The sequence below is a fragment of the Rhodamnia argentea genome, chromosome 7 (assembly GCF_020921035.1).
Source record: "Rhodamnia argentea isolate NSW1041297 chromosome 7, ASM2092103v1, whole genome shotgun sequence".
Classification (NCBI taxonomy): Eukaryota; Viridiplantae; Streptophyta; class Magnoliopsida; order Myrtales; family Myrtaceae; genus Rhodamnia; species Rhodamnia argentea.
Genome location: NC_063156.1, coordinates 3,961,109 through 4,079,956, shown reverse-complemented (window position 1 = coordinate 4,079,956; position 118,848 = coordinate 3,961,109). Strand labels below are relative to the sequence as shown.

Here is a 118,848-nt window from a genome sequence, read left to right as displayed (position 1 = left end):
ATTGTTGGTGCATTTGTGTCATAAATGGGAAAAATTACCAAGAAAGTCTCAAATTTATTGTAATTGTGTCAATTCAGTTAGAAATTGATTTTTGTTTTCAATTAAGTCAGAAACTTGTTGCATTTTGTTGTAAAAGTAAACGGCGATCTTTGGAATCAACTCAGAAACATAACACCAACTTGAAATATGAGAGAAGAGATAAGAGAGAAGTGGGGAGCAAATGTTAACTCTTTTTCATTGCCTCAACAAGTTTACAAAAGCCTCTATTTATAGGCTAGATGGTACATTACATTGAGAGAGGAAAAACCGCTCATGAAATGTGAAAGGTACAACATCAATCCATATCAATGTACATCAATGTATATCAATGTATTTGTAACATACATTGGAAGAGGAAATGGTGAAAGGTGAAGCATCCACCTATAATTAATATATTTATAACACTCCCCCTTGGATGTTCACCATTTTTATTATACACTGTTTAAACTGCCTCATTAAAAACCTTGCCAAGAAAAACCCAGTGGGACAAAAAAACTCGGCGAAGGGAAAAAGAGTACGGTGTGTATAATACTCCCCCTCATTGTAATAGTCATTGCACGTAGGCTGCCTCATTAAAAACCTTTGGCAAGTAAAAACCCTATGAGAAAAAAAAAACTTACAAAGGGAAAAAGAGTACAGCCATAAACCTTCCGGGTTCCATCCTTCGAGAATGGTTAATTCGCCCCCACTGATTGAAGTAGTCGCCTAAGTCGACGCATCCTTATTCCATATACAAGTTTTTCAAATGTGGAAGTAGGTAGGGATTTAGTGAACAAATCTGCGAGATTGTCACTAGAGCGAATTTGATGAATATCTATTTCACCTTTTTCTTGAAGCTCATGTGGATAAAATAACTTAGGTGAAATATGTTTAGTTCTATCACTTTTGACAAATCCATCACGCACTTGTGCAATACAAGCCGCATTATCCTCAAAAAGTATAGTGGGGGCATCATGAACTGAGAATAAGCCACATGAATCTTGAATGTGGTGTATCAAAGTTCTTAACCAAACACATTTTTTGGCGCTTTCAAATAATGCAATAATCTCAGAATGATTTGAGGAAGTAGCAACTACACTTTGTTTTACCGACTTCCATGAAACCGCCGTACCTCCACAGAGAAACACATAACCAGCTCGTGACTTGGCATTATGAGGATCGGACATATATCCAGCATCTGAATATCCCACCAATGTTAAATCATTGTTTTTTTGGTAAAGTAAACCAAGATCAACAGTTCCTTGAAGGTAACGTAGGATATGTCTAACGCCATTCCAATGTCTTCGGGTTGGATTGGCACTGTGTCTAGCTAGAACATTTACTGCAAATGCAATATCAGGTCCGGTGCAATTTGCAAGATATAACAGTGCTCCTATGGCGCTAAGGTAAGGAACTTTAGGTCCTAACCTATCCTCGTTTTCCTCTTTAGGCCTAATTGGGTCTTTGTCCACTTTAAGTGGACGTACCACCATTGGTGTGCTGAGAGGATGAGATTTATCCATGTAAAATGTCTCTAACATCCTTTTTGTATAATTAGACTGGTGTAATAAAACTCCTTACGGGAGGTGCTCGATCTGCAGGCCAAGACAATACTTGGTTTGACCCAAGTCTTTCATTTCAAATTCCTTCTTTAGGCAAGAACGAGCTTCTTCGAGCTCTTTTGGGGTTCCAATTATATTCAGGTCATCCACATATACGGATATGATGGCAAAGTCATTTGACGACCTTTTTATGAACACACAAGGATATATTACATTATTTACATATCCCCGCTTCAGGAGGTAATCACTTAACCGATTGTACCACATACGACACGATTGTTTAAGACCATATAATGATCTTTGCAATTTGATACAGTACATGTTGCGATTTTCATTCTTTCCCATTTGGGGAATTGAAAATCCTTCGGGGACTTTCATATATATATCGGTGTCAAGTGACCCATATAAATATGCAGTCACAACATCCATTAAGTGCATATTTAGATTCATACTTACTGCCATACTGTTCAAATAACGGAACGTAATATTATCCATTACGGGAGAATAAGTGACATCAAAGTCTATACGGGGTCTCTGCGAAAACCCTTGGGCAACTAGTCTCGCTTTATATCTTACCACCTCATTCTTTTCGTTGTATTTTCTCACAAACACCCATTTATATCCAACAAGGATAACATCTTTGGGTGTTCGGACAACAGGTCCAAAAACACAACATTTATTAAGCGAGTCTAGTTCTACCTTAATTGCCTCCTTCCATGTATTCCAATCTGAACGCTTCTGGCATTCAAGAATGGATTTTGGTTACGGATCCAGATTATCTTTTGAGACAGTTAGCGCTACTAAGGAGGCAAATGAGTCGTCGACGACGGTTGTAATTCTATCATATCTCACTCCCGTATTCATATAGTTTACTGCAACCTCTATATTAACATCAACCAAATCCTTATTGTTTCCCAAATCAATAGGATTTGGCCGTTTCGTATTCCCGGAATTGTTATTTGGGGCAAATGCACTAATTTCACCGGGATTGCTTTCCTCTACGGGAGACGTATTGGGTGACCGAATGTTTTTTCTTTTCCGCGGATTTATATCTTTAGCCCCTGTGGGTCGTCACGCTTCCGGCGTTGACTAGGCTCATCAGACATTTTTGGTCCCAAGGAGATCTCCACTCTAGGTGGTGCATTTTCTGCAGGAATATGGGACTTAGTCACCCCTTTTATGATCAATAAATGCATCCGGCGGTTTACTTGCTAAATGTTGCAAGTCAATAATCTTCCGAACTTCAAGCTCAGTCATGCTTGTACGTGGATCAAGATAATTCAATTGATCTTCCTTCCAAAAAATTTCACGGCATTCTTTAAGCTTTAGGCTTTCTCCCCCTAATGCCAGGAAATGTGCCTCATCAAATATACAATTAGCGAACCGGGCAGTAAACAAGTCGCCCGTCCGGGGCTCCAAGTATTTTATAATAGATGGAGATTCATATCCCTCATAAATACCAAGTCGACGTTGAGGCCCCATTTTGGAACGCTGTGGAGGTGGTATAGAAACATATACGGCACAACCAAATATTCGCAAATGGGAAACATCGGGTTCACATCCACGTACAAGTTAAATCGGGGAGTATTCATGATATGCAGTGGGTCGAATTCTAATCAATGATGCAGCGTGCAATATCGCATGTCCCCATAAACTAAAGGGTAATTTAGCCCTCAACAGCAATGGTCTAGCAATCATTCTCGGGCGTTTGATTAAAGATTCTGCTAAGTCGTTACGTGTATGAGTATGTGGTACAGGATGCTCCACGTCTATCCCAATAGCCATACAATAGTCATCAAAGGCTTTAGACGTAAATTCACCAGCATTATCTAACCGGATCTTCCGGATCGGGTAATCGGGGAATTGTGCACGTAATTTAATTAGTTGAGTGAGTAATTTTGCGAAAGCCATATTACGTGTTGACAACAGGTCAACGTATGTCCATCGCGTTGAAGCATCAATCGGGACTATGAAGTACCCGAAAGGTCCACATGCGGGGTGGATAGGCCCACAGATATCTCCTTGAATTCTATGCAAAAATATAGGAGATTCCACCCTTACTTTAGTAAGAGACGGCCGTGCAATTAATTTACCCTCAGCGCACGCATCGCATACATAATCGGTGGGTGAAGGGAGCCCACGATTTGTTAATGAATGTCCAACTGAATGTGTTAATATTCGGCGCATCATATTCGACCCTGGGTGACCCAAACGGTCATGCCATGATTAAAAACCATCCGGGTTTGTGAACTTCAGGTTCATCGCAACATGTTTATTACTCACATTTATGTAAGTATAATATAACCCGGAGGAGAATGATGGTAACTTTTCCATAATTTGTTTTCTGTATCCACTCATCCGAGTTAGATACAAGTATTCTTTATCACATTCGGTCTCGGTTTCAACGTGAAACCCATTGGAACGAATATCTTTAAAGCTAAGTAGGTTCCTTTTAGACCGTGGGCAAAATAAAGCATCATTAATAAAAATTTATGTGCCCATTGGTAATATTACACGGGCTCTTCCGGAGCCTGTAATTATATTACTATCGCTCGAAATAGTGGTAATATTCCCTTTGCATTTTTTTAATACCTCAAAGAACTTCCTCTGCTGGAGGATAGTATGTGTAGTATCACTGTCTACAAGACAAAGAATACCATTGTTCTCCTCGAGATAATTGCTCAGCATCATTGATGACTCGAGTGATATCTAAGATTCTAACCGGTTCGTGCTGATAACGTATTGTAAAAATAAACGGCGATCTTTGGAATCAACTCAGAAACATAACACCAACTTGAAATATGAGAGAAGAGATAAGAGAGAAGTGGGGAGCAAATGTTAACTCTTTTTCATTGCCTCAACAAGTTTACAAAAGCCTCTATTTATAGGCTAGATGGTACATTACATTGAGAGAGGAAAAATCGCTCATGGAATGTGAAAGGTGCAACATCAATCCATATCAATGTACATCAATGTATATCAATGTATTTGTAACATACATTGGAAGAGGAAATGGTGAAAGGTAAAGCATCCACCTATAATTAATATATTTATAACACATTTGTGTTAATTCAGCCTGTCCGACAAAGTTTGGCCGACCCGCGCTAACTTGGACACCGACGCCGGCTTGGACAATTTTAATGATATTTTAGTATTTGTTTCGAATTACTTATTTATTTATTCTTTTTTTTCTTCTCCTTCTTCCTCCAGCTAGTCTCCGGATCGACAACCAGCCGGAGGCGAGGACTAGCAATAGCGAGGTCACCCTAGCTGCCGCTAGGCGAGGTCGGCCTTGCCCAACCACGGGGAGGGCGAGGGTGGCTCGGCCCTCGCCGATGGCCGATCTCCGAAGAAGGAGAAGCAAAAAATAAAAAAATATTAAATTTAAAATATTAAAATATTATTAGAAATTGCATCAACGAGTCAAAGTTGGTAGGATGAACCGAATTGACACAAATGCAAAAGGTTTAGGACTCAATAGGCAAAACAAAGATTTGTGATTGAATTGCCATTCTTGCTATAGGATTAATTAGATTTTTTTGATAATTTTTCCAATTACAATCGCCTAAGTCGGACAATAGACGTCGGAATCTCGTTGTTCGTGGGTCCTCACCCCAACCATCGAATCCTCCCCTTTTCTATCTAATTTTTCAATTTTTTACGAAAATGCCTGCCAATTTTGTCGGCGGACAAAGATTTGGCCGCTAACAAGTTCAAGGCCTTATTTGAAATAAATTACATTCTAGATCCTCTTTTGGAAAAATAATCCCACTTCAGGCCATGATTTAAAATTTTCATTTTGATTCACCTATCGCTAGAATGCTACTCGGCTTTCTCGAAAGTACACTATTGTGTATCGAAAGACAAGTTCTTCCAAGTTTATACAACCGACGTAGCTAACCGATCAATCATATTGCTCGAAAATATGCATCTTCTATTACGATTCATTGCATGTATGCGACTAAGCTCTCCCTCTCTATTGACTTCATTAGCTAACTCCAGAGTTCGAGCGCAATACACTAGATTCTTGAATTATTGTCATGAATTACCTCCTCCCCGTTCACTTCAATAATGAGAATGAGGAACGTCTCCTTCCCATTGGTCGGCGTGCTGGCAGCCACGTGGTATCATCCAAATGGCCAGCAGTCACTTCGTGAACAAGCTCGTGTGAGGCTCTTGCATGAATATGGTGGTGGCTAGTGGGCCTTTTCCACCGCCCAACCTCATTGCCCAACCCCAATTTCAAATAAGCATAGTATTTCATAGCTGAAAAGAAGCTTGTACCCATTTTGTAATCTTTTTAGTTTGATTTAGAGAACGATTTTGGTTTTCTTCATCATATTAGATATTCTTGAATTTATGTTCGAATTAGTAGATAATATCAATCAAATGAATTTCGTTAGAAGAACGAAGATGTTTTTTTTCTTTTCTTTTTTTTTTTTTTTACATATGATCTCGATTATTTCAATAAGAAAATCGAGGCAAGGACGGTTTCTTTTTCCTGAAGCTGAGTCATCCCATTCCAATTTGGCTATCCCAATGAAACACGAAAAGTAGTCAGGTGATGTGGACCCATGAAAAATGCTTTCATGAGATTGATCGAGATGCTATAGAGCAATTTACTATTACTTCCACGACTATCTTCTCCGTTGAATAATTTGATAGTTCCATTTACTCTTACATTAATCAGCTCATGCAGCGTTACTTGACTGTTATCAGATACTAAACTGAGGACACAAATTTTATTTTTAAGCAACATCGGTCTCATTGATAGTAACTTTGGCCTTGGCTACTACTCTCGTGCACGTGGACGAAATGATTTGTACACGTCAGTAAAACTTAGCCGAGTAACACCGCATAGTATAATGTAAGGTCTTTTCAATCTGCCAAACTCTACACTTTTGGAAATTTGAAAACATACAAGCATGGGCTGCTTTCACAACTTTAGATTGCCCACAAGACTATTATAATACACAGAGGGTGGAATCGAATAATGTAAAAATGTGAGGTACGTGGGGATGCAAGTGGAATGATAATGAAAGAGGATGATACAACTAGAGAATTATTGTGACTAATGACTCACCATAGTCAATATCTGTCGCTATGTAGGACAATGACAATAATAATGCCAGAGTTCAGTCTATAGCTTTCGATTAGGTTTATTTTCGAGTTAGTGGGGATGATGAATTTCATGCGTTTGTCTCAAGTAATTTGTGCAGGATTCCCAATTTCCCATGCCGATGCGCCTTGGACAAATCCTTGGGATGGACCAGTTTGTAACCCAAAATGCGAACAATTTTCATATTTCTTTGTACCGACACGAATCTCGAACTACATAGGAAAGCTTTCACCGTAAACAAGTACTAACTACCAAATTAAAAATTTGATTTAACCATAGTCTTCGTTTTGCTAACTGGCCAAAAAGAATAGTTGTTCAATTTTCAACACTAGAAACATTGCGAAAACCGGAAAATAATGAAGAGTACAAACTTTTACGGGGAGAGACATATATCTCGCTTAAATTTAAATTTCTATACAATTCATTCTCAATATATATAAAAAAGAAAAAAGAAAATTGGTTGTGATTCGAATGCATGATCTCTCAACCAGTATAGGAATTGGTCCAGCACGAACTATTAATTGTACATTGCACTTAATAGGTGCACACTATTAGTAACTCCTAAGTAGACACACATTGTAGGTCCATCTAATTTGTCAAAACCAATTCAATTGCAACTCTTCAGGGCCGAGACTTTCTTTCTATCAAACTTGGAACATTTTCAACGCCTAAACAAGAACAGTCGGGGCTAGATGAGGGGCACTACTCCTAGATCAATTTGGTTGAACAGTGTGGTGGAATTGATGGTGTCACAGTACAATTTCTTGACAGATCAGTAGAGAAGAAGGAACAAATCAAACCCCCAGAAAAGAAAGAGGCGAAACAAAGAAAAAAAACAAAACAAAACGGAAAGAAGGGGGAAATGAGAAGGCATGAACGTGAGCGAATGATAGTTAAGGTCGCCTTCAATGGGGGCTGCACAAAACACAGTGACTTCGAAGACCGAAAGAGGGATGATGTTGATGATGTGGCTGATATGACCTCCACTATTCTTTGGCTTTTCCAATGAAGACTAGATCATAGAGCAAGAATACCCTATGTAAAAAATTATATCATTAAAGACTTTTTCGAGAAAATGCCAAAAAATGCAATTCAATTTTCAATTTCGATATCGACCGCATGTCGCCTTATTTTTCAAAATATTTGTTTCTTCGCCGGCGCAATTAGAATGACCAAAACACCCTTTATCATCAAAAATCCTCATTTAATTTGTATTTAGATGAAGGGTAGTGCTAGCAGAACGGTCACCGTTAGCAACGGTGGTATGTGAACCACCAGTTGGACTTTTAATATAACAATAGCGGTGTTATATGGGCAACGGGAAAAAGTGTCAAAAAAGTCTTAAACCAATTCAGTCCTAAACCTTTTTTCGGTGCCAATTCAGTCCTAAACCTTTTACAATAGTACCAATTTAGTCCTAAAAATTTTGCATTTATGTCAATTGAGTCAATTTAGCCAATTTTAAATGGAAATCACTTGTATGGAAGTCAATTATCCTACGTGGCACAGTTGGCGCTAACGTGAATATTTTTTTAAATGTTTTTTTTATATTTTAAATAGTTTTTAAAAATAATTTTTTAAAAAACCAAAAGAATGCTTTAAAAATTATTTAAAATATTAAAATAATATTAAAAAAAGTCCATGTTAGCGCTAGCCGTGCCATGTAGGACAATCGATGTCCACGTCAGCGATTTTCAATCAAAATTGATCGGATAAACTCAATTTGCATAAATATAAAAGATTTAAGACCGAATCGATAATAATGCAGAAGGTTTAGGACTAAATTAACACAAATAAAAGATTTATGACTTAATTAGAACCAATGCAAAAGATTTAAGATTGAATTGGCACTAAAATAGGATTTAGAACTGAATTGACACTAATACAATAGGTTTAGGATTTTTTTTACACGTCTCCCTATAGGCAACTGTTACCTTTTTCATATTATATCTTGTGGCTTAGATGTCACCGTCACTTGCAATAGTAATGATGACCATCAGTTAAGCTTTTTTCTCAGATGAACGATGAAAAATATTTAGAGATTTTTTTATTTTTTTTTTCTTAGTATTATTATTACACCAACATGCTTAATTTTCTAGGAGCCAGTGAATGAGGAGTGTGTCAAATCCCAAGATTCTTCCAATCCTTCTCTTTCTCTTTATTCTCTTCCATTTTTACCCCTAATTTCACCAACTCATTCTCCTATAAATAGCTTGTCCCACTTGATCATCTTCATCTCACTCTTCTATAGTCCAACCCTCCACTAAGCTCGTTCCTCCTCCCTCTTTCAGCCCTCAATTTTGGCCCACATAGCTTGAGCTTCTGTTTATTTTCTAAGCAGCTTTTTGCAAAAAGTGGTTCCTTTGGACCTCCGATGGCCACGGTCGAGGTAACTCTAATAACTACTCATTAAAGTTGTTGGAATAGAAGCCGTGGTTCGACATGTTCAGCTCTAATAGAAGAGATGAATTCCGAAAACTGTCTATGCCAAGTAGGACAATTACGATCGATTGGTGATCTGTCATTCATTTTATGACAAGCTAGTGAATTGCAAAGTTCGCCGAAAGACGCCCGAAAATGACCGATCGTGTTATAACTAGAAGAAATTTTTGAATGAAAGGATCGACCAAGTATATATGACTTCATACGGTTGTGTTTATGTTGCTGATCTGTATATATGAGGTGATTTATGTGGGATGAAACAGGTTGTGTCAGCACAAGCTGCTCTTGTGGAGGACAAGCCTGAAGAGCTGATCAAGACTCATGTCCATCAAGAGGAAGCGGAGGTGGCTGCACCAAAAGAAGACCCCAAGAAAGAAGAAGATCAAGAAGAGCCAGCCGAGACCGAGACCGTGACCGTAACCGAGAGTCCCGAGGCCAAACAACAAGATGGTGTCCTCAAAACAACTGAAGGAAAGCAGACCGAATCGAAAGAAGAAAAAGAAGTCGAGGCGCCAAAGGAGACCTCCAAGGTGGCACCGGAGCCGGCAGAGAACGAGGAGGAAGGAGCAGCAGAAGCCGACCCGAAATCAGCGGAACCCGAGGCAGTCGTGGCCGGCAAGGCGGAGACTGAAGAGACGGCCGTGGCCGAACCGGACCCGGACTCCGCCGTGGAGGCTCCGAAAGAGGATGATGTCAAAGGGGAAGTAGAGGAGGGAGAGAAGGGAGCTACTGCAGAAGAAGTTGAAGAGAAGAAGACTACAGAGGAGTGATGTGTCTCTGGAAGTCAGTCAGCAAGTGAGTGAGGGAGTGAGCAAGTTCTTGTCTGTGTATGAAGTGTTGGGTTGCTGGGGGGGTTTGTTTCAGTGACTTGGTCCTAGGATCTAATAAAGCAAATTTACTGGTTCAACGATGTTTCTGTTATTGTAAGAATTCTATCTAGTATCTCTTTGTGGATTGGCCGTGTCACTTGGCAGATCCCAAGAGGAGTTCATGATTCCTGGTCTTGGGATTTTGCTCTTTGGCCTTTTACATAAAGAATAAATGCAACTTCTATCGAGTCTGCAGGCTCTATATGTTTTGTTCATGGTCATAGATGTTATAGCATGCTTATTTGCTTATTACTCGGTTAACCTTGTTAAATTCGCTTTTGATCACTTTCCCGGACTAAAGTTCGATATCGGTGATCGACTCCTTTTATTGAAACTTTCGGAAAAAAAAAAAACCCCATTTTAATCGCACCGGTTGATGCTTATACGTTATTTTAAAAATGCTAGTAGGTTCCAATATATATGAATATTGATAGATAAAAAAATTATTTTAAGAGTAGTTGACAAATTGCCTTGAGTAAAAAAAAAATTATCTATTTTAAGATGGATTTTTTGGTTGAAAAGTTATTTTTGTGGTTTTTCATTTTTCACATTGGGCCTAGCTCTTTGCGAATCGAGAGCCCATTTGAGCGGCTAAATGGCAGCCGTCGGATTATTCTCCAATCAAGATTGACGGACGAGGATTCATTAGCAGATTATCCGAACTGTCCCCCCCTCCTCCGTCTCTTTAACTGCCCACCAACCGTCGGCTCAGTCGGCGAGAAATGGCGACGGCGCCGCTAAAGTCGCCGGCGAGAATCGCCGGCAGAGACGAAGTGTACGTGGCGGCGGTGCCGCTCAGAGCAACGAGAGGACCAGCTCAGCTGCTGACATCAGCTGCCTATTCGCTCAAGCTCTGGGACTTCCAGCATTTCATGGTCATCATCAGGACCTCTTCACCACCAACCGACTCTCAGGTTCTTGATTGATTGTGTTCGCGTGGATTTTGATTTTCGTTTCCCACTTTGAATTGTTCATAAAGGGGCAAGTTTGTTGATAGGTGTGGTTCTGGAAGTCAATTAAATTGCTGGGTTTTCTTTTGTTGATGGGATACCCTCTGATTTTTTTTTCTTGTTTCAGGCATTTGTGTTTGATTTTCAACCTGAAGACCCTGAAAATGCGTATGTGGCACTTGCAGCCTTGTCAGGTAGATCGATTCCAGGTTAGTCTATGGATTCTCCAACTACTACAGTCCTCTGCAATTGCATGGAAATTTTTAGCTTGTTTTCTAAGTTAGAGTCAGTTTGGTCCTAAAAGAGAGAGTTGCTGATCAAGCGGAATCCCGGTAATAAAAGTACGGTCAGACTTGGAGATTGAAATTCATATCGATCTCGACTTTGTCCGGTCTGTGTTTGCGTAACGAATCTACATTCTTCTTTCAGGAACTGTTTTCAAAAGAAAGTTGACAAAGCTACCGAAAAAAAGGTGCTGGTTTGTGGGATCATGTGGAGAGCATGCTCTGGATGTTGCATATAAGTTCAGCAACCATTGGGAGACTGACTTGAAAATTGGGCATCACGACTGCCGTGATTATACCAATGGTAACCAATTTGACAGGACAAAATTCAGCTCCTTCATATGTTTGTGCTTGTATGTACCTGTCGATGTTGCTTGGGTCTCTTTGATCGAATAAGCTATATACATTGTCAAATAAATGATTTACCTCTCACTTTAACTTTTAGATGCTATCATGATCCTTTTCTGATCTTATAAAACTTTTGTGCACAGGACTGGTTGAGCACCTTACTGGGGAAAAGGATGTGCTAGAGCGCTTGAGAAGAAGTTCTGGTGATCCGGACTAGGGCATCAACTTGCTGGTTACAATGTTTTAACTTTGTAACTTAACCTATGTTCTTGGTACCAAGAAGAACACAGTTGAGTGAAAAATACCATTGAAAGTGGTAGGCTTATACTTTCAAATCCATTTCTTATTTATGAATTTGATCAATTTCTTCCCCCACTGTATTTATCAATACTAATTGATCTTTCGGATTGCTTTTATGATGATCTTCTCGGAATATAAGGAATGCGCTTTATGCTGTCATTACCACTAGTTTCTGCTGCAGATAATTTGACTGATTGAGTTCCCAACCAGGAAGAGATGCCATGGTGGAAGCTAATTATGAGATTAACATTTAGTTTTTGCAGCATAAAATTTAGTAAAAGGAGTATTTTTGATGATGGACATCAACAGGATTTAAAGGAATTGGTTGGATATTTCGATTTTCTATTCCAATGAGCAATCCCATTTATGCAGTCCATTGTCAGGCATGGATTTTTCGAGACCGACAAGCATTCATCAGCAGATTATCCGAACTTTGCCTCTTCTTCGCTTCTCTTAACTACCACCAACAGTCTGATTAATTTACAGAAATGGCATTGGCGTCAATACAATCGATGGTAAATATTAGTGGAAGAGACAAAGTGTATGTAGCGGCACTGCCATTTCAAGCAAAAACAGAACCAGCTCACTCGGTGACATTAGCTCTTCACAAACTCCATCTCTGGGATTTGCAACATTTCCTAGTCATCATCAAAACCTCTTTACCACCATCCAATTCTCAGGTTGTGATGATTACGTTGCATGGCTTGTCTTTTTCATTTCTCAAATTTCAGAGACTTTAGTTGACAGATATGGGTTTGGAAGTCAATTTGTTGGGTCATCGTGTGGTGATGGATGACTGGAATATTTCTTGGAATCTAATGAAGCTTTGCCTGAACAAAGAGTGGATTTTATATGGATGTTGGCATTAATTTTCAAGCACTTTTTATGAATGTCTTTTTAGGCATCTGTATTTGATTTTCAACCTGAAGACCCCGAAGATGTGTTTGCGCTGGCACTTGCAGCCTTGCCGGGTAGATCGGTTCCAGGTTAGTACATGAATTCTTCTGCTATCGAGATGTACAAATGCTGAATATGAGTAAGTTTAGTTTGAGATGCTGATTTTGCAAAGTTTTTGGTTATGAATATGGTCAGGCCTGAAGTTCGTCTTGTCTTTGTTCAGTCATGTTGCCTAATGAATCTACACCCTTTCTTCTCAAGGAACTCTTCTTAGAAGAACAATGAAAAGGCTACCGAAACAAAGATGCTGGTTTGTGGGATCTAGTAAAGGGGATTCCCTGGACATTGCACTTAAATTTAACGATACTTGGGGAACTGACTGGAAGATGGGTATTCATGATTGCCGCATATATGCCAACGGTAATTATCTTTCCAAGACAGCACAAGTCCAATTTGGTTGATATTTTGTGTTTTTAAACCCCCTGACCAAGACCGACGTGCGTCTGCTTGATCAGATATAGTCTATATTGTAGCACCTATGGTCTCTACTCTAAACTGAATTGTATATACTGCTGTGGTGTTTATTTGATCTCCTCGCACTACTCAGAGCTGGTCGAGTGCCTTACTGGTGAAAAGCGTGTGTTAGAGCGCTTGAGAAGACGCACTCCTTGGCTGCTATAAGGGATCAAATTTCTGGCTGTACTACTGTAAGTCCACGTACAAACTCGGTCCTGAGAAGAATAAAGTTATTACAGAAACACCCCAACAAAGTGCAATGATCATGTGTATCACAGATGCCAAATAATTCAGTCACCATTTTAGCAATTACTCTTCCACCATTAAAGGCCGCCCCACTAAGATCCATAGCACTCAATTTCTGTTGGTTTGTTTTTATATGCAAGTTTTCTGGCATGACAACCCAGACTTCATAATGTCATTGTTGCTGGTGAGACATTCTGCTGGTTCAAGTGCTCAAAATGTTGACATGCTCTACAATTTAACAACTGACATCGATCGAAGATTACTTGTAAACGGCTCTTATGGTCTCCTTAAGTTCTTTCTGAAGATACACTTGGTGAACCAGTCTAATTTTCCTTTTGGAGGAAATCAATCCATTAGGAATTACGAGCAATACTGCGAAGAAAGGGCATGTGTTTGTCATCGATCCTGGGATGACAGGGCAACCATTTATGAAGATTGAGGATCGACTAACACTCCGATCTCTAAGCCTTCTCTCCTACCCCCAAAATTGCAGCTCAACCAAGCTCAAAACATGCAACATCAACTGGATCCTGAATCTTGGGTGATGAATGGGGATCCACAAATTTTCTGTTCATGGTCTTACATCACTATATGACAACGACAAACCGGACCATAAGGTGACTGATTCAATCTTGCCACTCTTGCTTTCTGAAAGGAACCTCATACGTTTCCTTTGAGAATTCTAAAACGAAGCCGAACTGAACCGTGAGAACAATGTTCACACCGAAACAAAATTTAGTTTATTTCGGCTTCGATCCCCTTTAATCAATCATTAACTTTTTTGTTTAATTTTAATGACCATCTGAACTGTGGAATCTAGAAGAAAAATGAAAGGATACGCAATCCTAAGCTGCACCTTGGATCAATCATGTGGGAAAGAAGCCATAGAAAGACAATTATGTTGCACAGATACTTGTGTCAAAGAAGCTTGTGGCTGCTAATGAGTTTCACTAAGTCATTCCACAATTGATCTCTTGTATTTCCATTACCAGAAGAAAAGATTCCACATAATTTTTCATTCATGGGACCAGGTGTTGATTGTTTTTTGTGCCGACTTTTACTTGCATAATAAAACAAAAGCTTGGAAACAAAACCCTGATCTTCCTTCCAAACGCCAGAATTTTCTTTGCTTCTACATGAGTGGCGGTGGTCTGGATGCACAGTTTTGATTATCTGCACACTGAACAATGTGAGAGATGACCCTGATCAAAAAGACCCCGGGATGATAAAAGTCATGAACCTTGTCAAGATATTGCCCTAAAATTTTCGAAAAGTCCCATTAAATTCTATAACTTGTGAAAAAGTGTAATTGAGTTATAAAAATATTTAAAAATGATAGAAGGACAGTAGGGGTGCTATGCAGCGCTCATTTTAGTGCTAATATTTTTTTTTATCACTTAAGTGCCAATATTTTTTAAAAACGGTTATTTCAGTACCAACTCCGGTGAGCTTAGTCGGAAATCTGGCATGGCATCTACTTGGCTCGTCGAAACTTCCAAGTCAACAATAAAAAAAACCAAAATTTAAAAAAAATTAAAAACCCAAAAAAAAAAAGAAAAACTACGTGTTGTAGCGGCTAGGGCTTGGAAACCCTCGCCGCCGCCGCCACCCACCATCGCCAATCGCAAGCGAGGCCGAGCTAGGGACGGCGGGGCGTCGCCTAGCCGTTGCGGATCTAGGCGAGGGCGAGGCCCGGCCGTCGCTAGGTGAAATCAACCTCGCCTAGCCACGGCGAGGCCGGACCTCGCAAAACCGGGCGAGGTTGAGCCTCGCTCGGATCTACGACAATGAGGCCCCGCTGTCCCTAGCGCCACCTCGCCCGGAGCCAACGGGGGTTGTCGACCACTCGGCAACCCTCGCCGGCCATCCCCCACCCTTGCCAACCATTGCCGGTGATGGTGGGTGACAACGGAGGCGGCGGCGGCGGTGACGGCGGAGGCGGCGACAGATGCAACAAATCATTTTTTTTTAATTATTTAGCTATTTTTAAAATTTTATTTAATTTTTAAAAAAATATTTTAGCTTATTTTGTAAAAAGATATTTCATGAGGCATCCACATGGACTTTCTTTTTAAATTGCCATGTGGATGCCATGTGGACTGACTTTTTTTAAAAAAATTTCAAATAATATTTAAATAATTAATTAAAAAAAATCGTGTGTCCTGTTTGATCAAAGTTGACTCTTAAGTGATTATTTTTTATCGGAATTGATACTTAAGTGATCTTTTTTCTTCGATTTAACACTTAAGTGATCAAAAAAATAAAAGTTGGCACTAAAGTGAGCACCGTATATAAATAGTAACACTCCAAGTGTCCTTTTGCCATTTCAAAAGTACAATAAAATTTTAAGACTTGTCAAATTGATGAAATCAAATCTTTACGTTGATTACACTTTTTGAAAGTTTAAGGATTTGATTACGTTTTTCTAACAAGTTTTGTGACTTGATCACACATTTTAAAAGTTTTAGAACTCGATTGCACTTTTGTGATTTTTAGGACTTGATTACACTTTTTAAAAATTTTAGAATTCGATTATACTTTCGTGGTAAGTTTTAGGACTTTCAGTACACTTATATCAAGGACCCATTTTCATGTTCCAATGATTCACCTTTTGAACCTTATGTTAGTCTCACTTGTTGACATTGAGATGTTCAACTCTGCGCGTGTGCTATTGCCCTATGGAGGAAAACTTCAATGGACACGCACCTCATCTCTCCGCAACTTGAGCCATAAAGACAAGACAGGAAAAGATTTTTTTAATCCGCGGTCGTAAACATCTAGTTTTTGCCCCTCCCTCTCTCTCTCTCTCTCTCTCTCTCTCTCTCTATGGGGTAGGTATTGTTGCATTGAGGTGAGGAAATGCTGGAATTTTTGCATTTGCATCGAGCAACTCCATCTGGGGCGGGTCTTAAAGGCATCCCTATGCTGCCAAACATTTTTCAACCGCTCAACCTAACATTGTTGAAGATTATACGCGGCTATGCCTTAGCTCTGACTTGATATAAACAAAGGCGAATCGAATCACGAACATGAAAAGATGTACCGAGCGCATAAACAATACGCGGAGCTCTTGCGCGCGCGTGCGACACGACGCCCCGGCGTCGCCGATGACTTATCTATTCAGCCAAAAGATTAAGATGGGGGGGGAAGAACCCGCCCTCAACAAGGGAGAGCAAAGCACAAACCCTGTCGAATTCCCTTCGTTTATCTTTCTGTTTAGGTCGAAATTTCTGTGCAAGAATTTTGGAAAGCTTTAGGGGATTTTCTTAGATAAATTCCTCCTGGTGGGGCGCCAAAGGCCAGCCCAAAAGTTTAGATTTTTATCCAACCGGACTTTGAGTCACACCCCATACAGATTGGAAAAGAGCTCCCACCCATTTGAAAAGAAAAAAAAACCAAATCCCAACCTGGTGTGAGCACATGATCTGAATGGAGTTGATGCCAATCACAACCCTTAAACAAAAGAGAAATTCTGAACTCACAAAAGCAGATTCACAATGAGAGAGAGAGAGAGAGAGAGAACATGAAACCCTAATTAAATTTCAAATAATTAAAGATGTGAACTTGAACTTGAACTTACAATACAGTGAAGCATCTTCTTCTTCTTCTTCTCCCTCTTCCTGTTTCTCTTTCTTTCCTTACTTTTTTTTTTTTTTTTTGGGTTTGAAGAAATGGTCATGTTTCTGAGTGGGAATCTATCCAGCTGAGGCTTCCCACATGAACAAATGCACGGAACCAATTGGGCATGCCCTGCAACCAAATGTCCCTAAACTTACCCCTTTTGGGATCGTAAGCCGCCAACGCCCTGCTCTTGTACTCCAACAATATCTCCCCGCTGTCCAATCCGCACACCACCCTAGACACCCTCCTGCTCTTGCTCTTCCACATCTTGAACGGCATGAAGTTGGTCGGATTCTGCTTCAGTGCCTTGGGCATGTACGACCCGATGACGTGCTCCCTCGCCCACGACTCCTTCGCGTCGTACCTCTTCATCACCCAAATCTCCAGCCTCCCGTAGTTGCAGTACACTATGGCCGACAGGCACCCCCTCAGCTCCATCAGCTGGTAGTAGGACCGCCCGATGGTGCCCCCCTCCGGCCTCGGCACCTCCCGGAACTGCTCGTCCGCCAGGTCGAACGACACCAGCTGCCGCGCCGTCCGGTACCTCCGCGGCCCCGCCACCCAGTGCAGCCTCCCGTTGACCACCGTCTCCGACGGGCGCTTGTCGATCTGGTACGGCGCCCGCCCCAGGCTCCGCCAGGCCGGGCTTGGGCTCGGGCTCCTCCTCCCGCCGAGCGTCAGGACCTGGACCTCCGACTGCATGTGCGGGACCCGCCGCGCTCGCCGTGCCCCCGCCCCGGCCCTTGATGGGTTCGGGTAGTACGCTATCTTGATCACCTTGTACTCCCTGGTTTCCGGGTGGAAACCGAACCCGAAGACAACGGTCTGATCCGCGTACTGCCGCGACCGCGGCAGCTCCCTGCAGTCCCTCGTGAAGGGATTGTACACGAACAGCGTCTCCGTGTAGAGCAGATCGGCGAGGCACAGCAAGCCGTTGCAGGAACCGACCACGTCGAATTCGGGCATCGAATTCAAGAAAGGGGGATTGAATTTCCCGACAGGGGTCTTCTTGGATCTGTTGTGCTCGCAATCCTGGTCCCGAGCAGACAACTCCACAAAGCTGAGCAGGTTCCGGAGAGGGAAGTCGCTGTGGAGCACCAGGACCGGATCTCTCGCCGCCGTGCGGGCGAGCTGCGCGTCGGGAAGAAGCGGGTCTCGGCCCAGAGCCCGCCAGGACCGGCAGACGAGCCGGAACCGCACGATCGACGTGACAGGCAGCCGCGACAGGATGTCGAGGACGATCTCCCTCGGCAGGTCCTCCATGCCGGTCTCGGTCTCGTCGCGCGGGTCAGCACCTAGCTCGCACCTCTGCTTCTTACACGGCGGGTGGTGAACGAACTCCATGGATCATCAGCAGGGCAAAGATAAAAAAGAGAGAGAAAGCCACCGAACGGTTCAACAAAAACCGCAGGGCGAAAGAAAGCCGAGAGACCAATAAGAGCCTGTGAACTAGGACGATGACTTGCAGATAAACCCCATAGACTAGCAGGAACAAGATGTGGGGTGAGCCCATAAAAACATTAAAAGGAGACGGAAACCACAAGGAAGAAAAACGCTCGTAGCATTGTGGGATCCACCGTTGAATTATGCTCATGCCTAGGGATGAAATTGAAAGAAAAAAAAAAAAAGATGGAGATTGAACTCAGCTCATGACATTTGGGGAAAAAGAAAAAACGAGGGTCCGAGCGATCCGGGCCGTCCGATCGAGCCATAATTGCGACCTAATCCGAATAATCAAATTCAAACTCCATGACATTGGGTCAGTGACACACTAGCGATGAGGACCCTCCACCCCAATTTCTTTACGAATAATCCAAAAGAGAAAAATTAATAAAATTTCCTGCGCACTAGTAATTTACAATCGTTCATCTCTTTTGTATCTTGTTTTCCTCGCGCGAGGGGTACGTCAATTCATGTGCATTTATTGTATAGTGATGAAGCCTCTTCGAAATGCATGATGAATCAAGATTTCTTTCCGGCACCATCAATTATTTCAAGAACCCCAAATATTCAATGCCATGCCCAGGTCGAAAATACGCAAAAAAAAAAAAAAAAATTCTAGAACCAGAGATTACGAAATCGGGTTCGCCCGAGGACGTCAGAAAAGAAAAAAGGAAAAGAGAAAAGAAATCCATAGTCCGGAAGAAATGATTATTTTCGGCGAAACTCGAAACGATTATATGCGGACATCACAACCATATAACTAAGTAGCGGAGAAATGATTTATTTTTCCTTTTGTGACATGTCTAAAGCAGCCTAAGTAATTGGGGCGGGTGGGTTTCTTTTTGATAATGTGCAAAGGTGGAGATGCATTAGATGGGCACTTTAAAAGACGATTGGCCACCAAAAAGTCAAGATTTAGAAAAAAAAGGTCGTGTTCACATGACCTTTTGGAGCAGGAAAAAGAACCAACTTTTAGTGACCACCGTGTCTTATTTAAATTCCTCCCCCCCTCCTCAATTGTCAGCCCTAGCTTACAAGGGTTAAAGTCCAAAAGAAAAAATTTAAATTTAAATTAGGAAAAGAAAAAAGAGGGTGAAAGGAGAAAAAATTAAGTAATAAAGGCAACTCCTCCCCCCCACTAACTTTACACATCTTATCAAGATGTTCATCTCCCGAAATGGGTTGGTATGGTTGGCAGATTATGTACAATTAATCAAAAGATGTTGAATAGTTACCACGACGGATATTTCGCTCTTATTCAAATATAAAGGCACATTTGTTTCACGAAAAATTTAAAAATTAATTTTTCGAAAAATGGTCGCTTTTCATCGCTTGCAAAAAATGGATGAATGAAAAATATCTTTAGCACTAAAGTCAATTTTTTTCAAGTGGTATAACAAATTATTTCTCGAAAATATTTTCTAAATCTTGAGTTTTTCGTGAAATAATCGCACCCCTAAATGAATGAATTTCTTCCGCTTTATATGGTTATGTGATTTTGGTGCTGTAAAGAAGAAATTGCATGTCCAGATGACATTTGTAAATTACCATAACACAGTTGCTGTCATTCATATGAATTACACGCATTGAATTTACCATTTTTCTTCAAGAAATTTGAGGTCGAAACTTCTTTCCTTTTTCTTTTATTTTTTGGCCGAAGAGGTTGAAACTTGACAAAGACATGAACATTTAATATTTCCTGTCTTATCTATCTACCAAGACATGTGAGGAAATGGTAAACTGAGCCGTGTCCAAAAAGCTAGAATTGCGTTCAAGTAATTAAGCCTCGTACACAAAGCCAAAACCAAACCTTTTTATATTCCGATTTTGAGCAACTGGGTGATCTGATTGAGTTGGTATCTTAATTTTTACGTTGACCCTTCATACCATAGATCTGAATTTTTACATGTACGTTGAAACGTTCAAGCCGGAGCCAATATGCAGAGCGGCTAAACTTTACGAGAATGATTTTTTTTTTTTTTTTGTGGTTCACGGTAGAGTGTCTCCGACTTTTCGAGCAACCGATTAACTCTCAGTTTGTGTGAGAGCGTCCATTCCATGTACATGGGGCAACCCCAGAGAGAGATGTCGCCCTCCGCCGCTGCTGCCATGGCGGTAACCGGCGACCACCATCAACCCCTTAAAAAGAAAACTCAGGCCATATGAACTAATGTTGACTAAGGTTAACTAGGCCCACCCGTCTACAAAGGGCCACCATGTAGTGGGCCTTGATCCATATGCTTTCAGATTATTCACATTTCTCTTTACACAGATCTCAGGAATGTCCTCAAAAAGACTTCCTATTTATAACATTCAATTGTTGACTTCGAGATCATGTGCAAACGTGGCTTCTTGTCAACCGCCACTTCATGATATTATTAAGGCCCCATTTGTTTCGCGAAAAGTAAACAATTTAAAAAATATTTTTCTAAAATTGATCGCTTGCATCACTTCCGAAAATAAATTAATAAAAAATAATTTTATCGTCCACGAAAAAGTTTAGAACAAGTTCTTGCTTATAAAAAAAAGTTATTTTTTATTGAGTAATTATTTGGATCAACACAAACGATTATTTTTGAGAAAATTTATTCCAAAACGTTCATTGTCCAAGGAATAAATGGAGCCTAAATAAAACAAATTTACCTTCATAAAATCATCCACTATGATGGATCCATCAATGTTGTAGTGTTTTACCTATAAAGAGGGAAAAATTACTAACAAATTTCTAAACATACTACATTTTTGCCAATTCAATCATAAAATTTTTAATTGTGTCAATTGCATTCTATACAATTTCACACTTTACCAATTGAGTCCATCCGGCTAATTTTGATCCGAAATCACTGATGTAGGCGTCGATCATCCTATGTGCTGCGACCGACACTAACTTGAACATTTTTTTGTCTTTTTAATTTTTTATTAATTTACTAATTCTTTTCTTTTCTTTTTATTTTCTTCTCCTTTCCTTTTTTTTTTTTTTTATATCATGGCCAGGAGAGTCTTCAAGCCCTCACCTAGACCATAGCAACCGCTAGCAAGGTCGCCTTACCGGATCCGGGCAAGGCCGGCCTCGCTAGAGGTCGCGATGCCCTCGCTTAGACCATTCCCTCGCTAGATCTAGGCGAGAGTGGCCATATTGGTGGTCGCGACCGTCGCCGGTCACGATAAAAAAAAAAAAAAGTAAAGAAGGAAAATAAAATAAAATAAAAAATTTTAAAAATTAAATATTAATAAAAAGAAATTGTCCACATCACTACGGGCCATATCATGTCGGACAGCCGGCATCTACATTAGCGATTTCAAGTCAAAATTTATCGGATGGACTCAATTGGCAAAACATGAAAAAGGTTTATGACTCGATTGACATAATTAAAAAATTTAGGACTAAACTAGTAAAAATACAATAGATTTAGGACTTTATGAGTAATTTTTCCTACAACGACGAGCAACAGAATTCTACTCGAATGCGAATCTCATCTTGCCAATGCTTAACTTTTAAATTATGCAACAATTCTACGATGCTCATTTCGCGCATAATATTTGCAAATAAAAAAACACATCGGCACGTAGTAAAATTGTTTTGTCCTCTCTTGCGCGTCTCCTTTATTTACATCTTAAGGTTCATATGATATCTATATTATTATTATTTTTGGTTAAGCATATCTTTATTTGTAGCTTTTTTTTTTTTTTCCAGAAGAGACATGTTGCTTTCAAGAAAGACCAACTTGTAACCCATTTTGTGTGGCCTGATAAAAGCATAATGCTAGTCCCGATTCTCTCACATGGATGGACCACTCATTTCCTAAGTGCACTGAGCCATCAATCAAAGCAACATATTCTTTCTCTAGGTGTGTGTATGTATATGTTTCTTTGAACATCTACAAACGTACGTATCCCTAATTTGTTCCTCTCATGTCTGACAAAAACAATCAAATCGAGTGCATCGACCGCTACAACTTTTGATCAGATTGGAATTGAGCCTACTGGTTCGGATAAGATCTGCTCCTCAAATTTTGTCTCGTTTTTTACAGATTTTTTTGATCCGTCGATTCACACTAATGTGAACTGGAATTGATACCACTAAAAACCAAAAGATAAAAAAGGGGAAAATTATGTCCTTCTTTTTGATGTACTGAGTTTAGTGATTTTTCAAAATAGTTCAAGGAAATCTCCATCAAAAGCTATGTACGTGCCTAATTATGCATCTTTTTTGGTCGGCATTTTTGGCGTTCAATAGACCCCACCAGCATGATTGTGCATTAAGTTTCCTTTACAGTGAAGGGTCTCTACTTCTTTTAGAGTGCGACAAACACAAGCACTAGCAACACCACCACCAACTCACCCATTATCAAAACCCCCCCAAGTACATCTCATCTGGTCTCATGCTCTCACATCCTCCCACCTGAAATCGGAACTTGAAGTCCCTTCCGCTCTCCGCCAGCATATGCGGCGGATGTTCAGTGCGATGCCGAGGAGGAAGAGCTCGAGAGTCGCCGACGAAGCCATGCTGGGTCGCGGGGACCAAGCCGACCTACCGATCTTCGCGCGGGAACTGGACGGGCGGTCGTCACGGGGTTGGAGAGGGCTCCCGGTGTTGTTCTACGGCATCATTCGCGCCACGGTTTCGATCGTCTCTTGCGTCTCTCCTCCCCATGCGAATGGGGCTGATGGGGTGTGGGTGTCCGGTCATGAATTCGGCCATCAAGCATCAGAGATGAATCATCTCATAGTGAGTGACAGCATGCGGTATGCACTCTTGATGTAGTGCCTAAGTTTGAGTGGGTGGGTCAATGTATAGAGAGCCTTCTAGGCAAGATATGTTGTTGTTTAGTTACCTTCTTATCTTTTTTCCAAAAAGAACAAGAAAAAAGAAAAATCTCCTTCATCTATACACTGAGCTGGATTCACTTGTGCATAATCAATTAGAGAGTATCGGTTGTTCCGACATGTGTTTATGATGTCTATGCTGTTTTTTGTTTTTTAAAAGCTGATTTTTTATTACAAGTTTGAAAAATAGAGAAGCTTCAAGGGATTGTCCTAAATTATGTACTTTGGGTTAGAAAGAAAAGCTATGTGGATGGTAATTGTCTCATCTTCTTATGGCTATTTACAAAAGGAAAAAGGACGATAAATTCACCTATAGCCCCAAAAGAGAAGAGGAACAATTGTTCTGTCTAAACTCATAATAGGGCCTAGGCAAGAAGACGCGTTATTTGGGTAGCACCATCCGAAAGGATTACAAATAGGAAGGGCAATGGGCGGCGTAGGGTTTGTTTGATCTTACGCGCCGGAAGGACCCGAGAAAGGGGCCGATTAAGTGGTCGATTGTCGAGCGGAGGTGGAGGCCATCGTCCTTCCTATCTGTTGGCTGCTTGGGAAGTAACTGAGGATGAAGGATCTTGGTCCCTGTTTCATCAAGGAAGACTTCCATGGTTGCTGCTTCATCTGCTGTAAAATGGGCGCATGTTCTAAAGTAAGTTAACCCAACCCTGCCGATGTGCTGGTTAATTCTAGTCCATCATACCCTAAATCTACGAGTGCGATTGATGTTGAGCATCCCACTAATCCACAATCTAATGCAAATAATTTTATTAGGCTAACCTCTTGAAAGACGACGCTTCCGATGAAATGATTTTTCGTTGTTAAGTTATAGTAGTATTGAGTAACATCCAACGGCTCGAGTTCTTTTGATGTGCACTAAATAAAGTGCCTTAAGTAGCCAACGAGAAATCCGTTTATTCTCTCCGTCAAAGATACATGGACCGTGGGCATTCGACCATTAAAAATGACCGACCTTTAATTGGTCTATACTACATGGACATGATCACAACGATTGGCACCTAACAAATTATGCCACCATCCGACAAGCCACCGTTGCCACCGAGTCATGGCCACCTCAACCACATCCAGGCATCATCTTTCTCTCGTCGACCTCAGGCCTGAGACCATGGAGTTCGTCGATGACCACCAATGGACTCGGATCCGCAGTTGCTGGTGGCCGTCGCCTGCAGTCAAGGTTCGGTGGTGGACTGAAGGGCAATGAAGAGAGATGGTTGTCGACTGATGGACAACGGCGAGCGACAGTGGCTGTGTTCGTCAAGGCCACTGGCCATGATGGCCGGCCATGGAGGAGGGCATTTGATTGATGTGGGAGGGTTGAACTGTATATGTTATACGGCGTGGCCAGATTCACATGTTTCCAATAGAAACAGCCTATATAAATGATTGTCACCTCTCCGGGCAGCAGCAACCGCATAAAGCCCATGGGAAAAGTGATGCCTTTACGCATTGATTCAAAGCATGTTCGCGCTTTAAATGGCAGAATCTTTTTCCATTAGCGTGGAGGAATTTGGGGCAATGTGTAGCTAATTCGAGTTGGACATTGAACCGTCTTTCATTCACGTCCTCCCAAATATTTTATAGAGGATACAAGCGCATTAGCCCAAAGATTTGCACCCAAAATCAACAACAAAGCAAATTAAACCAATGCTTCTAGGCCTACCGCACTACTCTGCCTTTAACATGACGGGACTCACTCTCTCTTAATTTAGCAGGGTGTAAATGGACACGATCAATCACCCAAAATTACTAGAAAAACAGGCTTAATTACAGATGCCTCCTGGGATCACGTTGATTGATTATCGTCCTAAAACTACATGAGTGGCGCGTTCGATGTGTCGTGATTTTACGGTGGCGAACCAATCGACTACCTGTGATGCTTTGAGCCTTTTGATAAAATTTAGACTTCACAACGTGCGTATAGTGAAACTTAGGTCTGGAGTAGGTGAAGATTTATGGAGGCTAATCTTAGTTTTTCGCGAACCGAGCACAAATGAATAACTGAGTAAGGTGTACGAGTGAGGATTTTCTTGAAATGGAGTCCAACGTGGTATCAGATTCCTATGCAATCAGATATATAACATCATATTCAAGACAATTTAGATAAGTTCCTGTAAATTAATTTGTTTGTACTGCATGGAGGTAAAAAAGAGCACAAAAAACAGAAAGTTCCGCTCGAGATTCCTAGTCTTCAAAGCTCGACCTTTTCAGATCCTTTATAAAGTAATATATCGCGTTATTTAACCTTCACCGAGAAAGAGCAAAGTTTTTAACTCGCAATCTTGGCACAAGCCGGAGGGAATTGCCTGCCGGTGATCAAAGGTCGGACGTTCGAGCACTCCGACAACGCAGGGCCCTCAGGGCCACGGTACGCGAGGTTGATGTCCGCGATCTCGATGTTGTCACACGGCACGCGCTTGCTGCAAGCAATCTTCACCGCGACCTGGGACGCCGAGGTTCCCCAGATTCTCTTGAAGCTGACTTTGTTGATCTTAACAAGAGAAGGGATCTGAACAAATTGAATAACATACCAATTAGGACCGATATATATATATATATGTTTTATCGACTGCGACATTTGATTAGCGTTTAAAGTTGGTTCGAAATTAAATTGGTTTTCTTTTTTCGGGAAATTGGTTTCTTTTAGCAGGCGAGTCTATATGCATTTTGTTTATAATTATTACTTTGGTCTAATTTTCATGTTCATGTATGTACCTGTGCTTGGCATTGGTTCCATGGGCAGTATCCCTGGTCTATGAGCACGGGGTTGGCGACATCGACCATGCGGATGTCCTCGAAGTGCATGTCCGAGGCCACGCCGACCGGCGATGCAGGCCATGTCTTGATCCTCACGCCATTGGTCCCGCCGATGATGGTGCAATTCCTGACAAAGATACCCACCACGGGCTCTTCGTTCTTGTACTTCCCGAGGCTGCCGACACTGATGCCATGGCCCGGACCGCAGTTCACCCTCGTGACAAAGATCTGCTGGCTCCCGTCGCCAATGGAGACGCAGTCATCCCCGGTCCTGATGTTGCTGTCAATAATTTTGACCCCGACCGACCGTCCAATGTGGATCCCGTCCGTGTTTACGCTGTCGCCCGGCGCCGTCACGGTGAAACGTTGGAACGTCACGTTCTTGCAGCCCAAGACGTTTACGTGAAACTGCTTGCTGTCGAGCGTCGTTACGTCATGGATTAGGGCATTGCTGACAAAGTTGAACCTCAAATTCTGTCGAAATTCAACAGATGTTAGCAATTTCCCTCAATGTTTTGAAACTCGGTTGATCACGTTGTCTAGGTTTGGGCACACCCCACCGGCGTGTCCATTAGAATAACGACCAAGGATTCAAAACCAATATACAAATGAATAATGTCGACGGGCGCTTACAATGGGGAGAGTACGGCAATTTTTGTTCAAATTGCAGTCGTTCTGCGCCCAGGCGATTTTTCCCTGGCCGTCGAATGTCCCACCGCCTGACACGGTGAGGCGGTCGATGTTCTGGAACGTGACCCAACTTACGGTCTTGAAGCGGAACGGGTCCGCCGGGGCCCGCAATGTGCCTTGGAGCTGGAATTCCACAGGGGCCTTGCAGGGGCCTTCTAGGACCGTCTCCGACAATGCATACGTCCCTTTCGGGATCAACAATTTAGCAGCAGTAGTCGATGCGCACGCCTCTTTCCATGCCCTCAGCAATGCCTTCAAATATCGTAAAAGATACTAAAATTTAGTGGGAGAATTTCAGGAAACAAAATAATTCAAAGAAATTAATCATGAAATAATATTTTTCACCTGGCTTATGTCTGCTCTTCCATCACCCTTTACACCATATTTCCCGATGTGAAAGACCTGGGCGTTGATGGTAGAAGAAAACGACAACAACAGCAGAAATGCACCAACGTACGACTGGATTGCCATCCTTCTCCTTCTACTACGATGATTCTTGTCTCCCTCCTCGGCGCTTGCGGGATCTTCCAAGAAGAAAGATGAAGCTGTTTGGTTCTTCTTTCCCCCGTCGTTCGAGCCATTTATACAAAAGTCTAGGAGAAAGATCAAGAACGACGTTAACAGCTTCTAGCCAATATTAAGGCGAAAGCTATCAAGAATTGAGCTGGAGGGAGGAAGTCCCACGTTTTCCCACCTGGTTCTTATCGAGTTAACTCCCCATCTGCTATTATTAGGGTTTCCATAGTTGTCTGCTAATCTTCAAACCCCATTTCTTGGGGGGCCTAGATTTTCTCTTTCTATCCTGCCTAAGCATATTCTAACCTAGCTTTCCAAAGTTCACTACAAAGATTGCTTCACTTACTATCAAAGCAGAATGCGATTCGTCATTTTGTTTCGCTTGGCTCTTAGAAGGCTTCGAGCATCGACCGTAACAATACCCTTCGATGACGCGTTTTCAACTGATGACTCTTTGACGGCATTTATTAGGTGACCAAATAGGGAAATACTGGAATCGCTTGATATATGATTCTCTCATTTTTCATTCTTATTTCGAAATGGAAATAACACCGGAAACCCATTTTGTCTGTAAACCGAAGACTGTTTCCAAGTAAAAGACAGGAAAACTGACTTCATTCTCCATGAACTGCAAGAACAGAAAAAACAGACTAGTTTCCAAGAAAAGGAAAATGCTTGCATGAGCATCCGTTGTTTGGCAGAAGAGCAAGCGACGACTATGAATCGCAAAGTTCTTTCTCAGAAACCGAATGACTAGCCCGTCCGGGCGCAACGTTGTTCACAATTGACAACATCGGAAAATACAAACATGTTCTGAACAAGTTAGATAAAAACCTCATTTAATTGACATATTCTAAATCATATGGCGGCTGTAATTATAATTGGCAACAAAATTTCATCACATTTGCGTCTACTTATTTAATTAGCTTTAGGCTCCATTTGTTTCATGGAAAATAACTTTTGAAAAAAAGTTTTATGGATTTTGGCGTTCGATTCATAGAAATAATCGAGTCAAGAAAAACATTTTCCTCTTATGGAAAAAAAAACATGCTTCCGAGAAGATTGTAGTTTCTATTGCTCATATTAGAAATTGTTGCTTTTGGCGGATATTGAGTTTTTGTCACACCCCAATCCTCGGGTGCAGAATATCCCTACCAATACGCTTCAGGTCAATAAGGACGACGTCCCGGGCACGTCATCGACCCATTTATTTTATCTTCTTATTAAGCACACGCGGAAACGTAAAACTCCCAAACAACAGTTTAAACAGTAGCAATAGCAAAGTAGAACATCACAACAATCACATCAATAAAAGTCTATTTCAATTATGGCTATTCGCTAACCCTGGAAAGTATATTTATACACACAGGCCCCACTTAAGGGCTACTTCCTACCACCCTCAAAATACCAGGTCGAGGTCCACGTTACTCCCCAAACTACTCCAATAAGATTCACGTCCACTTTAGTTCTTCACAACTAAGGGCCCGAAAAAGGATTAATAACAACAGAGTGAGATATGAATCTCGGTGAGTGAACGCCTAAACCCAGTTAGGGCGTTGATTCGCTCAGAGCATGCTACCAACCAATTACAGAAATATAATATATACATTAATCACATGCAAGCTTACCGGCCTTCAGCCATATATAATGCAATGCTCGACTCAATCCAACAATCACAACAACAATCAACTGGCAATGCATCACATTAACTTACATCCGTAAGACACCACATGAAGTCTATGTATTAACGGGTGACACACACGACTGGCGTGGTTGGCACACACGACTAGTGTGACCCCAACACTACGACTAGTAATATCTACTGGCAGAACCAGGCATCTTCCCTTACTTCCGACGATGGTAACCGAAAGTTATGTATCCAGTGCGACCGGCACGGCATAGTAGACAGGCATTCCAAAAGGAGTGTTGGTCCATCACAAGCCGCAAACGGCATCCGACAATCCTTGTGATCCGTACGACCGGCACAGGCACAAATTTAAGTGCATCCGATAAGTCGTGTGGTTTCGTACGATTGGCACGGTACGAACTTGTCGGGATCCCATACGACCGGCACAGTTTAATCTCATCATATGACCACTCGTGCACATCCGACAACCAATTAGCTTTCATCTTTACTTTTAGCTGGATGCTCATGCAGACATGCTCAAAGACTCGGCCCAAGGCCATTTTCATGTTGAAACATGTCATTTGATTCCACACGTGGTCACATGAATGCACAGTATTATCCACAAAACTTTGCATCTAACACGGGGTGACCGACACCCATAAATCTCATGCATAACACCCAACGGTCAATGCAAAGCATCCGGACCACGATAAATTACTTGTAATAAGCATATATAATTATCCCGACGGTAAATATTAATCCCAATCTAATCGGACTACGAAATGTACACTCGGCTCTAGCCTATCGCTCACTCGCGATCAAGCAGCGGCAAACATGCAAACAATCAATTAATTGATCACTCCAGTCTAATTTCAACTAGCCACGAACACCCTAGCTAATTGTACTAACTTAATTAATTGTGGCCATTTAGCCTAAATCAAATTTCTAACTAAACCGGTCACAATTAATCTACCTAAACACCATACTAACTAATTACTCTAATTAGCTATTCTCAAACGCAATTAGCATCCTAATTGAGAGTTAAGAGTTAACTCACAACTAATTGACGTTCGACGACGACTCGGGCGCGTCGGCGACGACCACGACAATGCATGGGCTCGAACAGTTCACGACGACTATGAGGGTCGGTTCGAGTCCATAGTGCCCGACGGGTTCCGATTACACGGGCTTGGATCGTGGGGTTTGAGGGTTTCAGCTCGGGTCTCAACACGGCTCAGGTCGGCCTCGGGACGGCAGAGCCACACGACACGGCGGCTAGGTTTGCGGTGGTTGAGGCACGGTGGCATGATAGAGGTGGCTGAGGGCTTCGAGTGAGCAGAGGAGGAAAGGGTCTCTCACTAGGTTCGTGGGACTCGGGGGTGGGGCCGCGGCGCTTGGGGGGGTCGGGTCGAGTGACGAGCTCATGGCGGAGGGTCGGCAACGGCGTGGTGAGGCGAGGACGAGGGATGGCGAGTGAAGACAACATGGCTAGGGCCGACGGACCGAAAGGTGAGGTGGAGATCGTGAGATCTCGCGGCTCGCGGGGTTGGCAACGAGCAAGGTGGGGTTTCGGGCGGTCGGCGGTGGCTCGATGACGTTGAGTTAGGGGTCATCGGGGGCAGTAGCTACTGCGTGTTATTGAAAGAACAGGTCTCCCACGTCAATTTTGAAAGATCATACACCATTTGAGGCATTGTTCGGAAAGAAGCTAGACATATCCCATGTTAGAGTGTTTGGCTGCGAAGCGTATGTATATGTGCCAAAAGAAAAGAAAAATAAGCTTGAGAGCAAGTCGGAGAAGTGCATCTTAATTGGGTACAAGGATGGTATTAAAGGGTATAAGCTATGGAAATCTTATACTAAACATATTATCTACAACAGGGATTTCGTGTTCAGAGAATCTACGATAAAAAATTATAATTAAAAAATAAAAAATAGTAAAAATATATAATAAAAATATAATTTATTGAAATGAGTGCGTGAAGGAAAATCAAATCCGATTTTTCATATCGAACAACGAAAAATATTTTTCAAGTCGTTTTGAGGTTTCATCCAAACATTGAAGAATATTGTTATTGTCCATAAACACCTCATTCGCGAAACGAACGGAGTCTTAACTAGTCTTGTAACTCCATTTTCACAAAATTATCAAAAGCACAACTCCATTGACTGCCTCCGTAGGTCGTTGGTCGCTAGTAGTGGACGCTAATGCCATCGCTGGTTGCCAACATCATCACCACCCGTAGCCATCAATTGCAATCGCGGTCAATAGTTATTCACCGTGAAAAGTACCAAAAAAGTTCTAAACTCATTGTGTTGGTACCAATTCAAACATAAACCTTTCATCTAGACCATTTTCGCCTTGGCATCAATTGAGTCCATTTGGTCAATTTAGACAAAAAAAATTGCCGACACGGATGCCGGTTGTCTTACATGGAGCGATTGGCACCGACGCGACCATTTTTAATAATATTTTAAATTTTTATTATTTTTTATTTCTTTTATGTTTTCCATTCATTTTGGCCGGCAAAGGTCTTCAGCGACCCTCCCTAGCCACTGGATGAAGGCCTTCGAGGCCTCATTTGAGGTTGGTGAGTGATGCCGGAGCATCCATAACTTTTTGAAGAGCTCGTTCATGCAAGAGAGTTGTCAATTTGATGATTTTCGATCTGCTTCCTAGTTGTCGATTTACAACCTTGTTGTCGATTCCAAAGTTACTAATCAACTACCCATCAATCGGAGCTATTTTGAACAAAAAAAAAAACAAGAGTTGTTCTTGTTGATTTCCTTTAATGTTCATTGACCAAGGTATCTATTCAACTCCCCATGAGGATGAATAAATTTGAGTCTAAGTTTAATGAGTTTTAAGTGTGTAGTAGTTCTCAAAGAGTCAAAAGTTCGAGTCTCTAAGTTTTTGATGTATTTTCTAATTGTTAGGACTTAATTACTTTCCTAGTTCCTACGTCTTCAAATGCAGTAGTGACTCAAGCTTGGAGGGTTGTTCCATGCTCATCTATACAACCATGCTAAGATGAATTAATATTCAAACTTTATTGAATTCATAAATTAATTGAGCCAGTGGCATAAGAGCAAGAAGGATTTCTTATTCTACACTTATCCCTTTCGGGGTGATGAGCGAATTATCCATGTAGGTTTTTATTTGTGTTACCTCCTACTTCTTTACATTCTCTCCTAGCGTCAAGTTGGTATAAAAGCAAATGTTCAATGGTTGGTCGTCATTGACGTAGGCCAAACATTGAGTCTTCCATAGCTCAAGAACGACACCTACGAGATGTAGAGGTCGATGTTTTAAGGAGACAAAGTGCAGCAACTCAGAAGCGTGTCTAGTGCTTTGAGTTTCTGGAATGTGATGATTTGCATCATGATCCAGAAGCTGCTCTCTCTTACAAAGAGGATGTCAACCCCTTCACTTGTACTCGAAGTCATGCTTCGAGTGAGGAAGGACTCCCTCAGCATCACTATCGAAGGTGTCATTAATTTTAGTAGGATTCCTTTGTGAAGGTTGATATCCCTGAATCTGAAGGGAAAATGCAAACAAAAGAATTTATGGATTGGCTACACATCGTATAAGAGTTTTTTACTACTGATTATCGAAAAGTGAAATTAGTTACTATCAAGCCCAAAAAACATGCGTAAAAGGAATAATTGACTACAAAGAATTTTTGGTAGAAGCAAAAAGCTCTAGAAGGAAAAGGCCGTATCGCGACTTGGGAGAAAATGAAGAAAGAATTGAAGAAGAAGTTCTCACCGATAAACTACCGTGATAATACCTGCCTCCAGTTTCACAATTTCAAATAAAAGGAGCTTTTTGTGGAAGAATATATGGAAAAATTTGACCAATCATGATGCTTTGTGATGTTTCCAATCATGAGGAACAAATTGTTGCCTGCTACCTTGTTGGACTTCGATCGAAAATCGGTAACATTGTCCAACTTCGATATTATTGGACTTAAAATGATGTTTGTCAACTTGCTCTTAAGGTGGAATGACAACTTAAAAAGAAACTTGAGGTAGTAACTTTCGGTACCGAAACCAAGAAAGCTATTCCAAATGCGGGAGAGCCTTTGTTCCTAAAACTAGGGCGGCTGCTTCAAAGTCGTTTCCTAGGAAAGATGGAGCATCAAGTTCCAATCATCCTAACTCCGTCAAGTATTTCAAGTGCGAAGGGTTTGGCTGTACTGCCTCCAATTGTCCAAAAATGTGGTTTGCTTTAGTTTTTTCCATGTTCTTAATATTCTCATCACTTTTTTCTTAAGGAAATCTCTCTTTTACTTTTGATTTCTACAAAAAAAAAAACAATTAAAGGAAATATAAATTAGCTATGTAAATACTAGAATATTTGATCAACATATCAATAGAACTAATTATAAACTTAAAAGACAACTAAATATTATAGTAAAATATTTAAATAACATAAAGGTCAAAGTTCCAAAACTGGGATACTCATTTTGTACTTTTAAATAGTTGGCCTTGCCTGGGCGAGGGTTGGGCTTGCCGGACCTCGCCTTCAAAACTCAAGAATACAAAAAGAACACAAAATACAAAACGTTCCGCTCAAAAATCCAATTAAAGCTCAACCTTTTCACATCCTTTTTAAAGGAATGTCCGCATCGATCGATCTTCACCGAGAAAGAGCAAATTTTTTAGCTTACAACCTTGGCACAAGCCGGAGGGTATTGCCTGCCGGAGATCAAAGGCCGGACGTTCAAGCACTCCGACACAGCGGGGCCCTCGGGGCCATGGTACGCGAGGTCAATGTCTGTGATCTCGACGTTATCGCACGGCACGAGTTTGCTGCAGGCAATCTTCACCGCGACCTGGGACGCCGAGGTTCCCTTGATTCTCTTGAAGCTGACTTTGCTGATCTTAACAAGGGAAGGAACCTGAACAAATCGAATAACACACCGATCAGAGCCCATATGGACATGTTTTATGGACTGCGCCATTCGATTAGTGTTTAAAGTTCATTCGAAATTAGATTGGTTTCCTTTTTTCCCCCCGACAAATTGGTCTCTTTTAGCAAACGGGTCTTTATGCATTTCCTTTCTAATTATTACTTTGTTCTATGAATGAACGCATTCATATAATGTGCATGACCTATTCTAATTCTCGTGTTCATGTATGTACCTGTGCTTGGCATTGGTTCCATGGGCAGTATCCCTGGTCTATGAGCACGGGGTTGGCGACATCGTTCATCTGGATGTCCTCAAAGTGCATGTCCGAGGCCACGCCAGCCGGCGATGCGGGCCATGTCTTGATCCTCACGCCATTGGTCGCGCCGGTGATGGTGCAATTCTTGACAAAGACACCCACCACAGGCTCTTCGTTCTTCCACTTCCCGAGGCTGCCGACGCTGATGCCGTGGCCTGGACCACAGTTCACCCCCGTGACAAAGATCTGCTGGCTCCCATCGCCGACGGAGACGCAGTCATCCCCGGTCTTGATGTTGCTGTCAATAATGCTGATCCCAGCCGACCGTCCAATGTGGATCCCGTCCGTGTTGAGGCTGTCGCCTGGCGCTGTCACGGTGAAATGTCGGAACGTCACGTTCTTGCAGCCCAAGACGTTTACGTGGAACTGCTTGCTGTCGAGCGTCGTTACGTCATGGATTAGAGCATTGTCGACGAAGTTGAGCCTCAAATTCTGTCGAAATCCGACGGATGTTAGCAATTTCCCTCCATGTTCAAAACTCGGTTAATCACATCGGCCAAGTTCAGATATACCCCATGGCCTACCCATTATAATAACGACCAAGCGATTCGAAACCTATATAGCAACAAGTAATGTCGACGGGCGCTTACGAAGGGGAGAGTTCGGCAATTTGTGTCCCCGTTGCAGTTGTTCTGCTCCCAGGCGATCTTGCCCTGGCCGTCAAAGGTCCCACCGCCCGACACGATGAGGCCGTCGATGTGCTGGAACACGACCCAGCCGTCGGTCTTGAAGCGGGACGGGTCTGCTGGGGCCCGCAACGTGCCTTGGAGCTGGAATTCCATGGGGGCCTTGCAGGGGCCTTCTAGGACCACCTCCGACAGTGCAAACGTTCCTCCCGGGATCAACACTTTAGCAGAAGTATTCGATGCGCATGCGTCCTTCCATGCACTCAGCAAGGCCTTCAAAAATCGCAATAGATACTAAATTGGTAGGAGAAATTAAGGGAGAAAATAATTTAGAGCAATTTAATCAAAATATTCACCCGGCTTATGTCTGATGTGCCATCACCCTTTGCGCCATAATTCCCGATGTGAAAGACCTCGGCGTTGATAGTAGAAGAAAAGGACAACAACAGCAGAAGTGCACCAACGTACGACCGGATTGCCATCCTTCCCCTTCTACTATGAGGATTCTTGTCTCCCTCCCAGGCCCTTGCCGTATCTCCCAAGAAGGAAGCTGTTTTGGTTGTTTTTCCCCCTTGGCGTTCGAGCCATTTATACAAAAATTCTAATGGAAAGCTCAAGAATTCCGTTAACGGCTTTTAGCCAATTTTAAGGTAAATCCTATCAAGAATTGAGCTGGTGGGAGAAAGTCGTCCCACGTTTTCCCTCCTGGTTCTCAATTCCCCGTCTGCTATTATTACGTTTTCCATCGTTGCCTGCTAATAATCAGCACCAATTTATCTTGTCTTGGGAGCCCTAGATTTTCTCTTTCTATCCTGCCTAAGCATAATTCCAAGGTTTCTAATTGCAGAGAACAGATCCATATCCTGAGCTAGCTTTCCATAGTTTATTGCAAAGATTGCTTCACTTACCATCAAAGCGGAATCCAATTCATTTTGTTCTTCGAAGGCTTCGAGTACCGACGATATCGACACCGTTCGATAACACGTCCCAGTTCCCGGTTTACCTAGTATGGGATTTGAAACAATGACACTTTCGTTGAAGATTAAACGGCATTTATCAAATAGGGAAATACCGACATCGCTTGTTCACAATTGACAAGCGTTTCGTCAGATTGAAAAGTACAAACATGTTCTGAACAAGTTTACTAAGAACCTCATTTAATAGACATATTTTACATCATGTGTCGGCTATAATTATGATCAGCAAAAAAATTTCATGCCATCTGCGTCTATTTATTTACTTAGCTTTAGTTAGTACTGCAATTGTATTTTCACATTTCTATCACCACAAAACTATAAAAAACACAACTCCATTATCCACCTCTGTTGGTCGTTGGTCACAAAAAGTCGGCACCGCCGGCCGCCAATGCCATCATTGGTTGCCAACACCATCGCCACCGATAGCCATCAATTGCGATCGCGGTCACTGGTTGTTCATTAGAAAAAGTACCAGAAATGTCCTAAACCTATTTCACATATACCGATTCAGTTCTAAACTTATCAATTTGATCAATTTAGTTCTAAATGTTTTCACATTGGTATCAATTGAGTCAATCCGGCCAATTTAGTTTGTCTTGACGTGGATGCCGATTATCCTACATAGCGTGGTCGTGCAATACTGATGTGGATATTTTTCAATATGATTTGATGATATTCAAATAATTTTCCTTTTTTCTTTTCTTTTTTTGATTATTTTGTTATTTTTTCTTTCTTTTATGTTTTCATTTCATTTTGGCCGAAGGTCTCCGGCAACCCTCAATGGCCATTGAGCAAGGACCTTCACGGCCAATGAGGTGGCCCTTGCCTAGATCCGGCGAGGGTCACGACCCTCGTCGGCCAAAACAAAAGGTGAAAAAGAAAAGGAAAAAAAATGAAAAATTAACAATGTCAACGCCGGCCATGTTACGTAGGACAACCAATGTCCAAGTCAGAGATTTCCAGCCATCAGCTGAATGAACCCAATTGGTACCAATGTGAAAGGCTTGGGATGGAATTAGTACCAAAGCAATAAGTTTGTGATTTTTTTATATATTTTTCCTGTTGTTCACCCCTCTTCGTCGTTGATTAAAAGTATTCTCTCAAAGGCCTCAATATTTTTGTCCTCCAAATAATGGAAAAGAAATTTTACACCAAAGAATGATATCACTTGAAATGGAATCCACTTGAGGATTGTAATCAAGTATAAAAGGTTTTGGCCAAAAGAATATTAAGAGTTAATGCTGTAAAATGTGGTTTGCTTTAGCTTTCCATTTTCTAATATTCTCATCACATATTTCTTAAGCAAATCTCTCTTTTACTTTTGATTTCTATAATATAAATAAATTAGCTAACATATTAATACTAGAATATTTTATCAGCATATTAATAGAACTAATTATTATCTTAAAGAAAAAGAAAGGCAATTAACTATTACAGAAAAATGTCTCAATAACATAAAGGTCAAGTTCCAAAAATAGGATACTCATTATTTACTTTTAGATGGTTAGTTAATGTAAGCAAATGGTTTATTAACAAAAAAAGAAAACTTAAAATTATCACCTTGAATTTCGGTCTATCATTACCTTTATGTATTGAGGACATCATTTTCTTCCATAATTATTTAAATACTTTCATTGATCAATCATTTTTTGTGGAATGTGTTTATGTAACAGTTTTTTTATCTATGTGAGATTGACAACACGCTGTGAGCCACTAAAAATAGATATCAATAATTAAAAATTATTGTGGGATCCACCATTTCAAGAACTTGTGGCTCACAATATGCTTTTATAGTCCTTTTCTTTCTTAACTTACCTAATCCTTTACGGGATATTTTATCTTTCTATATTTGTATGTGTTCACTCTTTTTAAGATTTATGTACAAACAGTGATCAATAAATTTGGACCTCAGTGGGTAAAAAATTACCTCCAAGCCTATTTATTCCCATACGTCTACTTTGAGAGCCCACCCATTCAATCGAAGTAATTTTTTTGTCACTTACCTATGAACTTGTTAATTCAATTAACTTTTTTCATCGATCAATAAACACATAGAGCCACAAAGCGATCCAATTAGAGCTACTTGAAAAAAAAATTCCCTTTTTTTCTCCTATTTTTTGGAATTTGAAGCTTATGAAGTGCAGGTCGAAACTGGTAATGATCCACCAAGAACATGTTCATGTTCTAAATAAAAACATTACTTTCTTCCAAGATATTACATAGCGGTAAGAAATGGAACATCTTTAAAAAGGCAAAAAAAGAGCTATTTTTATTTGCACCTATATTTCATTTCACCACTCTCAGCATGCCCTTGAGCAGGAAGGGGGTGGCCTAGTCATCACTCAAAACTTCTCTAAACATCCCGACGATCGCATGCCTCAGGCCGCACCATGGATATGAAGACCGATCAACTTTGCGACCCCGCGCAAATGGGCAGGGACGATTTCCCGGTGATCGTAGGCTTCACGTTCGCGCACTGCGACGTGGCGGTCCCGTTCTCCCCGTCGTACTTCAAGTTGATATCAGCAAGCTCCACTTGTTGACAAGGCGCTCCTCTGCTACACAGAAGCTTCACAGCAAGTGCTGTTGCAGATGTTCCTTGGAAGTTCCTGAAGCTCACGTTTGAGATCTTGACCTTTGAAGGAAGCTGAAAATAGGAGACGGACAATCATTTGATGCAAAGAATTCCTAAATCTTGCGATATGGGATCGCTTGGAATAGCAAATTGATCTCATACAACGGTGGATGATACCAGTATACCTTCTGTTCGCAATTGTTATATGGACAGTAGTTTTGATCGATGAGAATAGGAGTGGACACGTTCTTCACCGTGATGTCCTCGAAGTGCATGTTGGTGGCCACGCCGCTCGGGGAGGCCGGCCACGTCTTGACGCGGATCCCGTTCGGCGTGTTGGTGAGGGTGCAGTTCCGCACGGTCACACCGACCACGGGTTGCTCATCGTGGTACTTGCCGAGGCTCCCAACGCTGATACCGTGGCCGGGCCCACACGTCACGCCCTCGACGTTCACCTGCTGGCTCCCGTCACCGAGCGAGACACAGTCATCGCCAGTCCTTATGTCCGCACCGGTGATGTTGACCCCCGTGGAGCGGCCCACGTGGATCCCGTCGGTGTTGAGGCTGTCTTCCGGCGCGTTGATCGTGACGTGCTGGAGCGTCACGTTCTTGCAATTCAGGAGCTCCACATGGAACAGCTTGCTATTGAGGGACGTGATGTCTTGGATGTGCGAGTTGGTGACCGAGGTGAATTGCAAATTCTAGCAAAAAATCGAAGGCCGCGTCAGATTCAACGCATTTCGATCAAGTTCAGTTGAAGTCATTCCACGATGGAATGCAATCGAGAGAGAATTTATTACAGTGGGGAGCGAATTGCATTTGCCAGTTTGAGCGCAGTCGTTCTCCTTCCAAGCGAGAGCGCCTTGGCCATCGAACGATCCGCCGCCGGAGAGGGTCAAGCCGTCGACGTTTTGGAACATGACCCAAGCGCCCTGTGACTTGAGCTTGTTGATGTCCGACGGTGCTTTGATGGCCCCTTCGACCCTTACGTTGACGCCGGCTTTGCATGGCCCTTGGAAATTCATTGGGCCCGCCATGTAACTCCCTTTGGATATCACGACCGTGCTAGGGCTCGGGGACGTGCATGCCTTTTGCCATGCACTCACAATGATCTACAAGAAAATCCCGCGCAAAAAATAGGAAGACACAAAAAAAAAAAACAAGAATTTATTTAGGGCTTCAAAAATAAAAAGGAGAATTACAGCTATTGAATCAGTTGTATGAAACAAAATTCATGTTTTTCATACGTTTGCTGACGATTCAGAAGGTACTCTTAAAAATCCCGTCTCAATTGTCTTTTAGAAAAAGAAAAGAAAGAATTATGATAATTAATGACGTTCGTATATACCTGGCTATCATCGGATCTTCCATCCGCTTTCGCTCCGATTTGTTTCACGTCGATTTCGCCTTGACCTCCCACGGAAACACCTTTAGCTCTCGAGGCAGCTACTAGGGAGAGCACATAAAGGAAAATTGTAGCTCTTGCCATCATCTTGGAACCCATTCTGAGAATATAATCCCTCCTATTCTCTATTTTTTTCTTTTTTCTTTTTTGTGGGTTTTTGTTTTGTGATTTTTTTTTTTTTATTGTGTGCTTTTGCACGTTCAATAGCTAAATAGATTATATATCAGGAACAGCAGTGGGGGTTCATTTATAGTGTGATAGGAGGCGATGAGCACCACAAAACATTTAACCTAATTTTAGGTGATTGTGGCTTTTGTCCATGAGTTTGGTGAGCGGCGTGGAGGGGCAATTTGGTTTCCTTTGGACCAAAATCATGCTCCTCAATCGGGCCAATGGACATAAAAACCAGGCACGTGAATGGATGTAAACGCCCATCACTTTCCTAGGAATAAATTAATCTTGTTCGATCTGTCTCTAATAGGAAAATATTCGAAGGATGATGCTGGTGATTTTTGTAGGGTTTTTTTTTTTTTTTTTGGTCGAAGTACCATTTCATTCATATCAATAAAAAAAAAAATCAAAGTCCGAATTGCTACAACTTCAAAATAAGACAAGTTCCAAATAACAACATACATGTACTCAAAAAATAAATCTATGCCTTTTGCAAAGCAAAATCTATGGTCGATCACCTAATCCATCTTCAGCAATGAGCACACATCGATTTTTATGGCTTTGCCTTTCGGCGATGCGCGCCTAAGTTCAGCGTCCCCAACACCATCGCCTTGCAGAATAAAAAAGCTGAAGAAGCACAAATTTGATAATGAGAGTGAAACCTTCATGAAACTCCTCCAATCTTCTTTGAAGCTGGATTTATACGCTAACAAAATCCGAGGGAAGCGAAATTCCAAAAACATAGCTAAAAAACTCCTCGAAACGGGAGAGAAAAGCTTTCAAATTTAGACTAGATCGGAAGAAAAAGGCTCCACAAATCGGAGAGAAGCAAGAAATAAAGAAGTAAAATAGTTAACAAAGAGAAGAAGAGAGGGGAAGGAGAAATCCAGCTCAAACCCTGTTGGCTAACAAATTAGTGTCTATGGAGAAATAATTGCATCGCGCGAACGTGATATAACAACCCCCAATTTGCTCCTCCATTAATCATCTCGATCACACTTTTCTTTTTCTTCATCAGTCAGAAAAAAGAAAAGTAGAAGAAAGCGTATCGATTACACAATTGACATTTTAGACAATAAGAAATAACCCACTATCAATACTTAATGGGCTAATTATTCAAAAAGTCATAAATCTATTACACGACCTCCAATTAAATCCTAAATCATTCAATTGTGCAATTTAGTTCTAAATATTTTGACGATTTGCCGGTTTAGTCCTAACCTTTCCAATTATGTCAATTTAATCATAAACCTTTTGAAGTTTTGCTAATTTAGTCCTAAACTTATATTGACAGAAATGACTATATTGACAAACTATCAAAAGGTTTAAGACTAAATCGGCGAATCGTCAAAACGTTTAAAACTAAATTGGTACAACTGAAAAGTTTATGACTAAATCGGCAGTTCATCAAAAGATTTAGTACTATATTGGCGCAATTGAAATGTTTAAAACTAAATTGGCTGTCGAACAAAAGGTTTAAGACTTTTTGGATAATTATCCATGCCTAATAAACAGAACTCCGAACCGTCACGAATAACCATGATATAATCCTACCAAGCAAAGTCCAAATATATCAGCAATAGCCATCTCCTATATGTATACCAACATGGGATTCATGAAAAAGGAAGAAGAACCAAAAAAGAAAAAAACAGTCGCAACAAAATATGCGAGCTTCCTCATGACACAACATTAATGGATCTAAACACCATCATCCTGGGATCTGCCATTGTAGCCATTGCCGCGAGCACCGTTCAAGACGATGGTTGGGTGCTTCTGGGATATCTCTCTTCTCCTCCGCTTGATCACGACGGCCCACGTAACCGGCTCCATGATCAGGGCAGCGCAGCCCAAAGCTAGGAGGATGACGATGTACGTCCGTTTCCACACCTTGGTCGGGTCCAAAATGTCCAGACCGAGGAACACGTTGACAATGCTCAGCGTGATCGCGGCGTACCCACAGGAGTGGTGATACATGTTCCAGTAGAACCTGTATTTGTGGTCCGGCTTCGGCCTCAGGAGAAGAGCAAAAACCTGGAGAAAATAGTCCAAATCACATTAACTAGTTGCGCAAGTCTTTCCTTTGTTTTGTTAAAAAAAGAATCCATAAAATAACGCATTTGGTTCTCTAACTCATGCTCTTTTCGTCAATAATCCTTTCGTTTTTTAGGTCCCGTCCGGTTAATTTGATTAAACACGATTGTAAATCTCGATTTACCGTCAATAACCGAGCGGGTTTTGCCTTAATTCGATAGATTGATTTAGGAGGTTTATTAACTCTTGTTCTAATGACGGGTCTATTCATGATGGCACTACAGACCGACCACGAATCTACTTGGTTAAGCAACGGGTATGATAGCACTAATAAAGAAGTGCAACGAAAATTTCAAGAGCGAGATGCGCATCAATTCCATGTAATCCATGCTTGTCCGCATAGGACAAAATTATTCTCTTATTATATATGCACATAAGGATGTGTTAATGCACATGTGACGCTTGGCATAAACTTTGCAAAATGCATAAGGTAATACAAGTTGAGTTTACTTAAATAAAACGCCAAAATTGACCCACCAACAAGGAAAAAAAAAAAGGCTAAATTCTGAAGCTTTGACCCCACTACTCACAGCACGTTGTCTCAGTTATAATCGATTTAATGGAAAAACGAAAAGGAAAGCAAAGACTTTACGTGAGAGACATGACCCATGCCGCTTTAAGAAGGTTGAAATTTCTGTGCAGACTTTATATTTATTTATGAATTTATGAAGAACCAATATTATCTGTTTATTTATGAATTTATTAAGAACCAAATTGCACTTTACTCATTTAATAGTTGATAGTTGTAGATGATATGAAACTAGCGAGCTTCTCTTTCTGGGGGGAATCAAAATCAGCAAAACTTACCTGAAGAGTTCCGAGGATGAAGAGGGCCATGCCGATGTTGCCGTGAGTGCCGGCGTTGCCGCCGCCGCCATCGCCGAGCCGCAGGCCGGTGACCCAACCGGCGACCCCCACGGCGTAGGCGGATGTTTGGCACGTCACGTGGAGATAAAACCAAGCTGGATTTGCCGACTTGAACACCTTCAAGTACCTCGCCAATAACACTCCCATTGGCATCAATACCCCCCAGCTCACCGCATTCAAAACCCCATGAACCTGCGCAATTTTCCCGACAATAAAAAGAAGAAAACAAATTGATGAACAATGCACCAACCACTTCCTTTTTATGAAAGTCAATGTCTTCATATGTGTAACAAGAACAATATCAACATAAATAGACAGACCATTCCCTAAGTACAGCCTCATGCAAAAGCTCGAGAAATGACTAGCTTGAAGTTGAAATATGTTTTCTATCATCACTTGCTGTTAATGGCCTGCACGACCTAAATATGGACGGACTCATTTATTCAATACATTATATGGTCGCACATGAAAGCGCGATAAGATATAAAGTTCATCATCGACGTATAGAGGGGACAAAAAGTCAACCTTGTCCAGAGGTAGATTCAAAGCTTAATTTACCCAAGAAAAACTTACATTCTTTCTTCGCTCCCCCGAGCCAATTCCCGATGATCCTGATGACGATCCTCCGCCATCGCCCGATCCGGTAGAAAAAAAGTTGAGCGTCCCCGTGGATTTCATATTGGCTCCTCCCGTGGAATGCCTGCCGGGGGTTCCGGGTCCATTCATCGGACCCTCTTGCCACACCTGGCTCACGCTCGCCATGCTCGTCCCGAGCTCCAACCTTGCGAATATCGTCATCTCGCCGGTCTCGTATGTCGCCGATATGCTCGGCACCCCGAAGCTCAGGGCCCCCTCTGGCATGTCCGTGTTGTAGCTGCTGATGCTCGACGTGTAGGCGTATCAATTCCATGTAATCCATGCTTGTCCGCATAGGACAAAATTATTCTCTTATTATATATGCACATAAGGATGTGTTAATGCACATGTGACGCTTGGCATAAACTTTGCAAAATGCATAAGGTAATACAAGTTGAGTTTACTTAAATAAAACGCCAAAATTGACCCACCAACAAGGAAAAAAAAAAAGGCTAAATTCTGAAGCTTTGACCCCACTACTCACAGCACGTTGTCTCAGTTATAATCGATTTAATGGAAAAACGAAAAGGAAAGCAAAGACTTTACGTGAGAGACATGACCCATGCCGCTTTAAGAAGGTTGAAATTTCTGTGCAGACTTTATATTTATTTATGAATTTATGAAGAACCAATATTATCTGTTTATTTATGAATTTATTAAGAACCAAATTGCACTTTACTCATTTAATAGTTGATAGTTGTAGATGATATGAAACTAGCGAGCTTCTCTTTTGGGGGGAATCAAAATCAGCAAAACTTACCTGAAGAGTTCCGAGGATGAAGAGGGCCATGCCGATGTTGCCGTGAGTGCCGGCGTTGCCGCCGCCGCCATCGCCGAGCCGCAGGCCGGTGACCCAACCGGCGACCCCCACGGCGTAGGCGGATGTTTGGCACGTCACGTGGAGATAAAACCAAGCTGGATTTGCCGACTTGAACACCTTCAAGTACCTCGCCAATAACACTCCCATTGGCATCAATACCCCCCAGCTCACCGCATTCAAAACCCCATGAACCTGCGCAATTTTCCCGACAATAAAAAGAAGAAAACAAATTGATGAACAATGCACCAACCACTTCCTTTTTATGAAAGTCAATGTCTTCATATGTGTAACAAGAACAATATCAACATAAATAGACAGACCATTCCCTAAGTACAGCCTCATGCAAAAGCTCGAGAAATGACTAGCTTGAAGTTGAAATATGTTTTCTATCATCACTTGCTGTTAATGGCCTGCACGACCTAAATATGGACGGACTCATTTATTCAATACATTATATGGTCGCACATGAAAGCGCGATAAGATATAAAGTTCATCATCGACGTATAGAGGGGACAAAAAGTCAACCTTGTCCAGAGGTAGATTCAAAGCTTAATTTACCCAAGAAAAACTTACATTCTTTCTTCGCTCCCCCGAGCCAATTCCCGATGATCCTGATGACGATCCTCCGCCATCGCCCGATCCGGTAGAAAAAAAGTTGAGCGTCCCCGTGGATTTCATATTGGCTCCTCCCGTGGAATGCCTGCCGGGGGTTCCGGGTCCATTCATCGGACCCTCTTGCCACACCTGGCTCACGCTCGCCATGCTCGTCCCGAGCTCCAACCTTGCGAATATCGTCATCTCGCCGGTCTCGTATGTCGCCGATATGCTCGGCACCCCGAAGCTCAGGGCCCCCTCTGGCATGTCCGTGTTGTAGCTGCTGATGCTCGACGTGTAGGCGTACATCGACCCGCTCGAGGTCATGTAGGCCACGAGGGCTTGGCATCCCACCATCCTCTGCCCCTTGGGGTTTATCGCCCACGAGATCCATCTCGAGGTTGTGGCGCCTGTGCGCCGGAACGCGACGTCGGCCGTGCCGGTGGACGGCGTGTAGTTCCAGTGGAGGTAAGAGCTCAGCACGGGGAGGTCGACGCACGAGGCGTAGGTGTTCTTGTTGGAAAATGTGTAGTTCCGGCAGGTCTGCGCACGAGAACACGAAATACAGAAATGAAATACCATGAACCCTAGAAAAAACACCGACCTCATCGTATCTTTTGTAGAAGGAGAAAGTATCAGCATGGTCTTTGTTCTGGAGAGAAGAAGAAGAAGAAGAAGAAGAAATGGGATTAATGTTGATATTAATGACTGATTATGCTAAGACTATGTCTCATATATATAGTGGTGTGCCTTATATAATGAGTGGCCAGGATTTTCTTTTTTTTTTCTTTTTTTTTCCAACTGAAATTAATCAAGATTTATATGCAAAATGGTGAGTACTGGGTAAGGTTTATTATAGGCTGGAAGTGGGAAGCAGCCTAGAAAGTCCTCCTTGCTCTTGAAACTTTTTGAAAATTTAGGGTTTTATATGTCAACTTGTTCCGGAAATCATACTTTTTAGCCTTTGCCCAAAGTGTCGTGTCCTTATATGTATATATGGATGACTTAAGACTTAAGAGTGCATATGGTTAAAGGGAAAAAGGAAATTGTAAACTTGGCGAATGAACAATACGATGGGCAGCACTAACAACGACATCGAAACGAATATTTACTTATATATAATGTTAAGAGCGCGCAATAAAAGTGCAATACTCCACCCGAGAAAATCGCCAAGAGGGAGCTCAAATCTAAGCCCGTGACATATTCAGTTGAACCCACATTCATTCAAAAGGTAAAACTAATGAGTGATGGGGTCAATTAATATATATTAATTGTTCAACACCACACCAATCATTTGATTTGAAATTTCACGCATCAATCTCAATATATATATATGATATTGTACATATATAATACAAATATATTTTCCCGGGGTTCTCTTTCTATGTGCAGAGTCAAGTTGAATCCGCGTTGGAAAATATAAAATTCATTGTCGTGTGTCGGGCATGTGGCATTGGTTATTCAACTTTAACTGTTTCAATCTGAGGGGTCTAAATAAGAATTAATTAGGTCAATACGACTAACCACGACATCGAAACACGATACAACCTTTAGTTAAATGGGTCCCACCAAAATAATGAAAAACTAATACAATGGCGTGTGGTTCCCATGCGCCCAGAATTAAAATAAGGTATAAGGTTTGATACTTTCTACATGTCCGCAGTAGCTAAATAAGACAGCTAGCTAGATTGACAGCCTGGCCAAGAACGTGACGTGGCGGCTAATGTACAATATGATCTTTGAACTTTTAAAACATGTTCAATTTAGTCCATAAACTATATACAATGTTTAATACAATCCTTGAACTTGAATTAATGGAAAAATAACATTGAACATTTTTTTTTAGTTTGGGGACAAGATTGAACAACATTCACAAAAAATTCGATGGCCACGTTGAACAATTTAAAAATTCAGAGACGACATTAAACATTTAATAAAAGCTCACGAACCACATTCAACAGATTAAAGTTTAAGAATTATATTACGCATTGGGCCAAAATTCGAGAAATTATTTTTGTAATTACCCTATGTTTTAATTTTTTTTCTTTTTTATTACTCGTCATCTTTGTCACTAAGAGGAGGAGAAATTAAGGAGAGTGAGTTTGACTAGGCTTCATTTCTACGCGTGATCGCATAGGAGGATTTGAGTTTCTGACATAAAGAAGCAACTTTCCTCGCTTTCAACCAGGCGCGTACGTAACCTTCCGCCAACAGTTTTGTGTTTCTAGAATTCTTTTTCTTCTTCTTCCTTTTTTTTTTTTTTTCCTGCATTACGCTGAAATGGCATCACCCAGTAATCAATAGGGTGCCGCTTCGATGTAGAATGAATACAATAAAGCAGCCGGAGACGAACGCGCCATTATTCTGCTTCGATGTCGGCCGAACCAACATGGTCTTTTGCTGCGATTATAGTAAAGGAACGACTTGTTTAAAGCAAAGTAGGAAGAATGGAATCAAGACATACTGCACGTCGCGACTGCACTAGCAAAATATGAATTGTTTAACCGATGAGCTCGCCGACACACCCGCTTCGGGGCGTGTTCTTTCCCCTGCATTTTTCTCAACAGACCAAACGTGTGAATGGAACTTGATGCTGTTGCTTTCTTGCTTCTGATACATCAGGGAAGAACTCATTCACATGCAGTGTGTAGCGGCTGCGGGAAATGCAAGACTAGCTCTTGATGAACACAAAACACAATCCAATCCTACTTAAGGCACAATGCTCCTGAGCTGTGACCCTGATTTTTTTATTATTTAATATTACATATACACCTCAAAGACTTATCCTATATCAAGCACAATGCATAAAAGGCACTTCTTTTATCGATCTAGACGAAAAGAGCACAAGATATGGGTGACTAACTATAAAAGGGATCTTGATAATCTAAGTCATCTAACAGAACCCAAATGATTTTCAATCTCGCTTCACAAGTCGTGAAATACCATTTGTAACTCCCCATTGGGAATAATCACGAGAATGCTACTCAAGAACTAAGCAAAACTAGACCAGGCAACAGCACACCGCCTTTCTCTGCATCGTTTTCACTTGATGCTAACACTAATTTAGAAAGTCAGCAGCATTCCAAACTAATAGCCGTACTCATGAACTTCCCCAATTTTCAATCTACATCTAGAGCTTATGTCGAGGTTTCTTATAATTGAAGGCAATGTAAGAACCTATTCTCAATACCGAACTCAGTTACCCAGAGGGATCTGGTTAAGAGTGAACCAGCCAGCCTTCCTCATGAGGGCATTTCTGACTCAACTCTCATCTTGCTTGTTGCTGTAATGCTCGATTGGCCCTCGATGTAGCTGAAAAGATATTGCCATGCTTTGCTATTTTGCCTCTAAACTAATCAATGAAGAGATAAACAGAAATCTTCGGGGCGTGCCAATTGTTATTGCTATGTAGACAAAGTGGGAGAAAATGCGATGTAGTACAAACTGTACTTTGTCCGTTCAACTCTTTAAGGCGCCGATCATTGTGCACGTTAGCAACACTCTCCCAACTGAAGATAACTGCTCATGGCTAATTAAGAAGGGCAACCACATTCGTCCTCTCTTATTCGTGGCTAACATCACCAAGTAGGTACTGTAGCTCCTCCAGCTTCGCCTTTGTCACAACTAATTCCAAGGTCACCTGTAGAACAGGTCAGAAGATGGGGATGCCAATTAATTCCTAAGCAAAAAGAAAGAAATGAACATATCATAGAGCAGCATCATGATGAGTGCCATGGAGCTAAAAGTATAGAACCGGGACAACGATTATATTGTTTCGTGCTCATAAAATAGGGAAAATTTTCTGGAAGCTAACTATCCAAATGCCGGCACTCAAAACATAAAAAAGCAAATCTGGAGTATGCCCAACAAACAGATGACTAACACTTTCACTTTTCATAAACCGGTACATATAGATTGAATGAAAACTATACAGCAGGATCTGTGCCAACTGAAGGGAAAAGATTCTGACCTCCTTGAAGATTTTGCTGTGAGAAGACTCCACAAAGCCCTGCAAAAACAATCTCGAGGTATCATCACCCTGATGTGGGCCAAAGTCGCACACACACAGCATGCACACGCACCGAGAGAGAGAGAGAGAGAGAGAGAGAGAGAGAGAGACCAATTTCTTGAACAGATGAAGAGATGCTCTGTTCGATTCTCCAATTTTTGCACGAAAAGTGTGGATCCCGAAGTTTTTTATTGCAAAAGCCATCATCATCAGAACAGATTCCTTTCCAAGTCCCTTGCCACGGCTAAGCTAGAAGAAATGAGACAACAGTAAATGCAGCTAATACCAATGCAAAAAAATATGGAGTCAACAAAGAATTTAATCAAATCGAAATAATTGAGTATGGATGATTTCCCAAATGTTCTGAATTGACAGACTTGTGTCACTTATAGTAAGTTACCACTCCTAGGACAAATATGAGCAGATAACCAACAAGATCTCAAAACAATTTATATATGATCTCTCTATAGAATCATAAATAGCAAGAGACAAAAGAAAGTTGGTAAGTGCTAAAGAGTAGATGACTGTAGATTCTGATTTAGCAAAATGCCCAGCAAAAATATGACAAAATTATTACATTTAGCCTTAGTTCCAGCCATTTGCTCAACACCTGGTTTCATCTCTCATCAATTTTTCTTACATATTTCAAAGAAAATCCTGTCATGTCGAAAACCTGTACTTGTTTGTTGATATTCTAGAAATACCATTCAACCAATTAGGTAACTGATTGTTAAGGAACTCCAGAAAAATCTTTGAGAGGACTGTCACGTCTAGAATATTAGCAAACTAATAAGATTTAATCAAACAGGTAATTGAATGTTAAGAGAAACTCCAGAAAATATTCTAGAGGACCGTCACATCTAGAATATTATCAAGCTAATAATAATTTCGATTGCTCTGGATACAGTTAGTTTAGACTTAGTTACTCTGTACCATTGTGATCAACAAGTTGCCTCACCTAAGAAACTAAGTTAATCTACCGATAGGCGATCTGATCCTATCAATCAGGAATGCTGGAATAGAAAAATCAAGTACCTCTTGGGTTCCGCAATCATTATCTCGATCTCTGCCATCTGGGGATCGTCCAAATCATTCATGTATATGTTCACATCACCAACCATGGCTGGAATTCAGACCAAAAAAAGAATCATGGCTGGAATAAGCATAAGATTAGAAATTTTTTTAACTATAGAATTGCAGCATGCAAGGAGTACATTCAACAGAGTATTATCCTAGTTCAACCAGAAGACCCAAATCCTACATGACTGAACAAGAAGAAATCACATCAGTGTGGATATTTTTGATGCAAAAAATCAAGCATCCCGGTCTAAATACACATTGTCCACATAAGCACTGCCCTTATACCGCAGACAACCAGACACTTCATCAGCGAACATCTAACCTCCAAGTCGATCAATGATGGGTAAGGTGAACCTTCCTTTTCTTAGCCCAAAGAATAGCATCACAAAACTCCAATTTTTTCTGGCTTTCTCTTGTCTAATCACCGAGAAAATATACATGAACAATGGATAACAATGACATTCACCTTCAACATGGGGATGTCCTCGCCCATGTTTCCCATCCACCATTCCCTTGTCCAATATGATAAATGTTTGCTCTGCAAGAACCATCCTTGCAATGTCAATTATGGAGAAACAATGAGACATTCTCAAAATGAAAAGTCGGACAAAGAGGGAAAAAAGCGAGCAATACAACCACATGTACTCTGTCAGGGAAAGAACACTAAACCAGACAGTCAGCTCACTGCTGAGAAGGAAGGGAAAAATCAAAATTTGAAGCCCTAATTAGCAATTAGAGCAACAAAAACCGATCCATTCAAATTCTCTGATGCAACTAACATTCAGGCAAGCTCGCGAGCACGATGCGATTGGAAAGTACATACACGCACAAAGCCAGACCAAAAGCACACACAGAGATAGAGGACAGACTGAGGGGGTCGAGAGTCCATGAACGCTGCATCTCGAACTCCTGATCGAGGGAGAGAGGCTCGGAGCCGGTGGCTTCGAGAAGAGCCGGGTCCTGCATCCACTCGTGGTACTTTGGCACGTGGGCCGCCGTGTACGGCACCAGTATCACCCTCTCCCCCTCCAAGCTCGCTTCCATCCCCATCTTCTTCTTCTTCGTCTTCGCTTCGTCGAGCTCAAACTTCAAACTGTGAGCTTCGGTTTCCAGGGTTCAACGACTGTCGCGGATGTCTTCGCACGAGTCGGGTCGGGCCTTGTTGACCCGTCGTTGCTCGCGAAGCCCAGTCGAACCACGATTAACGGCTTGTTGGTTGAACGTGATTCAATATTTTTGGGACAAGTCAAACCGACATAATTTAACTAAAATCGCTTCACATGATCCTATATGCGCTGGCATTAAATATTGAAAATTCATACATCAAACATATTTTCTACCCATAAATTTGTCGGCATTAGATTTAGCTAGTATGACGGCCACGAAATTGCATTTTGCATTCGGTCTTATATTACCGTCATGTTGAAAATATATTCCATTCATAAATCTATCGAGATTAGATTTAGCTAATGTGATGGCCATGAAATTACATTCTGCATTCAATCGATATAGTTATACTGTCAAATGAAAATTGAAAAGAAAAGAAAAATTAAATAATATCGTCATGTTGTAATTGCGTGCTTGAAGAATCATTTGAATTTACCTCCTTATTATCTTTCGTAATCATTGTTGATTGCATATGGGGAATCCTATAATTCCTACTCAAGAATCCATTGCGAGGCTCTTAATAATCGATCGTCGTCACTATCGTACTATTTAGTGAAATATTTTATCACTGTGCATGCATAAAAAGTGTCGACCCTCCATTCTCATGTCCAGGAATTAATTTACTTTTGGGACATGTAATGACTTAGCTTCAAAGTGAAGCAAAACATGATGAACTCATGTCAAATGCAAAATAACATTTTTAGGACGAAGTAAGAAAACAGATAAAGTTGTCACCTTTAAGGGGCTATCTTACCTTCAAAGCCAAGCACTGAGAGATTTTTCTAGTCAGCTTCCTGAGTAGTTATCATGAGCAATCACTCTCACTTCCCAAAAATTCCAGGACAACCAAACCCAACTCATAAAAATGTCACCAAAGAGCTTGTCACTCAAGAGTTGCCCAACTCATCATCTTCAACTTCATCTCAGCACCTTCTCCTCCTTCTCCTCAATTCAACAATGGCCATGGCAATCCATCACCTGATCTTCCTCTCCCTCCTCCTGGCCTCCTGTCCTGAACTCGCCTCCTCCGCTCACTGCACCACCGCAACGCTGGCCAAGTCGTTTCAGAAATGCACCTCCCTCCCCACCCAGCAAGCCTCCCTGGCTTGGACCTTCCACGCCCGCAACGCCACGCTTGACCTCGCCTTCTTCGGCACCTTCATTTCCCCATCCGGTTGGGTCGGGTGGGGGATCAATCCCACCTCTGCCGAGATGACCGGCACTCGCGCGCTCATTGCCTTCCCAGACCCAAACTCGGGCCAGATTGTGCTCCTCCCGTTCATCCTGGACCCAACGGTTAAGCTCCAAAAGGCGCCGCTTCTTTCTCGCCCGCTCGACGATGTCCACCTCTTGTCGTCTTCTGCCACGCTCTACGGCGGGAAACTGGCCACGGTCCACAATGGAGCTCAAATTCAAATTTACGTCACACTAAAGCTTACTCCGAACAAGACCAGAATCCATTTCGTTTGGAACCGGGGACTATACGTTCAAGGCTATTCACCAACCATTCATCCGACCACCGAGAACGACCTCTCATCCATCGCCACCATCGATGTCCTGTCGGGATCGGCCGCTTCTCAGCGCAGCAACATCGGAACTCTAAAGACGGTTCACGGGATCATAAACGCCATCACCTGGGGAATCCTTCTCCCTGCCGGAGCGGTGATCGCCCGGTACCTGAGGCACGTGCAGGCGCTAGGACCCACGTGGTTCTATGCTCATGCCGGCATACAACTGTCCGCCTTCTTCCTTGGAACCGTCGGGTTCGGCATCGGGATTAGGCTCGGGGAACTGTCCCCGGGAGTGGTTTACGGGCTCCACCGGAAGCTCGGGTTCGCGGCATTTTGCCTCGGCGCACTCCAGACGCTGGCGCTTCTTTTCAGGCCCCGGGCCACGAACCAGTTCAGGAAGTACTGGAAATCATACCACCACTTGGTCGGGTATGCTTGTGTGGTGGTAGGAGTGGTGAATGTCTTCCAAGGATTTGAAGCGATGGGCTTAGGCAGGTCCTACGAGAAGCTGAGCTACTGTCTGTGCCTGTCCACTCTGATCGGTGCCTGCATAGCGTTAGAGGTCAATAGCTGGGTGATCTTCTGCAGGAAGTCCAAGGAAGAGAAGATGAGGAGAGAGGGACTGATTGGCAGTTCTGAGAAAGAGAGTGGAACCTACAGATTGAATTAACTCGCAGAAAAAGTTTGACAGCAACCCGGACTGTAATTTGGAACTTTCTTCTTTCATCTTTCCTAAATCTGTTGATTGCATTTGGAGAAATATAGGTATCGTCCGATTAAAGAGTCTCATCTTATCCCGGCTTCCATGTTGAGAAAGCCGCTGCGGTTCGTGGTTACAAGCGATTCTATACGTCTTTTCAATTTGGTACATTTGCCGAAATACAGCTTTCCCCTGTATTTCCCCGTGCTCCACCGCTCACTGTTTTGGAATCTGGCCTTCACTTTTACGGCATTACGCCGTTGTTTGAGAGAATTGAAGCCTCAAATGAAGAGAGGTTTTTGGTGCATAATTCAACTGACATCGACGCAGCAACTGTGCTGCTCGTGAATCTAGGATTTGAGATTCAACGAAGGCATACTACATTCCCAACTCCTCCACAGACAACTACTCGCTCAGATTACAGAGAGCGCAGTAAGTTTGGACCACCCACCTTCTGTTAATGAAAAGTACATTAAGTCAATTACCCACCATGGCTAGATGAATTTGGCCACAAATTTATCTCGAAAACCGAAAAGAGGGCAAAAGGCCAAATTCAAAGGGCAAATGGCCATCGCTTAGCCATTAGAGGACTTCCAAAGAGATGATGCAATTAAAGGGGTGATCACTTAGAGAGAGGGAGAGAGATGTATTTCGAGAAAAACACTACTCCTTCAGAATATTCAGTCAATATCATCATCTCATAGTCCCCTGGAAGGATATATTACTAAGCCAATGGGACCTGAGAGCTCCCATCACAACACACAAACCTGCTCTGTTCCATACACTTCCTTCTATGTTAGGCCATCAAGCGCACATGATTACCAGTCAGTGCACTGTGCTGGAAAGTTTGAAACTTCCCCATATAAAAATTAAAACAAGGCTAACATCTTATGTGTACAAAAACATCAGTGGCTGATGCTTTTCCTAGAGATTTCTGGTTACCAAGTGAAGAAACTAAATGAGATGACACCCACATTAACCAGAGTAACAGAAACTGGTCAATAGAATGAAACGTGTATGAAAGCAAAAGGATAATAAGTTCACAGGGATTAAAACAACTTTGTCCAAGAACGGGAAAAGAAGAATTAAGAAACTAATCTGCACCAAAATCCCGGATTACCACGAGCAACTGACATAAGCAGATATGTTGAGAAAGTACTTCGTACCACCAGATGAAATAGAGCTCAAACCACGCAAATATGAAGTACCTTGATGACAAACTTAGACTTTGCAATCAAATAAAGCTCAAATGGGTCTCATTAATAGTATCCACGGAAGAAAGAATCGAATTATGTAGTAGCTTATTCACGGGACCCTACATGGGTATCCCTTAACGTTTTCACACTAGTAAATCAAGAATTCCAGTTACAATCTGCAGAAAGAAAGGAACCTGGACAAGAACTCACAACCTTGCCAGACAATTGAGGAAATAAAAATCTAGGGGAAAAAATTTATCAGTCTATGCTTCTATGTATCGCCACCTCACCAAGGATGCATGATACATTTCCGACTATATCCGAAATCTAATTTTACATCACTCAAGTAGCAGAAAACAACCTAAAGTTGTACCTCAAAAAACTCAAGCCTCGACACAAAATCCTTGTGTAACTTCTATCTGTAAGTTTAATTTTCCAAAAGACACTCCCGTTAGCTCTAAACAACCAATTTCTTTGACAAAGTTTTAGAGAGATATCCCAAACCATAGTTCACCAGCTTCACCAAATTCTTCTTCACCTACCACATTCTGAATGTATGGAGACGATCTCCCTAGGAAGCAATGCCTGATGCAAAAAAAGGCAACCTTGTTAGATCAAAATGCTGAATATTATGTATACACAATTACTAACTACTTAAACTGAAGGAAGAAAAGATGGATCTATGTGCAACGATAAATTGCTGTTGGAAATAAAAGCAACTTCTACCATGAAATGGTGATACAACAGATTTTCACTTTCCAACAAGAAATAAACTATCTATATATAGGTTGCCTGAACTTCGACCTCTAGACAAGGACAGGAGGATATCAATCTCATTTGGAGGAAATTGACACCTCTACAGGAGCATGCATCAAACACGCATGCATACATGTGATACATGACCATCAGGACAAAACTAACAAATACTAGCTATGATGTCTCATGTAAAAAGGTGATTCAAACTTTTAACTTGGACCACAAAATGGTTACATAGTCTAAATATGATAGGTCAACATTCACCACTCATCTATCCCGACAGATAAATGCTTAAGCACAACAAAAGTCCATCAATCACAACGCACACTATAAAAGCAATTCAACTTCAGATGCAACAAGTATTCAATGACCTCATTGCCTTTCTAATGTTATAACAATCTCCTCCCTAAGATCAACACGTGAAAATCCAATAGTCCCAATCCTGGCTCCATCCCTTCATTAAGAAAATCGCTCCCTCCCTCTCTCTCTGAGTTCATCAAAGCAATTCGGAAGTGACTTCGCGACATTACAACTTACAATTACATATGTACATCAAACACTCTCGCGATGGTTTGGAAAGACCATAGATTGTCCTTCCCTACACTAACATAAACAAACAAGGACTATTAGTTGGTGCAGAAATTTCCATAGATTGTCCTTCCCTACACTAACATAAACAAACAAGGACTATTACTTGGTGTAGAAATAAGCATTTAGACGTACAACTTGGGCCTCTGAGACATGAACTATCAATCAACATCCTCCAACACTCCACCCTTGTCATATATATTCCATACATCGTACTAGATGATATCGAGATATAATTGAATGAGCACATAGGACCTTAACTATAATGTCGGTTTCGTTAAAAGGAAAATGAATGCTTTTCTCCTGTGTGGCCAACTGGCCATATCTCTTTATTTCCCTTTCTTGATTTTTGTGGGGGATGAAGGAGATGAAGAAGAGAGGTAAGAGAAAGATTGGGAGGAAGGACTAAACTGAATCATTTCCAGATCAAACTAAACAAACCCAAAACCCAATTACATGTAATATTCTATAGATAATTTCACGAACGCTGTCTACTCTTAAAAAATTAAGAGAGGGTATTCCACTGCACTCCAACACACGAGGTATATCCCTTGAAAATGGAACCAATCCTCCACATTTAACGGGAGGGAAAAGCAGATTTCAGAAAGCATGGGGTGTCCATTAACTTTCATTAGTCAGAGGTGTGCCATGTACCCTTTTTTTCAAGCAGGAAACAAAGAAATTTTGAGTATACTACACATGGATTGCAGAGTAGACAAAGTCAATGCAACGGACTCTTGGAAAATAAAAGCACCTCAACTAGCATTTCTAATATATTAGCAGTTGCCAATGCAGTTGCGTGTGTGTATGTGTGTGTGTGTGCGTGTGTGTGTGTGTGTGTGTGTGCGTGCGTGCGTGCGTGTGTGTGTGTGAGAGAGAGAGAGAGAGAGAGAGAGAGAGAGAGAAATTAGAGTAGCACAACAGCAGAAGAAGTGCCACAAGCTGCCAATATGAGGGTACCAATTTAGTAGTACTATGACATTTGCTCCCTAGCATGAAAACTCGACTATCACTATGGACTAGAAACTAGTGTTTGTATACACATATTTTCAAATAAAGTTAAGCCAAAAACAGCACAAATTTCATGATTTGGCAAGTTGACATTTTCATTCTGTGCTCTGCTACAATGGGAAAGAAAAATTTTAGCCTGCACTCGTGTTCAAGCAGTCAAGCCATACACAGAGACATGGAAAGGTTTTTGGTATTTCATACTTTCCAGTAATCAACCAGAAACTGGTTCTCACACATAGACCTCTAAAACTGAGCGGAATTAATTGACTGGATAAATCTTGTTGCAAATTATGTAGGAATTTTCCAAGATGCTATCTCAAAACATATGAGTAGGAAAATAAAAAGCATATTGACCATTTCATTCATGGAAGTTTTGACAGTTTCATGACCTCAGTTCCAATTTAACGAGGGATCCTAGTTCCGCTTTTGGGTCATATTAAGTACATGCAAAGGTCAAACAGCACTCAAAACGAGCTTAAGTGTTTTGATATCCTAATTTGGAATCAAGGGTCAGGTGAATTTGTATCATAAACCCAGGAATCACAGCACAGCTGGTAATGGTAACACCAAAAGAGTAGACAGACAAATTTTATGTTTACCCTGATTATCCCTGAAAATACTTGCAGTGGATCATTAAGACAACCACGAAACAAAGGTTCAATTTGAGATTTGCAATTCTGAATGCATGTGCAATTGCATTCATTGCAGAAGCTAAAGTTCTCATGCACATGTAGCTACTACCTAAAAGCTCAGCCATGTGAAAGCTAAGCTTCTTAACACAACTATCTGGCCCAATACAAACCTGCCCAAGCTCAACCATAGAGGAGGTAAAGCCCTAGAGAAAACTCTCAGCACATATGCTGTTGGAAAAGCTTGACCAGGTAAAAATTAAGATTCTTATGCACTTACTTATCCACAAAACAACAAAATCACACGTAACCATTACATTACAAAGTAGAAAACAGTGAAATCAGCCTATCACCATACGCCAAAGGATAAACGATGGCAGCACGGTGTAGCACCACCAGGAATTAACATCCAACACTGTCAAATTGGATGGTCAAAAGGATATTCAGGGATGACATATATGGTTCTAAGACATATGTAGAACTTTCACGTACCAAGCACCCTCGTAAGTATACGGAGTTACACCCATTGTCCTTATGGGTAAATGGAATCAGTGGGACACATTAATCCCCAGGATTTCATCATTCAGGATTATGCTATGAAAAGTCCCAATACCGACAGAGTAGAATCTCGGGTAATAGTTATGTATTTTTTTTTTCCTTAATTTCCTTAATTTGAGGAAAATCATCTACTTCAGGAACAAGCTTAGTCACGATCGCTAGCAACTCAAAGGAAGGGAAGAACTGGTGGCATTTGTGATAGACTGAAATAGAGATGGGGGAGACGAAATTAATGGCTAATGAGTATTTCTCTTAACAGCGTAGAATATTTGTCAAAGTAATATTGTTCAACCATTGCAAACATTAGAACCACAGCAACTGACTACTCTGAAATGCACGCTAAAAGAATGATCAAACAAATATACAAAGACAAAAGAATTGTTCTTCTATTGACATATGGAAAGGAAAATAAAAGGTTCTTTCAAAAAAATATTTATTAAGGAATCGTTAAGAAGTACTGATAGAGTTTAAGAAATTGCAGGGAGATCTCAGCGTGAGACATTACCTCTAGTTCACTCTCTTATTGACATTGTAATCACCAACATAACCTGGAGAACTTTTAGCTGAAACATCTGAAGCAGCATTGCCAATTCCATAACCAAATGAACCAGATCCTCCCCTCTCAGGATTTGGCGGGCGCCAAGTAGCATCACCATACACTGAACCACTTGCATAGAGGTCTGCAAAGGCACCATCATAAGCACCATTTGATGTACCATATGATGAAGTCAGGGGGCCACCAGATCTGCTGTTTCTTCCATACCCCACACTGCCCAATGCGTAGCTGTTGCTGCCACCTCCATAACCAAAATTTGCACTATCATTGGAGGTGCTGTTTCCGCCACCTTGAGCAGTAATTGGTGAAGAGGTCCAATTAATGGCGCTGCCGCCAAAGCTGCTTCCTCCTATGCTCATATTTCCTCCTGTATTGGTGTTGGAGCTTGTAGGGTTCGTGGCCTGATTCAGGCCCCCATTTCCCCAGAGATTCCGAGTTACTGAGCTGAAGAAAGAAGAGCTTCCTCCATTGCCTCCATCGTATCCAACTGTGCTGTTAAATCTATTGGAATTGCCAATGTAATAAGGATTCAGTCCCCGGCCATAGCTGATGTTGTTACTGAAATTTGTCGTCCCACCATAATTTGGGCTAAGCCCTGTCTCAAAATTCATGCCAAACGCTGGGTATCCACTTCGACCTCCTGCAACCGGACTAAACCTACCATCCATCCTAAGTCCATATCCTCCCACAGCACTTGGGGTATATCCCTGAGTGAATCCACTAAGAAAGCTATTGACACGACTCATCCCATAGTTATACCCACCAAGTGGGCTACGACTTGGACCTGGTGACAGCTCCTTGGGAACTGCTCTCTTCACCTCAACCATTTTGCCATTCAGTTCATGAAAAGTATTGAGCAACACCTTATCCACAGCGTCCTCTGTGTCATAAGTGATAAACCCAAAGCCTCTAGGCCTCTGGGTGTTGTGATCATACATTACGACAACATCTGTGACTGTACCAAATTGCTCAAAGTACTTTTTAAAGTCACTCTCAGTTACTGTGGATGCTAAACCTCCTACAAAAATCTTCTTGGTGCGGCCAGGGCCAGGAGAACTATGAACGCTGCTGCTGTTCCTACTCAGAATGTTCTGGTCGTCCCTAGGAACAGCTTTCTTAGCCTCGACCTGAGGACACACAACTTGATGGTCAAGAATAAAACTCGCGTAACTGCAATGTACTAGCACCGTCAACTCCAATTGAGAATACATGGGACAAAGAATGTACTCATACAGAAGGAGAAGGGGAAAACGAAAAAGGAAGTGAGGAAAATATTACATTGAGTTTCAAATTTAGTTGAATACAGAATCCTGCAATTACAATGTTGGACTTGTAATCCCAATAGAAGGACGAAGAAATTTACATCACAATGTATAACTGCTCATAATTAACTCTTGCAAAAGAAATACCACAGTAATAAGTAGACATGCGGAGATCACTCACTCACCATCCGGCCATCGATGCTATGCTTATCCTTGATGACTCTTTCAGCAACAGCTGGATCCGCAAAAACAACGAAACCGAAACCACGGGCACGGCCAGTGGTTCGATCCTTCATGATGATTGCCTCCACCACCTCTCCATAAGCACCAAAGTACTCTTTCAATCTGTCCTCATTTGTGTCCCATGATATTCCACCGATAAATAGCTTCCCATTATCAGATTGCATTGCCTCTACAATTCAAGATTACCATCACATCAATCAAAACACGCGCCACCCAATCCAAAAAACTTACAATACCAAGAAGAGCAAAAGGTAAGCTCTTTAAAGACGGAATGAGAACCCATTTCCACTGGAAACCACTCAGTCTGTATAAGATCCACCCAATTTCAATCCATAATGAAAAACAGATAAATCATCCAAATCAAGCAAATAAAAACTGCCCGCGAATCAGAATAGAATTCGCCTGAATACCGTCCACTCAGAAAAGGAAAAGGAACAATCAGAAATGCACACGCATGACCAATCCCAGAACACATAACAATACCTTCTGTTGACAGACAAGCACGAACCGCGAGCTCGATGCCAAGCCAAACAAACAAACGAAAAAAATAATCTTCAGATTCAAGACCGAAACATAAGATCCTTGTCGAGCCGACCCCGGAACTCAATCCCACCTAATCAAACAACACCGAGCTCATCCATCAAGATCTAAAACCACCCAATTCCTGAAAATCAAAACCACCCAAGTTCAGATTCGCACCGATCAGAGCACAAACCGGGGAGACGCCGAATCTCGCGACGACACCACTAAGATCTGACAAGAACAACAATCGGAACTGAGGGCATGATCTCCATATGCCCCCACCAAAGCCCGTGTCCGTGAATCAATCGTTTTTATTCTCGATAAATTCCAAATGCATATTCAAGTGCCAGGAACAATATGCTTTGTGTCTTATTTTCTTTATTTTTCCCCCACTTTCTTCCTTCCTTTTCCTCAGAAAGAGAGAGAGAGAGAGAGAGAAGGAGGAGTTGATGAGAAAGCGAGAAGGATTGCAGCATCCGGTGAATGGAGTATATATAGACTTTGATATTGAATATTTTTTTTCACGAATTTCCCAAAAAAAATTCGATCTTTTCTCTTTTTTCTTCTTTTTTTTTTTTTCTACAATGTGGATGAGATAGATTTGGTGCGAAGAAATTATGGAAATAGAAAAGACTGGAAATGGTGGGAAGAAGAGAGCAAAAATGAGAAATCTTTGATATTTTCGCGTGATCTGTGATGATAAAAATGGAGGTGAGCTTTGGCTTTTCATTCCCTTTTATACTTATTGGAGAGAGACGACCGTGTTGTGCGCTCACACCAAGCTGTCCCCCGTGCAATCCTACTGGCGGAGGAGACTGGCCGTTGATCTTGCTGACTCCTTCCCAAGAATCCATCGGCACCGGGCGGCCGCGATCGCTCGATCGCCATCGGACCGAGCCCCGGTTGCTACGTGTCACGTCATCACCCGTCTTGGTAAGTGGCGCCCGATAAGGACACGATATTCGGGGTTATGTAGTCCCCGACCCTACGCCCTCACTTGGGGTATGTAATCCCGACTCTGCGTCCCCGTCCCTAAATTAATCTCGCCAGACAAGATTTGAGGATTACCTTCCAAACAATACGACCACAGCTGCTACATGGCACGTCATCGCCCGACCGGATAAGTGGGATCTAATAAAATCACGGCATTTAGGGGTATACCATGCGTCCTCATCTCTAAACTTATCCCCCAGACTGGATATGAGTGTTACATTCCAAACAATACAAGCCCAGTTGCTGCATGTCCCACCATTACTCGACTTGGTAAGTCTCTTCCAATATAAACATGACATTTGTGGGTATGTAATCCCCGAATCTACATCCTCGTTCCTAAATTTATCTCGCTAGACAAGATATGAGTGGTTACCGTCCAAACAATACGAGCCCGGTTGCTACATGTCCGGTCATCACCCGACTTGATAAGTGACATCCAGTAAAAACACAACATTCGGGGTATGTAATCCGAACTCTACATCCTCGTCCCTAGATTTATCTATCCATATAAGATATGAATGTCACCTTCCAAACATGTCGATGTGTTAGATGGATTCATATCTCCTCGATGAGAAAGATAGTTGCGAGATCAACGAGCCCAGGGATGTAGCTCAGAAGTTGGAAAGCTTCTCCAGACAGGGCAACAAACGTGCAATTTACCAATTCACCTCATCAATGCCACCTCGACACGGCTCAACTATAAATAACCCTTTCATCGCTATGCCACGTCACAAATACGATTTAATCTCGAAAAATTTCCTCTGGTCCTTTTGGCTAAATGCGGAATTTTCTCCTGCGATCGAAAGAGCACGATGTTCTTCACATTGATGTGCACTCCATATGGGGAAGGAATGAAAGATTGCCTGCCCCTTTTTGGTAAAGCCATGGACAACATGATCACATGAGAGGCTGCACGTTATAATGAGAGGAAAAGGGCAAAAACATACATAACAAGTGGGGAGACAAATCAAGAAGAAGGGCAAGGAGAATGTTTGATGCAAAGGTTGTAAGGAAATCTCATGGATGAAGAATTTTGGGTTACATTGAGAATTGCGTTGACTTTGAAAGGTCAATACAGTCTTTCCCCCCCCTTTTTTCCTTCCTCTTCTCTTTTTCTGTACGCGGAGAGAGAGGGAGTTGCGTCAATATTTGTCTACGGGGTCATTTTCTTGATCATGCATACATCTTTTTACAATTTCTGGTGGTCATTTTCTTGGCTATTTTCCTTTCCTCTTATCATTTCCAAACACAATTTCATTCATTTTTAATAATGATATTGTCTGTTGTCCTGTTTCCCTTTTTTAATAATCTCTTTATGGGCTTAGCTGCCAAAAAAAAAACATATACTTTTTCGGGAGAAATAAAGATAATACTTAAGACTACTTAGCATCGAACTTTAAGTTTCCTCTTATTGTGATTTTTTCCATGTCACGGAGCTCTAACGAAATCAGACGGACTTTGTTCGGGGTCAAACTCGTTACTCTATTGTTAAGTCAACGATCTTTCTCGAGACTTCCATGAGAATGCGCTAAAAAAAATAAAAATTAGCTCAACGTGTGAACAAAAGTCATCGCGCTTGTTAGGCGATCCCCGAAGTGTTCGGATTTCCCCCCCACTAAATTCATCGAAAATCAATTAGCCCCGTGAACAATTATGGCGCGTTGTTTCCAAAAGAAATAAATTCTTAAGAGTGATTTTCCGGGCGATTTTCTCGTCAAACAAGCATATATATGTTATACTACATATGCACAAATATCTACAAGTCTTAATCAAAGAAGATGGGAGCACAAGCTCCACAGACTTATCAGGTCACGGATTCACGATATCAACTTGTTCGTGCAATTTGAGCTGCAAAAGAGAACAGAGAAAATGGAGAAAACCCGAGTAATTTGGTAAATTTTTTTTATAAACTAAATTACTTATATTACCCAATAAAATGGGAAAAATGTTAATTAAGTGAGAATTGACCGAAAATGTTTGGGCGATTTGGTCAGCAACACCCCATCGTGCACCCCACATGAAAATGGCCGGCCTTGCTTTTTCTCAGCTATTCATGACGGCGCTCTTTTACGATCGCATGCAAGAACGTTTCATCACAATGCTGTTTAAATATAGGCCAAAATCTCTCCCAACTAATCCCATAGCTCGGCCCTTAGCTTCACCATTAACTTTGATCAAGACGTGTTAGTTTTCTATAGCAGAAGGGCTCGGTTTATTAGCGGATTTCCGATTAATTCGATCGGGGAGCGGATCGGTTTTCAACTCGGTCGAGTATCTTTTTTTTCGATTGGTCCGAAACCATAGCACTTTCGGAGGTCCTTACGATCTCAGACCACCACCTTCGAAAAGTAAAGAATTTTGGGCCGCCCGAATCTGGAACATGCCGGTGACGATTTCAATCGAGGGTGCGAGCGAAATCGGATTTTCTCGATTTGAGATTTGTCGTGAGGGTTTTATAATGGATTGTTTTGTGTTAAAGCATGGCACATCGCTTCCTTGTCACGTTGGTCGTGTATTTTAATACTAATAATGATTGATGAAACGTGAGCTCTATGCAACTTTGAATAGGGTTAAAGTCTTTCTTTCTGCCTCAATTTTCAAATGCATTTTTATTTTATTTTTTTGCAAGAGAATAAGTAAAATTTGAAAAAGAAGAGAAAGTCTTCCACTGGTCAACCTGCAATGCCTGAGAAAATTCAAGCAAATGGCCTAATTAAGGAGAAAGAATTACGTGCCTTGTGCAATAACTTTCAACAAGAAGATGCTCGCGTTTGTTTCTTTTTCCTCTTTATTCTAAGGTCGGTTGTCTACGGCAACTAGTTTTGCTCTTAGAAAAGAGAAACATAGGTAGTGTAATTAGGAATGCAAGGCTTATAAGATCTTGCAATATATTTTGCAAAAACAGCCTAACCCGATTAATTTCAGGTAATTGTACGTACCTTCTGTCGATCGTGTCGCTAGAGCTAACGCAATTGCCACACAAATATCGTAAACCCAAATTTGCAAGTTTCATACCGCAAATGTGTCATGTACCCGTGTCAATAAGAAAATTGTCACCCAATGTTCGCATAGTTGATAGTGTATTTGAAAAAATAGAGTATCTAATAAAGTTTTTGGGCCAATAAGGTTATACATATACATATACATATACATAAGTAAGTAAGTAAGTATGTATGTATGTATGTATGTATGTATGTATGTATGTCTCTGTGTGTGTGTGTGTGTGTGTCCGTGGAGGGGTTGTGAAGAATGATAAGATAGAAGCTGGCATGTTAGCTGGTCTTCCACAGTAAGGTTAATTTTTAATTCACACATTGTTTATTGGCTTTGCCTCTTTATTAACCCCTGATTTATGCACATTAATATCTGTGACCGTCATATATTACCACGCAACAACCATCTAAACCCTTGAAAGTAATCATTGGGGTGCTTCAAGATCAAGAGAATTGATTGCAACTAAATTGCTTTTGATATTTTCTAGTTGGCGACCCTAATGAGTGCATTTTGACCTTAATTGTTTAATTTAGATTTGTAGTTACCAAGGTTAAAGGTAATTCATAGGGTGACCACAAGTATTTAACCAATCTCAAGAGTACCGATTCAAAAGCATTGAAGTACATTTTATTCAAATTCGCATTATATTGGTGCGGATAAATATTATTTAGCGGATGTTAGATATCCATACCCCATAGGTTGTACGGGGCCACACTATTGAAATAAACGTGTAAGTTATATTAGAAGAGTTTCACAACGAAAAATTCGTGTGGTGTAGAGCAATTAATATATTTAAGTTAGCCAGTAACTCATTGGCTTAAAGCTTTTGAGTGAAAGTGAACCCAATTTGATATGTTGACGGGCTCAAACTTAGATTACCTCTTGGCGATCTCGAATATCTCAAGAAATGAATCTTGTGACTAATGTAGATTGGTCGAATATCACAAGGTTCTAATTTAATTAACGCAATCGTGGGCCCAATGGCAGCCTTCATGATTCAATCCGGATTTGCGTGATGTGGAGCACTTAATATATGTAAGTCGACCCGTAACTCATTGGGTTAAACTTTTGAATTAAAGTGAGTCCAACTGAATTGTCAACTTAGTATATACATGTGATTTTGGAAGACAATGCCTTTTCCTCCAAAAGCACACAGTGACTATGTTTGTTACATTGAAATTGCTCTCTTTTTATAGAGAAAGAGCCTACTTTAATGTGACTTTTCTTTACATTTATGAATTTATTAATACATTGTTATATTTGTGGAATGTGATATACGTTTGTAAATTTGTTAATACATTTCTTTCGCTTGTGTTTTCAATATAGTAATTGTAAAGATTGCAATCCTTTTTTTTTAATAATTTTTATACTAATTAAAAGAAAAAGGCTTAAATTGGTCATGTCAAAAACCACATAAAACGCCAAAAGATTTTCGAAATACAGCAAGTATATCAAAGTTGCTTCCAATGAAAATTTTCAAATACAATGGTCAAATATTCAATCACATTCGCTCACCGTACTCTTTTTTTTTTTTTTTTTTTTGGTCGGAACCTCGCCGTACTTTAAATCATGACATCTTCTCTTAATGAGCTTTTGAAAATGCTAAGGTTCTCTCAACCCTAAATATCTCGTCTCTTCTACAACGTGCACTCCTCGCGTGGTGCGACTTAGCGGATGCATTTAATCCAAATCGACAACTAGTGCCTTCGAAAGACAGCCGAAGACGAGAAAGTAATGATACCCAATCTTGTTCTTTCCGTCTCTCGACTTGTCCGTTACCACCGACTTCATTTCGTGTTTCATTCCCACTTTCATTGTTCAACTTTGTAGCTAAGGCTGGTTGATGATAGTGCATTCCACTCTGATGCAGAAAGCACCTTCCTTTTACACGCAAAACAAAACATACATGGAATCTACTTTGAGGAGTGCAAGGGATGTTTTAGTAATATATTTCGATGTAATTAATAACTAATTATCCTCGGAAAATCCCAACGAAAACGAATAACTAAGAGAGAGAGAGAAGGGAAAGAACCGGCGAGGCATAATACTTGTGTTACCCACCCACACAGCAATCACAGCTCTCACCCACATCCACATGTGAAGAAAAGAGGAAGAAAGAGCCCCTTTGCTCTTCCATCTCATCATGTGATTATGAAGCAGCCAACCCCCACCTCCACTCCCTTTCCATCTAAAAGGCAGGCAAGCCCCCCGCTCTCTCAGTAATTCCAATACTGTAATTCCAACCTGTGAATGACATTTGATAAGTCATACAATGAGCGACGACCGGACAAGATCCGACCCACCTAGACTCAGCTCATTGATCAAGTCTTGATTCCTAAGTTGAATTCAGGTAGAGAGCTCAAAACAAGTATCATGGTACGGTGTTATTAGTTGCACACTGCCTATAGAAGATTTCACTTGTTTAAACCATTCGTTTGAACAAATACGAGAGGAGGCTCATTGCAGACGTGCCTGAGTAGTTCAGATTAGAATTCAGATATGTGTATGTCCATCCGTCCCCAATTAGTTTGCCGCGCTGTGCGTGCTTCAAACATAACACCCCTCTTCATTTAGAAGATCAGTCTGGCGTTTCTCTCTGCGTGAGTTATCAATAGCTGATGCAAACCAAGCATATAGGACCTCAATACCTCACTGTCCCAATTTTCAAGCCTATCTTTACCATCAAACCAGCAACACGTGAGACTAGAAGCAGCCACCTTCAGTACCAACCCATACGAGCTAAACTGCCACAGAAGAAACAAATGACGAATTCCTGGTGACCATAAAGCAGCCCCTACCCCTTTGCCGAGTTTACTAAATTGATGAGAATGCAAAGCAAAGGAATTTATTGAATGCGAAGCAGCATCCATCCTTAGACCGCAGTCCCATTTCCAGAAAGATCTTAAGCAAAAACCGAGCGTAGAAAATATCATATTCACGCCGAAACATTGTCTGGTTCCCACTGCGACCAATTTTGCTACAGTAACAATGTAAAACTCTTAATCAATCTGCAAACTTTCAAAACCGAATGACTGCAACATCCTGTAAACCAAGTGATAATGTGAAAACTTCAGCAGCCTCAGCTTTCAAAAATCTTTCTCCATTCATTATCAACACCAAAACTTAGTTATACAGACAGTCACAAAATCAAGCAGCCTAGCTAAGAGCACAGCTGGAAGGGAAAGATCTTAAACATATATTAAGTTGATGAAGATGACTATACATCCAACCGCTGCAAGGAATACTAATGAGTGAAGCTGAATTTGAAAGGAAATGTAGTTTCATTTCATTCGACATAATGAGAAATAGTTTTAGAAGTGCCAACAGAAGCATCATCAGAAGCAACAAAAACACATAAATCGCAACGGTAAAGACATATATTAAGTTGATGAAGATGACTATACATCCAAACGCCGCAAGGAATACTAATGAGTGAAGCTGAAAACTCCATATTCAAAGTGATAATGTCATATTATCTATATTTGTATCAACCTTGAACAGATTTAAGCTTCGAATTCCCCGTCCTAGAAGCTGTTGAAAACAGGCATGATAAACAACTTACCTATATTTCTTTCCTTGAATATACATTTTCTTGCTCTTCAACCAAAAATGATGTAAAATGTGGCTAGTTCAATTCCGATCACAATTTCAAATTCAAAAATGCATCAGCCGATATCTCCCCCGAGGCTCCCAATCGAATTAAGAAAATGACCATGTTTTCACCTTTTTTCAATTCAGTTTTACCTTCTTTTCTCTCTGGAACCAAAAACAACAGCATTTATGCTCTACTGCCAAATAAGGAACCTTTCCTGGGTCCTTAAGTATCCTTAAAATTTACATCGAAACTGCAGCCTTCGACCAAATATCTTAAACAATGTAATGGTTATGAAAATAGAAAAAGATACTAAACAAGAAACAGCCACATCTTTTAGAAAGTATAAGAACATATCTGCTCCAGTAATAACATAAAGCCAGACTTCCGGAGACTATCACTGTTTGCTTATTTATGGCACACAACCTATTACCAAGGAGGGTTCAAATTCTCTTTTACAGAAGGAGATCTGGAATCCAAACTCCCATCTCTACCAAACCTGGACATGCTTCTGACACTTTTGGGAGTCCGAGTTCCGGGGCTCGCGCCTCGATAACTAGCTCGAAGTGATTCATCAACTGACGATGAAGACTTAGAAATCGCATTCCTCACGAACTTCAGGGCAGCGGGAGAAAGAGTCCGCATACTTGGACTGGCACTCCCCCCTCTGGCAGGTGATGGCAATGGTGGCTTCTGGAACATTTTAGACCTGTCCTTCAACTTTCGAGCAGCCTCTCTAGAAAGCAAATGAGCCTTTACATCTCGTACTGGTGCCGATGGGATCCTGAAGTGAGGCCCATCTCCACTACCACCAATATCAATAGGTGTGTCCTCTGGCTCCAACCTTAACGGAGTTCCCTCAATCTCACCCCATGTGATGAACGGTGACTCATCAACACCTGGCATAGGTGAAGGAGTTCTAACAAAACTATAGCCATTCTCGGCCTTTTTTCCCGACTCAATATAAAATGGATTAGGGGTCTTCCTCAAGTCGTCCAGGTCATACTTCTTAACCTTGTCCCCGTCCCTATCTGACTTTGGCATCGGAGAGGCACCCGCAATTGGCGTATACAAAACCTCAACTGTGCCATCATCATTTGGCCTCGAATCCATTACTTTACCATGAAACCTAGTATTAGCATAACTCACTTCCTTAGTTAAACCCTTGAGCCTAGCAGCCATTTCCTCCTCCGTCAACGGAGCCTCCCCCCGATCAGCAGGATGGTACATCAAGAGATTCTTTGGCGTATATTTCCACCCTTCCAAAGTACTCACTGGCTGATCCGACGTCCCATACCCATCCGTAATTCTGTCCGTCTTGACATCCTCAATTGCCTTCACATCCTCCTTCTCGCCTTCCAGCAAGTACCCATACCTCTCCTTCCTCTTCTTATTAACCTTCTCCAGAATCTTCGAAAAGCTCTCATTATCCTCGCTCGTGTACCGCCTAAAGAACTCGTCCAACGACAGCGAGACATCCACACCGGAATCACCCTCCCCTCCTTCTAAACCACCTACCCCCTCCCCACCCAAAGCGCCCGGAGTTCTCGGGGTCTTACCATCGAACTCGTCCAAAGGAGTGAAATTGCGCGCGAAGGTCGAGCCAGGCGTCTGCGTCCTGCCCCTAGCGCTCGTGCTGCCCGCCCTCCTGCCGCGGCGCTCCATGATCTTCAGCTGGGCATCGCGGATTTGGATGGGGTCGCCGGTCCTGATGGCCTCGAGCCAGTCGAGGCGGTCGCGGAGCTTCGATATGTCGGGGAAGAAGTCGCGCTCGATGATCCTCTCGATGGCCGAGACGTACGCGTCCTCGTCGAGGACGGCGGGCCGCTTCCGAGGGTTGGGAGGGGCGATCGACGAAGAAGCGCTCGGGGGTCTAAAGGATTCGTCGGGGGCAGAAGATGGGGACGGAGACGAGAGGTGGCGAGGAGAGTGGCCGGGAGAGAGAAGCATCGTCGCGGGAGAGAGATCGGAGCTTCTCGGGGGATTCCCAAACTGGTTTTGAGGATTTTTTGCGGAGGATGCCGGTGAGTCTCGGTGATTTTTGGGGAGGAATCGAAGGGAAGCGAAGGTCCGATTAGGGTTCCAATTATCGCCCCCAATTGAAGCGGGTGGACGGTGGCCGCCGACACAAGAACTATCAAATGCGACACGCGTTTACTTTTTTATTGGAGTTAATTTATTTTTTTTTTGGTATATATTTTTTTTCCATTCGGCCAGCTTAAATTACAAAAAAAAAAAATTAATAATCTCTCTTGGTTAATGATCTTCCCTCCAAAAAAACGAAAATTTTCAAAAGATAGTTCTGATTTTCATCAAGGCTTTAGTCGTTCTACATTAAATTAGAAACATAAAAAAACATGCAAGTCGATATCCATATATATTAAAGAAAATCTACGTGCTTCATGTTGAACTAAAATAAAAAAAAGAGTCGGAGAATTTCGAAAAGGTAAACCGTAAAAGTAAGAATTAACTTAAAACATTGACTACGGTCATTTTCGATCCTTTTTCCAAATTGAAACCAGCATGCTTTACCAATTTGCTAATAATATTTTTGATTGAAATTTGCTGATAATTTATTGAGCGAATTTTGACTCGTTACAACAATCGGAAATTGGAAAAAAGGAAAAAGATCCATAACCACATCAACAAGCAATTTTCCAAAACAATTGGCACTAGTAAGGTGAAAGCATGAATTCTAGACTTAGCATGTACCGCGAATAAGATTAGAAACAAGCAAGCCCAGAGTATCCGACAAATCGGCTCAAAGAACCATTAGAAGAACAATCTTTACGATGACATTACGACCGTATGATTTTGGATTGCATTTGGTTTTATGGAATTCTAAGTATGAGAGGCTAGATATGATATAATATGAAGTATCGGAATTTTGCTATATCATATCTATTGCTTGGTGGATCGCACTAATAAAATCGGATATTTTCACATCCTATCATATTTATTATTTGATATAAATGACATATCCGTGTAAATGAATGTAAAAATTACACAAAACGCAAATAATTTAAATCTGTCATGACACTCCTGCATACTTCGTTTTTATTTACTTACTTTCTCATCGTTTTTCCCTCTCTCTTTTTATTTGTTTTTTCCCCTTCCATCATTCTCTAATAAGAACTTGTTAAATAGTAAACTATATACTAAAGTATGAGATATTTAAAAGGGTGGACATCAAAGACAACAGACGGAGTCCGCCTTCCCTCGGATCTAACCCCGGGAAATACCTGCGACCGGGAACAGAACACCCCCACCAGCCGGGACTTCACTCTCCGGTTTCGGCCACCCATTTGTTTGGTCAACATGCCGGGTGTGCTGATTCAATGGAGCAAAGCACGAAACGAGCGGCAACAATTCCCGAATCCCGCTTCACTCCGGAGCTATTGGTACTAGTTCAGTGCCGGCTTCGAAACCAGGAACCAGTAATTAGGTCAACCGGATCAATCCATGAGGTCAAAAACGAGATATAAAAATGTCCAGGCTGCAAACTAGGTGACAAGGATTCTGCGCTAGTCTTGCCCATGAGGAAACTCAAAAACCCAATCTCTCTAGTCTTTACTGCTGTGTGAGTCCATATACCCCTGCTCACCATCAAGATCCCTACTCGTTATAAATTCAGTGTTTGCTTTTCTGAATGCACGATGAGTTGCTGCCAGTGATCATGTGATCGAGAATTGCCGCATTAAGATATCCAGCTGCCAGACAGCCGCGACAGGGACCCGTCCAGGGTGTTAGGAACGCTGGAAACAAAAACCTTTTCACCATAAACAATCACAAAGTTCCTACCTTTCTCTAAGAATTCTCCTGGAAACCAAACCTTTTCAATGTGAAAATTTTCCTGTCCTAAATAGCGTAAAGCCCAATGGAGGGCAGATGCTTAAAATTCCTGGGCACATAGGTAGGAACTAGGAACCCAGTTATGCACTTAACTGATCCTGATGCCTCATTTTGGGTTTCTTAAACTGGGCTTTCGTCATCAGACAGTATAGGAATCCTCGAGAACTGACAGATTCTTAGCACCTTTATCCCTACCAATTGTATATGAGATGTCCTTCTCATGTTCATCAACCTGCCGGTCTCTGTCAATACAGCAAGGAATCCCCAAAAGTGCACTCCCTAGGCCGTCACTCTGCAATTCCCATTTCATGGTCAAGAAAATCTTTGCAAGAGCACACTAGGATCCACGTCTCCTGTCATATTCATGTAACAATTGACGTCAAGCGCCGCAAGGAGAGCCATGCAAATCTGGCCTCAGTGACCCAGAAAAGTCAACAATCCTATGAGTAGAGCAGCAACTTGATCATCCCATCACAACCACCATGTTCTTTTCCTTTTTCTTTCTTCAAAGATGTGGGGAACCTACTGACTCCCAAGAAAAAAGAGGAAAGGCTAAGATTAAGACAAACAACCCACCACTGCCTCACTGTCCTCCATTTCAGGGTCTATTTCGTTGGGTCAAGCTGACAACTTTATAGATGTTTATATTTCTATTTCAGGTGCTGTCTTACCGATAAATGAACCAACCAAGATTCTCCAAAGCTGTATCTTCTTTCTCTTCTTCTTCTTATGTCGTGTAGAAAACATCCGCAAATCAATTGGACCGTGTCTACTTCGACATTTCAGAATCAAAAGAGGGCCACGGAAATCCTTCTGAGCGACATCGCAACTAATTACCGGAAAACTTGCACAACATGAACATGGACCCACGTTTGAGTTGGTAATGTAGGGCCTATACAGAAAATTAAGAAAAGCAAAGATCTATCATATGATCAAAGCCATGCGCAAAAGATGGAGTAAACAAAAGCCACATGATCATTGATAGTGACCCCAAGAGTGTATATCATTAGAAAGCTATAGAACATGTGATTTCTTCTTTTATGTACCAAGCAGAAACATCCTTTCTTTCAATTTTCTCTAGGCAAATATTTACTTAAAAACAACAGCTTTCTCGCATTCTTCTTTCTCTGCACAATTCCTTTACTCCCTTTCTTCAACTATAACAGCAAATACTACTATTACTAAACTTCTCCTCTAACACACCCACGAGCTTTGATAAAAAGCTTGTGCCTTTGATCCTGTATAAAACACCCTGTAATGAAATTAGCTTCTTCTGTATCAATCCTTTTTGCCTGATCTACTTTTGCCGGTGAAACACGGAGAACTTCACATCACGCGTCCCTCCTGAGCAGCTAGTTGAAACCGCAGAAAAGATGAAGGAAAAAGAAAAGAGAGAAAAGTCCGGTTGTATGTCGAACTCGCCAGATAGTATTTGAGTTCTTCGGTCCTCTATAGTTGCTTTTTTTTTTCCTGGATGTCTATGTAGCTGTCGAAATTCCAGTCCCTATTGCCGATGCGAATGGGCTGTCAGGAAGATTGATTCCTGGGCTGCTACAAAGTGGAAAACAAAAGAGAGAGAATAAACCAGACATGCTATATGATTAGAAGCAATTCAATCAAAATGACCAAGTGTGAAATTTGAGATCTTCACTCAAATAGTAATAAAAGAAAAGAAAGCGATTTTCAGCAGTCTAGTTTTCCTTGTTTGGGCCTGTATTCAGCAGTATAGTTATCCCACTATCTTTCAGCATGTCGGAGAATCATATTAGATTTCTACCTATCCTGGTCATTGCAATTAGTGACCCGCAGCGACATTTTGCTGGTGTTGCTCGAACCATTTTGTACATAATCTAGGAAGTGATTAATATGATCAGCTGATGGTGACTGTGCTGGTTCTTCATGGCCTACTAAGAAATAATGAGTCATCAGAAATTGAAGGACATCGTCAAAGATGGGGGAAAGTAAGAAGTGAGAGAAGCATTGAAAGAAGGCCTAAAAAGATAAAGAGGAGTGAAGAAAAGAGGTGTAAAGATGCATTTCACACCTTCTGATGGGTTCAGCTGGTCCATTGAATGCCCAAAATATACAGGGTGGGCCAAAGCTTTCGGTGCTATGTGAAATTCTGCAAAGCGTCTCCTCTCGAGTTCAAGTGCAGTTTCATGCTCTTGGATGACCTCCTTCCCAAGGAATCTTGAGTTATCACAACTTCTTGGCACTGAAAAACGAAAGTTTTGGTCACACGAACTGATGAGAACGCATAGATCAAGAAGAGTCCATGTAAAAGAAACATGCACCGCCAACAGTATCATCTACTCACTTGACTGAATATCAGACTCCCCTTCCATAAGGTGCTGATTGTAATTAAATGCGAGATTCTGCATTTTTTCCATATACCTTCTGCACACAAGTAAATTTTGAACTGTCAAAAGAGATCATAACAAAAAAGGGAAAGCACCTATAGTATTCAGTTCTTACATGATTATAGTAAAAATCTGTTCCTTTTAGCAACCAAAAATGCATGTCCTATAGTTGGTCGACCAACTATTATAAAGTGGAAAAATAACATATGTGTGTGTTTTTTGTACATTAGAACGAGGTAAATGATGGTAAATAAAGAAAGGAAGCACACAGCACTGTCATTGAACTCAAAACAGCTGGAAATTACTAGGTCTAGCGCTTATGAAAGGTTAATTCAGATGGTGATAGTTTGAATTTGCTAATTCTTAAAGAGGGTACGAAAAGGTAAAAGAATGCATAATCTATTCAAATAAATGATTCAAACTAATGATTGTTGTTTTACTTAATAAATATCATGATATGACCCGTAAAAGTGCACACCTAAAGAAATGCACTATCAAGGAACAAACCACCAATTAACGAGGAGGACAAATGACTTCACAAACGACTACAACGACGAATGACAACAAAGACCCGCCAATACAACGTTTGAAATACATTAGTTTACCTGTCAAAAAGCCTCGACTTCTCCTTGTACGGTTTCACAAGAACACGAGCGTTACATATAAAGTGAGGATTTCCCTTTGCCAAAACCTGCTTGGCCGTTTCCGCAAAGACAAACGTGACGAATCCGAACATCCTTTTCTGTTGGCAAGGAATCCTAACATCTTGAACAGGTCCAAAATGGCTGCATCAAAGTAACCAATGGGTTATTCACAGAATGAGGTGCTTCTAGCAGAAAAGTAGCAGGAAATGCGCTTCCATACTTGAAGTAATGCGAAACGTCTTGTTCCGTAAAGACGCTCTCCGCCGGAAACGTAAGATATATCTGCCGAGAACCAGAGTTTACACCTAGATCGCTTCTTTCAATTGTAAACTCCAGGTACTTCTGAGCATCCTCTGCTAAAATCACGGAGTGTTGGCCATGTGGTCTGTGACATTTAGGGACAAAGTTAAAAGCTAGAACACTTACACGAAATGTCGGGAAACCTCTAAATTCATAGGAACTACCTGTCAATGAGACAAATGCTGTTCTTAAGCCGAGAAAGAAGCTTTGACAAACTAAAGCCAGCCTTGCCATGTCTTTGGCTCTCCGTTAGATACCCCTCAGCCTGAAGTGTCTTCCCATACTTCTCATAATACAACATGGGTAAAGAAGCGATTGAAACGGGCATTCCTCCCCTTGATTTCAAAAGATCGGTAAGCTCCAATTCTAGTTTATCAAGAGACCCTTGAATAAATGCATGATCCTCATACCCTATCTCATTGTAACTTGCATTAAAATGCTGTGAAAAGCTCTCAGGCATAGGATGGCCGTGAAAGTACCGACAGTTGTTCCCATGCTTGCAAAACCCCTTATTGAAGTAATGGCAAATCTTAACAGGAAAATCTGGTAAACTCGGGGATCTACGACTCGATTTTGCACAAATTGCAGCCTCGGGAAAATAATAACTCCCCATAAACTCCGAACCGCTGGAGTTGGCAAACTCAGCAGGGTCCTCCAAACCCAAGTGGCGAACTTGTTTTATGAGATGAAAATCATCAGGCACGTGACCAACAGGAACCTGCGATTCCCAGTATGGGCTGGCAATTCGGAGAGAGGATCGAGGGGAAAGTGCAGGGGCTGACGCTGGTGAGAATGGAGTGAATTGCAAAGGAATTTCTGTGACAGACTGAATATTAACCGTTGGTGTAGAATTTACATGGGGTAACATATTAACAGAGACTGCTGGTTTAGACAATCCCAGTTCGGATTTTGCTTTGGTAATCAAGGAGTGAATCGCATTATCAGGGCTGAAGGCAAGCCTGATCATCTCGCGTTCTCCATGATCTTGCAAAAGAAGATAACCAATGATCTTCGAGACATTCTCGGGCTCGAGTTTCTGGATCCTGTCGTACACAACTTTGGTGGACTCCGAAAAGTCCATCTCAACCCTACAAGAAGCTAGAACTTTAGACAGTATGCATGAGTGCAAACAACAGATACAGCAAAAAGACACAGAAAGGGTGAACCAGCTGCAGATCTGGCAACCAAGATATCACTACAATCCCACAAAAATTGCATTCAAAGCTATTCCAGGACATTTGAAGTGTCTGAATTGACGATTTTAGTGAAAACACCAATGAGCGACTTTTTTTTTTGCACCGGAAATCCATAATGCTATATATTCAACATACTCATTCTCTCCGTTCTCTTCCTGTCCAAGGAAAGTCACAGACACAGGGGAAAGATTATAAACAAGAGAAAGCCAACCAAAATTTCCAGAAAAAAAAAAAAAGTCTGGAAAATTGAGCAATTTGGAAATTCATTTATCAGAAAAAAGCAAAGATAAACTTCTGAATCGCAAATTTATGACGTCTAACTAACAGCTATCAGGAAAAAGAAAGAAGAAGACCTCGCGATTTTATGCAGAACAAAAATGTTTTTTTTTTTTCATTTCTCTGAGAACCAGAGCAACAATGCGAGAAAACTCAACAACTTTCTTTTTCCTGATTTGACTAAAAACTCACAATTTCCCCCACTCTATCATTTCCTTTCTTAAGAAAAACTAATCAAATTAGAGATCTCTCCGCAACTAACCCTACACGAAGGAACAGTAAATGTCACATTTTCTAGTTTCAAAGACGAAAAACAAAACATAAACATAACCGGACTATGATTGTCTGCAGGAACCGAAAGGCTTCCAAGTCTCTAACATCCTGAGAACAATTCCAAACCACAGAAAAGAAAACGAACAAAGAGACTCAAAATTCCTCCTCTCTTTTTTCCCCAAGGACTGCAACACAGCAGAAATTCAGAATTTTATACTTCCATTACCATTTTTTTGTTCCAGAAAAAATTATCCACACTAAGAACGGAAGCAAAGTGAAGTCAAACACAGACAACAAAGACAAAACATGAAAGGCTTATCGTCTATGATCCTCAAAATCACTGCTTCTCACCAAAGAAACACACACGAAAAAGATAATCTTTCAGAAGAAAAACACAACCCATTTCCAGAATCATCAAATAATAGGCCAACAACGACACGGAAAGATATATAGAGAGATATAAATATGCAGACACAACCAAATTCAGAGGGAAAGCCATCTTCAAAACCCATGTATTCCAAAGCAATTAACCCCCAGATACAGAAAAATCCAGGGAAAAAAGATGAAGTAGAAGTTTTGAGCCTGCTTTTTTTTTTTTTTGGCAAAAACAAATGATGAAACATACACGTACTCACCACCAAACTCTTTAAGCAGGCCTCCTATGGAGAAAATTAAATTCAGAGGAACCAATCCATGGCCTCAACCTCCTCTCTCCCTCTCCCTCTCCCTCTCTCTCTCTCTCTCTCGGGGTGCTATTTTTAACTGTGTTTCTGACTTCAACCCTTCACAGCAACAGCGACAACTCGCCCTTTAAAATGAGAGGGGCAAACAAAAACAAAAACAACTGACATAATGGATAGCTATAAAGGAGAGCGTCCTGTCTTTTTGCTCCAAAACGAGACTCAACCCACCTCACCCACACTTATATAAACGCACACACTCGCACACACCCAGCAACAACAATGACTTTATCTTGAATAATCAATGAGAAAAATGAAAAACTTGAACAGAAATTTCATTTTTTCAATTGTTTAATTGCAATTTTTTAATCACCCATCATCCCTCTCGCCCCCTCTCTCTCGCATGTTGTTGTCGCTCAAGCCATCACTGGATTTCTCGAGAAAAATGGATGATTTCTTGATGATTTATCATTTTCGTTTCGAGCGTTAAATAGTAGGAATTAAAATAATAATTAGAGATAATGAGCGGGGGTGATTTACAGGGTGTACTTTGAACTCCGTCGCTCGAGAAAATTACGGGGGATTTTAGTGGGGATGCGCCTGGATTTCCGAAACGGGCATGCAACGGACTGACGGAAATGCCCTCGGAACAGCGGCGGATTCTCGGGGCTGCCCCTCTGCGGTTCGTGAATTTCTATGTGTGGCTACAGGCGGGAGAACTGAAAATCTGTCGGCTCTCCTCGTCCGTGTCTTCGAACAGACTCGAGAGGCAATTCTATGCTACGGCAAACTCACTGTTTCCGAATCTATGGGTGAATCCTGACCGTTGATGATCGCAACCTGTTTTTCATTTTTTTTTAAGGAAAAAAACCAAAAACTCCAAACTAAGTCCATCGTAACATATTTAAACTTAAAAAAAAAAACATATTTAAACTTTTTTCTATAACATCAAAAGACTCAAATTTGTGTATATGTGACTTGTTTACCCTCCAGCCAAGATTCAGTCAATAACCACTGTTAAAATATGTCATACTGTACATAATTTGGAATTTTGACGTCACGAAAAAAAAAATCAAAATTAACATGTCATGGTTAACATAGTTGGAAATTTGTAGTGACATTTCCCCATTTTTTTATGACGATTAGCATCATTTCATAGCATCTCTCTTATTCAATTAGAGGCGAGTTATGTAGAACACGGGTACTATATATTTGAGACGTGCTAATTTTCTTCTCCGAATGCACGAGCGAAAAGGCGACAAGGTGTACTTCTACGGTGATCTTGCTTCCGACTCTTGCACAGTGACTTTTAGAGAGTTCGACGGTTGGAAAGCAAAACAAAACAAACAAGTTCACGTTATGGGCAAAATCGAAAGCGAATAGCAGTCTATAGTCAATTGATTATTTGGATGATCGGGCGACACGGGTCTAATATCTATTTGAAGGATTGAATTTCTATATATAGTCGTGAGAGAGTCTCAATGATAAATAATTCTAGCCCAAATAATTCCCATTGAGAAGGACTAACTGAACATGCTTGTACGTAATTTCTCAACTCTTGCGGATCGATCACTAGAGAGGTGACGGTTGGGAAGTAAGAATCGAAAACACGGGAGAGAATAGTCTAATATGCGTTACAAATAACGCAAAAAGAAAATGAAAATCTTACACGCGATCAATCATGACGATGATCGAATGACGTGCGTCTAATATCTATTCGAATGGTCGGATTGGCTATGCTATATATAGTCATACGAGGCCTATCTTGATTGATATGACATTTCGTTTTAATTAAATGTGGATGGTCGTAAATTCGAATAATAGTAAATAGAGAATTGATTATATAATTACCTTTGAGTGACTGATTGTAAGGCTAATGGTCCATTTTACAAGAAAAAATAAAATAACAACTAATTAAAAATTATGATATGGTCCAATTTTTTAAGAATTTGTTGCTTACAACATATATTTTTTGTTTTTTACAGTCACCCAAAAATTATTATACCAGTGAAGCCCTAGTAAATATTTAGTATCAAACCGTTCGTAGAGTTTATGTCATGCCTCTTTCTCTTCCCGAGTGGCTGGAAGCGACGAGGGTGCACGGGAGCCGCACGCAGGGGATAAAAAGGATGCCTGGGCCCCACAAAGGAGGAATCAGCGGCTGCGATCCTTCCAACTTTCGGAAGCTGTTTTCCTCCCTTTTTGCCGTTTCCGTTCGATTTCCGCCTGAAGAAACGCGAAACCCGCCGAGGCGCATGCATGCGCGCCACGTGTCCGTCCGAGTCCCGGATTTCGTGCATTTTCGGGTTTTTGCAGTCTGCTGTGCAGGTCCAGGGGCTTGCGTTGCTCTTGCCATATTTGGATTCGGATATTTGGACAGGGATATTGCAGAGAATCAGGACCGCAAAAGGTAAAATTTGGTGGGGCCCACGCCATCTACAAAATTGGTTTCCAAATCGGCAAATCCTACGTGGCCGCAGATTCGATGGCCTCATCCTCATGGAGTCGTGAGCGGGAAACCGGTCCGGTTCGGTGGCGGCCCGGTCCGAGAACCGAACCGCGCGCATCATCATGTCTTCCGTGATTAGTGTGGCCAATAATAATTGCCTCCTCGCGATTTTACAACTAACCAAGCAATAATTATCATCATAAAAAAAAATTTTCAACCAAAAAAATTTTGTAATAGTTCTAATGTAACATTCAAGTACGTACTCCCGGGACCGACCCTAATTTGAAGCTGAACTTTAGACAACGAAGACTAATATACCCCGTTGCTAACGAAAGCCTCTAAAGATAATTCGTTGCATTGCGAATAGTCAGATCTCATTTTATTTTAATTTTAATTGTCGAAATAGATTAGAGGAGAAACAAGAGAAAAGGGCAAATTGGACAAACAAGCCCCGTCTTAGATTCCTAAAACGTTGGGATTTACCGATTAACCAGGAGATTATCTTGCTAGTTGAATTTGTGAAAGCTTGCCTAATTTTCCGGTCTCTCAGCAAGTAAATAGTAAATCTTCTTACCCGGCTATTTCCAAATTCAAAGCATTTTTCCTTTACACTCACCGCATTTTCTTTTAGCTTAAAAAAAAAAAGAGGACTTTTTTCTTGTCGTTGCCACGTCACCATTTAGTATGCAACTTGTTGTCATAAACTCATAGGCTGCATTTGGTCTTTTAGATTTATAGCCAGGATACGATAGGATATGAAATCTAGGAATTTTGCCATATCCTATCTATTATTTGATGAATCGCAGTAATAAAGTTGGATATTTGCATATCCTATGATGTTCATTGTTTGGCATTTGTAAATATTGATATAAACGAACATGAAAATGCGAGAGTATAAGAATCTCTCATAATTCACTCCAAACTCTAGTAAAAGAGAGAAAATATGATAATTCACATTTCCAATTATGAAAATAATTCTCTCGTTATTTTGGTTAAACTTCGACATGAGCCATAAAGCTACGAAGGAGAATGAGTTTTGACTCTCTTTCTTCTTTTATAAACTTTTGACTTGAACCAAAAATCTACTATTAAGAAGAAGTTTAGACTCTCTCGCCGTTTTCATAAAGTTTTGACGTGATATAAAAAATTCAACGGAATTTTAAAACTTCAATATGAACTAGAGATACATAAGAGAAGAAGATGGAAATTTCTAGGTTTTTTTTTTTTTAGAAATTTCATTATCCTACATTCTTCGAGAATTAGAAATATTATTTTCAAGTTCTAATAAGTTCATTTAAAGTATGGCTCTTCTACTTCATTTTTATTTACTTATTTTTAAATTTGTGTATATATCTTTTTTTCATTATTTTTATTTTGTTCCATCATTTCTTAATAAAGATTTTATTAAATAATAAACTATACTACCACACTTAAAATATGTAATGATATGGACATGAAATGTGTGTATGCAAAAAATATATATTATAAAATACAAAGAAAATCAATTTTATAAATACATACGGGTATATATAAAAAAATTTATTTTTTTTATGCTAGCATTAATATTAGAATTCAAATATAATTAAAAATTAATTATTATTTTAATTTTATTATTTAAGAATTTTGTTATTAAAAAAAATAACTTTTATATCATGGACGTAAGAAATCCTATCCGCTTTTATCCCACGTTCCCCTTGGGATGACTGTTTCTAAATTATATCCCCTTTATATCTCTTTTTATCTTGCCCTAAGCAAAAGCCAAACATAGGATATGATAAATCTTATCTTATCTTGATTTTTATCCTGACTACCAAATGCAGCCATAGTGGTTTAACACTAAGTACCGTGGCATAAGACAATTCTGACAATTGCATTTATATTAATCACAAACTGCAAAAAAAAAAAAAAAATGATTGGTGACGCGCTTGAAGCTTGAGCTTATCTTGCCGTCGCTTTTAATTGTCCATTATGTCGTTAGCACGTTACATAAAGATATTTCTGAGAAAATTTTAGATTAAAAAATTAATTGTGACGATGCCAAATTATCCATGCTTTGATGGGGACGCACTGATTTTTTTTTTTTCCCTTTTTTTGGTTGATTATTCCAGAAAAGAAAGATTTCATTGGATAATGGGGGCAGGCCAACCGAAATTAATTGACCCCCCCAAAAAAAATAAATTATTGTTTGTGGTCCACATGATTAGTGGCTCACATTGTGGACATCATGTTGAACTTTTGATATATTATATGAAGCAAGTCTCTTCTTTATTAGCAAATAATACCGACACCGAATCTTTACTTATACTTGTTTATATTTTTCTTTTCGACAGGATGACCATATGGGAATATTATCCGTTCCAAGAAAAGTTAAATACATAGATATAAACATACCATTTTTAGAATGTGTATATCGAACTTTGGATAAGTACCCTCTTAAACAGAGAGAGATAGAGAGAGTGCCAAATAGTAAAATCCAATTCTCGGTTGCAGCCATGTATTTGGTAAAAAATATACACTCTTTTCATTAAATAACTTTATTTTCCAAATACGTGATGGAATTAGGGTATGATGTGTTTTTGTTCCTACGTCAAATAGGCGGGAGCGGGATGCCAAGATTGAGTGAAGAATGAAAAAAATACAAATACATAATGTAGGGCGATTTTCGTCCTTTGTAATGACAAGTTGTGATCCGTAATTACGCATCACGTCAATCACCTTGATATTTCTAACTCCTGAATGGTATTTTCTCATGAATTCCATTTATATCTTAAGAAAATGTGTGTGTATATATATATAGGAAAAACATTTCCTAATGATTTGAAATTTCTGATGAGCACCGAATAATTTGAGCGAGAGAGGAGAATTTTCTTGATTTACGTCGTATCCATATGACATGATCGGTTTGAAGATGTATGCTTTGTTGTCATGAAGAGCTTATTAAAATAACAAAATGTCCTAATCTCGTTTTCCGACAATTCAAAAGGAAGAGAGTCTTTCCTCTTTAAAATATATATATATATAAATCACTTGATTAAAAAAGTGTTTAGCAAAAAAAAAAAATTGTCTCATGAGAGGCAGTGGTGGTGATGTGCTGGCATTGGTGGGTTTAAGGGCAAAACACAGTTGATAAAAGAAAATTTAAATCAAATCAAATTATAATTAAACCGAGGAGATAATTAACGAACATCGTAATCAGCGACGAATTGACAGCTCCAAGAGTTTTGAGTAACGTTAACGCCGAGTTACGCAGGTTGCTTAAGCAGTGCGATGCCGAAATCCGATGTCGCGAGTCAAATTTTCTATTTGTTTCATTTATTGAAAATTTTCTTGGTGGGTATTTCGCTGTTATTCTCTCGTTCATTTTAGGGGTGAGCATGGGCCGGATGAATAGAATCCAGACCTATACCCCAAAACCGACTCTATTATAACCGGTTCTCAATTTTTAGAACCGAGAACCTACCCTGTTTGTCCCGAAATCGGTTTTGGAATTGACCCTGTTTTTCGATCCAGTTCTAGAGTCTACCCGATAACCTGTTTTCCTTTTGTTTATTTTTTTTATTTCATTTTTTCCATTGAAATAATATGAGTATCGATGAAATGATCCAATTGTGGCGACAACAAGAGAGAGAGAGAGAGAGAGAGAGAGAGAGAGAGAGAGAGAACCGATTGTAACGACAACGAGAGAGAGAGAGAGCTCGATGAGATGGTCTTGGAAAACACGAAACAGAGGAGGTGAGGTTAGGTTGGCAAGCGAGACAGGTTTTTTTTTTCAAAACAGAAGCTACAAATCGGTTTTAAAACCGGTCCGGGTGGGTTTTCACTTATAGCCGAAAACTAGACCGATTTCAACTGGTTCCAAAAAAATTGGAACCGGTTCCCGGACCGGTTTGAATAAGAATCGATTCCCGACCCTGTTTTTCGGGTGGGCCGATTTGGATATCGGGTAAACCCAGTCTAATTGCACACCCCTAGTTCATTTCGAAGATATTAATAAAATCGGCAAATGTATATGAAAATATGATAAGAATGTCTTGTGGACTTCTTTGTCGCCAAGATGGACATCGTTAGAGCAACGAAGATAACGAGATTGGTGTCTCTCAGCCTCTTAATCTTGTTTAGTGATCTACGTTTTATTGAATCTTGAATTTAGACGTGGTAAGAGCCACATACGAGATAACCCAAGAAAGAAATAACGAGATCCTCCTCTTGAAATGTGGCTAATCAGATCAAATTACACAGCATGAATACTGTATTGTCTCGGCGAATTGTGAAGATTGCAAATGATATCTTCCTCCGGATGCGGTAAAGCGATAACTCGCGAGCGACTTCTTGACTACACGGGTTCGGGGATGAATACTTGTCGAACGCAGTATGCTGTTTGAGTCGATGGTTTAGACCTTTTAATTATTTAGGATGGGAAAAATTATCCAAAAAATTCCATACTTATTGCACGGCGGCCAATTCGGTCATAAATTTTTTAATTGTGCCAATTTAATCTTAAACATTGTAATTGTGTCAATTTAATTTGAAACATTTTGACGACTTGCTAAGTCATAAACCTTTTGAGTTTATAAATTTAATATTTTCTGTCATTCATCAAAATAATAGATTTAGGAGTAAATCGGTAAAAATTCAAAAAGCTTACATCTAAATTGACACAATCGAAAGATTTAAAATTAAATTGGCAAATCGTCAAAAGATTTGGAACTAAATTGATACGAGTAAAAATTTTAGGACTCAATTTGTCGTCAGACAATAGATTTATTGCTTTTTGAAGAATTATCACGTTTTTGGATATGACATCCTATTGTTGTACTCATTAGTACCCGATGGTGGTTAATAAAGTAATATCAAGATAAAGTTCACCCTCATAAATTTCAGAGCCCAAACAAGATTTAAACTCACAGTCAAAGGTACCCAATAGATGCTACACAGTAGCTACATACATATATATATGTATTAATCTATACATAGCTTAAAGTTTTGGGTATAGGCATTTTAATGTATCTTTAATTAAATCCATAAGAGCATGTAAAGCAAGCAAAATAATTGAGGCTCCCATTCGACACATTTGTCACAATCGATCATTCGCCGTAAGAAACTAATCATGAAAGCTGACATCATTAGGCCCTTTTTCCTTTTTTTTTTCCTCTCTTTTAATCTTATCCAATCAAAATAAGATGCTTTACCAAAATTATTGGATGCTAATCATGGTCGCAGCTCCCACCATGTTCTTATGCATGTTATGAAATAATGACATTTTTCGTAAACTTGGACGTGGACCTTTTTTTTCGGTCGGATCTTGGACCTGGACTTGGGTCAATTCTCATAGATTTTTCGCATAATTCCTTCAACGGATCTTTCTATTTTTTTGGCAAGAAAGCCAGCATGGATTCTTGGTATCGTGGTAAATAAATTGAAGCAACTTCCTCGTATTATGCTGGTTAGCGTGATGGATATGACTTTATACATCTTGCACATCTTGAATACCTATTATCGGTTCGACTCGTTTAGAAAAGAGAAACGTGGGTACGTTTACTAAATCGAACCATGTTAATTTTCAATATAATAAGCCCGGATACTGACATCAATGCGCAAAGTGAAGACTATTATTGTTAGGCAACATGACACGTGCAAACCAAGTTCCGCTAAGGCCATTCTTGGTTATGGTTGATTGGAGAAGAGTACAATTTGGAATTTTGATTTGCCATTCATGTCCAGTAAGAATAAAATGCAAGTGTTAAAAACTATACATAGAAATAAAGAAAATGCAATAGCAGATACTCGAGGTGGGATTTCTTGTCATTTTGCAAAGAAGGAAAGTATTCAATACGAAACTTTTCATCCAAAAAAATAAGAAAAAAATCTAAAGCCATTCCTATCTACCGGCCCAAGGCCATTCAAGCAGGCCCATCCAGGTGGCCACAAGCCTCCAATCCTCCTTTTAACTATTATAATGAGAGAGACTAGCGTGCTAATTTTCGACCAATTACATGGCATCACGTGACATGTTAGCGTGATAAGGCCGACCAAAGTCGCGTCCTTATTTTTCCTAAGTTGCATTTTCTTGTTACTATTATATGCATGAAAGTCTAATACACAAGGATATGAATTTAGTTTCCTTTCTTCCTATACCGATCAATTCATTGATGAAACATGGGGAAGCAATCACTTGCATAACGTTCTTTGTCCAAGGAAGGATACATTCCTTTTTTAATTCACACTAGGATTCATTCTATTTAATTGAGCATGAACTTTCTCGAACTGTTTTTCTTAAAGAAGCAATGAATATTTATGCCACAACGACGCATACGAAGAATAAAATTTCCATCGAAAAGGAAAGCTCAATCTATCTTCCTCTCATTGTATTGTACTTTCCCGCCAGCCTCCCAATATCTGTATATTTGGTTGCCATGTAATTTGCGATTTCAATGGCACTGTTACAAACAAATAACTGTATTAGGTAACGTAAGTAATGCTACAATTTTTTTGAAAAATTATATTGCATTGCTTAGACACGAGTTTCGACAAATCTTCGCAATTAGAATGTCACCCTCTACACAATAATTTGATTTTTTTTTTCCCAATTGGAACTCAATGATTGAATTAAATCGCCATACGACCATATTCCGCTTATCTTTTCGTCTCTCGCGGGGCTCAACAACACTTAATTTGTGCGAAGCGCAAACCGTCCGGCTACATAATTTCGCGAAATTGTCATTCTCAATCCCAAAATTAATGTAAAGTCGAGGTCAAACATATTAGAAAGATGTGGTCCCGGAGTGCCGATAACAATGGAGAGTGACCGAGGCTCTAAGGCACCACATGCTGCACATGCAATCTTGTATGGTGGTCATCTGCCGGACCTACTTTATATAACTTCTCTTATTCATTCGGAAAATCTAAAAGACAACCCCCGCCCTTTTTTTTTTGGGTAACCTGTGATTCATTTGAATACTGGATATAATATCCGGTTCCAAAGTAAATTTATACTGAGAAAATATAAATAGGAATTTCAACTTACGAATTATTTTATTCGCAAACTTTAGTAGGTTGCGAATTACTAAATCAAGTCTTCGTGTCCACGATTATCGCGTTACATTTCATATTTACGTGGACGGTTAGGAAAGAAGAAGAGGAATATGAAATTTGCGCATATTTATAGGCTTTTACGAGATGGCTTTGTAATATAACGTGATAATCAGGAGGAGATATACCCGCAATTAAGAAATTATAATGGAGAAATTCTCAATTATTTTTTAAACATGAACTAAGCTAACAAAAAAAAATAAAAAAATTGGAGGACTCGTATGGGTTGACCCGAAGTGGGGTGTCACTGCTTGACCAAGTACACGTACAGCACAGAGTAGTGCGTGCATCGCGAGCTTGAGTGCGTGCATCGCGAGCTCTCTCTCTCTCTCTCTCTCTTCCTTGTCGCCTTCCTTTTATACTCTCTCTCTCTCTCTCTCTCTCTCTCTCCTTCTGATTCTTCGGTGCCAAATGTGGAAAAGATCCCAAAATTCGACTGTGAAGGTAAGTTCGGCAGATCTTTTTGTATTCGTTTTGTATGATTTCCCAGCTGCTGTTTGCTTGTTGCAGAGCTACGAGAGAGGTAAAGGAGGGAAGTGTGTATGGAAGGAAACAAAAAAAGCGGAGACTTTTTCACTGCCTCCTCGTTTTATTTCTGTTGGGTGGTTTTCGTTTTTTTCTCTCCCGATTCTGGATCGTGTCGTTGCCATGAATTCTGGGGTGTTGATTTTGTTGCTTCCTGCTGTTCATCGTGTCGTTCCATAAGCGAAGCTTGGAGTTTGAAATTGATGTGATCGTTGTGATCTTTCGTTCGGTGCAGAATTGATTTGGGAAATGAGCAAAGCGCAGTCGCCTGAGCCTCTGGATTTCTTCATCTGGACTGTTGAGGTACTCACTTTCTGAGGGTTCTCGATTCATTAGCTTTTGGTTGACTTTGCCTGCAGTGTCTTTTCTCGTCTTTTGGGAGACATGGTATGGATTATCATGTCCATGAAAGATTTGGGTTCTTGATTCTCTCCGTTCCTTGTCCCTTCCGAGAAGAAAAGCAGTGCTATTTCTTTAAATTCGAAATGTTGCCCTTGTACAAGGAATCAGAATGTTAAATTTTGGTGATTAGTGAACCGGGGGCAGTTCAATGGTGTAAATTAGGCGGCCTTGGTTTTGTTTTCAGAGCCTAATTGCAATTGCACACCTCATATATCTTTTGAAATAAAATAGCCGGAATCTTCATTTGTAAGTTCGCACCGCGAGGATTTCTTGGTTTGCTGATGTCGCCAAAACGGGAGCACTTCTCTATGGACTGTGCTTGTCATGTTGGCATTCTGCACACAGCCTATTCGCACCTGACTTTAGATCATCAAATGGTTTTGTGTGAGCACTATGCCTAATGTGAGGATAGGTGGTGCCTTTCGATTTCAAGAACACATTTTCTTAGCAGCAGCAAGGGTATAGGCATTTGTAGTGTTGTGATTACGACAGGTAAGTGATGCAAACATAAAACACCGACACAACAATTGAACGGATTGCCATCACCAATTTGCTGCGCTTTAGTTTGTGCTCTACCAATATCTTTGAAGCGATACTATCTATGTCGCCAGATACTTGGGTTTTTGGAACAAATCCAAAGTTTCTGGACATGACAGATATAATCTGCCTGCAAATTTGTTGGGAATGTTCAAAATGATAGACATAATCTGCCTGCAAATTTGCTGGGAATGTTCGAATTTCATCCTCTCAAGTACAGACAAGCAATGTAATGGAGTGATTAAGGAACTTCTAGTGAGAAGTGGGGGAATTCCTTTGTTCATCCACGAGGTCTATCAGGGAAGTGACTTCGGAGGTCTCTGGATTATCCAATCCCAGTTTTTTGTTTGGCATGGCAAAAGATGTGTTTTTCCAGCCACAGGTATATCTACTTTAGTTCATTCGGCTGTGACACGAGATGGACCTTGAGTGCAAGTGAAAACTAAAATTAATCGCTGACAGGATATATGGGTCATTTGCCCTGTAACACACCTAAACTGGAGCAATCCATGGTTCATTTGGAAATTTTGCACAAATCATTACTCAACTCTGAGAGTTAAATCTGGCAAAGGAGCAGACTTTGCATGTCAAATCGGTATCAAAATGAGTTTTATGAGGACTGAAGTCGGGCGAAGCATGAATGTCTCACAGTAGATTTAGAATTTATCTGATTTTGTTGTTAGTAACCACATGCCCGAATGTTTCTGTTTTCTATGTGTAAAGAATCCATATATACGTGTTATGAATGTTAAATTAGTTATGCTGTTTCAACCCAAAAAAAAAAATAGTCATGCTGTATGCCTGGGACACAATTTTCAAGTTGAAAAACTTGTGTAACTTGTATCTCTGTACTGAAAAGTTTTTGACTTATTAGTAAAATACTTGAGTTTAACGATGTGGTAGGTTGGTCAGTCAAGATACTAACTTTTTTCCAATATGCTCTAACAAAAAGGCCACATATTTCAATGGCGATTCTTTTGCGGCTCTTCCATCTCTTATTTGCTTTTCAGGATGTTGGTAGGTGGTTGGAAGAGATAAACTTGGGAAGCTACCGCCAGATTTTTAAAGAAAATGGGGTCAATGGCGAGTATCTGGAAAGCATGTCCACGTTCACCACCGAGCAGATACTTCGGTTTATCAGAAAGTGCCACATGAAATGGGGGGACTTCATTACGCTCTGTAAAGAACTCCGGCGGATTAAGGGTCCTCTCTCTCTCTCTCTCTCTCTCTCTCTCCCTCGTTTCATTCTATGTTTTCCATGTGCATCAGTAGTATCTTTTGCTTCACATGTTAAATCACCGTCAATACGAACCATGAATGCTGTTTTAGACTTTTTTTCTTTTTGATAAGTAGTGTTGTTTTGGACTTTTGGAGCTATGGATATCTTTTTGCTTCATTTTGATTCGTATTCAGGAATCGTACTTATTCTTGGGGGTAGTTCCTCTACGGGGGCAGGTATTTCTTTGAGATAAATAAGTTCGACTAAAATTAAGTAGGGGCAAATCTTTTTCCTTAGTGCCGTTGTTAGCGATTCCGGTTTTTTTTTTGGTCCCTGACCAGCTATTTTCTTGATTGGTGACATGACATGATCTTGAGCTAAGTTATCTCCTGTTGCGGGTGCATCTAATGTAGAATTCTCCTGTTCTCTTCTTGCTATGCATAATGACTATTCGACAAACTGATACACGAGCATATTTATCCTGTCATACTCAGTTGAGGCTAGGCATCGGTTTCCTTACTTCTTTATCATGCATGCTTACATATTCTGAGGTCAATAGCTTTTCCCAGTGGCATGCTTGAAAGGCGATCAGAAGGTCCGGAGGCCATGGTGGGCTCCGTCGTGCCTCTCAATAGTCTCTGGGAAGGCAGCGGAGCGCAGCAGACAATCCAGGGTCGTCTCTCTAAAGCTAGAACCGTGATGTGCGATGTGGTTTGCCGACATGAAGGCTTCCTCGTGGAATGGAAGTGAAAGCAGGAGCGAGCTCTTTTTTTTTTTTCTTCGCATCTTGCGAGGTGCTTCCTTTGGTCCCTTCCTGGAGAACCATCACTCGCCTTCACGGATTACGTGCTGTGCGCTTTTCTGTTAACTTCTTGTACATGTGTTGAATGCATTTGCCGTAATATTTGAAGAACAGTATCATGTCGTCGCGAACAAAAAGTACGCAGACACTGTGGTTTGTTGCGTGAAATCTTTACGTACCGAAGGCCAGAGTTGTTCCTTTGATTTGATTGAAGACATGGGCCGAAAAATGGATACTATCCAGTTTGTGTAGGAGTGGGTATGTGTCGGATCAAATCTCGACCCATTGGAAGAGACCTGATTTAGGACCCGGATTCATATTGATCCCAAATCTAATGTCGCTCCGTTGGCGGGTCGACTTAAGATGTCAAAACTAAGGTAATCGTAGAAAACTGCCTTTCAGAACCGAAAAATGACATAAATAATATCTGAATTTTGGTACGACGTGTAATATGGTATTTAAAATTTTAATTTCTTCCATATAACTTCTGATTTTTTTTATACATGTTTAATTTAATTTTTGGACTGTATAAAATATTCAATATTGTCGCCGATCTTAAATTAATAGAAGAATTAAATTTAACATTTATATAGTTAAGGGATTACATTGGATATGTATTAATAGTTTAGAGATCATATTGAACAAATTAAAATTTTAGGAAATACATTAAAAGAAAGTGAGGCCTTTCCCGAGAGCAAGATCCATAGAAGCAGCACCTGCGGGACGGTGGAAAAGAAAGCTTGAAGAGTGGGGGGGAAAGAGGCCGGGGCGATTGACAGCGGGGGTGAAAGAGTTCGAAGCGAATCACATTAAACGATGATAACACATTAAGTTAAAGTTTAGAAATTATATTGAACAAATTAAAAAATTTAGCGATCACATAATATGTTGAAGATTTATCATTTTCACGATCGAAAGTCTCATGAATCGCGGTGGAAGAGTAAACAAAGAGGAAAAGAGATTCGATCAACAAAAAAAAACAGGAAAAAAAAAGGGAAAAGAGAGAGAGAGATGGAAGAGATTTCTTTAGTGAAAGCCATCTTCGTCTTTTCATGTTTCCAAGGTTCGTTTTCGCTTTTAGTCAAATGTTTCCAAAGTGAAGAAAAGATGAGATCATCGAGGATTCTTTCATGCGCTGTCCATTTCATCTTCCTAGGATTCTTTTATCATCTTTCGGTTCAGGTTTTTATTTTCTGCGATGGAGTGTTCTTTTCCGTTTAGTTATTCAGATTATTATTTTTTCTACTGAACCAAACGCATACATATACGATCTCGAGATGAGCATCGAATCAACGCGCCAGAAATCATGTCCTCTCCTCCGCCTCCGCCTCCTTTACCGCCTCCCCGTTGCCGTCAAGACTATGGAGTAGGAGGAATAGGTAAGACCGTGGCGGCTGGAGTCATCTGCCGTCGCCATGGGGAAGACAGAGACTTGCTCAGCGTTCTCAAGGTAGACGACAAGTTCCTCACCAAAGGACTGGATCCCGCGGAAGATCACGAGGAGTTGTCCAAAAGTCTAGTGCACCTTGCGGGAGCGCATCCTCGGAGTCTGGAAAGACCGGGTTCCTTCCTCGGCCGGCAAGTCGTTAGATCAATGGCATGAGATATTGGAGAAGTTGGTAAGCAACCCTTATCTTCAGCTTATCTTCGCTGTCTGTGACGAGCATGTGGAAAGAACTAAGCTTGTGTTCGGTTCAAAGGACCGGGCATTCCTTGGTTGTGCCCATTTTTATCTTTCCTTCTTTTGTTGGTTGGGTTTTCTTGAAGTGGAACTGGCATTGATCTCACTTCTGGAGAGAAACCCTAATTCTAATTAGGGCAAATTACGACATTAATCCCAATCGCGTCCGTTGCTCTCAATCTTATACCCCCTTTTAAACCCTAAGAAAAATGCCCCACCTTGCACATACATTTCAGATTCTTTAACAGCATATCGTAGCGCTTTCCTTGCGTGTAAGCAACTTCCTTACAAGCGTGAGACATGATATGAGCGTAATCACATCAATGAGACAACTGTGCAGGAACACAGACAGAATACCGTGAAGTGTAGGCAAGAGATAATTAAGAGAGAGTGCCCGAATTTGTACCATGGATTTGTACTATGATACTATGTGACCGTTTTTTCCAAAAAAAAAAAAAAAAGCCTGAACTGTTAGGAAATGGACCGACAATATTATTCATTGCTGATTTTGGCCATCCATGAAAATTCTGCCTCCTGGTAATGAGCAAAGTGAATTTGTCGATTTTCACACACACAAATAACTCTCACATTTCTTGCAGGTGATTGGATTATCCAAGTGAATATCTAATTTCTATATCAGGCCATATTAGAAATGACGAAGCTCCTATATCCATAGCAATATGACAAAATGCCAATCGTTTGGCATTGAAAAGGACAGTTTATCCGATTTCCAGAAGCTGATGGAAAGGTGATTGGCTTTCATGGAAGATGCAGTTAACTTATTGACTCGATCGGAGCACATTTCGAGCCAATTTCTCATGCATCATATTCTTTTGGAGTCGTGGGTCCATTTGGTGATAATAAGAGCACAACCATTGGTGATGAGGGAGATTGTCATACACTTCCCCTCTAGAAAAATGTATTTTGCCATATTACAAGACAAATATGGCTAGCATAGACTTCATACGTTTATTATTTTACTCCTCGATGCCTTGTGATGCTCTATTTCTTCTTTGTAAAATGAGGGTTTCGCTAGCAAGTGGCACTTGTTAAACAATCAAATAAGGAATGCTTGTTGCTTCCAAGACATTGCCTCTCTCGTGTTATGTACAACCAATGTATTGGAAGTCACTATGTTTCCTTGTCAAGTATGATGAACGATTATAGTGAAGTAGTTTGTCTCTTGAAGTAGTTTGGGATTTCCTGACAATGATTACTCTGGCATTTCTTTCTCTGCACGAAATGAGATTCTTCAGTTCCTGAGATTAAGGGTGGGTTGTAGTCAAAAGGAGGATGGAGGGAGGGTATCCTCTTATCTCCTTTATCTTGTTGTCCTTGTCATGGAGGTCCTCTCCAGACTGTTGAATGATGCAGCAAAGGCTGGAAAGATTTAATTTCGATCCTTATAGTAGCAAAATCCAACTCAATCATCTATGCTTTGTTGTTGATTTAATGCTGTTCTTTAAAGGTGATGTGGCTTTCTTGAGAGAAATTTGTCTGCTTCAATACTTCAGAAGCATCTCTGGGCCGAAAATTAATCCTCCAGAGACTCAGGTTTATGCTTCTGGTTATACTGCTGTGCAAGTGGATGAATTCATAGCTTGTTGTGGGATCAGGAAAGGAGTATTACCTGTTAAATATCTGGGTGTAATCACTTCTAGATTTAGGTGTTGAACTATCAAAAGGCTGTCTTTTGCTGGTTGAGTGCAACTAATTAAGTCTGTCATCTTTAGTTGTACTAGCTATTGGTGTCAGCTTTTCTTGTTGCCAAAGAAGGTTATCAAGCTTGTGGAGTAAAACTGCAGGGCCCATGAAAAGGAGACCCAGAAGCCAGAGGAGGTGCTAGAGTTAAATATCATTTTCTCTGTCTCCCAAACATGAAGGAGGTCTTGGCATTAGAAGGTTGGATTTATGAAATCTTGCTTGTATTTTAAGGTGCTTATGGAGAATTTTATGGAGGTCTGGGTGCTTATGGATTGCTTGGCTATATAGTTACCCTCTTGGCAAGGGTAGTATCTGGTCTGTGAGCTCTCCTACACACCTTGGAGGAAAATGATGAAGGTGAGGCATTTTTTAACCCCATATCAAAGACCCAGTTGGGAAGGGAGGAGAGCCTACTTCACCGTGGCATGATTTGTGGCATCGCGATGGGATACTTCAGGATATATATCCTATGAGAGAGGGATATGATTCTACTAGTCCAAATATGCCAAAGTAGTGGCTGTTACTTGTAACTCTGAATTGGGTTGGCCAAATGCTAGATCTGAAGATCTTGTAGCTATACAATCAGCTATTTGTCGTCTGTTATGCCACTCTTCCATGGATGATAGAGTCATTTGCACCTCTTTGGCATCTGGTTTGTTTACTTCTGGTCTTGATATTGTTATGAAATAGAGGCCATGACAGTAATTGGCAAAAATTGCTTTGGTTCTCTCCAGATATGGTTTGCCATACTAGATAGGTTGCCTACTTTTGAGAGGATTGGCAAGTGGTCCACAAGTTCTGCTCATTTACTATCTCCTTTCTAATAATTGAGATGAAACCAAACCCCAGCTCTTCTTTGAGTGAGATGATTCACGTCAGGCTTGGGACTAAGCTCTACAATCGTGTTACATTTGCCATCATACTGGTGATTGGAACAGTGAGCTAGCTTGGTTGCAGCAGTTTCCTAAGGGCGGAGATTTTCTTAAGGGTCTGTTAAAATCGAGTTGCAATTGCTGTATATCTGTCTGATTTGGAGAGCCAGGAATTCCAAGCTGCATTCTCATACTTCTCTTTCTGCGGATAAACCGTACAGTTAAACATTGTTTTGAGGGCGGGAGGAACTTCAGCAGCGGAATTACTACGGAGCTGCACAGGAGATTATGCAGGGCTTGGGAAACTGAAATTTGGACTGGAATAACATTCTTTAGCCCGGTGCTTCGTTGCTGCTATCGGAGGGTTGCTGTATCTATCTCTGTAGGCTTTTTGGTTGTGGAAATTGTCGGGTAATGTTTTGGTATTGGCGGCAGATTGGTCACTTTTGATCTGTTTGGATTGTTATATGTTAGCTGTATTGATGTGCATTGTTCTTGGTGGAATTGTACTTTCTTGCTTGCAAGTGGACTTTAAGACCCCCACTCTCTTTATGAATTGTTGAGCAATGAATAACTATTCAACTTCTTTTTCATACTTTGGAATAATCACAACTATCGGTCAATAAAAAAAAGTCAACATCCACACATTAAGGGGCTTATTTGTTTGGACTAATGAAAATTGGTAACTTGTTTTTTCACTTTTTTTGCCCGAATTCACAACTCGATACTTTAATGATGCATTTATTCAAGGCTAATTTTAGTTTCACAATATCTTATCCCAAATTGATATTTTTATGATTTCTTTAACGGGCTCTTGGATAGAATATCAATAAAGTATAAACTTAGCTTATAAATATCAATTTGAGATTTTTTACGAGATCAATTGAAAATAAATATATCGCGAGGTATCGATTTTGGATTTTTAATGGTGTTAGTCCTAGAAAGAAGAAGAAATGACTCTTTCGTGTAGTTTCTCCGGTTAGGACTTGGGAGCAACCCTAGGATCGGCATCATCTAAAATAGGCCGGTCCGTCCTTCTGCACGGAGAGAGAAACCTGCTTTGGCGCCTCTCCGCTCTTTCCTCTCATGGGTAAATAGCAGTCAGTGGTGGCCTCCTTGTGACCACGTTCTTAGCATCTTGCAATGTCCACGTCTTCCGACCCCATCTACGCAGCCACACCAAACGCGAATCCCGAATCCAAGACGTTTCCATTTTTAAGATCGACGAGAGCTCTCGGCAACCATCACGCCAATCCGGATTCTTGATGCTGAACTGAAGAAACAAGAAGAACAGATGAACCCCGATCGCCCGCAATGTTTAACCCCCTCAAACCCAAAACCCCATCTCTCGTTCACCTGCAAAGTTTTCGTTCCTCGCTCAATCCTCGCTTCTCCCTCTGCTCCTCCACAGAAACGAGCTCCCTTCCCGACTTGGTGTCCGAAGTTTTGAGCTTTCTGCGTGTTGGCCAATGGCAGAAGAATCCCGAGCTTATTCGTGTGAGCGCGGAGTTGAAGCCCCACCATGTGTCGGAAATCGTGCAATGGCATGATGACACCAGCTCTGCTCTAAAATTCTTTTTCTGGATATCTAAGCGGCATTTCTACAAACACGACGCCCGCTGCTTTGTGTCGATGTTGAATAGGCTTGTCCGGGACCGGTATTTAGCGCCCGCGGATAAGGTTAGGATCATGATGATCCAAGCTTGTAGAAACGAGGGGGAGCTGAAGCGGGCTATCGAGTGTTTGAATGATATTAGTAGAAAGGGTCTTGCTTTGACGTTGTATAGTTATAATACTCTTTTGTTACAGCTGGGAAAGTTTGGGATGATTGGTTTAGCTCAGAATATGTACACTCAGATGCTTAACGATGGTATTAAACCTAGCCTGTTGACATTCAACACAATGATTAATATGTTGTGTAGGAAGGGCATGGTTCAAGAAGCTATGTTGATATTCAGTAAGATTTTTCAGTATGACATGCGTGCGGATACTTTTACTTATACGTCCTTGATTCTTGGGCATTGTAGGAATGAAGATATAGATTCAGCTTTTGAGATTTTTTATAGGATGACAAGGGAGGGTTGTGATCCAAATTCTGTTACATATTCGAATCTGATCAATGGGTTGTGCAAGGTAGGGAGGGTGGATGAGGCGCTTGATATGCTTGATGAAATGATCCAGAAAGGAATCGAACCAACTGTTTATACTTACACAGTCCCGATCACCACTTTATGTGAGGTTGGACGAGTGAAAGAAGTAATGCAGCTTGTGAGAAGCATGAAGAAGAGAGGCTGCACTCCAAATATTCAGACTTATACAGCTCTTATTAGTGGGTTCTCTGATGCAGGGTTGTATGAATTGGCAGTTGGAATGTACCATAAAGTACTGAAGCTAGGTCTGACGCCCAACATTGTCACATACAATGCCTTAATAAATCTGCTATGTCTAAGTGGAAGATTTGACGATGCATCGACAATTTTTCGTAGGATGGAGAGACTTGGTTGTGCGCCCAACATTCAGACCTTCAATGAAATAATAAGGGGGTTATGCTTAGTTGATGAGATGGAGAAAGCAATGGTTCTCTTTGATAAGATGCTCAAATTTGGTCCCTTTCCAAATGTGATAACATATAACACACTCATTGGTGGGTACCTAGAACAGGGTTCTCTTACCAATGCAACTAGACTGTTAGATTTTATGAAGGAGAATGGATGTGCAGCAGATGAGTGGACATACAGTGAATTGATAACTGGGTTTTGTAGAGCTGGCAAGTTAAGTTCAGCTTTTGATCTTTTCAATGACATTGTGAGACAGGGGATCAGTCCTAATCATGTCATTTACACAGCTTTGATTGATGGATGCTGTAAGGAGGGGAAGGTAGATAATGCCTTGCACATATTTGAAAAGATGGGGGAAAATGGTTGCTTGCCTAATGTTGAAACATACAATGCCATTATTAGTGGTTTGAGCAAAGCAAATCGTGGTGCTGAAGCTGAAAAGCTAATTAGTATGATGGAAGATGAAGGACTTCAACCGAATGTTATTACCTACACATCGTTGATTGACGGGTTCTCTCGAAATGGAGGGATCGACCATGCATTTCAGATTTTTCACGAAATGGAAAGAGGAAATTGCTTGCCGGATTTGTTTACTTACAGTTCACTAATTTTTGGCTTGTGTCAGGTGGGTAAGCCAGAGAATGCTGAAGAACTATTGGAAGAGATGGAGATGAAGGGTTTGTTTCCTGACCACGTCACGTTCACCTCTTTAATTGATGGATTCATCATGATTGGCAAGCTGGATTATGCATTCTTGCTTTTTAAGCTTATGGTAGCTAGAGGCTGTGAACCGAGTTTTCGAACTTTTACTGTTTTGCTTAAAGGTCTGCGAAAGGAATTTCAGTTGTTCTCAGAAAAGGCTGTTGCACAACAGGAAGCTGCTTACACTTGCGTCTCTAATGAGAGTTACTCTGCTATCAACTTGTTTATGCTCTTAGATCGCTTGTCTGAGATCAGATGTGAGCCCACAGGCAACATGTACAGTGAGTTAATAAAGGGATTGTGTAGGGAAGGTAGATGTGCAGAGGCAGATCAGTTGGTGGAAAACATGGGGCAGAAGGGCTTGTATCCCAACAAAGAGGCCTATCAGTATTTGTTAATTTCGCATTGCAGAGATTCCCAAGTTGATCCTGCCTTGAGAATCTTTGATTTGATGGCATTTAGAGGCTTTGAGTGTCGCCTATTGACATATAAGGCACTCGTCTCTGCTCTATGCAGGGTAGATCGCTTTGGTGAGGCAAAAGCATTATTTGAGACGATGCTTGAGAAAGAGTTGAATGTAGATGAGATTGTTTGGACAGTATTAATTGATGGCTTGCTGAAGCAAGGAAATATAGATTTCTGCATGGAGTTCCTCCACATCATAGAATCCAAAAATTTTGTGATTAGCTTGCATACATACACGATACTGGCAAGAGAATTTTCCAAAATAGACAAGTCAGTAGAAGCTGACTGCATAGCTGAGAAATTGAAAGCTTTCAGGTACAGCAATAGAAATAAGATCGTCTCGCTGTAACATCAACATTCACGAGAAGGAAAGTTCTTTGAGATGACAGTGCTGCCTGCTCCGGAGGCGCAGCCCAACTGGACATGATAAATTCGCTTTTTGGTATGGAGCTGCTTCTAATTTTCATGGCAACCACATTCTGAGTAATTGGTAAGCTGTATCTTCTGCTTCTCTCTTCTGTGTGTACTTGACTCTGGGATTTTCTCTTTACAAGCATCTGGATCCAATGATTAACCGCAGTTCACTGGACAAGTCTGTTAACCGCTCATCTGCGCCCTTTGCAACAAATTGATAGGATTGGCAAAACTTGCATATCTTGGAGAGGTTATTGTGGTCAACCTAGATTTGGAACGACTGCCCTATGCCAAGCACTGGCTTAAGGTGGGTGTCAAATTACAGTATCATACCCATTAAGATATCTGCATATTATGAATCCATTATCTTGACCTTCAGAATCATGTCTACTTTTTACCGTCTAAGTTGGAGAAAATTGGGCATCATAATGTGGATGCTAACCGTCCATTTCATCTTTTGTCTGGCCAAACTTTGTTGATAAGGAAAAGAGAATATTCTAAATCTTCTGATTGTGCACTTTAATGCTTTTACCTTTATATGGTACAATCTGCTCGCGAGGAGGCATTCAACTATATTGGTGTTTCTTGGGCATTTTTTGCAATTGGAAACAATTTCTGCATTTTATAAGAAGATCTTAAGCATCTAACATTTGTCTCTTCGACAGCCTATAATGTAGTAAACGCAGAGATGTTTATTTTGATGCCAAATAAGATCAGAACATAAATTGTAGCATAAATGTCTGATAGTTGTTATCTATGAAGGAAAAAAAAATCTCTGATAGTGGCTAGTAAATCTCTTGTATGAAATGAAATGAACTTTCTTATACATTGAAATAGATGGAGCACAGGTTTTTAGAGCGACTTTGTAAGTGCCTGGCCCCTGCATGGATAATGAATTACTATTCCCTGGATTATAGAAAATGGGGCCTGTCTAGTTTGAGAGGTCAAGTCCTTCGTTAGGTAGACTTGGATAAAGTATTGTTTCATTTGGAAGTGATGAAAAGTTTAATTGGGACAATAGTACCTAGCCTAGCCCATCGATCATTGTCCAATCCCAAAATATTATTCTTACTTCTAGGGTCTGTCCAACCCTGAATTTTGGTCGTTTATCGGGGATTTGCATTCGATGGGTGAGCTAGGAAAAGCTTTTGAATTTTGCACCCGGCCTGACCTCATAATTGAATATATAGAATTTTCAAAGGACCCTGCTCAATCTTGGCACAAACTGCCTGTAGTACTTTGAGGCTTGCGGAATATTCTTATTACGCCCTTGTTTGATTGGACCTCAGGGCAGCAATATAAACAAATTCTCCATCTTTCTTAAGCGGAAGGACAAGTGAAGTACCTGATATGGCTTCCTTGTGAACACTTACATACAGGAGGAATGAAGAATCTAAAGTTTTGATTGATTTAAGTGTAGACTTCTCTTTGCCATGGGGGATGAATGTAGCACATTCTACTACTTCATCACGCGGTTGACCTAATAACTGAACTCTTGTGGTCCAAAGTTTGAGTAGAGAGCAAAAGCTGTGACAGTTTTTCATAGGGAATTTATGGCTATAACTGGTTTATGAAATGTCTCATCCCAAATTTGTGGACGCTCATGACTTTATATACATCTTGCTGATTTGTAGACTGGAGGATATAATTATCTGCAGATTACACTTCAAATGAAATTGATGTTTGCTCTTGAAGTTTTTTCATTTTGCTTTTGATGTTTTTCTGCAATAACCTCACAAATAATGAAGCACGATGGAGGCTTTAATCCTAGTAGATGTTCTTGATTTCAGTGTCAAAGATCTGCAATTACTTTATTTTTTGCCATTCCCAAAAGTAGTGTTTTGTACTATCTTCCTTCTTTTGCTTCAAGATGAGAAATCCCTTTTGTGGTCGCTTTAGGTTTTGTAAAACTCACTTCTATAAGCTCTTTTTGGCAAGCTCAAGGAGGAAGTATACAGGGTTAACATTTTGGAGGAGAACTGTTTGCAACACTATATATTCACCAGAGTGGTTCTGCCAATAGCACACCCCAATTACAATGTAAACTGGATAATACGGCGCCTTATCTTCATTTGTCCTTTTCTGCAGAATAGCAGAATCGCAGATATTTCAGTATACCTTTGCTATGACGGATGGAAATCAAGCTTAGATTGGGGAAATGAGATACTTGCCTCCATTTTGCAGCATGAAAGTGTGTTTCTTGGTCATTTGAGGCTTTCCTCTTGCCTGGCAGACAGCACAGCTGAACGTTAAGGTAATGAACTACAGTTTATGTGCCATAGCCCCAACAGAGGAGAAGAAGAGCCAAGCAAGGGAGGAGGAGGAGAAGCAGAGCTCATTTCACCATCAGTGATGAATCCTTTATTGTATATTGGTAGATGTTTAATCATACTAGTCAAGCCCCAGTAAAATAAGTGATCAAGAAAATACTTGCCGCGTTCTGCTCTAATTATATAAAGCTGCTAGTTCATGGGGATGGAGGTTTCCCTTGTTGAGTTGGCTCTCCTATCCCTTATGCACTTACAGGTTACGCAAATAAGTGGTGCAAGCACTAGTAATCTATTCTTCAATTGGGGCAAGGGTGTCCATTTGGGTGATCTTGGAGTTATTCGAGAATCAGAAGTCTAGCGTTTGGTAAGATAGGTTGATGAAGTTTCTGGGTTTTTGTATCACAGAGATATCGAGTTGTCGTCAGAATTTGTTTCAAGTTGTGTGTCATTGTACAGGGGTGGTACCCTTTGGTACTCTACTGATGAAACATTGTGCATTGCAAGTGAGTAAAACTTGTCTAGCGAGAAAGTATTCTCCTACGTAAGCTTCTTCCCTGTGCTCTGTGTGAACTTTTGTCCATAATGTTTGTGTTGCCTTGTGTTCATGCATTCTTTAATTCTCACGGGTGGACTAAACCTCGGAATTCAGTGTCGGAGTCCGCACCCAGTTATCCTCGGTCGAGCTTTGAAGGACTCTTGACTTCTTACATAGAGAAATTCGGGTTATCTATCCGTCGAAGGATGAACGCTTTAGTTCTTGCATCGAGCTGCAATTTATACAAGATATGGTCGAGCAATAATGAAACCGTAATTTCTCCTCATATTCTCTGTTTGGTTTCTGGCCTTATGGTTCATCTCCACGCTAGTAACATTTGACAAATCAAAAAATCTATGTCCCATCCTCTGTTTTCTCGATTTGATTCTGCGCATTCTGATCTCAAGTCTTGACATGTTTTCCTCGGAGGCCCTGTACCACAAAGCCCCATTCCCAAGCCCTTGGGGTCCATTTCTACGGCCTTCTCAGGGTGAAACTCTTGACGGCAACAAGTGAAAGAACCAGAACAAAATGTTCATTGTCTCTTTCTCTCAGGAACCAGAACAAATCTCATCCGCCTTCTCTCCTAATCCAGAATGAAGAAGAAAACAAGACAATCAGTCCAATGAATAGCATTAATAAACTCCCTAATACAGCAAAGTAAGTCCTCCATCTCCGAAGCTAAGGGGGATGCAGTCGAATGACGAAATCTACTTATTCCCTTGCAGAGGAACTTCCAAATGCTATCCACATCTTTATTTGGACTCTTCCTCTTGCCACTACTCTCCCCACTAGGAATTCATTTGCCTCCTCATCCCCTCCATGAACCTTCGTTGGAATCTTGAATGTTTCCTCTTGGACTTTGTTCCCACCCTGCCGATCCTCCCCGGTATATGTTGACCTCCGAATTCGGTGAGCGAGGCTGACAAATCACAAGAAGTTTCCAACCCCCACTCCCAACAATGGCGAGGCAGAGCGGCGATACGAAGATGGTCCGGTCCTCCCTGGCCTTGCTTCAAGAAAGGTTCGAGGAGCTTCAGAGAGCCAAGGAGAGGAGAGAGCAGACGGAGCACATGAGATGGATCTCCGAACCGGGCCATCCCAACCGCAGCGCTAGCCCCGACAGCTCCAGGGCTCGTTTCCAGCATCAGTCGAGTCATCCTCATCTTCTGCCCAGACCGACCCCTGAAGATTGTTTCCTCTCGCTAGGCCTCAACCCGCACTCGCAGCGGAATCACGCCAAGTTCCGGACCATGAACACGATGCTGTCTCCTAACGCATGGCCAAACGTGGCATCTGCGATCTCGTCTAGATCTCCCGACTATTCGGAAGTCGATACTTCTCTCCATCTTTAGAGGACTTTTTAAGATTCCAAGTACATCTTGTGTTTTTATTCTTTATGACAAGCTGCGATGAACAGAGGAGCGAGTAATAGCGATACATAAACAGAGTAATAACAATACGTGTACGCCGGTTTTGTGATTGGCTCATTTTCTACTTCATTACAAGACATGTTCTTCCCTTTTTTCCTTTCTTCCACAGTCACCGTTGATCATGTTACCAAGATCCGATCGTCCTGGACACCTTGTTATGAAGTGTGTAAACCACCTTATAATATGGATGAACAGAGAAAGTTGCGGGTGCAATCTGATGTTGTAGGCAGCCTTTAGAGGAATTGAGGAAGGCAAATCAAATTGGGATCTCAATGTGGACATCCGATTTGTAGCGACAAGAGAAAATGAAAAATTATCCAAAAAGTCCTAAATCTATCGCGCTTTTATCAATTTAGCCCTAAACTTTTTAATTTTGCCAATTGAATCCTAAATCTTTTCACCTTTTATCAATTTAGTCTATTCGGCCAATTTTGGCAAAAAATCTCCGATGTGAACGCTAGCTATCCTGGTAAGGCCAGCGTTGAAGTGTACACTCTTCGATAATTTTTTCAAATTTCTAATTATGTTTTTTTCCTTTGCTTTTTTTTTTCTCGGCGGCCAACGAAGGTCGCCAAGCCCTCGCCGGTAGCTGGACCAAGTTGAGAAAAAAAAAACAACGAAAATAAAAAAAAAAAAAAAAAGGAAAAGGAAAAAAATTAACATAATTTTGAAAAATAATAAATACGATTAAAAATTGTCAACTTCAAATGAACGTGTCATGTAGCGTTGATCGTGCCATGTAGGACGATCGAAGTTCACGTCAACAATTTTCAGTTAAAATTGACCGAATGTGAAAATGTTTATGATTCAATTAGTAAAATTAGAAAGTTTAGAGTTGAATTGACAAGAATACAATAAGTTTAGGACTTTTTATACTATTTTCTTCGAGAGAAAGCAAAGTACAAAACCCTCCTAGAGTTGTTAGAAATGAGTCTAGCCCACATACAAATTGAGTACGAAGGAGAAGGGATCATACTCATCTCGAATTGGATTTGCCATTGCCATAGTTTTGAAAACTAAGTTTGCTATACTATCAACATACAAAGAGATGCTCGAGGAAAGTGGACATAATACCACAAACTAAAAGATATTTTCTTAATAATTCGGACTAATCATCGCTGAGAAAAATTCTCAAACTAGTGATCAGGTTGTATATATATTTCATCAAAATGCTTTGTCTCAAATTGAGTAAAGAAACTCATCGCATTTGGGGATTAATTTGGATGAACATGGAGTCAATTTACATGTAGCAGCATCATCATCATCACCACCATTCAGAATAGGGTACGGATACATACATATATGCCCTAACTTTCCCAGTAGAGAGCGAGAGAGAATGGGAGGAGCGGAGGGAGATCACGAGCACCTGGCTCGCGTCTTGAATTCCCACCTCGACACCATACACGACACCTACCAGGTCCACTCGCCTCTCTCTATCTCTCGCTCTCTCCTCTTCCATTTTCAAGAAAGATTGAATCTTTTTTGGGTTTCTTCTTCTTCTAACAATGGGGAATCGCATGGGTTTCTGCGTGCGTGACCTGTGCAGGTGTTGAGTCAAAAACCCTCTTGTTTTCTCAAACGGGTGAGTTGGGAAGAGGTCGTCAAGGTCGGCGACCAAGTCTCCAAGCAAGCCACTGTGGGTACTGTCTCTCTCTTTCTCTCTCTCTCTCTCCTTGCTGCGAGCTCGTAATTTCTGCTTCTGTGTGATACTTGTCCATGTTGGCACTCGCCAAGGTTTTCTTTTTTCCTTTGCTTGCTCTGGTAATGATCCATGACCTCTAGTCTGCTTGTTCTTTTTTCATTGACAATTGGCTTTGTTATCTTGATACGTATGTATGGTTCTGGTGGCGATCCTTTACCTTCAGCATGGACTTATCTGGTCAACGCCTATGTTGTTCCTTTTCTTGTGGACTTTGGGGGGCTTCATTCTCTGAACATGCTAAGATAAACCAGTCATTTTGTTGAATTAAGTAAATTTAGTTGGTGTATATAGCTTATGTCTGCAAATACATCGATCTACCTTAGGCTGCTGTCGAGATTCGTATTCATTGCGGGTCTTGGAACTTTGACAAACTTTACTACGCTTTCGGTATTTCGCAGAGGACCGGACTTTATCTGGTAAAATTTAGTACAAATACAGCTAAATGCAGAAATGGCTGGAATGACATAAATCAGTGTTGCGGTTTTCAAAGGGCAAGCTGTCTTTTTTCAGTGAAAGAGAGAGGACAAACTGTTTTTGCTAGTATCTTGAGTAGGTCTCGACAGATAGACTTTGCGATAGAAGTCAGTTCTTAGCGAGCAAATGATATTGACTCTCTCATACTTATTGGTGCTTGTTTTGACCGTGCAGTCGGAATGTTGTGGATGGGACAAAAACCTCAAGCTAAAGCGATGGAGGAAAGCATGACAACATACTTTAATGCACTTCAGGGTTTTCTGCTGTTGTCCCATGGAAGCATGGTGGGTGCTGGACCGACTCTTTCTTCCAATATCCACGAAATGGTGAAGAAAGTTGTTGATTGTAGCTTTAAGTTGCTCAGCACATCTGTCCATTATTGTGGTAAATCCTGGTCACTTCTCTCTCTCTCTCTCTCTCTCTCTCTCTCTCATATTCATGCATCCTACACCCCATGGACAGGTTTGAAGTTCAGGTCCAAAGGCTAAGGTGGTAACATCTGAGCCTTAATTTATTTGATGCTCCCTCCCTCCCATAAGCAAAACTTATCAATTTCCAGGAGAGGTGGACAATGTTGCAAAGTAACTTTTGATGGGATTCGTGGAGTAGATGATTGGAAATTACGGGAAAAGGGTTACATGGGTACATCCAAACCTAAGAAATTAGGAGCTTGTCGGGAGATGTTTGTGGAGACCCTTTTTGTTTTTGAAGACATAGATCAATTTGGACTTGCTTGTCTGTTGTTAAATAGGTAGTTGTTTTGAGAATTGTTTTTGAAAGCAGGCTTGATACATGCAAATTTTGCTTAACTATCCAACTTTGTTGTCCTGCAATTTATGGTAATAGCATGCAATTTCTTTGCGGAATGTTTTAGAACATGTTTATCAACAGGTTCTAGAAGTGATGAGGAACAGGGGCTTTCCATTCCAGTGCTAGTTGGTACAGTATGGGAGGCATGTTCTGCTCTTAAGAAAGCTCCAGCAACAAATATTACTGCAATTGGGCGGGCCATGTCGCAGGTTGCAGTTACCATGAAGGATGTCCTTCGTGAGATGAAAGAGCTCAAGCCGGCTTGCCTGGACCCCAGTGATGAAGCTTCTGATGTCTCCTGTACAAAAGAAGGCGAGACTCAGGTTGAAGATAATTCAAGTGAAGGTGACATAGGCAATGACTTATCACCTGAAGAGATGAAAGTTGCTAATGCGGCAAGTGTCGTTGTGTCCGATACCCTCACAGTTGTCAAGGAATTAATACGCGCCATCACAGGTTTGCTGAAGATGGAAAATTCAGACGACGGCGGTGCTTTTGTGGATTCTCTGGAAAAGTTGTTGAAGCTATGCCAAGGAATAGGAGTACAAATCGACGAGCTCGGTGCTTGCCTTTACCCTCCGCAAGAAATCTCAGCCATGACGGTGGCTTCAGAAAAAATGTTGACTCATCTCAATGATTTACAGGTGGAGGTGGAAAATATTAAAGGAGCTTCAGAGGGTTTTATTCGGGCTTGTGATAGCATCAGAAGTTCACTCAAACGGTTCGAGTCCGATTTAAGTTGCTCTTGCCCTGATGATTTGGAAAGCCTACTGCAGAGCACTACTTTGAGTGATTAAGCGATGTAGGAGATGCTGAGATTTTGGGGTTTTGGGGGGCGGGGTGAGGGGTGGGACCGGGTCTGGTTGGGTTTGATGATATGGACGAGATGCTCACTGTGCAATCTTCTAATTGATTTCAGTTGTGCCCTCTTTGATGAATATGGAGAGTTAACCTTACATATGCATACGACCTCGTGTGGTCAGTATTCTACTTACGTTTTTGGTTCAAGAACTTTGTAACATGGTATACCAGACACGGTTTACCCGATGATTTCTGCAGATTCCTTCCACGATCCTTTCCTTTTACTTGAGCAATTATGATGGGCTTGTTCTGTCTGGATTGCTTGGGCAAGAACTAGATTTTGAGACGGCAAAGCCACCAGGAATATGTTGTCAATTCACATCTGTAGCACCACTGTAAAGTAACAGAAAATAAAGAACTTTTGCCGTTTCCAATCGTTGTATATGCTTGATAAAAGACTAAATCTTCACTAGAGTTCACAAATTTGCAGAGCAGTGGGTTTGTCCATGGTTCTGGGATTGAAAGTTCTTGTGAGCATTGTCGTCAACATTACTTTATTACTGTCACCGGGACAATTTTAAGCTTGCCATGGATGATACCCACATCTATCTTATTCGACAGAATAGAAATTACTAGAAGAAGCTAACTGCCAGGATTAATGGACGGTAGTTGATCTTTTCGGCCAAACAGTTGCAGCAGATTTGGCTTGGTTTCGTCTATTGAACCTTTTCGACTCTTCATTAGCAACATGATGGGGGGAATACTCGGAAGCATCCAACATGAGCGTGTCGCTAATACCGTGGCACCGAATCAGAGAACACAGACAGACGTCTGGGTTCACAATCCTGGCGTTGTTCACGAACATGCCTGACCTCCCGTTGTTCGTGATGCTGATCATCCGGTTGGGAAGGCATGTGGGTAGGAGAGTCCTGTTGGGGAAGTGAACCAGGTTGGTCATCGGGAGTGGCACGGGGATCGAATGGCTGAGGATGAAATCTTGTAGATCTTTCCGACTCACCGAGGCCTTGGACAGCTGCTGGTCATTTGGCATTAGGAAGGTGATATTAGAGCCATGGAGTGCGTCGGGGTAAGTGTTGAGCATTTGGAGAAGGATGACAAAGCCATGGTAGGACTTCATTCTCATGTCGGCCATGGCTTTGTGCAGGTCGGTTCGGTTAACTTCACCTGTGGGCCGAGATTCGGCGAGAGCACATATCTGAAGAAGGATGAAGAACCACAAGGCCATCATCTCTATTCTATGCGAGCTCTTCTGAACCGCAGATTTTGAGCATGTCTTTCAGCATGAAGCTTGTTTATATATTGCAAGGTTCATGAGCTGATGAAGGTGCATATCTCCTGGGCTTAGTTGTTGGGTAGTTCAAACACAAGGGAAGTGCATGTGCCTGTTTGGTTGAAAAAGGAGAAGAACCCAGAATACAGGACTGGCTGTCATACAACAAAAAGGATTGTAACGGGCATTTAAGCCGCATCTTAATGTGGAACCTAGGATCCTGGCATAGGATAGCAATGTAAACAGTACATTGTCTTTAGGAAAATAAGGTAGACAATAAGAATCCCATTTGCCAACTACTTCTTTGCAAGGATCACTCCGTTTTGAAATCATCGAAAAGGAATGTCTGCATGACTCATAAAAAGAAGAGGTAAAGTTGTCCACAGATTTCATCTACCTCAGAACGAGATGGGCACAGGTAAATAATGCGACTTTGCGAAGGCTGTACGTATATCGTATAGATCGTTGTGTTCATACAAGCGCGGCTTATTGACGAGATTTTCTGTCCTGCAACTGCTACACAAGGTTCATCCTTTACAGGGCATTATGGCATTTCACTTGGCAATGAAACAAAGTTTTTGTTAACTTTGGCCCTAGCACGCCGTGAGCTTATCCATTTTTCTAGAAACAAGATAGGATAAGAAAGAAGGAATAGGCCAAAACCCCATCAATGTGAACTGAAGAAGTTCAAGTGCTAAAAAAAGTTGAAAGGGGAACAACAACACCTCATGAACTGTTATTACTTTGTCACATGCCTCTAATTGTCCTTGGAATGACAGCGTAATGTTGGGGTGGAATATAAAAGTCTCCTAGCTGGAGTCCATCTCTCTCTCTCTCTCTCTGTCTCTCTCTCACGCACACAGGCTCCAGAAAGAGGCATGTCAATTCCACTGCAATGGATTCTGATAGCTGCCCTCTTCTTGGCAACAGTTCCACACAAATCAGGTGAGTTTCTCATTGACTCTGTCCCAAACAAGTCATGGCAAGCTCTGGTCAACTGATCACGAACCTTGAAAACTGTCTAGCCTTCATGGTCGTTTTGCTCTTCCATGCACTGGATCAAGTCATCCAGACGAGTAGACAGACACTCACTGAGCTTCCACTGTCTGATTTACTGTCTCGGATGCTTCCATCTGCTCATCTGATGAAATGGGGCATCGCCAGAGAGCCTCTCCTGATCTCTATTTCTCTGCTTCTTGATGACAATGCGCTTAGCTGGGGAGTTCGAGCAATGGTGCGTGGCCGACGAGCAGACCCCGGACGTCGAACTCCAGGCAGCTCTGGACTGGGCATGTGGAAGAGGAGGGGCTGATTGCACTCCAATCCAGGTGAACCAGCCTTGCTATCTCCCCAACACCGTGAGGGCTCACGCTTCCTATGCCTTCAACAGCTACTACCAGAAGTTCAAGAACACCGGCGGATCTTGCTACTTCCGCGGTGCCGCCATGACCACGGAGCTCGATCCCAGTAAGCATCTTTGGTCTCTTGTCTCCGCTTCTGAACATGTTCTTCCGCACCCATCTAACAAGAAAACATGAAAGTTATATTGAAAGAAGTAGTCTATGTTGTCCAAAGGGGATTTATGTCATGATAGCGAAAGTTAAAATCTTTTACCATGGTGCCAATTACGTGACAATTTTGCTAGCTAAAATAGTACAGAAAAAGTTTCTTTTTTTCTTTTTTTATTTTTCTTTTTGTGTTTTCTTCAATTCAAACAGCGCACAAATAATGCTTTAGAACTTTTTAATGTAATTTTCTACTAAGGGGCGATCCCGAACAGCTTTAGGGGGTACTTGATCCCTCACATGGGATCTATAGAAAAGAATCGCAGTCCATGTGGCTAGGAAGAGTGTGCCTCGTGAGTTTTAAATGGCCATGTCTGGTACGGTGTATATTTGTCGGAGCTCACTCTGATCATGGCGGCCTAGCCCTTTTCTTTCTTCACTTTGCTTTAACAAGATCGAGAGAAGACAAATGACCCCAGTCAACAAAACCACGTGAAATGTTGCGTAATCACATCAGTGCTCTCGGGGTAAAAGGCAGGGGTGATTGGTCCGCGGTCTGGTACGGCTTCCAAACGGTCTAGTGGAGCCGGTAGATTATTAGTTAGGGTGAGCAATACGGACTTCAATTTTAATATATTAATTAAAATCAAAATTATATTTAAGAAATAAAAAAATAACTGGTGAATTATTAGGTTCAAATTTAAGAAATAAACAATAAATAAAAAGAAATTGGTCCTGTCCGGGAGGCCCGATTCCCCCGTGGAACTGGGAATCGGACCGGTCCTGGTGGTTTGCAGTTCAGTCAACCCATCTTGCTCACCTCTAATAAAAAGGACAAAGCATGGTCATATAGGATCGGATCGTAAGATAATCTCTCCCACTTGTTCTGCTAACTTGACAAGCTGTTCGATCCTCAGGTCATGGTTCTTGCCACTACGACTACATTCCATGATTCAAGAGGCATGCAGATCAATGGGCCGAGGTAGGATGTTCCGGGTCCAGGTTTATTTGGAGGAAAAATAAAACCAGAGAGCTTCGTTATTGTTCAAGTTCATTTTCTTTTCGCCATGTAATGGACGATTTCTCCTCGGAAGTACGACATTCTCGGCTGAGTTAAACTAGTCCCCTAGTTTTCTGTCGAAGGAACGTTCTTGCAGGAAGTGTAGCCCCCATCATGCTTCCAAGCAGATTTTTCCATTGCCAAGAAATGTGAAATTCCTTTTGTCGGTTTCAACGGGATACGCTTCATACAAAGCACTTTGACGACAAGAAACCATGCCTAATGGGAAGTAGCCATAACTCCGTAAACGAAGCTTAAGTTACCTTTCCGGACAATAAGAAATCTCGGTTAATTCAAAATAGAAGAAGGCATGCTACATCTGTTGTGTTGGGTTCAAGAGCTAACAGCAGTGTGGATGACGACTTCTAAGATTCGACATCATAGTACAGTAACAATCGAAGCGGAGTTGCTGTCCCTAAACTTTCAATTCAAATGACCGAGCATCCTCCAACAACTATTGGTACACAGATAAAGCTTAAATAATCCGTAATCCAAGTTCCGAATTGTATCTAAATGCTTGACATTTAAAATGACATGATATGCCCAATCAAACTAGTCAGTGAAACTTGAAATTTAAAGACCTATAACGGGACTCCTTCAGTATTCCCGGAACAATAAGGGCTGTAGATACTCCTAGGGACCTTGAGGTGAACGCTGCAGATGATTGCAATGGAGCTTCTCAACCGCGATAACTGCAATGGAGCTTCTCAACCGCGATGGAATATGATCGCCTTAGATACTCCAGGCATTGGCAAAACCCACTTGCTCCCATGCATCCTATGTTGTCAGACCGACCGCAAAGTGGATTTTTCCACGAACAAACAGTCAACAGAGTCAAGAAAGGCACAACAAAGAACCCTCGAAAACCATCTTGGGGTTAATGTTACAATGGCCTTTTGGCCATGTGTCTGAATATTTGTACACCTTAAGGTAACGTTGTCTAAAGAATGCTAAAGTATAGATTCCACCTGATCCTTCTTTGCCTCTCTCTGTAGATGCATTAAGCAGCGACTTCGATCCCAGCGTGGAGGAGTTCATCAGGAGTTGCTGCGGGGTCCAGATCCCAGCAGCCATCGGGCAATTTACCATTTGCTTCTCCTTTCAGAGACCAAGATGGGACCCTGTGCGAAAAGCGTAGCATCTCTCTCCTTGGTATCCATCTCAATGCATCCTTGCTTGTATTCCTCTGGTATACCGTCTTGAACCCTTCCAATTTTATGAGGGGGGTAACACAGACACCAAGCTCTTCAGAATAATCATCAACCACCTCTACCATCTCATATTGATGCCTTACGTCAGCTGGTGTGGATCGGTCCCAATGGGGAGACCAGTTACGATAAACAGCCCATATATCTCCACTTCTTGGGTATATGCGAACACAACCTCCCCGGCCAGCTTTTTCCTTACTCAGTAGATGAGAGAAGATGTTCACTTGATCAACAACATCAGAGGTCCATGCCCTAAAATGACCACATGACTTTGTAAATCCATGATCTATCCAGTTAACCGACCCAAATTCAGAATCAGTTTTCGAACTCAAGTAACTGATCAGGATCTTGAATGGCTTTACTGAGATGATCTGGCGAATCAGACAATAAAGTCGAGGCATGCCATCTTCTTCATCATAAATAGCCCATATTTGCTTGGGCTTAAAACATTCCTCAGATCGGTCCTTGTCGAAATCATGGAAATCAGGGTCAGGGACTGTTATCGAGACTGGTCCACTTCTACTAGCTTTTGAATGACTAACCAACTTGGACTGACCAGCAGCTTCAGCCTGTAACCTCGCCGCCTCTTTTGCTGCTGCAGCTGCTGCTGCAGCAGCTGCTGCTTTCTGCTTCATCTCTTCCAATTTCTTACGGATTTCCATCCTAGCCTTGTCCATCAGCAATTTCCTAGCATCAAATGCCGGCATAGCAGAGCAACGTCTAGCTGGAAGTTCATTTGAGTTCGACAACTTAGGATCATACTCTGTTTTGGTTTCTGGAGATGACTTTACCCCCACTTGTTCGGAGCCATTCCTAAACTCGGATCCAACCACAACCTTCCTTCTCTTGTCATGTCTAACCATGTTCAACCCTGACGATCCATTAACACCACCGGACAAATGTGGACCAGTGTCAGCCAGAGTATTCCTGGCAGCATGCTTTTCACTGCTTCTGTGTCTAGCTTTATGAACCTTACCATTAGCTGGATAAACTGCATCACTCGATACGGCTGCGGACCCATTAGGGCCAACAACTGCAGTGGAACTCCCAGAGGGAGAGCTCCACTGGAAGGACACATTCGAGGTGTATTCATACCCCTGTCCGGCGTGATATCCTGACACTCCATTTCCCATAAAATAAGCAGCATTTGTTGGGACATAGGACACACCATCAGATCTGTGGCTTCCATACCCATTACCGGGGAGATAAGTATATGGACTATAGGGAAAAGACCCAGTAACTGGAGCAGTGCCTGTTTCCACAGCAACAAAAATACCCCGGCAATTTTTACATGAAAGTCTCTTGTTGACGTACTTACGGAGATATTCATATTGAACTTTACAAGACGTGCAGACAGTCCAGAAAGTATCAAGCGTAGGTTGAGATGTGGGTGGAGTGAAGCAGTTACTATGCGTCGTATATCCAGCACCATGAACTGAAGACAAACTTGTCTGTGAAACCAACGATGCCAAGTGTTGATTTCTCTTGAGATCGTACGAGCCTCTCTTAGCAGTGTCTGACAAAAGAGTCCACGCCTCAGAAACAAGCTTAAAAGCACCATCAGCTCCAATACATTTGTTCTTATCAGGGTGAAGGAGAACTGCCAACTTCCTATACTGTCTCTTCACTGCATATTTATCTGCAGTAGGCTTTAACCCAAGAATTGAGTAATAATCTACCTCACCATTAAAGTGAATTGCAGAAGCCATATAAACCTCGAAAGTGGCCACCATCTGAGATATACCATCCAGTCCAGGCCAAAGTGTTTTAGCCTTCAAGGCATAAGTTTTTGCACCAGCAAAGTCTTTTTCAGCAAATCGCTTCTCAGCAACTTCTTTTGCCTTAAGGGCCTCTTCTTTGTTTGCTTCCATGTAGTGAATTGCTTCAGAACAGTAGTGGTTGAATGGAAGCTATGGTCACTTCAGCATCTTGATAGAGAAACACGCTTGACTTTCCATGTAGAACCACCTTGTCAAGTCTGAAAGCAATTTGGCTAACATTAAGGTCTAATTCATATTAAAATTCAGCTACATTCTACAAACGTTAACAAATCAAATCTGGCTTATTTCAGTTGAAGGGATTGCTTACTGCGATGCCAAATAACGAAATTATCCGCAGGTGGCTCTACCACGACTTGCTTCAAAAATCTCGACTTCAACTATTCCGGTCCATCTGATAACTAAAATTCCAAAGAAAAATAAAAGTCAGATCAAAGAAAATTGATATCTCAAAAACCCGACTATTACCAAAACGCATCAGCGAGAAACCGAGGGACTAGAACACCAACTCGAATCAACTGTTCCAGCACAGCATACTGCACAGTAAAAGCAACTACAAAACTCTAATTGAGCTGCTTTCTCATTTCCCTAAGGAATCAAACCAAGTAATTGCGCATCACATCCAGATAATCTCAACATAACAAAAGACCAAGAAAAAGTCAGCGGGCTTTGACATAAAACCAAAGTCAAAGAGACGGAACTGAAAACATTTAAATCGTACTGAGCCGTGAGCAGCACCAGCTCAAAACCCTAGAAAGACTCGCCTAGTACTTCTACCCTACCTTGAAAGTCAAAACACCAATAACCTTGGTGTCTACGACCATACCTGACCTTAATTACACAGATACTCCACTAGCATCTAGCTAAGGACGAAGTAACACAAACCCTAGCAGAACCAAGCAATTTACGCGGAATCGACCTGAACGACTGTAATTAGCAGAAGCAAGCATCATTTCACAATTCAAATGAACTAGGGCGCCAAATCACTAAGATCTTAGCACAGAATTAACGGACGAAAGCCGAACGACGGCGAATTCCGCCGTATCTGGCTTAACCACAAATCGCGAGTAATTAACCGAAAGAATTACGGAGAGATTAAGCGGATAATAAACTCTCACAGTGATTCAAGCTGAAACACGAGCTCAGGAGACTCGGATCGCCACGTGCGATCCGGAGCTCGAGCAAATCGAGGTCGAGCTGAGCTCGCGAATCTCAGTGGGTGCGTACCCCAAAAGCAGGCGCACACACGCACCCAAAACACACTGAGAAACAACCTTTTAAGCGACCGGAAGTAGAGACAGTCACAAATGGAGGACTAACCGCGCACGGTGGACCGACCTTCCGGGGGGCGGAGCTGCTCCGGCGATCGGCGGCGAGGGCCGGAAGATGCCGGTGGATCGCCGATGGGATACGGTTTTTAGAGGAAAAGGGCCCCAAAAAAAAGGGGAGTTAATAAAATGGGGAGGAAAAATAAAAAAAATTTATTATGAGATTGAGTGAAAGTAAACGGGGGAAGGCGTTAATATAAAGTTTATTTATATACGCGTTTAATTTAATATAATTTAATTTAGTTTAGTTTAATCACAAAGTGAAGGGGTGTTCGCTAAAATGTGCGGGGGGTGCATTTTACTGTTGGTTAGGGCTGTGTTTGGTAGGGAGAGAGAGAGGGCGGGAGGGAGATGATGATGATGAGGTAGATGTGTACTTTTTTTTTTTTTTTTTGTATTTCATTATTATTATTATTATTATTATTATTATTATTATTATTATGGTGTCATTTAATTCTTTGTGATTTGATGGGATATGTATTTTTTTTTTATATATATCAACATTATCTGTAATATTGTTTACTAGTTAGAGAAAGAAGAATCTGATGCCTTTTAATTGTTTTCCTATTTTTAAAATAACCTCAATTACTTATTTTGTTGCATATTATTATCCACGACGTAAATCCATTATCTACTTTATATTCCCCTTCGTTTTTTGAGTCCCGACCTAAGTAATTCCTTAAATTGCTTCGATCGAGGTCTCGTTCGGATCTCGAGATCCCTTGTAAGATGGGCAGTTAGAAAAAGAAAAAGATATGATTGGCAATTTGGGGGTATAGGACGTGCGAGCACCGGCATATTAAAATAAGGAACACATCTTGTATGCTCGTCGGGTTACCGAACAAGCTCTGGAGGAAAACTCCCTTCCTAGGTGAGGTATCCCAGGCTATCACTAGTAAATACGTAAATCCATTATCTACTTTATATCCCCCTTCGTATTTTGAGTCCTATCTATCCCCCAACCGCCTTTCAAGAAAAGCTGAAAAGTAATTTTCTCACAATTTTCTTGTGTATTTGTCATCTAGCAATTTCTATAATTTACTTTTATTGAAATATTTTTTTCGACAGTATGAATTTTCTTAATTTTTCGATGGTCTCTTTCGTATATACACGTACAACTTTGCTAGCACATTTTTTGTATAAAAAAATTTGTTAATTGCGAATGTGATGGCGAAAGAAAATAAATAATTAAAATCGGGAAGGACTTATAATAAGATAACGAGGGAATAAAAGGGGCAAAGCGGTTGGCTGAGTCTCGACAAAGTCATATTTACAACCTCAAGTGCATTGATAATGGACAGCTGTGGGGAGAGAGAGATTATGCGGATTTTATTTTATAATTTGTCATTGAGTGCTCGCTGGAATTTTATTAACTATTATTTCAATTTTTTTGTCAATAAGTGCTTGCTGGATTTTATTTTTTGGTCATGTTTGGCAATAGGGTTCAATGTTCGCAAATGGTAATTTCCAAAGAAACGATTGTGCAAGTGATTATTGGAAAGGTGCAAGTAATTTGGTTTTTAAAGCTTTCACCATTAAGTCAGAAGCTTTAATTTATAGAAAAAATTACGAATTTTCTGATTCCATCTGTTTGGGGAGCGTTACTAATTTTTATTCATCTTATTTCCAAATGTGTAGGTAATTTTTTATTTGCCAAGAAAAAAAAAATTCCGCCGCAACTTTTTTTTTTTTCATGTATGTTTCTTGAGTCCATTTTCGAGGCATTTGGGAATTGGAAGAGTGGAAATTTTAGTTTTTAATAAATACATTCACGAGAAAATACAAATTCAGGTTTGAAAAATATTTTGCGGATTTCAATTCAATTATAAACTATTTTATTTTGCCAATATAGTTTTAAACCTTTGCACGAAATTTCAATATAATCATTCCGAAAAATTGTCACTGGAAATCGAAGGTTGAGGACCATGTTCGCGAAATTGATGACTTTAAGATTGAATTGGTATCTTACAATGGAATTATGGCTAATTTGGTTATCATCCACTACATTCACATTAGTGTACATTTAACAAAAGTCATAAGCACATACATATGTTTATTCTGATACAAGCAAGACTAAGTATTGTACTGGCAATTTATACACATCCGAAACCTAATTAAACCCATCTTTAATTGGACCTAGTTAAATCAGTACGAGAGATAAAATTGCAAGTAATAATTGGAGAAATATTTTTTTTGTCCCTTTTCAACCATGAAAACGACAATGTTTGACAAAAAAAAAAAAAAAAAAAAAGAAGACGATACAAGATGGTTTGAAAATTGAAATAATCGGTTTTATTAAGATAGAATGGCTTAAATTCCATATTGGTATTTGCTTTGTGAATAATTCTGGAGGGTTGAAATTAATTTATTCTTTTTAAAATTTTTAAATTTTTTTAAAGCTGCATGTGCGATATTTAAGGTGGGATACTAAAGCAGATTCATTCAAAAAGAAGAATAAAGAGTACAAGCAAAGTGGGTTACTTTTTTTTTTTTTTTTTGAAGTAGGCAGGGTATGTATAATCCATTTTTTTTTTAACATAACTACAAAAATTGTCATGATGATATCGCGTTGGGCCTTTTCTAATGGTTAGGTTGGCTTGAAAATGAATACTCGTCCGTCGGCCATTGTGGACCGTTCATTGTCGACGGAGGAATATGCACCGTTTGATCAAAAGATAAAAGAAATAAATGACTCGTTTGTTTAATTAATGTGTTAGTTATTTATGGGTGGGATTAGGCTTAGTTGGGTATTTAGGTTGAGACCAACTCATTGTTTAGGCCCGCCCTCGGGCCCAACGGGCTGCCCTCCGGCCCAACGGGCTGGACCAGAGCTTTCTAACCAAATAGTCCTACACAGCCCGCCCAAAAATGTAAATACCATCTTATAACCTCCTCAAGCACACACGATTATCATATCCGCTCTTATTACAACGTCGAATGAAGTCAAATCGTTTGTCCCACTACGAGATTGCGTAAAGCCATAGAGAGATGGTTTGTGCAAGCATGCATCGTCTACGCGGCCTGAGAAGACAAAACCTTTCGGCTATTGCATGTGTACCTGCTTCTGTAATTCTTCGTGTAAAAAAACTGTCTTAACATTCGGCTATTCCAACTCCAAGTCGTCCACCGCGATTATTTTTCATTCATCCATTTTTGTAAGCGTACAATCTCTCATTTTAAAGAAAACATTCTCCAAATCACTCGTTTTTTACGAAATAAACTAGAAGGCTCGGCTTGGATCGCTTAAA

General features: G+C 41.0%; 20 protein-coding genes across 48 annotated transcripts; 9 read left to right on the top strand and 11 right to left on the bottom strand.

Moving 5' to 3' along the window:
* Nucleotides 1-8,925: 8,925 nt before the first annotated feature.
* Nucleotides 8,926-10,203, top strand: LOC115726758 (cilia- and flagella-associated protein 251-like). Its single transcript, XM_030656792.2, has 2 exons — nucleotides 8,926-9,088; nucleotides 9,405-10,203. Exons 1-2 carry the CDS (start codon nucleotides 9,074-9,076, stop codon nucleotides 9,909-9,911), a joined length of 522 nt encoding a protein of 173 aa, XP_030512652.1. The 5' UTR covers nucleotides 8,926-9,073; the 3' UTR covers nucleotides 9,912-10,203.
* Nucleotides 10,204-10,538: 335 nt separating this feature from the next.
* On the top strand, nucleotides 10,539-13,763 carry LOC115726756. 6 transcript variants are annotated; one of them, XM_048282303.1, is made up of 8 exons: nucleotides 10,539-10,924; nucleotides 11,088-11,169; nucleotides 11,390-11,597; nucleotides 11,736-11,843; nucleotides 12,265-12,572; nucleotides 12,794-12,878; nucleotides 13,051-13,209; nucleotides 13,397-13,763. In XM_048282303.1, exons 1-4 carry the CDS (start codon nucleotides 10,733-10,735, stop codon nucleotides 11,743-11,745), a joined length of 492 nt encoding a protein of 163 aa, XP_048138260.1. In that variant the 5' UTR covers nucleotides 10,539-10,732; the 3' UTR covers nucleotides 11,746-11,843; nucleotides 12,265-12,572; nucleotides 12,794-12,878; nucleotides 13,051-13,209; nucleotides 13,397-13,763. The 6 variants fall into 6 exon arrangements, with proteins under 6 accessions (XP_048138260.1, XP_030512650.1, XP_030512649.1 ...); XM_030656789.2 differs by having other exon boundaries at nucleotides 10,547-10,924; nucleotides 11,390-11,548; XM_030656788.2 differs by having other exon boundaries at nucleotides 10,547-10,924; nucleotides 11,390-11,548; nucleotides 12,062-12,572.
* A 3,067-nt stretch (nucleotides 13,764-16,830) lies between these two features.
* LOC115726757 (F-box protein At3g07870) lies at nucleotides 16,831-18,735 on the bottom strand. Its single transcript, XM_030656791.2, has one exon. It carries the CDS (start codon nucleotides 18,514-18,516, stop codon nucleotides 17,227-17,229), a length of 1,290 nt encoding a protein of 429 aa, XP_030512651.1. The 5' UTR covers nucleotides 18,517-18,735; the 3' UTR covers nucleotides 16,831-17,226.
* Nucleotides 18,736-22,946: 4,211 nt separating this feature from the next.
* Nucleotides 22,947-23,557, top strand: LOC115726748. The gene has a single exon (XM_030656771.2). The coding sequence runs from the start codon at nucleotides 23,060-23,062 to the stop codon at nucleotides 23,378-23,380; it is 321 nt and encodes a 106-aa protein (XP_030512631.1). The 5' UTR covers nucleotides 22,947-23,059; the 3' UTR covers nucleotides 23,381-23,557.
* A 2,049-nt stretch (nucleotides 23,558-25,606) lies between these two features.
* LOC115726764 (exopolygalacturonase-like) lies at nucleotides 25,607-27,657 on the bottom strand. Its single transcript, XM_030656799.2, has 4 exons — nucleotides 27,247-27,657; nucleotides 26,845-27,153; nucleotides 26,170-26,685; nucleotides 25,607-25,963 (listed from the first exon to the last, which is right to left on the bottom strand). Exons 1-4 carry the CDS (start codon nucleotides 27,370-27,372, stop codon nucleotides 25,724-25,726), a joined length of 1,191 nt encoding a protein of 396 aa, XP_030512659.1. The 5' UTR covers nucleotides 27,373-27,657; the 3' UTR covers nucleotides 25,607-25,723.
* Nucleotides 27,658-33,688: 6,031 nt separating this feature from the next.
* Nucleotides 33,689-35,441, bottom strand: LOC115726763 (exopolygalacturonase-like). The gene is made up of 4 exons (XM_030656797.2): nucleotides 35,259-35,441; nucleotides 34,867-35,175; nucleotides 34,193-34,708; nucleotides 33,689-33,948 (listed from the first exon to the last, which is right to left on the bottom strand). The coding sequence occupies exons 1-4, from the start codon at nucleotides 35,382-35,384 to the stop codon at nucleotides 33,709-33,711; spliced, it is 1,191 nt and encodes a 396-aa protein (XP_030512657.2). The 5' UTR covers nucleotides 35,385-35,441; the 3' UTR covers nucleotides 33,689-33,708.
* A 2,684-nt stretch (nucleotides 35,442-38,125) lies between these two features.
* On the bottom strand, nucleotides 38,126-50,525 carry LOC115726762 (exopolygalacturonase-like). Of its 2 annotated transcripts, XM_048282812.1 has the most exons (5): nucleotides 50,519-50,525; nucleotides 39,803-39,994; nucleotides 39,255-39,566; nucleotides 38,640-39,155; nucleotides 38,126-38,526 (listed from the first exon to the last, which is right to left on the bottom strand). In XM_048282812.1, exons 2-5 carry the CDS (start codon nucleotides 39,956-39,958, stop codon nucleotides 38,287-38,289), a joined length of 1,224 nt encoding a protein of 407 aa, XP_048138769.1. In that variant the 5' UTR covers nucleotides 39,959-39,994; nucleotides 50,519-50,525; the 3' UTR covers nucleotides 38,126-38,286. The 2 variants fall into 2 exon arrangements, with proteins under 2 accessions (XP_048138769.1, XP_030512656.1); XM_030656796.2 differs by lacking the exon at nucleotides 50,519-50,525 and having other exon boundaries at nucleotides 39,803-40,048.
* LOC115733917 (cytochrome b561 and DOMON domain-containing protein At5g35735-like) lies at nucleotides 41,718-45,724 on the bottom strand. The gene is made up of 5 exons (XM_048281943.1): nucleotides 45,018-45,724; nucleotides 44,340-44,636; nucleotides 43,562-43,888; nucleotides 42,929-43,180; nucleotides 41,718-42,061 (listed from the first exon to the last, which is right to left on the bottom strand). Exons 1-5 carry the CDS (start codon nucleotides 45,678-45,680, stop codon nucleotides 41,729-41,731), a joined length of 1,872 nt encoding a protein of 623 aa, XP_048137900.1. The 5' UTR covers nucleotides 45,681-45,724; the 3' UTR covers nucleotides 41,718-41,728.
* On the bottom strand, nucleotides 48,346-51,324 carry LOC115726755 (N-acetyltransferase 9-like protein). 2 transcript variants are annotated; one of them, XM_048282814.1, is made up of 6 exons: nucleotides 50,997-51,324; nucleotides 50,594-50,665; nucleotides 50,083-50,170; nucleotides 49,163-49,291; nucleotides 49,009-49,047; nucleotides 48,346-48,678 (listed from the first exon to the last, which is right to left on the bottom strand). In XM_048282814.1, exons 1-6 carry the CDS (start codon nucleotides 51,175-51,177, stop codon nucleotides 48,675-48,677), a joined length of 513 nt encoding a protein of 170 aa, XP_048138771.1. In that variant the 5' UTR covers nucleotides 51,178-51,324; the 3' UTR covers nucleotides 48,346-48,674. The 2 variants fall into 2 exon arrangements, with proteins under 2 accessions (XP_048138771.1, XP_030512642.1); XM_030656782.2 differs by having other exon boundaries at nucleotides 49,159-49,291; nucleotides 50,997-51,322.
* An 806-nt stretch (nucleotides 51,325-52,130) lies between these two features.
* Nucleotides 52,131-53,563, top strand: LOC115726753 (cytochrome b561 and DOMON domain-containing protein At2g04850). Its single transcript, XM_030656781.2, has one exon. The coding sequence runs from the start codon at nucleotides 52,252-52,254 to the stop codon at nucleotides 53,473-53,475; it is 1,224 nt and encodes a 407-aa protein (XP_030512641.1). The 5' UTR covers nucleotides 52,131-52,251; the 3' UTR covers nucleotides 53,476-53,563.
* A 1,216-nt stretch (nucleotides 53,564-54,779) lies between these two features.
* Nucleotides 54,780-61,458, bottom strand: LOC115726745 (heterogeneous nuclear ribonucleoprotein 1). 4 transcript variants are annotated; one of them, XM_048282321.1, is made up of 5 exons: nucleotides 61,004-61,458; nucleotides 60,788-60,825; nucleotides 60,247-60,473; nucleotides 58,749-59,926; nucleotides 54,780-55,286 (listed from the first exon to the last, which is right to left on the bottom strand). In XM_048282321.1, the coding sequence occupies exons 3-4, from the start codon at nucleotides 60,466-60,468 to the stop codon at nucleotides 58,751-58,753; spliced, it is 1,398 nt and encodes a 465-aa protein (XP_048138278.1). In that variant the 5' UTR covers nucleotides 60,469-60,473; nucleotides 60,788-60,825; nucleotides 61,004-61,458; the 3' UTR covers nucleotides 54,780-55,286; nucleotides 58,749-58,750. The 4 variants fall into 4 exon arrangements, with proteins under 4 accessions (XP_048138278.1, XP_030512620.1, XP_030512621.1 ...); XM_030656760.2 differs by having other exon boundaries at nucleotides 60,788-60,917; nucleotides 60,986-61,457; XM_030656761.2 differs by having other exon boundaries at nucleotides 60,788-60,917; nucleotides 61,004-61,457.
* Nucleotides 61,459-68,599: 7,141 nt separating this feature from the next.
* Nucleotides 68,600-70,566, bottom strand: LOC115726749 (splicing factor ESS-2 homolog). Its single transcript, XM_030656773.2, has one exon. The coding sequence runs from the start codon at nucleotides 70,353-70,355 to the stop codon at nucleotides 68,835-68,837; it is 1,521 nt and encodes a 506-aa protein (XP_030512633.1). The 5' UTR covers nucleotides 70,356-70,566; the 3' UTR covers nucleotides 68,600-68,834.
* A 2,663-nt stretch (nucleotides 70,567-73,229) lies between these two features.
* Nucleotides 73,230-78,262, bottom strand: LOC115726750 (zinc finger CCCH domain-containing protein 18-like). 6 transcript variants are annotated; one of them, XM_048282676.1, is made up of 8 exons: nucleotides 77,942-78,262; nucleotides 75,726-76,659; nucleotides 75,482-75,646; nucleotides 75,223-75,402; nucleotides 74,575-74,654; nucleotides 74,302-74,472; nucleotides 74,035-74,164; nucleotides 73,230-73,808 (listed from the first exon to the last, which is right to left on the bottom strand). In XM_048282676.1, exons 2-8 carry the CDS (start codon nucleotides 76,640-76,642, stop codon nucleotides 73,736-73,738), a joined length of 1,716 nt encoding a protein of 571 aa, XP_048138633.1. In that variant the 5' UTR covers nucleotides 76,643-76,659; nucleotides 77,942-78,262; the 3' UTR covers nucleotides 73,230-73,735. The 6 variants fall into 6 exon arrangements, with proteins under 6 accessions (XP_048138633.1, XP_030512635.1, XP_030512634.1 ...); XM_030656775.2 differs by having other exon boundaries at nucleotides 75,726-77,414; nucleotides 77,942-78,261; XM_030656774.2 differs by having other exon boundaries at nucleotides 75,726-76,649; nucleotides 77,942-78,261.
* A 9,550-nt stretch (nucleotides 78,263-87,812) lies between these two features.
* Nucleotides 87,813-91,209, top strand: LOC115726740. Of its 2 annotated transcripts, none has more exons than XM_048282879.1 (5): nucleotides 87,813-87,968; nucleotides 88,285-88,352; nucleotides 89,999-90,191; nucleotides 90,777-90,967; nucleotides 91,001-91,209. In XM_048282879.1, the coding sequence occupies exons 2-4, from the start codon at nucleotides 88,299-88,301 to the stop codon at nucleotides 90,905-90,907; spliced, it is 378 nt and encodes a 125-aa protein (XP_048138836.1). In that variant the 5' UTR covers nucleotides 87,813-87,968; nucleotides 88,285-88,298; the 3' UTR covers nucleotides 90,908-90,967; nucleotides 91,001-91,209. The 2 variants fall into 2 exon arrangements, with proteins under 2 accessions (XP_048138836.1, XP_048138835.1); XM_048282878.1 differs by having other exon boundaries at nucleotides 87,840-88,047.
* Nucleotides 91,210-96,329: 5,120 nt separating this feature from the next.
* On the top strand, nucleotides 96,330-101,695 carry LOC115726737 (pentatricopeptide repeat-containing protein At5g65560-like). 8 transcript variants are annotated; one of them, XM_030656744.1, is made up of 3 exons: nucleotides 96,330-99,481; nucleotides 99,572-99,712; nucleotides 101,344-101,695. In XM_030656744.1, exon 1 carries the CDS (start codon nucleotides 96,581-96,583, stop codon nucleotides 99,338-99,340), a length of 2,760 nt encoding a protein of 919 aa, XP_030512604.1. In that variant the 5' UTR covers nucleotides 96,330-96,580; the 3' UTR covers nucleotides 99,341-99,481; nucleotides 99,572-99,712; nucleotides 101,344-101,695. The 8 variants fall into 8 exon arrangements, with proteins under 8 accessions (XP_030512604.1, XP_030512608.1, XP_030512610.1 ...); XM_030656748.1 differs by having other exon boundaries at nucleotides 96,330-99,712; nucleotides 101,344-101,445; nucleotides 101,590-101,695; XM_030656750.2 differs by having other exon boundaries at nucleotides 96,330-99,712; nucleotides 101,590-101,695.
* Nucleotides 101,696-103,172: 1,477 nt separating this feature from the next.
* Nucleotides 103,173-103,565, top strand: LOC115726759. The gene has a single exon (XM_030656793.1). The coding sequence runs from the start codon at nucleotides 103,173-103,175 to the stop codon at nucleotides 103,563-103,565; it is 393 nt and encodes a 130-aa protein (XP_030512653.1).
* Nucleotides 103,566-104,850: 1,285 nt separating this feature from the next.
* On the top strand, nucleotides 104,851-107,717 carry LOC115726738. The gene is made up of 5 exons (XM_048282531.1): nucleotides 104,851-105,060; nucleotides 105,190-105,283; nucleotides 105,994-106,203; nucleotides 106,711-107,465; nucleotides 107,513-107,717. The coding sequence occupies exons 1-4, from the start codon at nucleotides 104,980-104,982 to the stop codon at nucleotides 107,424-107,426; spliced, it is 1,101 nt and encodes a 366-aa protein (XP_048138488.1). The 5' UTR covers nucleotides 104,851-104,979; the 3' UTR covers nucleotides 107,427-107,465; nucleotides 107,513-107,717.
* Nucleotides 107,718-107,738: 21 nt separating this feature from the next.
* Nucleotides 107,739-108,719, bottom strand: LOC115726739 (fasciclin-like arabinogalactan protein 19). Its single transcript, XM_030656753.2, has one exon. The coding sequence runs from the start codon at nucleotides 108,677-108,679 to the stop codon at nucleotides 108,086-108,088; it is 594 nt and encodes a 197-aa protein (XP_030512613.1). The 5' UTR covers nucleotides 108,680-108,719; the 3' UTR covers nucleotides 107,739-108,085.
* LOC115726742 (glucan endo-1,3-beta-glucosidase 4) lies at nucleotides 108,717-111,347 on the top strand. 2 transcript variants are annotated; one of them, XM_030656756.2, is made up of 3 exons: nucleotides 108,717-109,666; nucleotides 109,937-110,188; nucleotides 111,144-111,347. In XM_030656756.2, the coding sequence occupies exons 1-3, from the start codon at nucleotides 109,600-109,602 to the stop codon at nucleotides 111,176-111,178; spliced, it is 354 nt and encodes a 117-aa protein (XP_030512616.1). In that variant the 5' UTR covers nucleotides 108,717-109,599; the 3' UTR covers nucleotides 111,179-111,347. The 2 variants fall into 2 exon arrangements, with proteins under 2 accessions (XP_030512616.1, XP_030512617.1); XM_030656757.2 differs by having other exon boundaries at nucleotides 109,886-110,188.
* Nucleotides 111,348-111,977: 630 nt separating this feature from the next.
* LOC115726746 lies at nucleotides 111,978-115,811 on the bottom strand. Of its 5 annotated transcripts, none has more exons than XM_030656769.2 (3): nucleotides 115,593-115,811; nucleotides 114,583-114,673; nucleotides 111,978-114,472 (listed from the first exon to the last, which is right to left on the bottom strand). In XM_030656769.2, the coding sequence occupies exon 3, from the start codon at nucleotides 114,363-114,365 to the stop codon at nucleotides 112,287-112,289; it is 2,079 nt and encodes a 692-aa protein (XP_030512629.1). In that variant the 5' UTR covers nucleotides 114,366-114,472; nucleotides 114,583-114,673; nucleotides 115,593-115,811; the 3' UTR covers nucleotides 111,978-112,286. The 5 variants fall into 5 exon arrangements, with proteins under 5 accessions (XP_030512629.1, XP_030512628.1, XP_048138487.1 ...); XM_030656768.2 differs by having other exon boundaries at nucleotides 114,583-114,666; XM_048282530.1 differs by lacking the exon at nucleotides 115,593-115,811 and adding an exon at nucleotides 115,391-115,586 and having other exon boundaries at nucleotides 114,583-114,666.
* Nucleotides 115,812-118,848: the final 3,037 nt, after the last annotated feature.

Coding starts and splice junctions, on each gene's coding strand:
- LOC115726764 (XM_030656799.2), bottom strand. CDS start 27,372: ATGGCAATCCAGTCGTACGTTGGTGCATTTCTGCTGTTGTTGTCGTTT. Junction 27,154..27,246: donor GAAGAGCAGACATAAGCCAG/GTGAAAAATATT, acceptor CGATATTTGAAG/GCATTGCTGAGGGCATGGAA. Junction 26,686..26,844: donor ATTGCCGTACTCTCCCCATT/GTAAGCGCCCGT, acceptor GAATTTCGACAG/AATTTGAGGTTCAACTTTGT.
- LOC115726740 (XM_048282878.1), top strand. CDS start 87,936: ATGTGGAAAAGATCCCAAAATTCGACTGTGAAGGTAAGTTCGGCAGAT. Junction 88,048..88,284: donor GTTGCAGAGCTACGAGAGAG/GTAAAGGAGGGA, acceptor CGTTCGGTGCAG/AATTGATTTGGGAAATGAGC. Junction 90,192..90,776: donor AGAACTCCGGCGGATTAAGG/GTCCTCTCTCTC, acceptor AGCTTTTCCCAG/TGGCATGCTTGAAAGGCGAT.
- LOC115726753 (XM_030656781.2), top strand. CDS start 52,252: ATGGCCATGGCAATCCATCACCTGATCTTCCTCTCCCTCCTCCTGGCC.
- LOC115726755 (XM_030656782.2), bottom strand. CDS start 51,177: ATGGGGATGGAAGCGAGCTTGGAGGGGGAGAGGGTGATACTGGTGCCG. Junction 50,666..50,996: donor ATGGACTCTCGACCCCCTCA/GTCTGTCCTCTA, acceptor TGGTTCTTGCAG/AGCAAACATTTATCATATTG. Junction 49,292..50,082: donor ATGATTGCGGAACCCAAGAG/GTACTTGATTTT, acceptor CTTCTAGCTTAG/CCGTGGCAAGGGACTTGGAA.
- LOC115726756 (XM_030656783.2), top strand. CDS start 12,381: ATGGCATTGGCGTCAATACAATCGATGGTAAATATTAGTGGAAGAGAC. Junction 12,573..12,793: donor TACCACCATCCAATTCTCAG/GTTGTGATGATT, acceptor ATGTCTTTTTAG/GCATCTGTATTTGATTTTCA. Junction 13,210..13,396: donor TTGCCGCATATATGCCAACG/GTAATTATCTTT, acceptor CGCACTACTCAG/AGCTGGTCGAGTGCCTTACT.
- LOC115733917 (XM_048281943.1), bottom strand. CDS start 45,680: ATGCTGATACTTTCTCCTTCTACAAAAGATACGATGAGGTCGGTGTTT. Junction 43,889..44,339: donor CCCAAAAGAGAAGCTCGCTA/GTTTCATATCAT, acceptor ACATGGAATTGA/TACGCCTACACGTCGAGCAT. Junction 43,181..43,561: donor CGGGGGAGCGAAGAAAGAAT/GTAAGTTTTTCT, acceptor AAAATTGCGCAG/GTTCATGGGGTTTTGAATGC.
- LOC115726737 (XM_030656744.1), top strand. CDS start 96,581: ATGTTTAACCCCCTCAAACCCAAAACCCCATCTCTCGTTCACCTGCAA.
- LOC115726749 (XM_030656773.2), bottom strand. CDS start 70,355: ATGCTTCTCTCTCCCGGCCACTCTCCTCGCCACCTCTCGTCTCCGTCC.
- LOC115726742 (XM_030656756.2), top strand. CDS start 109,600: ATGTCAATTCCACTGCAATGGATTCTGATAGCTGCCCTCTTCTTGGCA. Junction 109,667..109,936: donor AACAGTTCCACACAAATCAG/GTGAGTTTCTCA, acceptor CAATGCGCTTAG/CTGGGGAGTTCGAGCAATGG. Junction 110,189..111,143: donor GACCACGGAGCTCGATCCCA/GTAAGCATCTTT, acceptor TTCGATCCTCAG/GTCATGGTTCTTGCCACTAC.
- LOC115726750 (XM_048282676.1), bottom strand. CDS start 76,642: ATGGACTTTTCGGAGTCCACCAAAGTTGTGTACGACAGGATCCAGAAA. Junction 75,403..75,481: donor GACGTTTCGCATTACTTCAA/GTATGGAAGCGC, acceptor ACTTTGATGCAG/CCATTTTGGACCTGTTCAAG. Junction 74,165..74,301: donor CCAGCTGAACCCATCAGAAG/GTGTGAAATGCA, acceptor ATTATTTCTTAG/TAGGCCATGAAGAACCAGCA.
- LOC115726746 (XM_030656769.2), bottom strand. CDS start 114,365: ATGGAAGCAAACAAAGAAGAGGCCCTTAAGGCAAAAGAAGTTGCTGAG.
- LOC115726757 (XM_030656791.2), bottom strand. CDS start 18,516: ATGGAGTTCGTTCACCACCCGCCGTGTAAGAAGCAGAGGTGCGAGCTA.
- LOC115726759 (XM_030656793.1), top strand. CDS start 103,173: ATGGCGAGGCAGAGCGGCGATACGAAGATGGTCCGGTCCTCCCTGGCC.
- LOC115726763 (XM_030656797.2), bottom strand. CDS start 35,384: ATGGCAATCCGGTCGTACGTTGGTGCACTTCTGCTGTTGTTGTCCTTT. Junction 35,176..35,258: donor GCACATCAGACATAAGCCGG/GTGAATATTTTG, acceptor CGATTTTTGAAG/GCCTTGCTGAGTGCATGGAA. Junction 33,949..34,192: donor GGAACCAATGCCAAGCACAG/GTACATACATGA, acceptor CGATTTGTTCAG/GTTCCTTCCCTTGTTAAGAT.
- LOC115726748 (XM_030656771.2), top strand. CDS start 23,060: ATGCGGCGGATGTTCAGTGCGATGCCGAGGAGGAAGAGCTCGAGAGTC.
- LOC115726738 (XM_048282531.1), top strand. CDS start 104,980: ATGGGAGGAGCGGAGGGAGATCACGAGCACCTGGCTCGCGTCTTGAAT. Junction 105,284..105,993: donor CTCCAAGCAAGCCACTGTGG/GTACTGTCTCTC, acceptor TTGACCGTGCAG/TCGGAATGTTGTGGATGGGA. Junction 106,204..106,710: donor CACATCTGTCCATTATTGTG/GTAAATCCTGGT, acceptor GTTTATCAACAG/GTTCTAGAAGTGATGAGGAA.
- LOC115726762 (XM_048282812.1), bottom strand. CDS start 39,958: ATGGGTTCCAAGATGATGGCAAGAGCTACAATTTTCCTTTATGTGCTC. Junction 39,156..39,254: donor AATGCAATTCGCTCCCCACT/GTAATAAATTCT, acceptor ATTTTTTGCTAG/AATTTGCAATTCACCTCGGT. Junction 38,527..38,639: donor ATAACAATTGCGAACAGAAG/GTATACTGGTAT, acceptor TCCTATTTTCAG/CTTCCTTCAAAGGTCAAGAT.
- LOC115726745 (XM_048282321.1), bottom strand. CDS start 60,468: ATGCAATCTGATAATGGGAAGCTATTTATCGGTGGAATATCATGGGAC. Junction 59,927..60,246: donor ATAGCATCGATGGCCGGATG/GTGAGTGAGTGA, acceptor GTGTGTCCTCAG/GTCGAGGCTAAGAAAGCTGT.
- LOC115726739 (XM_030656753.2), bottom strand. CDS start 108,679: ATGATGGCCTTGTGGTTCTTCATCCTTCTTCAGATATGTGCTCTCGCC.